The 144,179-nt window shown below is 43.6% G+C and overlaps 1 protein-coding gene and 2 pseudogenes across 1 annotated transcript in view; all 3 read left to right on the forward strand.

Annotated features, from left to right (window-relative positions):
- Window positions 1-8,787, forward strand: part of acmsd (aminocarboxymuconate semialdehyde decarboxylase) — a 9,932-nt gene extending 1,145 nt beyond the window's left edge. Inside the window, exons 2-10 of the mRNA XM_035774096.2 lie at window positions 1,052-1,096; window positions 5,462-5,558; window positions 5,714-5,763; window positions 7,006-7,242; window positions 7,500-7,593; window positions 7,698-7,793; window positions 7,914-8,086; window positions 8,258-8,356; window positions 8,473-8,787. Coding sequence (XP_035629989.1) covers window positions 1,052-1,096; window positions 5,462-5,558; window positions 5,714-5,763; window positions 7,006-7,242; window positions 7,500-7,593; window positions 7,698-7,793; window positions 7,914-8,086; window positions 8,258-8,356; window positions 8,473-8,535 — 954 coding nt within the window. The 3' untranslated portion in view covers window positions 8,536-8,787. The remainder of the gene's footprint in view (window positions 1-1,051; window positions 1,097-5,461; window positions 5,559-5,713; window positions 5,764-7,005; window positions 7,243-7,499; window positions 7,594-7,697; window positions 7,794-7,913; window positions 8,087-8,257; window positions 8,357-8,472) is intronic.
- Window positions 8,788-19,225: 10,438 nt separating this feature from the next.
- LOC118386380 (cyclin-T2-like) lies at window positions 19,226-29,269 on the forward strand (annotated as a pseudogene).
- An 8,249-nt stretch (window positions 29,270-37,518) lies between these two features.
- LOC118386433 (rab3 GTPase-activating protein catalytic subunit-like) lies at window positions 37,519-116,397 on the forward strand (annotated as a pseudogene).
- The last annotated feature ends 27,782 nt before the right edge of the window (window positions 116,398-144,179 follow it).

The raw sequence follows: 144,179 nt of genomic DNA on the forward strand, positions 1-144,179 counted from the left end.
GAGCTGACAAAGTAAAAATCTGTCGTTCTGCCCCTGAACAAGGCAGTTCTTAGGCCGTCATTGAAAATAAGAATTTGTTCTTAATTAACTGACTTGCCTAGTTAAATAAAGGCAAAATATATATTTTTTAAATAATAAAATATTGGCCCATGCCCCTCCTAGTTTATTATACAGACATGTTTACAATAGTGTTGTTAAACAACATCGCTGCATTAGAGATATCATGTGTTCTGCCCTGTGCATTTTGCACCAACCTGTGGACTCATTGAATAAAATGAGTGAACAAATCCCATCCCATTCCATTCCTTATTGAAGTTAGACCTATTATTCTTAGGACCAGATAAACGGCTGCAACCTTTTCATGACCCATGCCACTCCTACATAAAACGACAGCAACATTTTTGTCATTTAGCATACACTCTTATCCAGAGAAATTAGGTTTAAGTGCCTTGCTCAAGGCAGATTTTTCACCTAGTCGGCTCAGGGATTTGAACCAGCAACCTGTCAGTTACTGGCCCAACACTAGCTAGGCTACCTGATCCCACAAGCATTCTAACACTGTTGTAACTGTGTTCAAACATAGAGGAGTTGCATTGGGGTTCGTGGCCAAGTTCAAGGACATGTAACCCACTGAGCATTCATACAGGGAAGCTATCTTCAGTCTAAATTGAGGAGGATGTGGATCCTATGGGATGGATATTATTACTCATTTTGGGCTGTTTCAGGGTTCATCCATATGCATATCACATATCACATTTGTTGTGAAAGTGGTTCAGAGGTAATTTACTCCAATTAAAATGGCTTATGACATTGGCTGGTCTGTTTTTGATCCCTGCAGGCCTACTTTGCGTACAAGCAGAACCTCCAGGTGCATAATGACAAGCAATGAAAGTTATAGCTTTCGATACATGGGAGCCATGAGATATGACTTTGTGAATGTTTTAACGTAACATCAGGAAATTCTAAATGTCCTTTGCTTAGCAAAACACTTAATTATTCATGATCATGATGGCATAAGCCCACTCTAATGACAGTTTTATTTGTTCTTTAGAGATATGGATATGATGGATTTATCCAGCTTCACCATCACTGCAAGGTGAGTCTCAAGTTAGGTTACTCAACAGTACAGTACAATATATATATATATATATATATATATTTTTTTTTTAATTTCACCTTTATTTAACCAGGTAGGCCAGTTGAGAACAACTTCTCATTTACAGCTGCGACCTGGCCAAGATAAAGCAAAGCAGTGCGACACAAACAACAACACAGAGTTACACATGGAATTAACAAACGTACATTCAATAACACAATAGAAAAAAAACATTTAATGTTAAAGAATATTTTTTCGGTTACCTTTCCATATACTGATAAATGTGCACATTCTACAGCATAATGGAAATTAAAAGTTTTACTTGATGTATCATTTATTACAGACTTTAGCAACAGATTTCACGTTATACAGTATACAGCCTATTTAGTCCATGTATCAAGCATACAGCCTATTTAGTCCATGTATCAAGCATACAGCCTATTTAGTCCATGTATCAAGCATACAGCCTATTTAGTCCATGTATCAAGCATACAGCCTATTTAGTCCATGTATCAAGCATACAGCCTATTTAGTCCATGTATCAAGCATACAGCCTATTTAGTCCATGTATCAAGCATACAGCCTATTTAGTCCATGTATCAAGCATACAGCCTATTTAGTCCATGTATCAAGCATGCAGTCTATTTAGTCCATGTATCAAGCATACAGCCTATTTAGTCCATGTATCAAGCATACAGCCTATTTAGTCCATGTATCAAGCATGCAGTCTATTTAGTCCGCGTATCAAGCATACAGCCTATTTAGTCCATGTATTAAGCATACAGCCTATTTAGTCCATGTATCAAGCATACAGCCTATTTAGTCCATGTATCAAGCATGCAGCCTATTTAGTCCATGTATCAAGCATGCAGCCTATTTAGTCCATGTATCAAGCATACAGCCTATTTAGTCCATGTATCAAGTATACAGCCTATTTAGTCCATGTATCAAGCATACAGCCTATTTAGTCCATGTATCAAGCATACAGCCTATTTAGTCCATGTATCAAGCATACAGCCTATTTAGTCCATGTATCAAGCATGCAGCCTATTTAGTCCATGTATCAAGCATGCAGCCTATTTAGTCCATGTATCAAGCATGCAGCCTATTTAGTCCGCGTATCAAGCATACAGCCTATTTAGTCCATGTATCAAGCATACAGTCTATTTAGTCCATGTATCAAGCATACAGCCTATTTAGTCCATGTATCAAGCATACAGCCTATTTAGTCCATGTATCAAGCATACAGCCTATTTAGTCCATGTATCAAGCATACAGCCTATTTAGTCGGCGTATCAAGCATACAGCCTATTTAGTCCATGTATCAAGCATGCAGTCTATTTAGTCCGCGTATCAAGCATACAGCCTATTTAGTCCATGTATTAAGCATACAGCCTATTTAGTCCATGTATCAAGTATACAGCCTATTTAGTCCATGTATCAAGCATACAGCCTATTTAGTCCATGTATCAAGCATACAGCCTATTTAGTCCATGTATCAAGCATACAGCCTATTTAGTCCATGTATCAAGCATGCAGCCTATTTAGTCCATGTATCAAGCATGCAGCCTATTTAGTCCGCGTATCAAGCATACAGCCTATTTAGTCCATGTATCAAGCATACAGCCTATTTAGTCCATGTATCAAGCATACAGCCTATTTAGTCCATGTATCAAGCATACAGCCTATTTAGTCCATGTATCAAGCATACAGCCTATTTAGTCCATGTATCAAGCATACAGCCTATTTAGTCCATGTATCAAGCATACAGCCTATTTAGTCCATGTATCAAGCATACAGCCTATTTAGTCCATGTATCAAGCATGCAGCCTATTAGTCCATGTATCAAGCATGCAGCCTATTTAGTCCGCGTATCAAGCATACAGCCTATTTAGTCCATGTATCAAGCATACAGTCTATTTAGTCCATGTATCAAGCATACAGCCTATTTAGTCCATGTATCAAGCATACAGCCTATTTAGTCCATGTATCAAGCATGCAGCCTATTTAGTCCATGTATCAAGCATACAGCCTATTTAGTCCATGTATCAAGCATACAGCCTATTTAGTCCATGTATCAGCAAGCTTTCAAATTTGAATGGAGCTGTAGTGTACTTGCCATTTGTATATGTGGTGTACATTGTTCTCACTGAATTGAGATGTGATCTAACTCCTTGTTATGAGAGCTTGCCTGCCCATGATCCATGAGATGTGATAATGCCACATACAGCAGTTACCTTGGCCTGCAATGCTACTACACAGGCAGGGTTGGTCCTGGCCATTCTGCCTCCCTAGACGAGACAAAAACATTGTCTCCCCTACTAGAATAATACCAGTAAGAAACATTGTGTCGGCCTGTGCTTACTGGGGTGTAGCCTACCACGTCGGCCTGTGCTTACTGGGGTGAGGCCTACCACGTCGGCCTGTGCTTACTGGAGTGTGGCCTACCACGTCGGCCCGTGCTTACTGGGGTGTGGCCTACCACGTCGGCCCGTGCTTACTGGGGTGAGGCCTACCATGTCGGCCTGTGCTTACTGGGTGTGGCCTACCACGTCGGCCTGTGCTTACTGGGCCCGTGCTTACTGGGGTGTAACCACGGGCCCGGAGGAGTTATCCTGAGCCTATTTGCAATGTGTTTACCCAGCGAGAAATGCAAAATTATTTTATTTTTTCGCTATGATAAGCTTGTAAAAAATGTAACGGGATGAAACTCCTGGACAGCAGTTGAGTAGCCTGATTGTCCATCTCATATTGTCCATTTGACTTTGACCTGTCCTGTTTTTAGGATATGTTGTTTGTTAACATGTCAGCGCATTTTTTATTTGATCAGGCATCATTTAGGTTAGGTTATTTGGTCGGAGAAACCTGCATGATGTAAAAAGTGTCCGTCTCATTACATTGTACCTCCATATACTCTTTTCTACCATGTGCTATATCTGCTACATGATTTATGTTACATTCTTTTTCATGACGGAATGTGGGTAGGGCCCTGCAGCGATGTGTCTCTCCAAGAGGACCCTGGAGAGGCACGTTGAGAATGGACAAGATAAATATTTTGCCTCACTGCCTTTGACAAAGTGGGCACTGCTTATCACAGCGTGGCATCAATGCTCCCCTAAAAAACCCATATACCACTGGTTGAGAGAAATTGTTGTTGATTTTGGCCAGAATTATGTGAGGTTTTATGTATTGTTGGAGGTGCATCTTGGTCAGTTTAGCTCAGAAAATTCCACCCTTGTCAATCTGTGGCTGTAGGCGACCACCTAATCCTGCCTAATGAGCAGGCCAGCCCTCTACTCAGGCTCTCCTGGGCTCTCTACAAGATCTCATTCACACAAAGCTAGTCTAGTGTTGCCATACCTCAAAAATCACATCGTTGTCACGCCTCGAAGCCTGTTTCTCGGCGAGGCTAACACAAAGCCAACCCTCCCACTTGGCGCCACCTGTGGGTAGTGAGTGGGCAGCACAGTAAGATTTCATACAGACACTGACACCCACTGGGTCCAGCAACACCTGTGTGTCACTATGACTGTGTTGAAGTATTTGTTACCCTAATTGGTCCAATTGACCAATCACATCAGATCTTTTCACATCAGATCTTTTTCAGAGCTGATCTGATTGATTAAATTATCAATTAGTGATCAGATTTGGGCTGCTTGTAAACACAGCTTATGTGTGTGTGTGAGTACTTGCTGTTGTGTGTGTTGACACCTGAATGTAAAGTAATAGCCAATGAGACATTTTCAACTCCCTCTCTAGTTTCCAAATGTTTGTCTTTGCCTCCATCAGGTGGCTGATTACACATACACACATCTCAATTCCACTTGAGTGATTTGCTTCTTATATGACATAGAAGTGTTCTTGTTTTTTTCTTTTCTATTGTTTATTACCCCTTTTTCTCCACAATTGGTAGTTACAGTCTTGTCTAATCACTGCAACTTCTGTACGGAATGGGGAGAGGCAAAGGTAGACAGCCGTGCATTCTCCGCCCACTTAACCCGGAAGCCAGCCGCACCAATGTGTCGGAGAAAACACTGTACACCTGGCGACTGTGTCATGCACTGCACCCAGCCCGCCACAGGAGTCACTAGTGCACAATGAGTCAAGGACATCGATCCCGGCCAAACCTTCCCCTAACCCGGACGATGCTGAGCCAATTGTGCACCGCCCCATGGGTCGCCCGGTCGCAGCCGGCTGCAACAGAGCCTGGACTCGAACCCAGAATCTCTAGTGGCACATCATCTTGCTCATCAAACATAAATTGTAGGCATGAAGCAATGAAGACAATGGAAGGCATAGAAACCAAAAAAAGAACAAATCAAGTGTCCTTCATTCTCTGGAGTTTTGTGCCAATCCATATTTTAGGGGGAAGCAAAAATGATGAAAGACGGGAAGTTGTTCCGTGTGATCCAGGAAAACTGTTGGGATGCAGACGCAAGGATTCGGGACATGGATGCACACGGTATACACACACATATCCAATATCATCCTCATGTCAAAATCCTCTTGGCAGCATATTTTGAAGCCGGCAGAGTCATTCATGTTGCCTGTAAAGTAAGTCTGTATTGTAATGTTGTGGGTTTTGATGATGATGATGATGATGATGCTCTACTTTAGGGGTGACGGTCCAAGCCTTGTCCACAGTGCCTGTCATGTTTAACTACTGGGTAAGTCTGTCTGCAAGGGGAAAAAATAAACAGCAGATTTTTGTTAAAGGTGCTTCACATAGGATATTTCAGAAAATGTACATAATATATCTGGCGCTAATAGTTTCACACTATTATGCCACGTTCAAAACAACTGGGATCTCGGAAATGGGAACTCGGAAATCCCCGACTTCTGACCTCAGCGCGTTCAAAACAATTGGGAACTCGGGAAAAAACTAGCTTCTACTCAGAATTCCAACTCGAGAACTCAGGCCTCTTTCTAGAGCTCCGACTTTCCGACCTGAAGATCACTGACGTCAAGATTTGACCTCCTGTTTCTCAGAGTTCCAGGTTGTTTTGAATGCGGCATTCCTTACCCGCCAGTGTTGTGATTGGCTGTGATATTCGCCTATTGATTTCTCCCGCCAGAGCAGCATCTGTCAAACTGTGAAATCTGTTCTGGCTTTGTGGCTGTGATATCTAGTGGAAATCACTCATTCCCTGGTTGCTACAATTCTACACTGTTCGCTCAATTTCAGTTTATGTGAGAAAACAAGCACTGAATATTGTAGGGAATCATTGTACCAAAAAATATCGTTTTCAGCGCTGTTTGAAGTTGGGGGACTAAAAAGGTTTTTTGAAGCGTTTGGTTTTGGTCCACCTGCTTCAAACAGCTGTAAAAACAATATTTTATCATACAAATTATAATTCGCAATTTATCATACGAAATAGGTGATGGACATCCACAAAATAATACATACCATATAAAATGTAACATATCTTACTAATTGGAGCATCATCTGATTAACATACAAAATCATCAGAAATGCTCTGAGACCAGGTTGCAACCACACACTGAAATTGAGTGAACAGTGTAGAATTTTAGCAACCAGGAAATGGCACAGCGATTTCCACAAGACCACACAGCCAAAACGTCAGAACAGTGATCCCAGAATGACAACAGATAATGCTCTGGTGGGAGAAATCAACAGGTGAATATTACAGACAATCATAACCACTGTTGGGTAAGTAATACTGTGAAACACTATCATTCCACTATTAGTGCCAGATATATTATGGTATTTTTTAAGTTACAATGCAAAAATAAAAAAATATATCCTTACTTTTACTCTCTGACATGTTTTTTATTTTACATCACTTCTCTCTTTTCTAAGACTTTGATGTGCTTACTTCTCTGTGAACATAGCTGCCAATGCATTACTAAGACTTTGGTTGTGTTGGGTTCACTTCCCTGTGTGACAGGCAAAACCTCATGACACCCTGGACCTGTGTGGGATCCTGAATGACGACCTGGCTAAGACAGTGGCGCTCCACCCCCGACGCTTCGTGGGGTTGGGTACCCTGCCCATGCAGGCTCCTGACCTGGCTGTGCTGGAGATGAAGCGTTGTGTTAGGCAGCTGGGCTTCCCTGGTGTCCAGATCGGCTCCCACATTAACACCTGGGATCTTAACGCCCCCGAACTCTACCCAATCTATGCTGTAAGAGCCATATAAGTGAATTGATTTATTTAAATGGGCAGCTATATTCCTAGTGATATTCCAGCTATAGTGTTACAAAGCCAGATAGAAACACTACTGAAAATCATACTCTTGCTCTTTCTAGACTACACCTAAGATAGTTTGTGGACCAGATATTAGTGGAACTAGACACATTTGATGTTCAAGTATCAATTCATCATGACTGTGTAATGATGTCGATTATGAAAATCATGAGTGATACTCCCGCTTTTCTATAGGCTGCTGAGGAACTGAGCTGTTCCTTGTTTGTACACCCATGGGACATGCAGATCGATGGGAGGATGGCCAAGTACTGGCTCCCCTGGTTAGTGGGTGAGTGATAGGATAAAGACTCAGCTCTGTTATGATCTACCTGAACTACCTGGATGACGTTGTCACAAATGAGTAACCTTTTTTCTTTTTCTTTTTTTGTACAGGTATGCCATCCGAGACTACCATGGCCATTTGCTCAATGATCTTCGGAGGTGTCTTTGAGAGATTTCCCAAGTTGAAGGTCTGCTTTGCTCATGGAGGTAATGTACAACATATAGAGGAACAAATAATGACATTCAGTAAACAGTAAAAGTGTGAGCTGGGAGAATCCAAGAATCACCACTGAAAGATTGACGTGTGAAGCAACGTTATTTCCCTAGGGGGTTCTTTCCCGTTCACTATTGGCCGAATTGAACATGGGTTCCAGGTCCGACCTGACCTCTGTGCTGTGGATAACAAAGTCAACCCACGGAAATACCTGGGCTCCTTCTACACTGACTCCTTAGTGCATGACCCCATCGCCCTCAAGCTACTTATTGATGTGATTGGAAAGGTATGCAGTGATGTGTCTAATTTCTAAATGGCAATGTAGTTATCTTCACTGATCTAGACAAATTATATTTCTCATTACTAAGTAGTTTAAAAAAGGCTTGAAAGTTTGAAGTTTGTATTGGTAGAGTTGACCATTTATGACAGTCTCAGCTCTTGTTATTTTCTTCCATAGGATAAGGTGATGTTAGGAACAGACTATCCATTCCCACTGGGTGAGCTGCAGCCAGGAACATTAATAGAGTCCATAAAGGAGTTTAATGGTGGTTTAAAGGTAAGGTAACACACTGAATGTGCTTTCTTTCTCTTGCAAAAAGTGTCTGTGATAAAAGAATAAGAGCGGGAACATGATGGTTTATGAATTTCCATGTGTTTGCTTTTCCTTTTCAGGACAAACTGCTTGCAGGCAATGCACTGGACTTTTTGGGGATTAAAAGAGAACAATTTCAGTGATTTACAGCATGAAGATATTGTCAAAAAAAAATGGAAAACGATGTTTGACTTTCAAATTACTCTTGAGTATTGGCAGGTCCATAAAACAAATACAACCTATTGCATGACCAAAATGTAAATATTTAATTATGAAGATATTTTTAATCTATTTAGCTAATTTATCGTGATTTTTGTTTACAGTGTTGGAAGTCATCTGTGGTCAACCCTCTTTTTGCTGTTTATGACTAAATAAAATTGAATGTTCATTTCAAACAGCTTCAAATATTCAGTAAATTAAGTTAATTCAAACAAACAGCTGTACAAGCCAGCAGGTAAGAGAGGATTTTAACTAGATGGGATACAACTTTTGTCAGATCAGTCTTTTCATAGTAGGTTAGGAGAATTTACGCAGCAGGTTAGGAAAATTAAAATAGTAGGTTAGGAGAATTGGGCTAAGGTTTGGAAAAGGGTTAGGGTTAGCTAAAAACGTTTGAGGTTAATTTGACAAAAATTGTGTCCCTTCTAGCCATGACCATTAGAGAGTGGTGAGAAACTGAATGAACGAATGAACCATAGATTGCTGGGCCTCCAATCTGTACAGATTCCACAGCCACAAAGTCAAAATTGTCTATTTGGTCTTAATTTAAAGTAAAATTCCACCCCAAAACAATATTTGGGTATTTGTTTCATTAGTCCATTGTTGACATAGTCGAAAAATATTTTGCTTGTCAAGCAATCAAGTTTTCAAAATACAGAAATCATCCCTGTATGCATCCTACAGAGATGATTTCTGTATTTGGGAAGTTGCATTTACATTTACATTTTACATTTAAGTCATTTAGCAGACGCTCTTATCCAGAGCGACTTACAAATTGGTGCATTCACCTTATGACATCCAGTGGAACAGTCACTTTACAATAGTGCATCTAAATCTTAAAAGGGGGGTGAGAAGGATTACTTATCCTATCCTAGGTATTCCTTAAAGAGGTGGGGTTTCAGGCGTCTCCGGAAGGTGGTGATTGACTCCGCTGTCCTGGCGTCGTGAGGGAGTTTGTTCCACCATTGGGGGCCAGAGCAGCGAACAGTTTTGACTGGGCTGAGCGGGAACTGTACTTCCTCAGTGGTAGGGAGGCGAGCAGGCCAGAGGTGGATGAACGCAGTGCCCTTGTTTGGGTGTAGGGCCTGATCAGAGCCTGGAGGTACTGAGGTGCCGTTCCCCTCACAGCTCCGTAGGCAAGCACCATGGTCTTGTAGAGGATGCGAGCTTCAACTGGAAACCAGTGGAGAGAGCGGAGGAGCGGGGTGACGTGGGAGAACTTGGGAAGGTTGAACACCAGACGGGCTGCGGCGTTCTGGATGAGTTGTAGGGGTTTAATGGCACAGGCAGGGAGCCCAGCCAACAGCGAGTTGCAGTAATCCAGACGGGAGATGACAAGTGCCTGGATTAGGACCTGCGCCGCTTCCTGTGTGAGGCAGGGTCGTACTCTGCGGATGTTGTAGAGCATGAACCTACAGGAACGGGCCACCGCCTTGATGTTAGTTGAGAACGACAGGGTGTTGTCCAGGATCACGCCAAGGTTCTTAGCGCTCTGGGAGGAGGACACAATGGAGTTGTCAACCGTGATGGCGAGATCATGGAACGGGCAGTCCTTCCCCGGGAGGAAGAGCAGCTCCGTCTTGCCGAGGTTCAGCTTGAGGTGGTGATCCGTCATCCACACTGATATGTCTGCCAGACATGCAGAGATGCGATTCGCCACCTGGTCATCAGAAGGGGGAAAGGAGAAGATGAATTGTGTGTCGTCTGCATAGCAATGATAGGAGAGACCATGTGAGGTTATGACAGAGCCAAGTGACTTGGTGTATAGCGAGAATAGGAGAGGGCCTAGAACAGAGCCCTGGGGACACCAGTGGTGAGAGCGCGTGGTGAGGAGACAGATTCTCGCCACGCCACCTGATAGGAGCGACCTGTCAGGTAGGACGCAATCCAAGCGTGGGCCGCGCCGGAGATGCCCAACTCTGAGAGGGTGGAGAGGAGGATCTGATGGTTCACAGTATCGAAGGCAGCCGATAGGTCTAGAAGGATGAGAGCAGAGGAGAGAGAGTTAGCTTTAGCGGTGCGGAGCGCCTCCGTGATACAGAGAAGAGCAGTCTCAGTTGAATGACTAGTCTTGAAACCTGACTGATTTGGATCAAGAAGGTCATTCTGAGAGAGATAGCGGGAGAGCTGGCCAAGGACGGCACGTTCAAGAGTTTTGGAGAGAAAAGAAAGAAGGGATACTGGTCTGTAGTTGTTGACATCGGAGGGATCGAGTGTAGGTTTTTTCAGAAGGGTGCAACTCTCGCTCTCTTGAAGACGGAAGGGACGTAGCCAGCGGTCAGGGATGAGTTGATGAGCGAGGTGAGGTAAGGGAGAAGGTCTCCGGAAATGGTCTGGAGAAGAGAGGAGGGGATAGGGTCAAGCGGGCAGGTTGTTGGGCGGCCGGCCGTCACAAGACACAAGATTTCATCTGGAGAGAGAGGGAGAAAGAGGTCAGAGCACAGGGTAGGGCAGTGTGAGCAGAACCAGCGGTGTCGTTTGACTTAGCAAACGAGGATCGGATGTCGTCGACCTTCTTTTCAAAATGGTTGACGAAGTCATCTGCAGAGAGGGAGGGGGGAGGAGGATTCAGGAGGGAGGAGAAGGTGGCAAAGAGCTTCCTAGGGTTAGAGGCAGAAGCTTGGAATTTAGAGTGGTAGAAAGTGGCTTTAGCAGCAGAGACAGAAGAGGAAAATGTAGAGAGGAGGGAGCGAAAGGATGCCAGGTCCGCAGGGAGGCGAGTTTTCCTCCATTTCCGCTCGGCTGCCCGGAGCCCTGTTCTGTGAGCTCGCAATGAGTCGTCGAGCCACGGAGCGGGAGGGGAGGACCGAGCCGGCCTGGAGGATAGGGGGCATAGAGAGTCAAAGGATGCAGAAAGGGAGGAGAGGAGGGTTGAGGAGGCAGAATCAGGAGATAGGTTGGAGAAGGTTTGAGCAGAGGGAAGAGATGATAGGATGGAAGAGGAGAGAGTAGCGGGGGAGAGAGAGCGAAGGTTGGGACGGCGCGATACCATCCGAGTAGGGGCAGTGTGGGAAGTGTTGGATGAGAGCGAGAGGGAAAAGGATACAAGGTAGTGGTCAGAGACTTGGGGGAGTTGCAATGAGGTTAGTGGAAGAACAGCATCTAGTAAAGATGAGGTCGAGCGTATTGCCTGCCTTGTGAGTAGGGGGAAGGTGAGAGGGTGAGGTCAAAAGAGGAGAGGAGTGGAAAGAAGGAGGCAGAGAGGAATGAGTCAAAGGTAGACGTGGGGAAGTTAAAGTCGCCCAGAACTGTGAGAGATGAACCGTCCTCAGGAAAGGAGCTTATCAAGGCATCAAGCTCATTGATGAACTCTCCGAGGGAACCTGGAGGGCGATAAATGATAAGGATGTTAAGCTTGAAAGGGCTGGTAACTGTGACAGCATGGAATTCAAAGGAGGCGATAGACAGATGGGTAAGGGGAGAAAGAGAGAATGACCACTTGGGAGAGATGAGGATCCGGTGCCACCACCCCGCTGACCAGAAGCTCTCGGGGTGTGCGAGAACACGTGGGCGGACGAAGAGAGAGCAGTAGGAGTGGCAGTGTTATCTGTGGTGATCCATGTTTCCGTCAGTGCCAAGAAGTCGAGGGACTGGAGGGAGGCATAGGCTGAGATGAACTCTGCCTTGTTGGCCGCAGATCGGCAGTTCCAGAGGCTACCGGAGACCTGGAACTCCACGTGGGTCGTGCGCGCTGGGACCACCAGATTAGGGTGGCCGCTGCCACGCGGTGTGGAGCGTTTGTATGGTCTGTGCAGAGAGGAGAGAACAGGGATAGACAGACACATAGTTGACAGGCTACAGAAGAGGCTACGCTAATGCAAAGGAGATTGGAATGACAAGTGGACTACACGTCTCGAATGTTCAGAAAGTTAAGCTTACGTAGCAAGAATCTTATTGACTAAAATGATTAAAATGATACAGTACTGCTGAAGTAGGCTAGCTGGCAGTGGCTGCGTTGTTGACTTTGTAGGCTAGCTGGCAGTGGCTGCATTGTTGACACTACACTAATCAAGTCGTTCCGTTGAGTGTAATAGTTTCTACAGTGCTGCTATTCGGGGCTAGCTGGCTAGCTAGCAGTGTTGATTACGTTACGTTGCGTTAAAGAACGACAATAGCTGGCTAGCTAACCTAGAAAATCGCTCTAGACTACACAATTATCTTTGATACAAAGACGGCTATGTAGCTAGCTATGTAGCTAGCTACGATCAAACAAATCAAACCGTTGTACTGTAATGAAATTAAATGAAAATGTGATACTACCTGTGGAGCGAAGCGGAATGCGACCGGGTTGTTGAGTTCTATTCGGAAGACGTTGGCTAGCTGTTGGCTAGCTAGCAGTGTCTCCTACGTTAAGGATGACAAATAGCTGGCTAGCTAACCTCGGTAAATTAAGATAATCACTCTAAGACTACACAATTATCTTGGATACGAAGACAGCAAAGACAGCTATGTAGCTAGCTAACACTACACTAATCAAGTCGTTCAGTTGAGTGTAATAGTTTCTACAGTGCTGCTAATCGGTGGACGTTTGCTAGCTGGCTAGCTGCTGGGCAGAGCAGTGAAGACTACGTTTGGACGACGAAATACGATAATTACGCAATTATCTTTGATACAAAGACGGCTATGTAGCTAGTGTTGATAATGGGATATGTAGATAGGGCGAGTCGGTCAAGGATCGATTCGGACAAGGTGGTCAATTCAATGACAAGCGACAGTTTATTCAGAGTAAAGATATCTGGTACAACGTATACGGGCTCATTCATTTGGCTCACAAGGAACCAGCAGAAAGAAGCCCCGATAACAGATTGCAAGCATGTTATGTACAGTACAGAAAGTAGGTTGAGTCTGGAAGTCACGGTCTTTTGGTTGGCCACAGTTGAGGACAGTGTTGTCTTCTTGGATTGGTCCTGTTGAGCCGTCCGTCGTTCCTCCGGGTCTCGTCGGGCTGTTCTCAGTCACACAATGTTCGGCTAGGAAGGAGATTGTGTGTGTGTGCTTGTGTCTGCAAGTCAAGGCTGTGTCTCTTCCTCCCAATGTGTGGGTGTATGTCTTATCTGTGTGTCCTCGGCAGTTAGTGTGTGTATGTGTGTGTGTGGGTGTGGAAGCTATCCTGTATGGGACCTAACATGTTTCACTGTGAAAATACGTTGTCTCAGTTCTAGCAATGTAATAGCAGTAGGCTGGTCACTTGCATAAGAAATAGCAATTCTTTACACTAGCTAAGAAGAAATTGCTAAGATTAGACAAATCAAACCGTTGTACTATAATGAAATGTAATGAAATGTAATGAAAAAGTTATGCTACCTGCGGAGCGAAATGCGGATGCGACCGCTCGCTCCAACCCGGAAGTGGTAAGGTTAGCACACACAGGAGGTTGGCTCATAATAATGCCTTGCATGGAGTCAATGGAATGGCATCAAACACATGGAAACCGTGGAAACCATTCCACTTATTTGGCTCCAGCGATTACAACGAGCCTGACCTCCCAAATTAAGGTGCCACCAACCTCCTGTGGTACCAGTACCGAGTCAATGTGCCGAGTAAAAGGTACATTTTTATATAAAAAGTCAAGTCAGTTAACAAGTGTTATTTACAATGACAGCCTATGAACAGTGGGTTAACTGCCTTGTTCAGGGGCAGAACGACTGCTCTTAAACACAAGTAAAACTAAATGCATGTTATTCAACCGATCCCTGCTAGCACCTGCTAACCAGTCCAGCATCACTACTCTGGACGGCTCTGACTTAGAATATGTGGACAACTACAAATACCTAGGTGTCTGGTTAGACTGTAAACTCTCCTTCCAGACTCACATAAAGCATCTCCAATCCAAAATTAAATATAGAATTGGCTTCCTATATCGCAACAAAGCATCCTTCATTCATGCTGCCAAACATACCCTCATAAAGCTGACCATACTAACGATCCTCGACTTCGGTGATGTCATCTATAAAATAGCCTCCAACACTCTACTCAACAAACTGGATGCAGTCTATCACAGTGCCATCCGTTTTGTCACCAAAGCCCTGTATACTACCCACCACAGCAACCTGTATGCTCTCTTTGGCTGGCCTCCACTTCATACTCATCGACAAACCCACTGGCTACAGGTTATCTACAAGTCTCTGCATGGTAAAGCCCCGCCTTATCTCAGCTCACTGGTCACCATAGCAGCACCCACTCGTAGCACGCGCTCCACTCAGCTCACTGGTCACCCCCAAAGCCAATTCCCCCTTTGGTCATCTTTCCTTCCAGTTCTCTGCTGCCAATGACAGAAACGAACTGCAAAAATCTCTGAAGCTGGAGACTCACATCTCCCTCACTAACTTTATGCACCAGCTGTCAGAGCAGCTCACAGATCACTGTACCTGTATATAGCCCATCTGTAAACAGCACATCTATCTACCTCATCCCCATACTGTATTTATTTATTTATCTTGCTCTTTTGCACCACAGCATCTCTACTTGCACATTCATCTTCTGCACATCTACCATTCCAGTGTTTAATTGCTATATTATAATTACTTCACCACCATGGCCTATTTATTGCCTTAACTTACCTCATTTGCACTCACTGTATATAGGCTTTTTGTTTTCTTTAGTTCTACTGTATTATTGACTGTATGTTTTGTTTATTCCATGTGTAACTCTGTGTTGTTGTATGTGTCGAATTGCTATGCTTTATCTAGGCCAGGTCGCAGTTGCAAATGAGAACTTGTTCTCAACTAGCCTACCTGGTTAAATAAAGGTGAAATAATTTTTATTTTATTTTTAAACAACAGATTTGTACCTTGTCGGCTCAGGGATTCGTTCTAGCAACCTTTCGGTTACTGGCTCAACGTTCTAACCACTAGGCTACCTGCCGCCCCAATTGAGGTACATATAACTAGGAATAAACTGACAGATAGTTAACAGTAGCAGCATATGTGATGAGTCAAAATAAGATTGTACAAAAAGGAGTCAATGCAGGTACTTGGTTACCTATTTAGCTAACTATTAACCAGTCTTATGGCTTGGGCATAGAAGCTGTTCAGAGTAGAGGTCGACCGATTATGATTTTTCAACGCAGATACCGATTATTGGAGGACCAAAAAAAGCTGATACCGATTAATCAGACGATTTTTAAAATGTATTGGTAATAATGACAATTACAACAATACTGAATGAACACTTATTTTAACTTAATATAATACATCAATAAAATCAATTTAGCCTCAAATAAATAATGAAACATGTTCAATTTGGTTTAAATAATGCAAAAACAAAATAAGAAAGAAAAAGTGCAATATGTAAGAAAGCTAACGTTTAAGTTCCTTGCTCAGAACATGAGAACATATGAAAGCTGGTGGTTCCTTTTAACATGAGTCTTCAATATTCCCAGGTATGAAGTTTTAGGTTGTAGTTATTATAGGAATTATAGGACTATTTCTCTCTATACGATTTGTATTTCATATACCTTTGACTATTGGATGTTCTTATAGGCACTTTAGTATTGCCAGTGCAACATTATAGCTTCCGTCCCTCTCCTCACTCCTACCTGGGCTCGAACCAGGAACACATCGACAACAGCCACTCTCGAAGCATCGTTACCCATCGCTCCACAAAAGCCGCGGAGAGGCTGCAGAGCAAGGGAAACAACTACTCCAAGTCTCAGAGCGAGTGACATTTGAAAAGCTATTAGCGTGCACCCCGCTAACTAGCTAGCCATTTCACATTGGTTACGCCAGCCTAATCCTGGGAGTTGATAGGCTTGAAGTCATAAACAGTGCAATGCTTGAAGCACAGTGAAGAGCTGCTTGCAAATGCACAAAAGTGCTGTTTGAATGAATGCTTACGAGCCTGCTGCTGCCTACCATCGCTCAGTCAGACTGCTCTATCAAATCATAGACTTAATTATAACATAATAACACACAGAAATACGAGCCTTAGGTCATTAATATGGTCGAATCCGGAAACTATCATCTCGAAAACAAAACGTTTATTCTTTCAGTGAAATAGGAAACCGTTCCGTATTTTTTCTAATGGGTGGCATCCATAAGTCTAAATATTCCTGTTACATTGCACAACCTTCAAAGTTATGTCATAATTACGTAAAATTCTGGCAAATTAGTTTGCAACGAGCCAGGCGGCCCAAACTGTTGCATATACCCTGACTCTGCATGCAATGAACACAAGAGAAGTGACACAATTTCATCCGGTTAATATTGCCTGCTAACCTGGATTTATTTTAGCTAAATATGCAGGTTTAAAAAATATACTTCTGTGTATTGATTTTAAGAAAGGCATTGATGTTTATGGTTAGGTACAGTGGTGCAACGATTGTGCTTTTTTTTGCAAATGCGCTTTTGTTAAATCATCCCCCGTTTGGCGAAGTTGGCTGTCTTTGTTAGGAAGAAATAGTCTTCACCCAGTTCGCAACGAGCCAGGAGGCCCAAACTGCTGCATATACCCTGACTCTGTTGCAAGAGAAGTGACACATTATCCCTAGTTAAATGTTAGCAGGCAATATTAACTAAATATGCAGGTTTAATATGCAGGTTTAAAAATATATACTTGTGTATTGATTTTAAGAAAGGCACTGATGTTTATGGTTAGGTACACGTTGGCGCAACGAGAGTCCTTTTTCGCGAATGCGCACCGCATCGATTATATGCAACGCCGGACACGCTAGATAAACTAATAATATCATCAACCATGTGTAGTTAACTAGTGATAATGATTGATTGATTGATTGTTTTTTATAAGATAAGTTTAATGCTAGCTAGCAACTTACCGTGGCTTCTTACTGCATTCGCATAACAGGCAGGCTTCTCGTGTAGTGCAATGTAAGGCAGGTGGTAAGAGCGTTGGACTAGTTAACCGTAAGGTTGCAAGATTGAATTCTCAAGCTGACAAGGTAAAAATCTGTCATTCTGCCCCTGAACAAGGCAGTTAACCCACCGTTCCTAGGCGTCTTTGAAAATAAGAATGTGTTCTTAACTGACTTGCCAAGATAAATAAAGGAGTTAAAAAAAATTATAAAAAATCGGCCAAATCGGTGTCCAAAAATACAGATTTCTGAATGTTATGAAAACTTGAAATCGGCCCTAATTAAACGGCCATTCCGATTAATCGTTCGACCTCTAGTTCAGAGTCCTGTTGGTTCCAGACTTGGTGCATCGTTACTGCTTGCCGTGCAATAGCAGAGAGAACAGACTGTGACTCGAGTGGTTGGAGTCTTTGACAATTTCTTTAGAAAAGGGGTGTTCTTAATGAGGCAATCAGTAGAAGAAACAATATCCAAAGGTTCCTTGCCCCTTTTTAGGTAAAAAGCTGAGGGATGGGGCTGGAGAAATGTAACCACTCTTCATAGACATAGCTATCGATGTAAGGACCATATCCATAATATCAAAATTATAGTTTTAACCATGTTTTGAGGCTATACAGTGTCTTTACATTTGTAATGTTTACAAACATTAGAGGAAAACAAGTTTATATTTTGGGTTATCATGTGGTAAGACAGCTCATGAGGCATTTACAAGTTAAATTCTTCAATAAACTATGGGTATATATCATTCATTTATAAGTCCAAAAAGGGATGTAGCATCTAAGGATTCTAGTTTTAAAGCTGCAATATGTAACTTTTTGGGCGATCCGACCAAATTCACAAAGAACTATTAGTTATAGATCTATCAGTCTCATTGAAAGCAAGTCTAAGAAGCAGTAGATCGGTTCTATGTGCTCTATTTCTTTGCTTCCAGTTCTTACATTTTTTTGTTGTTGCATCTTTTACTTTCGTTTTGCACACCAGCTTCAAACAGCTGATAATGCAATATCTGTGGTTCTGGAAAATATTTTTTCTCAGCGGTTTAGATGGTACAATGATTCTCTACACTAGCTTGTTTTGTCACATAAACTGAAAAAAAGGCAAACTATAGCGGTGTTCGAATACTCATACTAACTGCACTATTAGTGACGTGAATGAAGTATATAGTATACTTTTTGGACATAGTATGGATATTAGTTAGTATGCCAAGTTAGTATGCCAAAGGTTCCCGGATGTCGTACTAAATTCGCCAAAATACGAAATATTCATTAAGTGGACACTATTTCCGTGTTTTTAGGGCCCATAATGCAATTCTTCAGAAAATGGGAGTTGGCTTCACAACGTTTTCAGATTTGAAGAAAATAGCGGAAAAAAGTCTGATGAGAGCGGATACAAATTCATTGCTTTAACTAATTATTACAAATGTTAACAAAATGTTGATAACTGTAATAAAGTAATGACTTTTCAAATAAGTTAAGTTACGTTGGCTGACAATTTGTGTACGGTGACCTAATACATCGAACTTACCAGGCAGTGTATTAACTATCTGCTGTCTAACCACCCAACGTTTATTGGCTTGATTATTCACATCATTCTTAGCTAAGTGGTATAGTCGTTGTGCGTTTCAATAGACTGTTAATTCTGGCTATCTACTCCGATTTCAGAGCGCTCTCAGCAGAATAACTGATGAATTTACAAACACTCAACACAGGTTGAATATGGCCGGTGGGGTCGAAGAGTAATGAAATTGTTGACAGCAGTACAGTTACAGTCACCTACGCTCTGGATAACACGAAAACAGTCTAATCAGCTCTGCAAGGGGGAGTAAAATGGTCAGAGCGAGAACACGTAGCTAGCCAACGTTAGCCAGTTAGCTTGGGTGCTTGACTGCCGTTGAGCACACTCTGGCACCCCAGATTGAATTTACAAACACATCCGAAATCGTAAAATGTTTAGCTAGTAATTTGTTATGCTAACCAGCTAGCAATAGGTTGCATAGCAACGTTATCCGCTTCCGGTAGACAGGCGATGAGCTAGTACTCTCAACTGAAACGATACCGTTTGTTTACATTATACTAAAATGAACAAATAGTATGTAGTATATACTCATTACGTATGTAGTATGTTAGTATGGGCATTCGAACACAGCTTATTATAATTTTAGCTAGCAACCAGGAAATAGCGTAGCGATGTCTGTGCATTCTGTGAAGTTCACTATCCAGGGCGAATGGTGGCGATAAAGCCTGACTAGTTGGTTTGGCCGTGCCTAAAAAAAAAATATCAAAGAAGAAAAAAAACAATATTGTGGTTTCCGGGACGTGACGATCATGGTTTCAGCGTACTTGCGTCAATCCGGTTATCGGTGTCCTGTGCGAATGCTGGAGAGCTATGGCGGCGTGCCGGGGATCCTCGTCGAAATGGTTTTTCACCCGGGAGCAGCTTGAAGCCACGCCGTCCCGCCGTACGGGAGTTGAGCCGGATAGAGAGCTTTCTTACCGACAACAGGCGGCAAACCTCATTCAAGATATGGGCCAGAGACTCAACGTGTATCCTTTTATAAACCATCATCAGACTTGTCGAAGGAAGGAGTATAGACATGGTGCTTCGTAGGCCCGTTTCCAAGGGTGCTGTGTCGTGTGTGGGAGCTGGGGACACAGTTAGTAGCCATATTTTGTAATATCAGGACATTACAAATGTGCCAGTGGTCGCTTTAATGTATTCGGCGTTGTGTAGTAATGGTACAGCCAAATTGACTAGTTAGCAAACATAATCCGTCAACAACATGAAGGCCATCTATCTGGCGCCAACTAGCATGCTGTTAGCCTGCCAGTAAGATAGCTAGCTAACATTTAGCTTACTAATCTTCCCTGTTAGTTCCCCTAATTTAAATGTTAACTAGCTAACGTTGATGTGTGTTTTTTCGTTTTATTATGAATATCCACATAGCCAATTGACGGCTGCCCAGCATGCCTTTGCCAACGTTAGCAAACCAGCATTGCGTTTTTCTGTCTAGTTAGCGCTAGCTAGTTCCACGGCCCAAACAATGGCAATGCAAGAACCTGCATTATTGCTGGGCTTGTCATTTTCTTTTGCACGGTTACCCTGTTGCGTTATATACCCAACAACAAATCATGTATTTACTGAAATTACATTTGAACATACTTGAATTCCTTAACCCGTTTTCTCCAGCTCACAACTTACTATAAATACAGCAATTGTTTACATGCATAGATTTTATATGTACCACTCTTTCACCAAATTCCACAGAAATGTAAGTATTTAGTTAGCCTGACTGTATTTTCCTTAAATATGCAACCTGTTTACATAATGTATTGCAATTAATTATCTTCTGTTACAGATCATTTCTCCAACCACATTATTCCTAGCTGCAAAAGTTGAAGAGCAACCTCGGAAACTGGAGCATGTCATTAAGGTTTCACATGCTTGTCTAAACCCTCAAGAGGCCCCGCTTGATACGAAGAGTAATGTAAGTCTGGGTACTATGGGTATTGTAGGTTTTGCTATTCTCCCTGTTTTTGTTAATAGCATCAACACCTGCCTTTGTAGTTTGAGGTGTGTCACCCGATGTAAGCTGAGTCTGATAGTAGTATGACAGAAGCAATTTGCAGTATTTGTCAGACGGATGTCTGTCCTGTCTCGGCATGTTCTTGGTGATATTATTCCTAGTAGCAAGACTACATTTAAAACAACTGGCACTAAGAAATAACCCATACTGTTACTTTGGAATAGGGGTATCGATAGACACATTACACATTTCATGTAATGATTGTCTATTGAACTTCAGGCATACCTCCAGCAAGCTCAAGAGCTGGTGATACTTGAAACCATAGTGCTGCAGACTTTAGGTAAGTAATGACTGAGTGAGAGTATAGCGACAACTTGATCTAGTATACAAAGTGTTATGTTTGAATATTATGTTGGACCATTGCTGTCAGGCATTGATGAATTGCCTCGTGTTCCATTTTTCAGTTATTTTAAATTAGGTACAGTGCATTCGGAAAGTATCAGACCCCTTGACTTTCTCCACATTTCGTTACTTTACAACATTTGATTTGGATTTAAATAGCTTTTTTTCCCTCAATCTACACACAATACCCCATAATGGCAAAGCAAAAACATATTTTTCTAGAAATTTTAGCAAATGTAAAATAAATAAATATATATATATATATATATATTTGCACCGTTCATCTTTCTCTCAATCCTGACTTGTCTCCCAATCCCTACTGCTGTAAAACATCCCCACAGCATGATGCTGCCATCATCATGCTTCACCGTAGGGATGGTGCCAGGTTTCCTCCAGACATGATGCTTGGCATTCAGGACAATGAGATCAATCTTGGTTTCATCAGACCAGAGAACCTTGTTTCTCATGGTCTGAGTCTTTAGGTGCCTTTTGGCAAACTCCATGTGGGCTCTCATGTGCCCTTTACTGAGTGGCTTCCGTCTGGCCACTACCGTAAAGGTCTGATTGGTGGAGTGCTGCAGAGATGGTTGTCCTTCTGTAAGGTTTTCCCATCTCCACAGAGGAACTCTGGGGCTCTATCAGAGTGACCATCGGGTTCTTGGTCACCTCACCAATGCCTTTCTCTCCCGATTGCTTCTATTTCGCTAGGCGGCCAGTTCGAGGAAGAGTCTTGGTTGTTCCAAACTTCTTTCATTTCAGAATGATGGAGGCCACTGTGTTCTTGGACCTTCAATGCTGCAGAAATGTTTTGGTGCCCTTCCCCAGATCTGTGCCTCGACACAATCCTGTCTCGGGACCTCTACGCACAATTCCTTCAACCTTATGGCTTGGTTTTTGCTCTGACATCCACTGTCAACTGTGGGACCTTATATAGACAGTGGTGTGCCTTTCCAAATCATGTCCAATCAATTGAATTTACCACAGGGGGACTCCAATCAAGTTGTGGAAACATCTCAAGGATGATCAATGGAAACATGACGCACCTGAGCTCAATTTAGAGTTTCATAGGAAAGAGTCTCAACTTATGTAATATAGGTATTTTTTAAATTTTTATTAGTAATACATTTGCTTAAAAAAAGATCGAAAATGTGTTTTGCTTAGTCTACACACAATACTCTATAATGACTGTTTTTATTTAATACATTTTAGAAAAAGGCTTTAACGTAACAAAATGTGGGAAAAGTCAAGGGGCGCGAATACTTTCTGAATGCACTGTGTGTCACGGTAACGTCAAACAATCCTCAATGCCAATATTCTATTACTGCAGGTCAAAATGGTCTCTTTTGATGAATCTCAGATGTTGGAAACAGCAGTCCCATCCATGTTCCAATTTGTGGTCTCCACAACTACGGAATACTCCAATTATGTTGCCACCATCTGCGGCCATTTTTGTTATACAACGTCAATATACTCACCCTTAATTAGATGTAAAGAAAGAGGAACTGCCTTTCATAATCCACATGTAATCCTGACTGTGCTCTTGTGTTGAAGAATAGAGAGGAAGAACCATTGATGGAACATTACTTTGATGCATCGTTGACAAACTGTTACTGTTGAAACTCACCTGTCATGTATTTTGTTCCAGGATTTGAAATAACTATTGAGCATCCACACACTGATGTGGTGAAATGTTCCCAGCTAGTGAGAGGTACAGGCTTCCTTCTTTGGTCTTTCATGCCCTCTAGTCAGGTCATTACTAGAAGGGATCCAGGTTTTGTCAAATTAATATCAGATTTTACTTTTCGTAGCAGCTTATGAGAACTTAAGCAGCAGGTTAGGAAAATGAACCTAGCATGTTAGGTAAAAGCTGGATCGCTTCTAGCCATGACCCTCTTGTCGTGTGGAAGGATAAATGCTGACATAATTGTGTAACAAATTGTTGTTGACCTTTGCATTTTCACTAAACATGACGTACAGTACATTAAATGTAGACACAATGAGCAGCACTGCAGATATTGAGATGAGTGAGATGCATGACTTCGCTCTCACAGCATCACACAGTATCTGCGTATGCTCACGGGTTGCCTTCACGTTGTTAGAACGTGGTAGCCACGGGACCAAAACAGTGGCGAAGTTGAGCCTCATGCTTCAACAAATTTGTTGTTGCGGAAAAAGGTTAGGGATTTTTTTTGTCGGCTTAAGGATCCTCATTTCGTTAACGTTTAAACATTCACACCCCTAGCATCTGCATCATATCGATGAGTCTACCTTTAAAGCTAACATTTGTAAACTTATAATTACTAACAGAGAACACTGGTCGGCAAAAACCTTAACCCTCTTGTCTCTTTCACTTACAGCAAGCAAGGATCTGGCACAGACTTCCTATTTCATGGCTACCAACAGGTTGTTATCCTGACACCCCCCCCCTGCCTTTTTGTTGCACTGTGACTACTGCACACTATAGCTTCCTGTAAGCAGGGTACCCTTTCTGTGTCCAACGGCCCTTTATGCGCCGATGGCTTCTGGGACGCTAGCCCCCTCCACGGGGTGGGGTGGTTGGTGGTACCGGCCCTGGTCGCTGTGCGGTGTATTGTACAAGGGACCAGAGTTGGCACAGTGGGGTTGAATGCCCAATGTGAAGTGTAGTCGTGGGCTTGAACCTCACGGTTGCTCGGTTGCAAAAGTGCATATGTCTAAAAAAAAAAAAGAGACTTTGGTAGCCTGAATAGCAGCTAAAGTTTACACAGATGTAAACATAACTAGATGTCGTCCTGGTAAGTACTGCAAACCTTTTTTATTTGTTTTTAAAAAATTGCAGTTAACGTTTTCAGTCAGTTAAGCAAATGTTTCATGTAATGAGAGCGAGATATATATATATATGAGAGACAAAAGAAACAGAAATGGAAGCGCGAATTACAATTTGATGTTAACCCATTTTCGGAGCTACTCAAATGTCATGTTTTTGAATTTGAAGAGAAGAATGCATGTTTTAATACACCATTTCATTGTATTGCAAAATATCTGTCCATCATAAGTATTGGTCTTGTTTTTTGAATTTTTACTTACAAACAACCATACAGTTTATATTCTGCAAATTATGGCAGAACAAGGTCCTGACCTGAAGGGTTCGTTTTGCCATGATGTCATGTTGGGATTTAATATCGCTTTTTTGTTTCCCATAGCCAAAAAAAACACCCTCAAAACTAACTACAATGTCTGGACACAGATCTTGATAAATGCTTTTAGTTAGGCCTGGTCATAATTAAGCTGCTGCTAACGCAATCCAGCAATTGTATGAAAAATATATATATATATATTTTTTTAAAATACAAATATGATCGAGCTGAAGACAACATTGTGTTCTAAAAACTGCCTGTTCTAAAAACTGTCTGTTCTAAAGAAGGCAGGCTGCATTTGACCCATTAGAACTGGACAGGCTTATGGTGAACAGTAAACAGAATTAAAGAGCTTGACGCTGTGCCGTAGACATCATGGTAATTAGAGGATGAATTGCTTAATGCCTGAACTCTGTGACCAGCCACAGAAAGGCCTTGTTTGGGTCATAAAAATAGATTTCGCCATGGTTACTTGACCGTACCCTGTAGACTAAACAGTGAGGGGAAAAAGTGGAAACTGTACCCAAGTCTTTAGAAATATAATTGACTTGAATGGGAATATATATTTTAGTGTTCTATGGTTTGGATTCTATTAGGGTTACAGTCACCGTGATGAATACTTCTTAGATTTGATGTTTTTCAGGATTGTGCGGACTAGTCTCAGGCAGTGCAGTGATACGGGAGACATAATATGCATTATGTCCAGGCATTTAACTTATTGTGGCGCAAGGTTACCATCCAGCTTTTACCATGGTATTTCAAATGGAAGACTATCTAGCTCTCTGGCCCTTTTTTTTTAATTGTTCAAGGTTCAATATTGTAGCGTAATCTATTTCTACATAACTTGAGTTGTAAAGAACTTGAGTCAACTTGGATTACAGTTGACTAGAAGACATGTCCGTGTGTTTCTCACCACAACCAGTTAGTGTAAATGAGTGGCTCTTTTGATTTTACTGCAAGCTGATTTTCTACGGGACCATAAAATGTTGACCCAGTGTTATTTATTGGCGGTGGATTTCTTTAATGAATGGTGAAATTGGGTCACATTCCCACCAAAAACCTACTAGTCTTTATTTGAATTTGAAGTTATTGTTATATCTGCAGCTCCTTTTGGTAACCACTAGGATGGTAGCCACAATGTGAAACTGACTCCTGATCTATTCTGCATGGCAGTAATTGTTCTTTTGTTAAGTGTGCAACTGTGTCAACGATAACATTTATTTTGCAATGCTTCTTCTGTTCTCAATACTGTGTGTACTATGGTTTACCTCTGCCTAAAGCGCCTGTGACTTATCGTGTTTGCCCCCCCCCCTCTTCTCTTCCCTCTTCTCCATGTGACCTGTCTTGCGCTCCGGCCTCTCCTTGCGCAGCCTCCACCTCACCACGTTCTGCCTGCAGCACAAGCCCACAGTCATCGCCTGCGTCTGCATCCACCTGGCCTGTAAATGGTCCAACTGGGAGATCCCCGTCTCCACTGACGGGAAACACTGGTGGGAGTACGTGGACAACTCTGTCACGCTGGAGCTTCTCGATGGTGACTCTTAGATTATAGTTCATTAGTTCACGCTCGTAGTCGGAAAGACATGCAGAATGCTTAGTTACAATGTTTTAGTTTGGGAGAATCGTTTTGTTTTCGTCAATGAGAAATGTGTGGGTGTATGTTATTATTGCCATTTTATATTAGGTGTTAAAACCAAGTGTCCTGTCCTTCAGAACTGACACACGACTTCCTTCAGATTCTGGAGAAGACGCCGAGCAGGTTGAAGAGGATACGGAACTGGAGGGTAAGCAGAAGTTATTCTCCGTTGAATCATCATTAAGACCTCTCACTGACTCTGATTTGTAGATTGTCCTTGGTGTCTGCTGATTTTTATTTCAGTGTAGTTTCATGCTCTTCACTACCTCGTCATCATTCTCTCTTCTCCCCCATGCCAGGCCACGCAAGCTGCCAAGAAGCCCAAGGGAGATGGCTCTCAGGCGAACGACCCCTACCCAGGACCCTCCCTGGTCCATGAACATTCCCTGGGAGACAGCATCCCTGGGGTCTCCAACTCGGCCTTCTCCAAAGCCGCCTCCTCGTTCCCTGTCCCACTGCCGGGTCACGCCAGTGGACCCCTCTCCCTGGACTCCATCGCCTCCATGCAGGGCAGCTCCTACACCTTCACCGCCCCCAGCGACTGGCCCCAGGACATGGGGGGTCGCTCGGAGGGAGGGGGCTATTCGCTCAAAACAGATACACTAGGCCTCCAGCAGGGGGCTTCACTGTCTCTGCAGCACAGCTCTCTGAACCCACACAGACCAGATAAGACCATGGAGTTCAACCCTATTAAACATGAACACAAGGCTGTAGCGGGGGGGGGTAAACAGCAACAGCAGCCCCCGCCTGCCCAGAAAATGTCCCTGGACAAGTACAGAGAGAAGCACGCTGCCGAGCTGGCGGTGCAGCAGAAACGCAAACAGACAGAGCAGCAGGCTATGGAGCCTGAGGGAAGGGATGCCTATATACCCTCTGTCCAGTCAGACCACAGGAAACACATGCAGCCCCACTCTAACCCAGGGAGCAGCAGCAGCGGCACCACTTCATCTCCTCTTAAAATGAAGCTGGCCGTTTTAGGCCAAGACAGGCTCCCCTCTGACAAACGGGACAAGGGGGGCTCACTCAAACTCCGCCTCCCAGTTCCTTCTCAGGCGGGCGTGGCCAGCAAAGAGGAGCTGAAGATGAAAATCAAGGTGTCCTCTGAGCGCCACAGCTCTTCTGATGAGGGTGGGCCCAAAAGCAAACATTCCAGCCCGTTGGTGAGCAAGGAGAAGCATCGTGACCAGTCTGCCCACCGCCACCACAAGCAGCACGTACACTCTCAGCTCCACGCAGCACAGCACAGCGGCAATGGCCGGGGGGGCCTTGAGGGGCCAGCAGGTGTCGGGCCGGCCCTCCTCCGGAGCCCCATGGGGCTAGGGAGCGTTGAGGGGTTGGCGGGCCCGGCCCTTGCTTCTGTTTCCAGTTCCTCCCGCAAGAGGGCACACCCCAACGTTGCCGGCCACAACCATCACTCCTCCAAAACGAGCAAAAGCTCCAAGGGCGGCGCAGGTAGTTCCTCTCATTGTTCCTCTGTTCAGCTGCAGTCACAGTGTGTGTCGTCTCACAGCTCTGGTTTTAACCTTCCCTTCCCCCTCCTCCCCCTGTCACATACCAGGTGGGCTACGGACATCTCAGCACCCTAGTGAAACTGGACAAGAAGCCAGTGGAGAGCCGCGGCCCTGAGGTCGCCGGCTGGGGTACTGCCAGCACCAAACAGACACTTTTGACATGCTCCCATTTCCTGTTAAGTGCCCAAGGAATAAACTCATGAACCCTTTATAGCAAGGCAATGGAAGGTAAAGCAAAAAAATATAAAGCAAAGTGTAGGACAAAAATATAATTATTATGCTTCCCGATCATCTGATCTCTTGGCAGTGCTGGTATAGTCCTGCCTGTTTCTGTATCTGTAACTGCTGCTTAGTCCTTAGTCCATATTCTCTGGATGGGTCTTGAAATGTGGACGTGAGTTAAGGGGTCATCCTAGTTTAAATGTTGAAAAAAGGTGTGTATATATATATATATACTGAAAAGGCATGAAAGATGCAATTTATTTTCTTTTAAATAATTACATTTCCACAACTAATCCAGTGAGAAAACAAGGCAAGCGGTCCTCTTGTGATTGGAGTGCTTGTCAGTCGGTAGTAGAGAAGGAAGGCCAGGCACGCCAAACATGGCCGCCAATGGAAGCTGGATTTTTATTTTATTTTTTTGAACAAGTTTTTTTAATACTCAATACTGTATCGATGATCCGCATGTTTCTATCATCAAAGGGATAAAGCAGAATGCAGACTGCTGTTTACAGAAAGTGGAGATAAATGTACATACATTTTTGTATGTTTAAAAAGCTATACCATAAATACTCAGGTTTGGAGCTGCTTGTAAGTATAAGATGTGTATATATATATTATATATGATGGAGAAAGACTATTGTAACTTGATGTAGGAGTCCTGTCATTGGTGATTCTGACTGCAGCGTTCCACTGTTGTGCTTAGAGCCTGTACTACGCATGGCTGCCGGTAGAGTGCACTCGACCTTTCCATCCCTTTGTAGGGTCTGGATTTCCTCCAGTGCAGACCCTACAAACAGTACCAACCACCTGGCATGTTGTCAGAGGCCATGCAATTTGTACAACTATTTTCTTGGGGAGGGGGGGCCTCCAAGATGACCTAAAGCTGGATGCCAAAGGCTGTGCCTCGCAACAAAAACAAACTAAGGACACGAGGACAGTAATACTAGTGCTATAGTTTACATGCCTAACCTTTGCTGTGAAGTGCATTTACATAAAATGGTTGCTTGGCTTGACCCTGTAGCCGATAGATGCAAAGCTGTAAATCAGTAATGGTAAATAATGTAGGATTGTTAATGTTCAGTGACGTGGCAGAAAAGTCGCCTGGTTATTGGGCTTAACGGTCCGTCAGTGTTGCTGATACAGTACGGCGGCTTGTGTGCCGTCTGCTTCTCAACGGGTCAGTTTCCTACTGGATATGGCAGATATCGTTCTCAATTGTGGACACAAACTAAGAACTGTTCTTTGACTGGTTAGTTCTTATTTCAGTGTCCAGACAGTTAGCATCTTGGCCTCAATACCATGTTCCACCAGTACTTATACTCTTGGGCACAGACGGTGGTTTTGATAACAAGAAGGCAAGTGCAAATCTTGACAACTAGTTTTATTATTTTATTTAAGTTCTACAAATAAATCCTAAGGTTGACACTACCTTAACTTGACCTATGTTGTATGATTGATTGGTATGTTATATGAAGAGAATGGAAGCAAAATGTTATACAAATGCCCAATGTGTATCCTCTGCACGATCTTGTTCCAAGGGTGATAAAGGTTTCAAGCAATACATTTGAAAAGGAATTTAAATATGGTATATTATGCGAATTTGACAGATTTACACTGCCGTTCAAAAGTTGGGGGTCACTTAATGTCTTTGGTTTTGTACATAAAATTGATCATAAACTCAGTGTAGACATTTAATGCTGGAAATGGCAGATTTTTTAAATGGAATATCTACATAGGCCCATTATAAGAAACCACCACTCCTGTGTTCCAATTGCACATGGTTAGCTAATCCAAGTTTATCATTTTTAATGCCTTTTGTAATTATGTTACCACAGCTTAAAACTGTTTCTTTAGACTAGTTGAGTATCTGCATTTGTGGTTTCGAAGACCTTTCTTCTGAAACACATCCGTCTATTCTTGTCCTTTAGTCAGTGTAGATTCCAATCTCTGTTTACCCAGAGACTACATTCAAGGTAAGGAAACAGTTATTTGGTTGAACTATTCCTTTAAAATGATTGTATTTAACATTTTGCTTGTAGGTACAGAACCATAAATCAACTCACCTGGTCAGACAGACAAAGTCCTTGGTGTCCTCTGTTGACCCCGTCAGGCATTGGGCCTCACACAGATTTAGAACAATGCAAGGAGAACACTGACACCCAGTTTGTCGAATTTCTGTCTTGCTAGTTTAGCTTCCGTCCCTCTCCTCGCCCCTACCTGGACTCGAACCAGGGACCCTCTGCACACATCGACAACAGTCACCCTCGAAGCATCGTTACCCATCGCGCCACAAAAGCCGCAGCCCTTGCAGGGCAAGGGGAACAACTACTTCAAGGTCTCAGCAAGTGACGTCACCAATTGAAACGCTACTGGCGCGCACCCCGCTAACTAGCTAGCCATTTCACTTCGGTTATGCTAGAGCTGCCCTGGTCAACTGTAAGTGCTGTTATTGTGAAGTGGAAAGGAACAATGATGACTCAGCTGCGAAGTGGTAGAACACAATCTCACAGAACGGGAACGCTGAGTGCTGTAGCGCGAGTGTAAAAATCGTCTCTTCGGTTGTGACTCTGCCTCTGGAAGCAACATCGGCAGAATAACTTCGTCGTGAGCTTCATGAAATGGGTTTCCATGGCCGAGCAGCCTCACACAAGCCTAAGGTCACCATGCGCAAGACCAAGCGTTGGCTGGAGTGGTGTAAAGCTCGCCGCCATTGGATTCTGAGGCAGTGAAAACACGTTCTCTGGAGTGATGAATCGCACTTCATCTGGCACTCCCACGGACAAATCTGGGTTTGGCATATGCCAGGAGAACGCTACCTGTCCCAATGCATAATGCCAACTTAAAGTTTGGTGGAGGAGGAATAATGGTCTGGGGCTGTTTTTAATGGTTCGGGCTAGGCCCCTTCGTTCCAGTGTAGGAAAATCTTAATATTACAGCATACAATGACATTTAAGATGTTTCTGTGCTTCCAACTTTGTGCCTTTCCTGTTTCAGCATGACAATGCCCCCGTGCACAAAGCGAGGTCCATACAGAAATGGTTTGTTGATCAGTGGAGGAGAACTTGACTGGCCTGCACAGAGCCCTGACCTCAGCCCCATCGAACACCATTGGGATGAATTGGAACGGCGACAGGGAGCCAAGCCTAATCGCCCAACATCAGTGCCCGACATCACTAATGCGCTTGTGGCTGAATGGAAGCAAGTCCCTGTAGCAATGTTCCAACATCTAGTGGAAAGCCTTCCACAGAAGAGTGGAGGCTATTATAGCAGCAAAGGGGGACCAACTCCATATTAATGCCCATGATTTTGGAATGAGATGTTCGATGAGCAGGTGTCCACATACCTTTGGTCATGTACTGTACAGTATGTGTTTACTTCTATACCTTATGCCATACATGATTGTGGTGAATTTCCTACAAACATATGGTATGATATATTTGAGACACAGTATAAGATTCATCTATGAATATAAGAAAAGTATGTGCTGAGAATATGACCTTATTTCCTTCATTGTTTTTATATTTATTAGTCAACATAAACAATGTAATTAAATGAACACATACACCACTGACATACAAAATCTTAGCTTGTACAAATCTTCTGCTATATAAAATTCTTATAAGATTTTCATGATTGTTTGAAATAGGACAAATATAGTCACCCATCTATGATTATTATTACAGACACAAGGCATGCACACACATGCTCTCTCTTTCACTACCTCTATCTGAGACTGATGTCACACATGCTCTCTCTTTCACTGCCTCTATCTGAGACTGACGTCACACATTGAGAATGTGGCCTTTTTTTCCTCCCCTGTCACCATCCTCCTCTTCATATAATATACACAATATTCTATAGATAACTCTTCCCCTTAGAGAAAACACCTTTGAGCCTTCGGTTTAACGTTTTAGGAAAAACATACTTTTTTTCAGACTTTTAATCATATCAAATTGTATTGGTCACATACACATGGTACGAGATGTTATTGGTCACATACACATGGTACGAGATGTTATTGGTCACATACACATGGTGCGAGATGTTATTGGTCACATACACATGGTACGAGATGTTATTGGTCACATACACATGGTGCGAGATGTTATTGGTCACATACACATGGTGCGAGATGTTATTGGTCACACACATGGTACGAGATGTTATTGGTCACATACACATGGTGCGAGATGTTATTGGTCACACACACATGGTACGAGATGTTATTGGTCACACACACATGGTACGAGATGTTATTGGTCACATACACATGGTACGAGATGTTATTGGTCACATACACATGGTACGAGATGTTATTGGTCACATACACATGGTACGAGATGTTATTGGTCACACACACATGGTACGAGATGTTATTGGTCACATACACATGGTACGAGATGTTATTGGTCACATACACATGGTACGAGATGTTATTGGTCACATACACATGGTACGAGATGTTATTGGTCACATACACATGGTGCGAGATGTTATTGGTCACATACACATGGTACGAGATGTTATTGGTCACATACACATGGTACGAGATGTTATTGGTCACATACACATGGTGCGAGATGTTATTGGTCACATACACATGGTGCGAGATGTTATTGGTCACATACACATGGTGCGAGATGTTATTGGTCACATACACATGGTACGAGATGTTATTGGTCACATACACATGGTGCGAGATGTTATTGGTCACATACACATGGTACGAGATGTTATTGGTCACATACACATGGTACGAGATGTTATTGGTCACATACACATGGTGCGAGATGTTATTGGTCACATACACATGGTGCGAGATGTTATTGGTCACATACACATGGTGCGAGATGTTATTGGTCACATACACATGGTACGAGATGTTATTGGTCACATACACATGGTACGAGATGTTATTGTGAGTGTAGCGAAATGCTTGTGCTTCTAGTTCTGACAGTGCAGTAATATCTAACATGTAATCTAACAATTCCTCAACAACTACCTTATATACACAAATCTAAGTAAAAGGATGGAATAATAATATGTACATATAAATATATGGATGAGCAATGACAGAGCGGCATAGGTAAGATGCAGTAGATGGTATAAAATACAGTATATACATATGGGATGAGTAATGCAAGATATGTAAACATCATTATTAAAGTGACTAGTGATCCATTTGTTAGAGTGGCCAATGATCTAAAGTCTGATCTAAAGTATGTAGGCAGCATCCACTCTGTGTTAGTGATGGCTGTGTAACAGTGTGATGGCCTTGAGATTTCAGCTATTTTTCAGGGTTAGGGTTAGCTTTGATACACGTATGAATTCCATGAAGTAAATTATTTTATATTACTTACAGTAGTGTGTCGCATATATTTACACATGGGCGCCCCTGCCAAACCCACGCCCCTAGCGTCGCAAGCAACATGAGCCACACAATCATGTGTTGTGCTATTTTCTCCAGTTAGCATTGCATTGTCTTTAATACCCCACAACCCAGTGCATGGATGAGGTAAGGGAGTAATAATGATTAGCACTTTTTAGAGAAGTATGAGATGTCACACTTGACCCCTGACCACTCAAGACATCCTGCTACTGTGATGGCACACTGCAGTATTTTTGATTTGTTTTGAAATTCTTTGTGGGTCTGTGTGATCTGTAGGAAATATTTTTGAGAAGTGTGAGATGTCACACTTTGAGCCCTGACCACTGAAGGCAAAATTGGGGTTTGTAAATGGGGCAGCAGCGTAGCCTAGTGGTTAGAGCGTTGGACTAGTAACTTAAAGTGTTGCAAGAACATATCCCCAAGCTGACATGGTACAAATCTGTCATTCTGCCTCTGTACAGCTAACCCACTGTTCCTAGGCCGTCATTGAAAATAAGAATATGTTCTTAACTGACTTGCCTAGTTAAATAAAGGTAAAATAAAAATGGTCTTAGCTGTTAAGTGTCTCCCTTGCTCTCTACACACTGGTTTCCTGTTTCTCATGGCAACAGGCCACACATCTTGCTGCTGTGATTGCACACTGCTGTATTTCACTTTATATATATAATTCTTTTGACCTTTGTTTAACTAGGCAAGTCAGTTAAGAACAAATTCTTATTTACAACGACAGCCTACCGGGGAACGGTGGGTTAACTGCCTTGTTCAGGGGCAGAATGACATATTTTTACCACGTCAGCTCGGGGATTCAATCCAGCAACCTTTTGGTTACTGGCCCAATGCTCTAACCACTAACCCACCGCCCCTAACAGCCTAATTCCTTGTGAGTCCCTGTGATCCGTGGGAAATATGTATCTCTAAGGTGGTCATACATTTGGCTGGAGGTTAGGAAGAGCAGCTCATTTTCCATCTAATGTGATGGGCAGTGGGCACAGCCTTTCTGTTGAGAGGCATGTCTGCCTGCCTATTGCTCAATTTGTCTGTACAGTCAAAACTTTTCTTAATTTGATATATATTTTTATTCAACTAGGAAAGTCAGTTGAGAACAAATTATTATTTACAATGAAGGCCTACACAAGATCTGAAGATCTTTTATATCAATTGCAGTCAATTATTAATCGTCACCTCGATCAATCTCATTCTGACCGTCGTAAGTACTTGGTTATCTGCAATAACCCTAGCTAATAAGTTAAATCAGCAATACACAAACTGGCTTAATTATTTATTTACTAAATAATCACACAAAATCACATATAGAATTGAAGTCGGAAGTTTACATACACTTAGGTTGGAGTCATTAAAACTAGTTTTTCAACCAGTCCACAAATTTCTATAGTTTTGGCAAGTCTGTTAGGACATCTACTTTGTGCATGACACAAGTCATTTTTCCAACAATTGTTTACAGACAGAATATTTTACATATAATTCACTGTATCACAATTCCAGTTGTTCAGAAGTTTAAATACACTAAGTTGACTGTGCCTTTAAACAGCTTGGAAAATTTCAGAATATGATGTCATGGCTTTAGAAGCTTCTGATAGGCTAATTGACATCATTTGAGTCAATTTGAGGTTTACCTGTGGATGTATTTCAAGGCCTACCTTCAAATTCAGTGCCTCTTTGCTTGACATCATGGGAAAATAAATTTAAAAAATCAGCCAAGACCTCAGAAAAAAATTGTAGACCTCCACAAGTCTGGTTCATCCTTGGGAGCAATTTCCAAATGCCTGAAGATACCACATTCATCTGTACAAACAATAGTACGCAAGTATAAACACCATGGGACCACGCAGCTGTCATACAGCCCAGGAAGGACCTAAGGCAGGGAATTTTTACTCGGATTAAATGTCAGGAATTGTGAAAAACTGAGTTTAAATGTATTTGGCTAAGGTGTATGTAAACTTCCGACTTCAACTATATGTATGTATGTGTGTGTGTGTGTGTGTGTGTGTGTGTGTGTGTGTGTGTGTGTGTGTGTGTGTGTGTGTGTGTGTGTGTGTGTGTGTGTGTGTGTGTGTGTGTGTGTATGTAATGTATGTAATGTAATGTAATGTATGTATTTCATTACTTTAACAGAACGTTTCCTAAAAGTCCAAACATGGCAACCTTTAATGACATTTTTTGGTAATGTCCTAAAAACGTGTATTTTTAGGTTGCAGGGAGGTTCTGAGAGTGTTTTACTCTGGTTCCTTACGTTCCTTAAATTCTCCTGGAAGGTTTTATTAAAGTTTTGAGAACAGAAATGAACGGTTTGGAGGTTTTGGAATAACTTTCTTAAATTTCACTGAATTGTTTCAAGACTTTTAATAAGACTGCTAAGTTATTTTGAGTAAACTTTGTCCAATCTCCAAGCACAGATAGGAAAATAACTCCCATATGTCCTATGTTTTATCGTGACACAGCATCAGTGAGATTAAAACTGTTATCTTCTCTATTAATGAAGTGTTCATTCCCAGGTTCCAAAGCTTGGTGATGAGCTTGGAAGGGACTATGGTGTTGAACACTGAGCTGTAGTCAATGAACAGCATTCTCACAGAGGTATTACTTTTATCTAGGTCAGTGTGGAGTGCAATTGAGATTTCCTCTTCTATGGCTCTATTGGGGCGGTATGCAAATTGGAGTGGGTCTAGAGTGTCTGGGATGATGGAGTTGATGTGCATAAGATACTGTATTTAGCACAGCTTCACCATTTGTTCCTCAGTCTTCCCACTCATTCACTCAAACCTAGCCCCTTTTCTTTTGTGTAACCAGCTGTCATATCTGATCCGCCCGCTAGGGACGTTTTCCTTTATGACGTAATTTGTAATCAAGTTATGATTTAAATATGTGTATGTGTAATTCTGTGTGATTAGTTAGGTATTTAGTAAATAAATAATTAAACCCAATTTTGTATTGCTGATTCAACTTGTTAGCCAGGGTTCGTGCAGATAACCAAGAATTTACAACTTTCAGATGAGACTGAATTAAGATGACGATTAATATTGACTGCTATTGATGTAAAATATTACTAGGTCTTTAAGTGTTTATCCGGAAAATAACAGCTCTATAAATATTATTTTGTGGTGCCCGACTCTCTAGTTAATTACATTTACATGATTAGCTCATTCAGGTAATATTAATTACGGAGAAATTATTTTATAGAATAGCATGTCTTATCACTTAATCCGGCATAGCCAAAGACACGACAGAGTGCTACAGGGCGGTAGTCATTGTGGAAGATTACCTTAGAGTTCATGGGAACAGCAATGTTGATAGTCAGCTTGCAACGTTGGGATTACAGACTCAGACAAGGTAGAGTTTGACCTGAATATTCCTGCCAGCTTTTCAGCGTAAGCTCTGAGAACGCGCAAAGGAATACCGTCCGGCCCTGTGGCCTTTGCGAATGTTGACCTGATTAAAGATCAGTGGTATAAAGTACTTAAGAAAAATACTTTAAAGTACTACTTAAGTATTTTCTTTGGGTATCTATCGTTATTCAACTAAAACTTTTAATTTACTACATTCCGGCAGAAAACATTGTACCTGACACCCAAAATTACTTGACAGGAAAATGGTCCAATTCACACACTTATCAAGAGAACATCCCTGGTCATCTACTGCCTCGAATCAGGCGGACTCACTAAACACAAATGTTTTGTTTGTAAATGATGTCTGAGTGTTGGAGTGTGCCCCTGGCTATCCGTATAAAAAAATATATAATAATAAGTCATGACAGTCCTGTGAGGATCAGAATGGATCAGATCAGCTTGGCCATGGGCACTCTCTCGCCCATGTTGTAGATTACAGGAGAAGGAAACGCTCTCCCCTTCCAGGATTTAACCCAAGGAATGTTCTTTGTTTCACAGAAGTTTTCTTCAGCGATACTCTAACACGGTCAAATGTGAATACTGGGACAATAATTATAACATAAGCATGTGGGGACTGGTTAGTGGGGAGCTATAGAAAACTAATGCCATATTGTTTTTCATTTTGTGATGTCATTAAAAACTGGATGGACAAAATACTATAACTTGGAAAGTATATCCAGTTTATCTGTCAAGTTTTCATCCAATACATTGTGCATATAGAATGGGAAAAATGAAAGTATTTTTGTTAAGATAGGAATTTGACTTTATGAGGTATAAGAGAATCTATTTACTATAATCTGTGTATAAGTAGCCACGCCACGATGATGTCAGAGAGCGTGTCACACTGATGGAACCGCCCTTTTCGGCCAGAGTACATTAAAGGTTTGGTAACGAAATGAACATCAGACCAGGAAACGTGAGGCGAGAGCAACATGTTTGAAATGGTTGGAAATTTTAACCTCAACACGAGGGGAAGAAATAAACTCATCTTCCTTTAGACCAGCGAGATGGCGAGCTGCAGCTCATGTCCACCGTGGTCCAAATCCTGAATAACAACACGAGAGGTAAAACAAACTCCCGTCTCAGACAATCACTGGTACAGCTGATTAGCTGTCCTGACTCAAATATCGAGAACTCTTTAAACCATCCTACTACTCTTGTGAAATTACCATAGTACACTACTCTCATCACCCCACTGGAACTAAAAATTCCACACATTTTGGAATGTCTGTGCCCTTGACAATCGCTAATCAATATCCAAAAACAGCACACATTTAATTCAGAGAACCTGCACATCATCATCTCCCTTTTGTGGCACCAATGTGAGGGGTTATAGCAGGGGAAACAGTGCTGCAGTAGTTTAGTGTGAGGGGTTATAGCAGGGGAAACAGTGCTGCAGTAGTTTAGTGTGAGGGGTTATAGCAGGGGAAACAGTGCTGCAGTAGTTTAGTGTGAGGGGTTATAGCAGGGGAAACAGGACTGCAGTAGTTTAGTGTGAGGGGTTATAGCAGGGGAAACATTGCTGCAGTAGTTTAGTGTGAGGGGTTATAGCAGGGGAAACAGTGCTGCAGTAGTTTAGTGTGAGGGGTTATAGCAGGGGAAACAGTGCTGCAGTAGTTTAGTGTGAGGGGTTATAGCAGGGGAAACATTGCTGCAGTAGTTTAGTGTGAGGGGTTATAGCAGGGGAAACAGTGCTGCAGTAGTCTAGTGTGAGGGGTTATAGCAGGGGAAACAGTGCTGCAGTAGTTTAGTGTGAGAGGGGTTATAGCAGGGAAACATTGCTGCAGTAGTTTAGTGTGAGGGGTTATAGCAGGGGGGAAACAGTGCTGCAGTAGTTTAGTGTGAGGGGTTATAGCAGGGGAAACAGTGCTGCAGTCGTTTAGTGTGAGGGGTTATAGCAGGGGAAACAGTGCTGCAGTCGTTTAGTGTGAGGGGTTATAGCAGGGGAAACAGTGCTGCAGTAGTCTAGTGTGAGGGGTTATAGCAGGGGAAACAGTGATGCAGTAGTTTAGTGTGAGGGGTTATAGCAGGGGAAACAGTCATGCAGTAGTTTAGTGTGAGGGGTTATAGCAGGGAAACAGTGCTGCAGTAGTTTAGTGTGAGGGGTTATAGCAGGGGAAACAGGGCTGCAGTAGTTTAGTGTGAGGGGTTATAGCAGGGGAAACAGGGCTGCAGTAGTTTAGTGTGAGGGGTTATAGCAGGGGAAACAGTGCTGCAGTAGTTTAGTGTGAGGGGTTATAGCAGGGGAAACAGTGCTGCAGTAGTTTAGTGTGAGGGGTTATAGCAGGGGAAACAGGGCTGCAGTAGTTTAGTGTGAGGGGTTATAGCAGGGGAAACAGTGCTGCAGTAGTTTAGTGTGAGGGGTTATAGCAGGGGAAACAGGGCTGCAGTAGTTTAGTGTGAGGGGTTATAGCAGGGGAAACAGTGCTGCAGTAGTTTAGTGTGAGGGGTTATAGCAGGGGAAACAGGGCTGCAGTAGTTTAGTGTGAGGGGTTATAGCAGGGGAAACATTGCTGCAGTAGTTTAGTGTGAGGGGTTATAGCAGGGGAAACAGTACTGCAGTAGTTTAGTGTGAGGGGTTATAGCAGGTGAAACAGTGCTGCAGTAGTTTAGTGTGGGGGGTTATAGCAGGGGAAACAGTGCTGCAGTAGTTTGGTGTGAGGGGTTATAGCAGGGGAAACAGTGCTGCAGTAGCCTAGTGTGAGGGGTTATAGCAGGGGAAACATTGCTGCAGTAGTTTAGTGTGAGGGGTTATAGCAGGGGAAACAGTGCTGCAGTAGTCTAGTGTGAGGGGTTATAGCAGGGGAAACAGTGCTGCAGTAGTCTAGTGTGAGGGGTTATAGCAGGGGAAACAGTGTTACAGTAGTCTAGTGTGAGGGGTTATAGCAGTAGTCTAGTGTGAGGGGTTATAGCAGGGGAAACAGTGCTGCAGTAGTTTAGTGTGAGGGGTTACAGCAGGGGAAACAGTGCTGCAGTAGTTTAGTGTGAGGGGTTATAGCAGGGGAAACAGGGCTGCAGTAGTTTAGTGTGAGGGGTTATAGCAGGGGAAACAGTGCTGCAGTAGTCTATTGTGAGGGGTTATAGCAGGGGAAACAGGGCTGCAGTAGTTTAGTGTGAGGGGTTATAGCAGGGGAAACAGGGCTGCAGTAGTTTAGTGTGAGGGGTTATAGCAGGGGAAACAGTGCTGCAGTAGTTTAGTGTGAGGGGTTATAGCAGGGGAAACAGTGCTGCAGTAGTTTAGTGTGAGGGGTTATAGCAGGGGAAACAGGGCTGCAGTAGTTTAGTGTGAGGGGTTATAGCAGGGGAAACAGTCATGCAGTAGTTTAGTGTGAGGGGTTATAGCAGGGGAAACAGGGCTGCAGTAGTTTAGTGTGAGGGGTTATAGCAGGGGAAACAGGGCTGCAGTAGTCTAGTGTGAGGGGTTATAGCAGGGGAAACAGTGCTGCAGTAGTTTAGTGTGAGGGGTTATAGCAGGGGAAACAGTGCTGCAGTAGTTTAGTGTGAGGGGTTATAGCAGGGGAAACAGTGCTGCAGTAGTTTAGTGTGAGGGGTTATAGCAGGGGAAACAGTGCTGCAGTAGTCTAGTGTGAGGGGTTATAGCAGGGGAGACATTGCTGCAGTAGTTTAGTGTGAGGGGTTATAGCAGGGGAAACAGTGCTGCAGTAGTTTAGTGTGAGGGGTTATAGCAGGGGAAACAGTGCTGCAGTAGTTTAGTGTGAGGGGTTATAGCAGGGGAAACAGTGCTGCAGTAGTTTAGTGTGAGGGGTTATAGCAGGGGAAACAGTGCTGCAGTAGTTTAGTGTGAGGGGTTATAGCAGGGGAAACAGTGCTGCAGTAGTTTAGTGTGAGGGGTTATAGCAGTGGAAACAGTGCTGCAGTAGTTTAGTGTGAGGGGTTATAGCAGGGGAAACAGTGCTGCAGTAGTTTAGTGTGAGGGGTTATAGCAGGGGAAACAGTGATGCAGTAGTTTAGTGTGAGGGGTTATAGCAGGGGAAACAGTGATGCAGTAGTTTAGTGTGAGGGGTTATAGCAGGTGAAACAGTGCTGCAGTAGTTTAGTGTGAGGGGTTATAGCAGGGGAAACAGTGCTGCAGTAGTTTAGTGTGAGGGGTTATAGCAGGGGAAACAGGGCTGCAGTAGTTTAGTGTGAGGGGTTATAGCAGGGGAAACAGGGCTGCAGTAGTTTAGTGTGAGGGGTTATAGCAGGGGAAACAGGGCTGCAGTAGTTTAGTGTGAGGGGTTATAGCAGGGAAACAGTACTGCAGTAGTTTAGTGTGAGGGGTTATAGCAGGGAAACAGTGCTGCAGTAGTTTAGTGTGAGGGGTTATAGCAGGGGAAACAGTGCTGCAGTAGTTTAGTGTGAGGGGTTATAGCAGGGGAAACAGTGCTGCAGTAGTTTAGTGTGAGGGGTTATAGCAGGGGAAACAGTGCTGCAGTAGTTTAGTGTGAGGGGTTATAGCAGTGGAAACAGTGCTGCAGTAGTTTAGTGTGAGGGGTTATAGCAGGGGAAACAGTGCTGCAGTAGTTTAGTGTGAGGGGTTATAGCAGGGGAAACAGTACTGCAGTAGTTTAGTTTGTGATGCTGGAATAATGACAAGTGAACCTGGGGAGCTTTGCGTTCACATTGTCTTAAATAAGAGAACTGGTCCACGGAAATCAAGCGAACCGAACTCTCGAGGTCTGTGTGGTCTCGCTTTGGAGGCTCTTTTGAGGGTTCAAATGAAATGTTATTAGTCACGTGCCAAATACAAAAACCTTACAGTAAAATGCTTACTTACGAGACCCTAACCAACAGTGCAGTTTCAAAAAATACTGATGAGAATAAGAGGGGGGCAGTATGGGGCAGTGTTTGGATGAAAAACATACCCAAATGAAACTGCCTATTTCTCAGGCCCAAAATATACACGGCTCAAAAAAATAAAGAGAACACTTAAACAACACAATGTAACTCCAAGTCAATCACACTTCTGTGAAATCAAACTGTCCACTTAGGAAGCAACACTGATTGACAATACATTTCACATGCTGTTGTGCAAATGGAATAGACAACAGGTGGAAATTATAGGCAATTAGCAAGACACCCCCAATAAAGGAGTGGTTCTGCAGGTGGTGACCACAGACCACTTCTCAGTTCCTATGCTTCCTGGCTGATGTTTTGGTCACTTTTGAATGCTGGCGGTGCTTTCACTCTAGTGGTAGCATGAGACGGAGTCTACAACCCACACAAGTGGCTCAGGTAGTGCAGCTCATCCAGGATGGCACATCAATGCAAGCTGTGGCAAGGTTTGCTGTGTCTGTCAGCGTAGTGTCCAGAGCATGGAGGCGCTACCAGGAGACAGGCCAGTACATCAGGAGACGTGGAGGAGGCCGTAGGAGGGCAACAACCCAGCAGCAGGACCGGTACCTCCGCCTTTGTGCAAGGAGGAGCAGGAGGAGCACTGCCAGAGCCCTGCAAAATGACCTCCAGCAGGCCACAAATGTGCATGGGTCTGCTCAAACGGTCAGAAACAGACTCCATGAGGGTGGTATGAGGGCCCAACGTAAATGTTTTGAAATATGTTTTCTAAACACTTCTACATTAATGCGAATGCTACCATGATTCCAGATCATCCTGAATGAATCGTGAATAATGATGATGAGTGAGAAAGTTACAAACGTACAAATATCATACTCCCAAGACATGCTACCTCTCACCATTACAATTACATGGGAGGTTGGCATTTTTGGGAGGTATGATATTTGTGCGTCTAACTTTCTCACTCATTATTCACGATTCATTCAGGATTATCCGTAATCATGTTAGCACCACGTTAATGTAGAAGTGTTTAGAAATGTATTCTATTGTTATTTACAATAAAAGTGTCTCCAAAATGACACAATACGTTCTTTAATATTCATTTCTATTGGTCACAAAATAATCTGAAACACAATACAAACAAACAGCAAATGCATTCAACAAATTTGTAGTCACAAGTTTGATGTAGTCATTGCGTGCTATGAATATGAGACCAAATACACAACTTTTTACTACTTTAATTCACATATAAGGGAATTTGTTCCAATACCTTTGGTCCTCAAAAGCGGACAGTCTATGTACAATGTGCTGTAATGTGCTGTGAATAAACGGTTCACCCGATATGAATGAAAATACCCTAAAATGAAAGCTGACAGGTTGCACTTTAACATCATAGTCATTGTATCATTTCAAATCCAAAGTGCTGGAGTACAGAGCCAAAACAACAAAACATGTGTCACTGTCCCATTACTTTAGGAGCTCACTGTATGTTGCTCCATCTCTCTGGCCAACACAGGCTGGTAGGTGACAGTAGCTCCATCTCTCTGGCCAACATAGACTGGTAGGTGACAGTAGCTCTATCTCTCTGGCCAACACAGGCTGGTAGGTGACTGTTGCTCCATCTCTCTGGCCAACACAGGCTGGTAGGTGACAGTAGCTCCATCTCTCTGGCCAACATAGACTGGTAGGTGACCGTAGCTCCATCTCTCTGGCCAATGCAGACTGGTAGGTGACAGTAGCTCTATCTCTCTGGCCAACACAGGCTGGTAGGTGACTGTTGCTCCATCTCTCTGGCCAACACAGGCTTGTAGGTGACAGTAGCTCCATCTCTCTGGCCAACACAGGCTGGTAGGTGACTGTTGCTCCATCTCTCTGGCCAACACAGGCTTGTAGGTGACAGTAGCTCCATCTCTCTGGCCAACACAGGCTGGTAGGTGACTGTTGCTCCATCTCTCTGGCCAACACAGGCTTGTAGGTGACCGTAGCTCCATCTCTCTGGCCAATGCAGACTGGTAGGTGACCGTAGCTCCATCTCTCTGGCCAACACAGGCTGGTAGGTGACCGTAGCTTCATCTCTCTGGCCAATGCAGACTGGAAGGTGACCGTAGCTCCATCTCTCTGGCCAATGCAGACTGGTAGGTTACCGTAGCTTCATCTCTCTGGCCAATGCAGACTGGTAGGTGACCGTAGCAACAGTGAATACAATTTGTAAGTCGCTCTGGATAAGAGCGTCTGCTAAATGACTTAAATGTAAATGTAAATGTAAATGAATACTGTATTCAGCTAATATTATATTCCTGTCTCTTTGGGAACAGTAACTGCTATAAGTCACAGTTATACAGCAACTGTTTATGTTCTTTTGGAAAATCAAGTTCAAATTTGTTACAGAATTTGCTTTGACAAATTAAAGAAGAGCTGATACTGCCAATGTGTCCTATAGCTAATCATGAATCTATGCTGAGGTTCCTACACATTCACACAGCTAGTTGCAACATTCTCTTCGTGTGTGTTTCTGTATAATGTCACAAGCCATGTTTTAAAATAGCAACACTGTGGGAAGTGAGTACAGCCCTCCGTGGCATCACGTATTGCGGTAGGTCAGCTGGTATCCATGGCAACACTGGGCTGAATGGAAGATGGTAGCAGTAGATCTGTAGCTCTGTGGCTCTGTAGCAAGGTCATCTGGTCTCACTGTCTCTCTGGGAGTTTACTGTGTGGCAGAGTAAGAGGAAGCATGTATCAGATCATCAGCATGTAGCTTCATGAGCACATAGCTTCATGAGCACGTGTTCTGTCACTGATGCATGTATCATTTATTACGAATAACGTTGTTTTGTGACTACAAATTAGAGAAAGTATGACATACTTTTGAATAGAATAATATTCAAGGTCAGTATGTGGGTGGAAAAAAGTATGAAAATGTATGTACTCATTACTGAAAGTCGCTCTGCATAAGGGCGTCTGCTAAATGACTAACGTAAATGTAAAAAATGGAACAAAGCTTATTATTAAATTATTTACTTGTTCAATCCACTAGGTGGCGTATGTTTTGTCTGTAGTTCCTCTACTGTGCACCAGGTGCTGCTGTGTAGCTGTGGTGGTAGAATAGGGTTGTGGAGGGAGTTACAGGATTTCAGTCCTGTGTCTGCTCTTCCACATTGATACCAGAGATTCCTGGCATGTCTCTAAAGTTAAAGGGATCACTTTAAAATCAAACGTCATCTGTTGTGCAGGTCCAAATGTATGCCTCAATCCCAAACCAATTGAAAGATTAGTCAAATTGGAAATCTTTCTTTAGCTGGATCATAACTGCCGATGGCATGTGACTAACTCATCTTGACACAAGAACGGAGAGTAGTTACAGTAGCCACAGGATTTCAACGTGTGGCTGCTCTCCCACAAAATATCAAAGTTTGAAGTGACCTAACCTTTTTTAAAGTCGTCTATTTCCCCTGTGGATGCTGTACAGCCAGGTGCCGATGTTTGTTCAGGTCCAGCAGAAGTGGAGGAGGATGTACCATGGGGAGTACCAGGGACCGGGGATGCGTACAGACCCTGAGATGGTCCACCTCCGCAAGGTGCCCAGACAATACAACCACCTCTCAGGCCTGCTGGACATCTTTAAGTCCAAGACGGTGAGTATGGAAGGACCTGGTCTAATTGACTTCATGCCTAACATGAACCTTTTAGCTCTTTCACATGGGTCACCCCAGACTAACTGTAGGTCCAGTTTCCCTGGATGAGAGTAAGCCTAGTGTTTGACTAAGATTCACTTTCAATGGCGAATCTTCATTAATAAGGATGTTTTTTGTTGTTGTCCAGCACTAGGCTGAACCTTTGTCTGGGTACCCAGCCCCCTGCTAGATAAGATGGATAGCACAAGATATTACATAACCTTGTCTCTATTTATGTTTCTATTTCCTCTGTTGTTCTTCAGGTCTGTCCCCTGTCTCCTCTTCCTCCCATCAACATCGCTATCCGCTTCACGTATGTCCTGCAGGACTGGCAGCAGTACTCCTGGCCTCAGCTGCCCCCAGGTACACACAACAACCACTCAGCCCACGAAACAGGAAGGAATGTGTCTAGTTATTTGTGCCGCTAACTCCGGCACACTTATATACCAGAGTCGATGTGGGTTTGAATCCAGCCCAGTCGCACTTCTCCTACCTTTCCTGCCTGCTTTTATAAAACCACATCCTATCTGTTCAGTAAAACCACATCCTATCTGTTCAGTAAAACCACATCCTATCTGTTCAGTAAAACCACATCCTATCTGTTCAGTAAAACCACATCCTATCTGTTCAGTACAACCACATTCTATCTGTTCAGTAAAACCACATCCTATCTGTTCAGTAAAACCACATCCTATCTGTTCAGTAAAACCACATCATATCTGTTCAGTAAAACCACATCCTATATGTTCAGTAAAACCACATCCTATCTGTTCAGTAAAACCACATCCTATCTGTTCAGTAAAACCACATCCTATCTGTTCAGTAAAACCACATCCTATCTGTTCAGTAAAACCACATCCTATCTGTTCAGTACAACCACATTCTATCTGTTCAGTAAAACCACATCCTATCTGTTCAGTAAAACCACATCATATCTGTTCAGTAAAACCACATCCTATCTGTTCAGTAAAACCACATTCTATCTGTTCAGTAAAACCACATCCTATCTGTTCAGTAAAACCACATCATATCTGTTCAGTAAAACCACATCCTATCTGTTCAGTAAAACCACATCCTATCTGTTCAGTAAAATCACATCCTATCTGTTCAGTAAAACCACATCATATCTGTTCAGTAAAACCACATCCTATATGTTCAGTAAAACCACATCCTATCTGTTCAGTAAAACCACATCCTATATGTTCAGTAAAACCACATCCTATCTGTTCAGTAAAACCACATCCTATCTGTTCAGTAAAACCACATCCTATCTGTTCAGTAAAACCACATCCTATCTGTTCAGTAAAACCACATCCTATCTGTTCAGTAAAACCACATCCTATCTGTTCAGTAAAACCACAAAATATGAAACAGGAAGGAGTTTGGAGGGCAACTGATATATCAAGTCAGAAATCTAATAGGTGCTAGACATACAGTGGGGTCTGAAGTTGTTGACACTCTTCATAAAGATGAGAAAAAATGACAGAATAAAATAAATCATAAAAATACTGACCTATATTGTATGCAAAAAAAAAAGTGGAAATTTATATAATTGCATATTAATACAATTGCTCAGAGAAAAATATTTTGTTTAACAAATAATACTTTTTCTCTCTCAACAAGGGAGGGGTCAAAATGATTGACACCCCTGTTTTCAATACCTTTCAATAGCTCACCTTGCAAGGAAAATGGCACTGAGCCTTTTCTCAGATGTTTAATGAGTTGGAGAACACATTGGGAGGGATCTTAGACCATTCCTCCTTACATAATCCTTCCAGATGCCTGATATCATTCGTCTGCCCTTATGGACGGCCCTCCTCAATTCAAACCACAGGTTTTCAATGGGTTTCAACTCCAGAGACTGAGATGGCCTTTACAAATGTGTTATTTTGTGGTGAATGAACCATTTCTTTGTGGATTTTGTTGTGTGCTTGATGTTATTGTCTCTCTGGAAGATCCACTTGCGTCCAATTTTAGCCTCCTGGCAGAGGCAACCAGGTTTTTGGCTAAAATGTCCTGGTACTCTTTAAATTTCAATGACGCTGTTGACAAGGGCCCCAGGACCGATGTAAGCAAAATAGCATGCATTATAGCTCAGTATTTGAATGATTCAGTTTATACAGTCATCATTATCAAGGGTGTCAATAATTTCGTACCCCACTAGGCTAGCCCACAGGGCGTTTTGGAAGCGTTGGTCGTTCAACGCCTACGTGCTCGTGACCAACATTTTAGCAAACTGATATAATCCACTCACTCTCTCTTTGCTCCAAATTCAATAGTGGATGGTTCTTCCCACAGTTATATTAAGTGCTGCTCTCCGGGGTACATTTTAGTGTTGCAAATAGATGCTTGAGTCTTTGAGTGGTGCAGGGAAGGCGGTACAAGGTCGGAGGTCGGAGAGCTTTTTAAACGGCTCACAAACTGACAATATTTCTGCTCCTCTTGAATGGGACCTGAGAGGAATGGCAGTGGGTGGAGGGTCAATTTGAGGTTTTTATATTTGACACAAGAGTATATTTGGTCCTTTAGTTTGTACTGTTATGAATTTGCCTGCCTTCAAGTCATTGAGGATGAAAAAGCATAGGAAGTGTTCACGGTTTTGGTTCTTCTTGCTACCTCTAAGTGAAAGTATTGGGAGTTGAATCAAAGTCATGATTGAACTGTAAAAGGTGAGTGTGTTTTTTGTGTGTTTTTTTCCGTTGCCTCCAGACTTCGACGGTCTCCTCAGAGTGGAGGTGGGAGGGGTGGAGTTTGGGAAGCTGCCGTTCGGAGCGTGTGAGGATCCAATCAGGTAGGACTGATGTAGCCATGACGACATGTCAAAGCATGCTTGATTTAGAGATTTATCTCATTGTTCACGTGTATTCTTGACATCTTTTGCATGAGCCTATAATTCATTATTGACCAAACTGTATCTTATAGTGAGACGTTTATAAAGCAAAACAAAAAAAAAGTATTTTCTTTCATTGTTGTCTCAGTGAGCTTCACCTATTGACCACCTGGCCCCACCTGACAGAAGGTATCATGGTGGATAACGATGTGTACTCGTGAGTGTCAACCACCACACTCCATCCCTCCCCTCTGACCTGCTGGTTGACACACATTGATGGAACATCTTAACAGCCTGAGATACGATCTATCAAGAACATTGTTTATCCTCTTACCAAATGACAGCAAATATAGAGGTGTCATTTTCAATAAATAGAATCCCTATCCTGGTTGAGCTTATAAAGCAAGTGAGCATTGAGGTAGATGGGAGAGAAAGAAAGAACATCCAGGTCAGTAAAACAAGTTCTCCATACCTTTGGAACACTGAAAGGTTGTTCCCCATATTAATATCCTGTGTGCCAGACAGTGTAGGTGTTGAGAGGGCGATTGTGGAGGAGGTGTGTGGGAGAGGATATAACAAGTACCTCAGCCCCAGCAACACCGCTCGCTCGTTCAACTGCATTAAAGCTGAAATTAATTCATGCTGAATGATTTTACGCTTTTCAGTTTAGTGATGAAATGGTGCTCAGTGAGCCATCGCTTCATATTAACGGTGTTTTTCTTCAAGTCCCTCCATCCTAAATGTGCTTGAGCTCCATTGTATAAAGAGTTTCTTTGAAGGGAATCAGAGATTTCTGCACCTGGATGCAGAAACATTTAGATTAGCCTGTCAAAAACAAGATGGTCCTCTTTCAAAGACTGTTTTGGGGTTTATTTTGCTGGTTGTATTTATTGGTGAATCCCCTTAGGGCGTTCTGGGGTAGAAATGTTAGATATTATATTTTGGGGTTTTAGAGAAGATGTGACTTGCCTCGGGTCAACTTGTCAACTGAAATGGTACCCTCCCTGACTGACTGACTGGCTGACTGGGTAATAGATATTATATGGTAACTGATACTCAGTGGTTCTTATTTCAAGGATCCAAAATAAAGCAAAAAGTCAATAGATAATTATCAGGTAATTACTTTCCACTATATAGTCTCTAAATGAACACCAGGTCAATATCTGGTTGTAAAGTCAACCACAATAACAATGACTCTTCTCTTCCCGCCAGAGCCCCGTGTTTAATAGCCTATATTCAGGCCTAATCTTTACTATAATGGTAAATGTGAACCACTGATCTGATCCAGGGCCAGTTTACCTCCCTCCCCTGTGTGGTCTGACCTTATGTGCTCTCTGTGTGACCTCACAGTGACCTGGACCCACTCCAGGCCCCTCATTTGTCAGTCCGAGTCAGGAGCACAGACAACCCCACGTGCTTGCTCGGTGAGTTAGACCCCCCTCACAGAAATACTGATCCTACATTATAGAAATCCTATAGAATATTATGAGTGTCCATGTAATGTGGTTTAAAATGCTCCCTCATCCATCAGATGTATATAAAGGGAGTTCCAAAGGCTCACTCAGATGTTGACTTACTCAATGTCAAATTTGATGGGAAAAAAAGCTTTTTGAATTTGAAATAAACGTAATCTTCTGGTTGTCACTTGCTACCACAGCCACAAAGTCAAAATTGGCTATATCTTAGAAATTTATGAAAGTAAAAATGTCTGCATAGTGCATCTTTAAGGTTAGGGTTAGGCAAACGGTTAGCAGTTTGGTAAAGGTTAGGGGTTTAGGTTAGGAGTAGGTTTAAAATCACATTTTAAGAAGATAAATTGTAGAAATAAGTGGGTTTATGACTTTGTGGCTATGGTAACTAGTGATGATATCATCTTCTCCATCCCAGGTGAATTCCTGACAGAGTTCTTTAAGCTGTGCTCCAAGAAGGAGTCAGAGGAGATTCTGGGAAGAGGTCCATTTGAGGAGGAAGGTAATGTGTTTTATGGCTACTGGGGTGTATCTCAATAGTCTTAACATCTCTTTCTTTAATTTTCCAATATCACATTTTATTCGTAACATGCGCTGAATACAACAGGTTTCACCTTACAGTGAAATGCTTACTTACGAGCCCCTAACCAACAATGCAGTTTAAAAAAATATGAATAAGAAATAAAGGTAACAAGTAATTAAAGAGCAGCAGTAAAATAACAATAGCGAGGCTATATACAGAGTCAATGTGCGGGGGCACTGATTAGTCAAGGTAATTGAGGTAATATGTACATGTAGGTAGAGTTATTAAATTGACTATGCATAGATGATAAAAACAGAGAGTAGCAGTGGTGTAAAAGGGGGAGGGAGGCAATGCAAATAGTCTGGGTAGCTATTTGATTAGATGTTCAGGAGTCTTATGGCTTGGGGGTAGAAGCTGTTTAGAAGCCTCTTGGACCAAGACTTGGCGCTCTGGTACTGCTTGCCTTGCGGTAGCAGAGAGAACAGTCTATGACTAGGGTGGCTGGAGACTTTGACAATGTTTAGAGCCTTCCTCTGACACCACCTGGTATAGAGGCCCTGGATGGCAGGAAGCTTGGCCTCAGTGATGTACTGGGCCATGCGCACTACCCTCTGTAGTGCCTTGTGGTCGGAGGCCGAGCAGTTGCCACACCAGGCAGTAATGCAACCAGTCAGGATGCTCTCAATGGTGCAGCTGTAGAACCTTTTGAGGATCTGAGGACCCATGCCAAATATTTTCAGTCTCCTGAGGGGCAATAGGTTTTGTTGTGCCCTCTTCACGACTGTCTTGGTGTGCACTGACCATGTTAGTTTGTTGGTGATTTGGACACCAATATGGTGTATTCCCTCAGGGGATTTGTGCAGACGTCAGTGCAGATGACGGGAAGTAGAAGCCACTCTGGACTCTTGGCTTGTTGTTTGCTTGTGAAGGGAGAATTACGCTCTCTTCTCAGTCAGAGCCCACCCTCACACCCTCCCTGTGAATGGCTTCTCTGTCCCTCCCCCTCCACTCTCTCCTCATTAGACGACATCAGCCCTGTCTAAACTGACAGAGCCCACAGCCGTGCCCATCCCCAAGCTGTCTGTCTCCAACATGGTGCACAGCGCCCGCTAACGCTAACGCCGCCACCGTCGCATTGACGAATCACCGCTCAGAAATGACGTGCTCAACTCTATACCGCTGGTGAGAGAGAGCAGGCATGACAACGGACACACAGACACACACACACTCTTACCTTCTAAAGGCATATGGTGATTTAGGCTGGCTGACATCGTACTACACAAGAGGAGAGCAGGAGAGTCTTCAGCCAGACTCCTCAGTTACTGGCCCTGCTGTGTGAACAGCTTCTTGATCAGCCGTGAAGCCATTGCTCAAGCAGTATCTTATTCCCTACTTGCTCACACTGCCATTGGCCTTGACCAGGTTTTCCCAAACCATTGGCCTAGCGTTCCCCCCAGCGCACGTTTTGTTGTTTACCCTAGCACTACACAGCTGATTCAAATCTCAACATCATCAAGCTTTGTGTAGTGCTAGGGCAGGACCGGGTTTAGAAAACCCTGTGTTAGAGGCTCAGTGGTAAGTCAGACAGTTGTTAAATAAAACATTCAAATCAGACACTCGGTTCGTAGCAGGATTGTTCCTTCAGAGATGTTTTGTGTCAAGGTAAGAAAATGGATGTTCCCATGTACGAGAGTATGTAAGCTTATATTTGTGTGTGTATGGTGTCAGTATCTCTTCCCAGACGCAGCCATAGGTAAACAGTCATCAGAGAACAGCGAGAGAAAGGCTGCTCCATCACACAGCGACGGGGAACCAGAAGAGAAGGATTCTGACGACTATGTAGGTCAGCTGTCTGTGCTTTACCACACTATCACTGTGTCACACTGCACTCCAGAGCTGTGTTCAATAGTCACTGTGTCAGACACACTGCACTCCAGGGCTGTGTTCAATAGTCACTGGGTCAGACACACTGCACTCCAGGGCTGTGTTCAATAGTCACTGTGTCACACTGCACTCCAGGGCTGTGTTCAGTAGTCACTGTGTCAGACACACTGCACTCCAGGGCTGTGTTCAATAGTCACTGTGTCAGACACACTGCACTCCAGGGCTGTGTTTAATAGTCACTGTGTCAGACACACTGCACTCCAGAGCTGTGTTCAATAGTCACTGTGTCAGACACACTGCACTCCAGGGCTGTGTTCAGTAGTCACTGTGTCAGACACACTGCACTCCAGGGCTGTGTTCAATAGTCACTGTGTCAGACACACTGCACTCCAGAGCTGTGTTCAATAGTCACTGTGTCACACTGCACTCCATTGCTGTGTTCAATAGTCACTGTGTCAGACACACTGCACTCCAGAGCTGTGTTCAATAGTCACTGTGTCACACTGTACTCCGGGGCTGTGTTCAATAGTCACTGTGTCAGACACACTGCACTCCAGGGCTGTGTTCAGTAGTCACTGTGTCACACTGCACTCCAGGGCTGTGTTCAGTAGTCACTGTGTCACACTGCACTCCAGGGCTGTGTTCAATAGTCGCTGTGTCACACTGCACTCCAGGGCTGTGTTCAGTAGTCACTGTGTCACACTGCACTCCAGGTCTGTGTTCAGTAGTCACGGTGTCACAGTGCACTCCAGGGCTGTGTTCAGTAGTCACTGTGTCACACTGCACTCCAGGGCTGTGTTCAATAGTCACTGTGTCACACTGCACTCCAGAGCTGTGTTCAATAGTCACTGTGTCACACTGCACTCCAGGGCTGTGTTCAATAGTCACTGTGTCACACTGCACCCCAGGGCTGTGTTCAATAGTCACTGTGTCACACTGCACTCCAGGGCTGTGTTTAATAGTCACTGTGTCACACTGCACTCCAGGGCTGTGTTCAATAGTCACTGTGTCACACTGCACTCCAGGGCTGTGTTTAATAGTCACTGTGTCACACTGCACTCCAGGGCGGCTGTGTTTAATAGTCACTGTGTCAGACACACTGCACTCCAGGGCTGTGTTCAATAGTCACTGTGTCACACTGCACTCCAGGGCTGTGTTTAATAGTCACTGTGTCACACTGCACTCCAGGGCGGCTGTGTTTAATAGTCACTGTGTCAGACACACTGCACTCCAGGGCTGTGTTCAATAGTCACTGTGTCACACTGCACTCCAGGGCTGTGTTCAGTAGTCACTGTGTCACACTGCACTCCAGGGCTGTGTTCAGTTGTCACGGTGTCACACTGCACTCCAGAGCTGTGTTTAATAGTCACTGTGTCAGACACACTGCACTCCAGGGCTGTGTTCAGTAGTTATGCCATTGGAGAAACAGAAATACTTGAACTTGTCTGATTAAACTCATAAATACAATTTCCAATTGTCAAGAAAATGTCTGAATTTGATTAGTGTCATTTTCTGCAATACTGTGTGATGATTGTACTCCCCCACCCTCCTCAGAGCCTGTACAACCAGCTGAAGTCTGCTCCTAGTAACAGTGTAACGTACCTCCTGGCTCTGTGTCTGGTTAACTTCTACCATGGAGGGGTCCGGGCCGTGGCTCACCTCTGGCAGAAGTTTGTCCTGGGGATGAGATACCGTTGGGAGAACAACGACCTCGTCTATGGGTGAGAAGAACCAGATTTTAGCTGGATTGATTGATTGTTACACTTTCTATTACTCCCCAACAGGGGAAACAACAACAGATTTATCATTAAGACCAATTCTAGACCACCTAGTCTTCTGGTGAGAACATGGTCCTATTCATTACGCAACAAACAGAAGAAAATGGATTGAACTAGTCCAGTAAGAAACTATATATTTTCTGTTTTCCCTTTTGCTACGGGGTGCCCCGATGAATAAGACCCCAGATTATAACACCTTTGATTGCTACCTAATGGGACACAGTAACAAGCACAGCATCGATTGGGATCAAATCCATTTAAGTTCATATGGAATATTGTCCATTTTAATAGACATCTACTCAGACATCCACCCAGTCAATTCCTGAAGGGTTCTGTAATAGAAAAACATTGGATTGAACCTGAACTGGAATCCCATCAATAATGAGGTTTAGGATATACACTGTGACAGTACACTGAATCATCATCATGCCTGCTTCCTCTGATTCAGACTGGTCGGTGGTCCCCCACACCTTCTCTGATTCAGACTGGTCGGTGGTCCCCCAGACCTCCTCTACTGCTGTCTCCTCTGATTCAGACTGGTCGGTGTTCGCCCAGACCTCCTCTGCTGTCTCCTCTGATTCAGACTGGTCGGTGGTCCCCCAGACCTCCTCTGCTGTCTCCTTTGATTCAGACTGGTCGGTGGTCCCCCAGACCTCCTCTACTGCTGTCTCCTCTGATTCAGACTGGTTGGTGGTCCCCCAGACCTCCTCTACTGCTGTCTCCTTTGATTCAGACTGGTCGGTGGTCCCCCAGACCTCCTCTGCTGTCTCCTTTGATTCAGACTGGTCGGTGGTCCCTCAGACCTCCGCTGCTGTCTCCTCCTCCACCAGAAACTCCAGGTAACTAACCGATCATACATTTTTAATAGTCTGTAGTTTACTGTGTGAACAACCTCAGTAATCAATGCAGTGAGGTCCATATGTGCACAGTTGGGTCCAGTCTATCAACTGTATAGATACAGACCTCGCTATAATTATTAGTAAATCTGTTTACTTAGTCCAAATAGGCTTTGTCAGAGATGTCCTCTTCCCCCTTGAAGGCCTGCAACAACAGCAAAGTACTCTGCAAAGTCTTTGATAAAGCCCAACACACCAACATGAATAATAGCTACATGAAAGCATTAATCCAGCACAAAAGCAATCTGAATTCCCGAAATTAATTTTTTAGGAAGAATGGATTAAAATGGATTAATATGTATTAATATGATGATAGCAGAAGCTACCTGTACAGTTGTGGCCAAACGTTTTGAGAATGACACAAATATTAATTTTCACAAAGTCTGCTGCCTCAGTTTGTATGATGACAATTTGCATATACTCCAGAATGTTATGAAGAGTGATCAGAGGAATTGCAATTAATTGCAAAGCCCTCTTTGCCATGCAAATTAACTGAATCCCCCAAAAACATTTCCACTGCATTTCAGCCCTGCCACAAAAGGAGGCTTCAGGGCGCCCAAGAAAGTCCAGCAAGTGCCAGGACCGTCTACTAAAGTTGATTCAGCTGCGGGATCGGGGCACCACCAGTACAGAGCTTGCTCAGGAATGGCAGCAGGCAAGTGTGAGTGCATCTGCACGCACAGTGAGGTGAAGACTTTTGGAGGATGGCCTGGTGTCAAGAAGGGCAGCAAAGAAGCCACTTCTCTCCAGGAAAAACATCAGGGAGAGAGAGACTGATATTCTGCAAAAGGTACTGGGATTGGACTGCTGAGGACTGGGGTAAAGTAATTTTCTCTGATGAATCCTCTTTCTGATTGTTTGGGGATTCCGGAAAAAAGCTTGTCCCGAAGAAGACAAGGTGAGCGCTACCATCAGTCCTGTGTCATGCCAAGAGTAAAGCATCCTGAGACCATTCATGTGTGGGGTTGCTTCTCAGCCAAGGGAGTGGACTCACTCACTAAGAACACAGCCATGAATAAAGAATGGTACCAACACATCCTCCGAGAGCAACTTCTCACAACCATCCAGGAACAGTTTGGCGATGAACAATGCCTTTTCCAGCATGATGGAGCACCTTGCCATAAGGCAAAAGTGATAACAAAGTGGCTCTAGGAACAAAACATCGATATTTTGTGTCCATGGCCAGGAAACTCCCCAGACCTTAATCCAATTGAGAACTTGTGGTCAATCCTCAAGAGGCGGGTGGACAAACAAAAACCCACAAATTCTGACAAACTCCAAGCATTGATTATGCAAGCATAGGCTGCTATCAGTCAGGATGTGGCCCAGAAGTTAATCAACAGCATGTCAGGGCGGATTGCAGAGGTCTTGAAAAAGAAGGGTCAACACGGCAAATTTAGATTCTTTGCATCAACTTCATGTAATTGTCAATAAAAGCCTTTGACATTTATAAAATGCTTGTAATTATACTTCAGTATTCCACAGTAACATCTGACAAAAATATCTAAAGACACTGAAGCAGCAAACTTTGTGGAAATTAATATTTGTGTCATTCTCAAAACTTTTGGCCACGACTGTACACCAGGATCTTTCTTTTTTTTGTTTTGCATATTAGTCTGGCAGAGATACTTGTAGTGCAGAATTGGTACATTTCTCCTCAGAGAGCTGAATTTAGTGTAAATTGATCCTGGAGAGGATGATTTAAAAACGTCAGAACAGAATGGTGAGCTTCAGCCAACGGATACTAATGTCTTATGATGATGAGGGAGTGAGTGAGTCGACAGGGAGCAGAGGGAGAGATGGAGAGGGAGCGAGCGAGTGAGTCGACAGGGAGCAGAGGGAGAGATGGAAGGATGGAGAGAGTGAGCACTAGCCCCACAGCCCTGCCAGACGTCTGCAGATAGCCCAGCTAGACCCATGAACACTTTTCTTATTCAGCCACCCACTCCTCACCTGGGGGAGGAAAGGATGGAGAGAGAAAGAGAGAAGAATAGAAAAAGGGAAGGAGGGAGGGAGGTGGTAATAAAGATGCCCAGAGAGACAGGGAGAGTGGGAGGGTGAGAGGGAGAGAGAGGTAATATCTTTCTGGAAAGTCGAGGCGGAGAGCAGTGAGAGCCTCTTTAACGGCAATCACTTTAATAAGAGGAAGAGGCTTCCAGGCAGCACTGTGTCCCGCTCTTCTCTCTCATTGCTGCTCCCTCTCTTTCTCTCTGCTCCCCCTCTATCTCTCTCTCTCTCTCTCTCTTGCTGCTCTCTCTTTCTCGCTGCTCTCTCTCTCTCTCTCTCTCTCTCTTGCTGCTCTCTCTCTCTCTCTCTCTCTCTCTCTCTTGCTGCTCTCTCTCTCGCTCCTCTCTCTCTTGCTGCTCTCTCTTTCTCGCTGCTCTCTCTCTCTCTCTCTCTCTCTCTCTCTCTTGCTGCTCTCTCTCTCTCTCTCTCTCTCTCTCTTGCTGCTCTCTCTCTCGCTGCTCTCTCTCTCTCTTGCTTCTCTCTCTCTCTCTCTCTCACTGCTCTCTCTCTCTCTCTCTCTCTTGCTGCTCTCTCTCTCTCGCTCTCTCTCTCTCTCTCTCTCTCTCTCTCTCTCTCTCTCTCTCTCTCGCCTCTCTCTCTCTCTCTCGCTGCTCCCTTTCAATCAATGCCACTTAATAAAATGTTTACATACCCTACATTACTCATCTCATATGTATATACTGTACTCTATACCATCTACTGCATCTTGCCTATGCCGTTCTGTACCATCACTCATTCATATATCTTTTTGTACATATTCTTCATCCCTTTACACTTGTGTGTATAAGGTAGTTGTTGTGAAATTGTTAGATTAGATTACTCGTTGGTTATTACTGCATTGTCGGAACTAGAAGCACAAGCATTTCGCTACACTCGCATTAACATCTGCTAACCATGTGTATGTGACAAATAAAATTTGATTTGATTTCATAGTTTTTATGTCTTCACTATTATTTTACAATGTAGAAAATAGTAAAAATAAAGAAAAACCCTTGAATGAGTAGGTGTGTCCACACTTTTGACTGGTACTGTACGTAATATACCCAAGTGACATGGGTGTACAGGGGTGTTGTGCTTGTATTACAGTATATACGGTAATATACCTGAGCGAAAGAGATATATAGGGGTGTGCACTACATTATATAGAGTATTATAAACTGGGTGGTTCAAGCCCTGAATACTGATTGGCTGATAAGCCGTGGAATATCAGACCGTATACCACGGGTATGACAAAACGTATATTTTTACTGCTTTGACTACGTTGGTTTATAATAGCAATTAGTCACCTCAGGGGGTTGTGGTATATGGCCAATATACCACGGCTAAGGGCTGCATCCAGGCACTCCGCATTGCGTCGTGGTATATTGGCCATATACCACACACCCCTCTGGCCTTATTGCTTAAATATACCTGAGTGACAGGGATGTACAGGGGTTCCTTGGAGTTGAGCAGGGTCAACTTCCCGTGTGGGTGGAGCCGACCCTCCGGCTTGCCCGCCTTGGCCCCGTCCTCTTTAGCTCCGCCCTTCTTGTCGTCTGTAGAGGGACTGTCCTTCACCACCTCTGTGTCGCTCAGACACTCAAAGAACTCGTCTTCGCTCTCGCTGTAGCTCCACGTGTCCCGTGACTTCCCAGGAGACACCTCTATTGCGCCCACCACCGTCGCCGCACTCTCCGGTCCCAGAGCTCCCATTCTCGACCCTGACACTTTTCTCTCCCTCTTTCTCCCTCCTTTCGCCATTTTCCTCCCGTCATCCCTCGCTCTCTTCCTCTAGTTCTCCTTATGGGCTCTCTCTCGAAGCTCCCTCTCTCTCTCTCTATCTCTCTCTCTCTCTCTCTCTCTCTCTCTCTCTCTCTCTCTCTCTCTCTCTCTCTCTCACTGCTCCTTCTCCCTCTCTCTCTATTACTGCTCTCTCTCTCTCTCTCTCTCTCTCTCTCTCTCTCTCTCTCTCTCTCTCTCTCTCTCTCTCTCTCTCTCTCTTTCTCTCGCTGCTCCCTCTCTCTCTCGCTGCTCTTGCTCTCTGGCTGCTCCCTCTCTCTCTCTGCTCTCTCTCTCTCTGCTCCCTCTCTCTCTTTCTCTCTCTCTCCCTCTCTCTCTGCTCTCTCTCTCTCTCTCTGCTCCCTCTCTCTCTCTCTCTCTCTCTCTCTCTCTCTCTCTCTCTCTCTCTCTCTCTCTCTCTCTCTCGCTGCTTCCTCTCTCTCTCGCTACTCTTGTCATACCCGTGGTATACGGTCTGATATACCACGGCTTATCAGCCAATCTCCATCTCTCTCTCTCTCTCTGCTCTCTCTCTCTCTCTGCTATCCCGCTCTCCTCTTCTTCCTCTTTTCTCTCGCTGCCCTCTCTCGCTGCTCTCTCTCCCTCTTTTCTCTCTCTCCTCTCTCTCTTCTCTCTCTTCTCTCTCTCTCTGCTCCCTCTCTCTCTGCTCTCTCTCTCTTGCAACTCTCTCTCTCTGCTCTCTCTCTCTCTTGCTACTCTCTCAATTCAAGGGCTTTATTGGCATGGGAAACATGTGTTAACATTGCCAAAGCAAGTGAGGTAGACAACATACAAAGTGAATATATAAAGTGAAAAACAACAAAAATTAACAGTAAACACTACACATACAACAGTTTCAAAACAGTAAAGACATTACAAATGTCATATTATATATATATATATATATATACACAATGTACAAATAATTAAAGGACACAAGATAAAATAAATAAGCATAAATATGGGTTGTATTTACAATGGTGTTTGTTCTTCACTGGTTGCCCTTTTACTCTCTCTCTCTCTGCTCTCTCTCTTGCTACTCTCTCTCTTGCTGCTCTCTCGCTGCTCTCTCTCTCTCACTGCTCTCTCTCTCGCTCTCTCTCTCTCATGCTGCCCTCCTTCTCTCTCTCTCTCTCTCTCTCTCATCGCTGCCCTCCTTCTCTCTCTCTCGAGCTGCTCATTCACTTTCGTTGCTGTTGAGTCTCTCTCTCTCTCCCTCTCTCGCCGCTGCTCCCTCCCTCTCTCTCGCCTTTCTCTCTCTGTCCCCGTGTGCCCATAAGGAGAATTATGGGGACACAGGGACATGTTGAGGAGAAATGGCTCGATAAGGGCCAAAGATATAAGGTTGTACCAGGTAGAATTACACACACGCGCGCAAAACACACATACCTCCCAAAAGCTTGCCCTCTGCTGCTTGTGTGTCTTTCTCCAAAATGCTCAACTGCTGCACCGGGAGGAAGAGAGCGAGGGATGACGGGAGGAAAATGGCAAAAGGAGGGAGAAAGAGGGAGAGAAAAGTGTCAGGTTCGAGAATGGGAGCTCTGGGACCGGAGAGTGCGGCGACGGTGGTGGGCGCGATAGAGGTGTCTCCTGGGAAGTCACGGGACACGTGGAGCTACAGCGAGAACGAAGAGGAGTTCTTTGAGTGTCTGAGCGACACAGAGGTGGTGAAGGACGGTCCCTCTACAAACGACAAGAAGGGCGGAGCTAAAGAAGACGGGGCCAAGGCGGGCAAGCCGGAGGGTCGGCTCCACCCACACGGGAAGTTGACCCTGCTCAACTCCAAGGAACCCCTGTACATCCCTGTCACTTAGGTATATTTAAGCAATAAGGCCAGAGGGGGGTGTGGTATATGGCCAATATACCACGACGCAACGCGGAGTGCCTGGATACAGCCCTTAGCCGTGGTATATTGGCCATATACCACAACCCCCTGAGGTGACTAATTGCTATTATAAACCAACGTAGTTAAAGCAGTAAAAATATATGTTTTGTCATACCCGTGGTATACGGTCTGATATTCCACGGCTTATCAGTGAATCAGCATTCAGGGCTTGAACCACCCAGTTTATAATACTCTATATAATGTAGTGCACACCCCTATATATCTCTTTCTCTCAGGTATTACCGTATATACTGTAATACAAGCACAACACCCCTGTACACCCATGTCACTTGGGTATATTACGTACAGTACCAGTCAAAAGTGTGGACACACCTACTCATTCAAGGGTTTTTCTTTATTTTTACTATTTTCTACATTGTAAAATAATAGTGAAGACATCAAAACTATGAAATCAAATCAAATTTTATTTGTCACATACACATGGTTAGCAGATGTTAATGCGAGTGTAGCGAAATGCTTGTGCTTCTAGTTCCGACAATGCAGTAATAACCAATAAGTAATACACACAAATGTAAAGGGATGAAGAATATGTACAAAAAGATATATGAATGAGTGATGGTACAGAACGGCACAGGCAAGATGCAGTAGATGGTATAGAGTACAGTATATACATATGAGATGAGTAATGTAGGCTATGTAAACATTTTATTAAGTGGCATTGTTTAAAGTGACTAGTGATAACATTTTTACATCAATTTTTCCAATATTAAAGTGGCTGGAGTTGAGTCAGTATGTTGGCAGCAGCCACTCAATGTTAGTGGTGGCTGTTTAACAGTCTGATGACCTTGAGATAGAAGCTGTTTATCAGTCTCTCGGTCCCAGCTGTGATGCACCTGTACTGACCTCGCCTTCTGGATGATAGCGGGGTGAACAGGCAGTGGCTCGGGTGGTTGTTGTCCTTGCTTATTTTTTTAGCATTCCTGTGACATCGGGTGGTGTAGGTGTCCTGGAGGGCAGGTAGTTTGCCCCCGGTGATGCGTTGTTTAGACCTCACTACCCTCTGGAGAGCCTTACGGTTGTGGGCGGAGCAGGTGCCGTACCAGGCGGTGATACAGCCCGACAGGATGCTCTCGATTGTGCATCTGTAAAAGTTTGAGTGCTTTTGGTGACAAGCCAAATTTCTTCAGTCTCCTGAGGTTGAAGAGGCGCTGCTGCGCCTTCTTCACCACACTGTCTGTGTGGGTGGACCAATTCAGTTTGTCCGTGATGTGTACGCCGAGGAACTTAAAACTTACTACCCTCTCCACTACTGTCCCGTCAATGTGGATAGGGGGGTGCACCCTCTGCTGTTTCCTAAAGTCCACAATCAACTCTTTTGTTTTGTTTACATTAAGTGTGAGGTTATTTCCCTGACACCACACTCCGAGGGCCTTCACCTCCTCCCTGTAGGCCGTCTCGTTGTTGTTGGTAATCAAGCCTACCACTGTAGTGTCTTTTGCAACTTGATGATTGAGTTGGAGGCATGCATGGCCATTCAGTCGTGGGTGAACAGGGAGTACAGGAGAGGGCTCAGAACGCACCCTTGTGGGGCCCCAGTGTTGAGGACCAGCGGGGTGGAGATGTTGTTACCTACCCTCACAACCTGGGGGCGGCCCTTCAGGAAGTCCAGTACCCAGTTGCACAGGGCGGGGTCGAGACCCAGGGTTTCGAGCTTGATGACGAGTTTGGAGGGTACTATGGTGTTAAATACTGAGCTGTAGTCGATGAACAGCATTCTCACATAGGTATTCCTCTTGTCCAGATGGGTTAGGGCAGTGTGGTTGCGATTGCGTTCTCTATGGACCTATTGGGGCGGTAAGCAAATTGGAGTTGGTCCCCCCTTTGCTGTTATAACAGCTTCCACTCTTCTGGGAAGGCTTTCTACTAGATGTTGGAACGTTGCTGCGGGGACTTGCTTCCATTCAGCCACAAGAGCATTAGGGAGGTTGGGCACTGATGTTGGGCGTGTTCCAATTCATCCCAAAGGTGTTCGATGGGGTTGAGGTCAGGGCTCTGTGCAGGCCAGTCAAGTTCTTCCACACTGATCGCAACAAACCATTTCTGTGTGGACCTGGATATTTGTGCACGGGGGACATGTGCACAGGTAGCCTAGTGGTTAGAGCGTTGGGCCAGTAACCGAAAGGTTGCTAGATCGAATCCCCGAGCTGGCAAGGTAAAACTCTGTCGTCTGCCTCTGAACAAGGCAGTTAACCCACTGTTCCTAGGCCATCATTGTAAGTAAGAATTTGTTCTTAGCTGACTTGCCTAGTTAATTAAAGGTTAAATAAATAAAAAAACTGTTGTCATGATGAAACACTAAAAACCTGTTGCCAGAAAGTTGGAAACACAGAAACATCTATAATGTCTTGTATGCTGTAGGGTTCATATTTCCCTTCACTGGAACTAAGGGGCGTGGCCTGAACCATGAAAAACAGCCCCAGACCATTATTCCTCCTCCATCAAACTTTACAGTTGGCACTATGCATTGGAGCAGGTAGCATTCTCCTGGCATCTGCCAAACCCAGATTTGTCCGTGGGACTGCCAGATGGTGAAGTGTAATTCATCACTCCAGAGAACGCGTTTCCACTGCTCCAGAGTCCAATGGTGGCAAGCTTTACACCACTCCAGCCGACTCTTGGCATTGTACATGGCGATCTCAGGCTTGTGTGCAGCTGCTCAGTCATGGAAACCCATTTCATGAAGCTCCCAAGGAACAGTTATTGTGCTGACGTTGGTTCCCGAGGTAGTTTGGAACTCGGTAGTGAGTGTTGCAACTGAGAACAGACAATGTTATGTGCCATGCGCTTCAGTACTCAGCGGTACCGTTCTGTGAGCTTGTGTGGCCTACCACTTTGCAGCTGAGCCGTTGTTGCTCCTAGACGTTTCCACTTCACAATAACAACACTTACAGTTGACTGGACAGCTCTAGCATGGCAGACATTTGACAAACTGACTTGTTGGAAAGGAATCCTGTGACTTTGCCACGTTGAAAGGCACTGAGCTCTTCAGTAAGGCCATTCTACTTCCAATGTTTGTCTATGGAGAATGCATGGCTGTGTGCTCGATTTTATACACCTGTCAGCAACGGGTGCATCTGAAATAGCTGAATCCACTAATTTGAAGGAGTGTCCACATACTTTTGTATATATAGTGTATGTTCAAATACCTACCATATCGTTATCAATGGCACTGTTTAGACACACAGCCAGCCATTGTAGATTACTGTACAATCTGCACCAGTCTAACACATTGATCTATTCATTACTATATTGTAACGATCCAGTAACTCATTGTTACTGTGGTACCATAAATCACTTTAACGCAGTACCTGACGAATTCAGTACATGCACACAGTGCATATTTCATTTTTCACAGACTTGTAATAAATCATAGTTGTAATATAAAACCCCTAATTATCTTTAAAAGTCACAGATAAAGGGTTGATCTTAATAAGTATGGTAATGAGAAGCATGACGTGACACCGAGACTGACAGAATCAACTCCACAAAACCATTAGTGCTCAGCCTCTAATTGTCAAAGGCTTTTTGGGGCAGATAGCTACTATAATACATCTTATTATAAAGGCAATGTCTTCTCAAATGTGGTGACCACCACTGATTTAGCCTCTATGCTGTGAGTGTGTCTCCTCCCTCCCAACCTGCGTCCTTCCCTTCTGTGTACTCCCTCCCTTTGTCCCTCCTCCCTTCCTCCGTGTCTCCCTCCCTCCGTCTCCCCCCCTCCGTCCCTCCCTCTCGCCCTGCTGTTTGAGTGAACCCAGAGCCCAGCTCCTGGAGTGATTTGTAGCTCCTCTCCTCCTCATCAATTATAGATGGGGCTGAAAAGTAGAGCTAATTAATGCAATGGGTTGAGGCTGACCCTCGTCAATGATTAACACGAGGCGATAGGTGGTCACTGAGGAGGGGAGAGTGTGGCTGTCTGAAGTCAGTTTCTATCCACACACACAAAGACGACCCCGGACACACACAGACACACATAGCAGATGTTGGAAAAAGGCGAGGCGAGGCGAGGATGGATGCCTTGCCTAGTTAAGAGAGCGGAACGATCATGTGCTGTGTGGAGCGGTGAGGGAGATATGGATGAAGGGTGTGAGTGTAAAATAAACGAGTGTCAGCACTTCTTCTAGAACGGCCCCGACGGCTTCACACAGGCTCTGAGGCTGCGGTGGCTGTCTGGACCATGCACAATCTCCATCACACACACACACACAGACACACACACACACAGAATTGTAATAAAAACAACAGTTGGACAATGGATGAAGATATTCCAAACTAAAATGAATCAGATATTGACTGAATTATGACACATAAAACATTTTAATGGCACAGACAAATAATAACAGTTTGGGTATTCAATTTATTAGCAGATTTCACTTTTTTTTCTTAGATTATATATACATTTTGTAGTGATATGAGGTATTTGTAAAAAATATTTTGTATTAAAATAATGAAAATTAGACGTGCCTAATTTGCATAAATATAATGGTAGACTATATATAGGGATAGATTAACATAAAGGGGTGGAAAGGGCACAAAAATGTGCTCTGTCCATGCCTACCTGCACTAACCTGATCTGTCTCGACTGCCTCATTAATTACTGTTGTCACATTCTGTTGAGTAATTCGACAAGTGTGTCAATAGCAGATTACCTTCGGGTTAAAAATCAACGCGATTGGCTCTAGATTACACCTATACTTTACAATGTTTGCAAGGTCAGATATATCACTATAATCTGAGTGTTCATTTTCGGGAGTTACTTTCATTTCAGCTCATCTAATTTATTAAACATTTTATCTGTATTAAATTATATTTTTTTCTATTCCACAAAAAAATAATTGTGCGTGAAAATAAAGTCATTTTTCTTCTCCTTGTGATGTAAGTGTCGGGACGATGCGTTTATTCGCTGACGAAGCTTTAGCGTTCTTATAGATACAACGGAAAGACAATGTATTCAATTGAGCCCATTTCAGCCGTTACCGGGGTGTGTTTGGCAGGTGACTTCCGCGGTCGTAACGTTATCGGGAAAAAAACTACAGGCACGAGCAAGACAGGCATAAACAGGAGTCAAATGAAAGCAATCAATCCAGTGATATTTAAGTGGATTTTGCACCCCTCAAACACGGGAAGTAGAGGGCAAGAAGACTGATCCTCTGGTGGGCTGGGCATGGGCGTCTCCAGACACACACACACACACACAGACAGACACACACGCTGGTGTATCATGTGGAGATTTTTGTACTTGTCTTTTCTTCATCTGTCTCTCTCCCTCTCATCCATACACCTTTCTCCAAACGTGTCTCTATCAGTCATATATCACACCCACTATCCCTTAATACACGTTTCCTCTCTTTTGTCTTTCTCTTGCTGTCTGTCCTCTCCATGACACTTTCTCTCCTCTTCTGTCTCTCTCTCTCTCTCTTCCTACATCCATCTATCGATTATCTGTATGTCTGTATGTCTCTGTCTGAATCTGTTTCCATCTCCGCTTTTTCTTCTAGTCCCTTTCAGACATTTCCTCGCTCTCTCTCCTTCTCTAACACATTTTCTCTTTCTCCCTATCCATCTTCCTCTCTCCTCTCACACTCCTCCTCCCTCTCTCTGTCTTTTAAACAGCAGGGATAGGGTAGGGGAAGACTGGGGGCAGGCAGAGATAGGTGTTTTAGATTCATGGCGATGCCACTTCATTTGTAATGAGGCGGATTGGCTCTGCTCCACACTGCTCACACACACTTGCTCTGCTCGGCAGTCTCACCTTCCTTCCCTGAGTTGAATTAGTCTTCAGTGGGTAAAGTGTTTGGCCACCGCTCCTCTCCTCTCCACTATTTATACCTCCAAACTCTTCTGTGTACTAAATAGCACCCTATTTTATTTATTTTTATTTTTTATTTCACCTTTATTTAACCAGGTAGGCTAGTTGAGAACAAGTTCTCATTTGCAACTGCGACCTGGCCAAGATAAAGCATAGCAGTGTGAACAGACAACACAGAGTTACACATGGAGTAAACAATTAGCAAGTCAATAACACAGTAGAAAAAAATGGGCAGTCTATATACAATGTGTGCAAAAGGCATGAGGAGGTAGGCGAATAATACAATTTTGCAGATTAACACTGGAGTGATAAATGATCAGATGGGCATGTACAGGTAGAGATATTGGTGTGCAAAAGAGCAGAAAAGTAAATAAATAAAAACAGTATAAAAACAGTATGGGAATGAGGTAGGTGAAAAAGGGTGAGCTATTTACCTATAGACTATGTACAGCTGCAGCGATCGGTTAGCTGCTCGGATAGCTGATGTTTGAAGTTGGTGAGGAGATAAAAGTCTCCAACTTCAGCGATTTTTGCAATTCGTTCCAGTCACAGGCAGCAGAGTACTGGAACGAAAGGCGGCCAAATGAGGTGTTGGCTTTAGGGATGATCAGTGAGATACACCTGCTGGAGCGCGTGCTACGGATGGGTGTTGCCATCGTGACCAGTGAACTGAGATAAGGCGGAGCTTTACCTAGCATGGACTTGTAAATGACCTGGAGCCAGTGGGTCTGGCGACGAATATGTAGTGAGGGCCAGCCGACTAGAGCATACAAGTCGCAGTGGTGGGTGGTATAAGGTGCTTTAGTGACAAAACGGATGGCACTGTGATAGACTGCATCCAGTTTGCTGAGTAGAGTGTTGGAAGCCATTTTGTAGATGACATCGCCGAAGTCGAGGATCGGTAGGATAGTCAGTTTTACTAGGGTAAGCTTGGCAGCGTGAGTGAAGGAGGCTTTGTTGCGGAATAGAAAGCCGACTCTGGATTTGATTTTTGATTGGAGATGTTTGATGTGAGTCTGGAAGGAGAGTTTGCAGTCTAGCCAGACACCTAGGTACTTATAGATGTCCACATATTCAAGGTTGGAACCATCCAGGGTGGTGATGCTAGTCGGGCATGCGGGTGCAGGCAGCGATCGGTTGAAAAGCATGCATTTGGTTTTACTCGCGTTTAAGAGCAGTTGGAGGCCACGGAAGGAGTGCTGTATGGCATTGAAGCTCGTTTGGAGGTTTGATAGCACAGTGTCCAATGACGGGCCGAAAGTATATAGAATGGTGTCGTCTGCGTAGAGGTGGATCAGGGAATCGCCCGCAGCAAGAGCAACATCATTGATATATACAGAGAAAAGAGTCGGCCCGAGAATTGAACCCTGTGGCACCCCCATAGAGACTGCCAGAGGACCGGACAGCATGCCCTCTGATTTGACACACTGAACTCTGTCTGCAAAGTAATTGGTGAACCAGGCAAGGCAGTCATCCGAAAAACCGAGGCTGTTGAGTCTGCCGATAAGAATTTGGTGATTGACAGAGTCGAAAGCCTTGGCGAGGTCGATGAAGACGGCTGCACAGTACTGTCTTTTATCGATGGCGGTTATGATATCATTTAGTACCTTGAGTGTGGCTGAGGTGCACCCGTGACCGGCTCGGAAACCAGATTGCACAGCGGAGAAGGTACGGTGGGATTCGAGATGGTCAGTGACCTGTTTGTTGACTTGGCTTTCGAAGACCTTAGATAGGCAGGGCAGGATGGATATAGGTCTATAGCAGTTTGGGTCCAGGGTGTCTCCTCCTTTGAAGAGGGGGATGACTGCGGCAGCTTTCAATCCTTGGGGATCTCAGACGATATGAAAGAGAGGTTGAACAGGCTGGTAATAGGGGTTGCGACAATGGCGGCAGATAGTTTCAGAAATAGCGGGTCCAGATTGTCAAGCCCAGCTGATTTGTACGGGTCCAGGTTTTGCAGCTCTTTCAGAACATCTGCTATCTGGATTTGGGTAAAGGAGAACCTGGAGAGGCTTGGGTGAGGAACTACGGGGGGCGGAGCTGTTGGCCGAGGTTGGAGTAGCCAGGCGGAAGGCATGGCCAGCCGTTGAGAAGTGCTTATTGAAGTTTTCGATAATCATGGATTTATCGGTGGAGACCGTGTTTCCTAGCCTCAGTGCAGTGGGCAGCTGGGAGGAGGTGCTCTTGTTCTCCATGGACTTCACAGTGTCCCAGAACTTTTTGGAGTTGGAGCTACAGGATGCAAACTTTTGCCTGAAGAAGCTGGCCTTAGCTTTCCTGACTGACTGCGTGTATTGGTTCCTGACTTCCCTGAACAGTTGCATATCACGGGGCTATTCGATGCTATTGCAGTCCGCCACAGGATGTTTTTGTGCTGGTCGAGGGCAGTCAGGTCTGGAGTGAACCAAGGGCTGTATCTGTTCTTGGTTCTGCATTTTTGAACGGAGCATGCTTATCCAAAATGGTGAGGAAGTTACTTTTAAAGAATGACCAGGCATCCTCAACTGACGGGATGAGGTCAATGTCCTTCCAGGATACACGGGCCAGGTCGATTAGAAAGGCCTGCTCACAGAAGTGTTTTAGGGAGCGTTTGACAGTGATGAGGGGTGGTCGTTTGACTGCGGCTCCGTGGCGGATACAGGCGATGAGGCAGTGATCGCTGAGATCCTGGTTGAAGACAGCGGAGGTATATTTGGAGGGCCAGTTGGTCAGGATGACCGTATACATTGCACACATTTCACCAGGGCACATAGGGCTCTGGTCAAAAGTAGTGCACTAAATAGGGAATACGGTTGTTGGGTGAACTATCCCTTCAAAACACAGGTATAATATGAATGATTTCATCAAACTAAGCCAAGCTCGAAGTCCTGAAAAACAGTCTAGTTTATATCAGAGCAAGAGAAGACAAATAATGAAAAAGCTTTACTATATGATTCCATATGTGTTATTTCATAGTTTTGATGTATTCACTATTATTCTACAATGTAGAAAATAGTACAAATAAAGAAACCCTTTAATGAGTAGGTGTGTCCAAATTTTTTGACTGGTACTGTATGTATGTACAGTGGGCCAAAAAATATTTAGTTAGCCATCAATTGTGCAAGTTCTCCCACTTAAAAAGATGAGAGAGGCCTGTAATTTTCAAAACAACCACGAACAAGTACCCAAAACAACAACGAACAGGTACCCAAAACAACCACAAACAGGTACCCAAAACAACCACGAACAGGTACCCAAAACAACCACGAACAGGTACCCAAAACAACCACGAACAGGTTCCCAAAACAACCAAACAGGTACCCAAAACAATCCAAAAGTACCCCAAAACAACCACAAACAGGTACCCAAAACAACCAAACAGGTACCCAAAACAATCCAAAAGTAACCCAAAACAACCACGAACAGGTACCCAAAACAACCACGAACAGGTACCCAAAACAACCAAACAGGTACCCAAAACAATCCAAAAGTACCCCAAAACAACCACAAACAGGTACCCAGAACAACCACGAACAGGTACCCAAAACAACCACGAACAGGTACCCAAAACAACCCAAAAGTACCCAAAACAACAACGAACAGGTACGCAAAACAACCAAACAGGTACCCAAAACAACCACAAACAGGTACCCAAAACAACCACAAACAGGTACCCAAAACAACCCAAAAGTACCCCAAAACAACCACAAACAGGTACCCAAAACAACCCAAAAGTACCCAAAACAACCACAAACAGGTACCCGAAACAACCCAAAAGTACCCGAAACAACCATAAACAGGTACCCAAAACAACCCAAAAGTACCCAAAACAACCACAAACAGGTACCCGAAACAACCCAAAAGTACCCAAAACAACCACAATCAGGTACCCGAAACAACCCAAAAGTACCCCAAAACAACCACAAAGAATCACAATGTGATAATAGTGGGGTGCCTGGTAGCCTAGCGGTTGGGTCAGTAAATTAAAGGTTGCTGGTTCAAATCCCCAGGCCGACTGTGTGAAAAATCTGCGGTCTGGTTGTTTTTGGCCACTGTTTTAGATGCTTTTGTTGTTTGGGTGTACGTGTTTGTGGTTGTTTTTGGTACTTAGATTTTTTTTGTTTGTCATTTTTTTGGGTGCCTGTTTTGGGTGATTAGTAGGACCTGGCCAGGGTGCAGAATCAGAATTCCTTTTTATTCTCTATGAAATAGCAGCTTTATCTGAACAATCTTGTACATAACTCTCTGGGGATTGAACCTGTGTTTTCTGTGTGACTCACAAGAACAAGGGAACTCATCAAGCAAGTTCGGCCGACCCCCTCTACAGTCAGTATTTTGTGTTAATTCAAATAACCATTTGATTTATGAACCTGAGTGGCTGTGATCATGACTTGCCTTACCAGTTGTGAAACCGAGACAGACTTTAGAGAACATTGTGCAGTGTTCAGTTGCCCTTTAGGAACATGGAGACTAGACAGGACTGTGGACTGTGGACATGGCTCTACCAGACAGAAGCAGTGTTCATTAGCCAGGGCTGATGGGGGTTTGGTAGGGGGTTGTGGGTGTTCTGGCAGAGGGTTGTAGGTGCCTCAGGTGTTTCAGTGTTCCACAGCACCCTAATGAATCTGACAAGCTGTCAGTCTGTCCTCTGTCCTGCTCAGAGTAACTGACAGGGCCAAACCTAGTGTCATACTCACACACTAATAAGTACTGTGTTGTATTTCCTGGTACATATAGTCAAATGTTTAGGGTTGGTTTCCGGCTTCCGTGTCTTGAAAAGCAACACACACACACACACACACACACCCATGCTACTTCATACATACACTTAACCCCCTAAAACACACTGAAACTCTGACTGTTCTCGTTCCCACTCCATGGGAGCCATGACAGAGGACCTGCTGGAGGAGCAGTCGGAGGTGTTGGCCAAACTGGGCACGTCAGCCGAGGGTGCCCACCTCCGCGCTCGCATGCAGAGTGCCTGTCTGCTCTCAGACATGGAGTCTTTTAAGGTGAGGACACTCACACACCCACACCCTGACAACTAGACAACTCCTCACACACCCACACTGACAACTAGACCGACAATAGAGTACACACCCTGACATTAACGCTGGCACACACACACACACACACACACACACACACACACACACACACACACACACACACACACACACACACACACACACACACACACACACACACACACACACACACACACACACACACACACACAGACACACACACACACACACACACACATACACACACACACACACACACAGAGAGGCACACAAACACACACACTCACTGCCACCCAGACTGGGTGAGTGGCACAGGAGCCTATTAGTGGTCTCAGACCTCTCGGTCAGTCAGTGTGTCAGACTCGGGGGGGCGTTTGATTAGATTCTCACAATCTCCCTCATCTCTCACAGTGGCACAGTGGAGAGCATGCTAATTGTGTTATCAATATCAATGAAATGCTTCGTATTAGATATTATGTTGGGTGTGTCTTATTTAGCTGATGTACTGTAGCGATGTCTGTTTTAGTACTAAATGCACTTAAAATAATTTCATTTTGGAAGTATCTCCATGTGAAGCCTCCATAGTGTTGAATAATAGTGGTTGATGTTATGTCAGTAACAGTATTAGGATTAATACATCTTACAATTTACTAGACACTCTTATCCAGGGCGACTTGCATTAGTGAGTGTATACATTTAGGTACTTTTTCATACTGGTACCCCGTGGGAATCGAAGGCATTGCAAGCACCATACTCTATCAACTGAGCCACACGGGACCTAGAAAACTCAACACATACAGTACCAGTAAAAAATGTAAACACCTACTCATTCAAGGGTTTTTCTTAATTTTTTACTATTTTCTACATTGTAGAATAATAGTGAAGACATCAAAACTATAAAATGACACATATGGAATCATGTAGTAACCAAAAAAGTGAGAAACAAATCCAAATATATTTGAGATTCTTCAAAGTAGCCACGCTTTGCCTTGATGACAGGTTTGCATACTCTTGGCATTCTCTCAACCAGTTTCATGAGGTATTCACCTCGAATGCATTTCAGGTGTGCCTTGTTAAAAGTTAATTTGTGGAATTTCTTTCCTTCATGCATTTGAGCCAATCAGTTATGTTGTGACAAGATAGAGGTGTTATACAGAATATTGTCCTATTTGGTAAAAGACCAAGTCCATATTATGTCAAGAACATAGCAAATAAGCAAAGAGAAATGACAGTCCATCATTTATTTAAGACATGAAGGTCAGTCGATGCGGAAAATTAAGAACGTTGAACGTTTCTTCATGTGCAAAAACCACCAAGCGCTATGATGAAACTGGCTCATGAGGACCGCCACAGGAAAGGTAGACCCAGAGTTACCTCTGCTGCAGAGGATAAGTTCATTAAAGTTACCAGCCTCAGAAATTGCAGCGCAAATAAATGCTTCACAGTATTCAAGTAACAGACACATCTCAACATCAACTGTTCAGAGGAGACTGCGTGAATCAGGCATTCATGGTCAAATTGCTGCAGAGAAACCACTACTAAAGGACACCAATAAGAAGAAGATACTTGCTTGGGCCAAGAAACACAAGCTATGAACATTAGACTGGTGGAAATCTGTCCTTTGGTCTGATGAGCCCGAATTTTAGATTTTTGGTTCCAACCGCTGTGTCTTTGTGAGACGCAGAGTAGGTGAACGAATTATCTACGCATGTGTGGTTACCCTTTGCACCGTGAAGCATGGAGTTGGAGGTGTGATGGTGTGGGGGTGCTTTGCTGGTGACACTTAACCAGCATGGCTACCATAGCATTCTGCAGCGATACACCATCCCATCTGGTTTGTGATTAGTGAGACTATAAATGCTTAGTGAGACTATAAATTGTTTTATGTAAAGGCTATTTGATCAAGAAGGAAAGTGATGGAGTGCTGCATCGGATAACCTGGCCTCCATAATCAGCACACCTCAACCCAATTGAGATTGTTTGGGATTAGTTGGACCGCATAGTGAAGGAAAACCAGCCAACAAGTTCTCAATATATGTGGGAACTCCTTCAAGACGGTTGGGAAAGCATTCTTCATGAAGTTTGTTGAGAGAATGCCAAGAGTGTGCAAATCTATCATCAAGGCAAAGGGTGCCTACTCATAAAATATTTTTTGATTTGTTTAACACTTTTTTTGGTTACTACATGATTCCATATGTGTTATTTCATAGTTTTGATGTCTTCACTATTCACTAAACCCTTGAATGAGTAGGTGTGTCCAAACTTTTGACTGGTACTGAAAATGCTTTTGAAGATTAAAGTCAATTTCCTTCCTTTGTCATGAGGACAAATCTACAAAACAGCTCTTTACAATCCCACTATGTATGCATCTTGAATTAATTTAGCCAAGTTACATTTAATAGCTCCCTTAAAGTTATAGAAACAGGCCAAAACAAGCTGAATTCATCTCTGTTGTCACCATACCACATTTTTCTGCTGAGTAGCATTCAGCCTCACCTGCTAACTTGCTGTTGGACCCATGAGGTTCGGAACATCAGGTCACCATCTTTAAACGTCTCTGATGGGACTTGCGGCTCCACCCCCTTTGTTCCCAACGGTAACAAACGCTGACAAATAGTGTTCCGTTGGAGGGGCACAGTCGCAACTTTTTGTCGCATTACCCCGGTCTGTTTTTAACTGGCCCACTAAATGCTCTACTTTGGAGTATGTTCTTCTCAACCTCTTCTTCTTCTGTCCTCTCTGAGCTCCAACAACAGCTGACAAGAGAGGGAGGGAGGGAGCGAGGTGATAAACTAGAGGAAGAAGAATGTTGTGTACTCAGGTATAGCGATTAGTTGAGTTAGAATGGCCTCTAAATTTAGTGTGAGCTGTCTCGGGGCCGGGGCCAACCGGCTCTGTGTGCAATTGTGCTTAGCCAAGCATAATCTGGCATTTTAGCTTTAATTATCCCAGTCCCTGCCGGTGCAGAGCAGGGAGGATGGACCGCTGATGAATGGTGGGTAATATGACAGCCATGCAGCACATACCAGCCCCCTCCTCAACTCAGTGTGTTGTGCACACACACGCGGACACATGTATACAAACACACATGCGTCACTTGCACACACAAACACAGGCACTCACTTCTTCCGCAGGGGGACAGCAGGAGAGGAGAAGCCTCCTGTCTGTCTGTGTCTCTGTTTGTCCTGTCCTGGGCCCCCAGGCTACTGAGGAGAGCTCCTGTCTGTCTGTGTCTCTGTTTGTCCTGTCCTGGGCCCCCAGGCTACTGAGGAGAGCTCCTGTCTCAGTTATTCATGCTTTAGCCTCATTGTCATCAATCCATCTACTGTTGCTTCACTGAGATTGAGTGGTCTCCTCTGTACCAAACTTATAGTGACTTCAGAAAGGATTCACACCGCTTGACTTGTTCCACATTTTGTTGTGTTACAGTCTGATTTTAAAATGGATTAAGTTGAGATTTTGTATCACTGGCCTACACACAATTCCCCATAATGCCAAAGTGGAATTATGTTTTTAGAATTTTTGACAAACTAATACAAAATAAAAACCGGAAATGTCTTGACTCAATAAGTATCCTAAAAAGTCATGTAAGTTGCATGGGCATTAAAACACATTACGGAGTACCACTTTCCATATTTTCAAGCATAGTGGTGGCTGAATCATGTTATGGGTATGCTTGTAATCGTTAAGGACTAGAGAGTTTTTCAGGATAAAAACCTGGTTGTCTGCTTTTTCATCAGACACAGAGATGAATTAACCTTTCAGCAGGACAATAACCTAAAACACAAGTCCAAATCTACACTGTATTTGCTTACCAAGAACACAGTGAATGTTACTGAGTGGCCGAGTTACAGTTTTGACTTAAATCTACTTAAAAATCTAAGGCAAGACCTAAGAATTGGTTGTCTAGCAATGATCAACCACCAATTTGACAGAGCTTGAAGAATTGTGAAGAATATAATGGGCAACTGTTGCACAATCCAAAGCTCTTAGAGACTTACCCAGTAAGACTGACAGCTGTAATCGCTGCCAAAGGTTATTCTACAAAGTAGTGACTCTGGGGTGTGAAAACTTATATAAATGAGATGTTTCTGGATTTCATTTTCAGTAAATGTGCATTACATTTCAAAAAACATGTTTTCACTTTGTCATTATGGTTATTGTGTGTAGATGGGTAAGAATAAAACAAATATTTAATCCATTTTGAATTTAGGCTGTAACCCAACAAAAATATGGAATACGTCTAGGGGTATGAATACTTTCTGAAGGCACTGATTGACTGTGTAGAGCTCAGAAACATAATGAAACATTGACATGCCTGCTTGTGTCTGATTCTGTGTCAGGCAGCGAATCCGGGCTGTACCCTGGATGAGACTTTGTGCGGTGGTACTCCCCCAGGGACTACTTTGAGGAGGAGGTGGTGGACGAGAGCAGGGACACTCAGGGGTGACCTGAGTGCCAGGATGAAGATCCCGGGGAACATGTGGATGGAGGCGTGGGCCACATCCAAGACCACCCCTGCTCGCAGACCACCCCTGCTCGCCTGTTTGACAACACCAAGGAAGCTGAGAATGTATGGACATAGGAGCATTTAGAATAGTATTGTCCATTGTTACTTAATGAACAGAGAAAGCATTGTCTAGTAGGCTGAGAAGGTAGGCATCGATGAGCACCGAACAGAAGTAGGATTCACTATATATTTTACCTCTTGGGGATGTCATTTGAAAACATAATGAACAGGCAGTTAACCCACTGTTCCTAGGCCGTCATTGAAAATAAGAATTTGTTCTTAACTGACTTGCCTAGTTAAATAAAGGTAAAATAAATATAAATAAATAAAGACTCTGTCTCAACCTTTAAGTCTTTACTGTTTACTCATCTCTTCAGTGGGCCATATGATTGAGTATAGTCTGGCCCAGGAGTGTGAAGGTGAATGTAAAGGCTCTGGAGCAACGAACCTCCCTTGCTGTCTCTGCCTGGCCCCTTCCCCTCTTTCCACTGGGATTCTCTGCCTCTAACCCTATTACAAGGGCTGAGTCACTGGCTTACTGGGGCTCTTTCATACCGTCCCTAGGAGGGGTGCGTCACTTGAGTGGGTTGAGTCACTGATGTGATCTTCCTGTCTGGGTTGGCACCCCCCTCCCCCCTTGGGTTGTGCTGTGGCGGAGATCTTTGTGGGCTATACTTGTCCTTGTCTCAGGATGGTAAGTTGGTGGTTGAAGATATCCCTCTAGGGGTGTGGGGTCTGCTGTGCTTTGGCAAAGTGGGTGGGGTTATATCCTTCCTGTTTGGCCCTGTCCGGGGGTATCATCGGATGGGGCCACAGTGTCTCCTGACCCCTCCTGTCTCAGCCTCCAGTATTTATGCTGCAGTAGTTTATGTGTTGGGGGGCTAGGGTCAGTTTGTTATATCTGGAGTACTTCTCCTGTCCTATTCGGTGTCCTGTGTGAATGCTCTCTCTAATTCTCTAATTCTCTCTTTCTTTCTCTCTCTCTGAGGACCTGAGCCCAAGGACAATGCCTCAGGACTACCTGGCATGATGACTCCTTGCTGTCCCGAGTCCACCTGGCCGTGCTGCTGCTCCAGTTTCAACTGTTCTGCCTGTGGCTATGGAATCCTGACCTGTTCACCGGATGTGCTACCTGTCCCAGACCTGCTGTTTTCAACTCTCTAGAGACAGCAGGAGTGGTAGAGATACTCTTAATGATCGGCTATGAAAAGCCAACTGACATTTACTCCTGAGGTGCTGACTTGCTGCACCCTCAACAACTACTGTGAATATTATTATTTGACCATGCTGGTCATTTATGAACATTTGAACAACTTGGCCATGTTCTGTTATAATCTCTACCTGGCATAGCCAGAAGAGGACTGGCCACCCCTCATAGCCTGGTTCCTCTCTTGGTTTCTTCGTAGGTTTTGGCCTTTCTAGGGAGTTTTTCCTAGCCACCGTGCTTCTACACCTGCATTGCTTACTGTTTGCGGTTTTAGGCTGGGTTTCTGTACAGCACTTTGAGATATCAGCTGATGTACGAAGGGCTATATAAATTATTTTGATTTGATTTGGATGAAGTTGCCCCTCAATATTAACTTGAGTTCAGTTTGGTGTTTTTCCCACCAAGGATTTGGGGAGGATAAACTGAGTTTGCGATATTTCCAATGAAGGTTAGGATTTGGGGATGACAAGCTGTGTTTGGGGAGGTAAAGCTTAGTTTGGGGTTTTCCCCCCAAGGTTAGGATTTGTTGCCTGGCTACCCAAACTCCTTGCTCCGGCCAAACACTATGCCATGCCCACTGATGTTAGTTTTCTCTGCAATGAGTCTGGATTTGAGTACCTCCCTGGCGATTTCAAGAATACAAACACATTCTAACCGTTTTGATTGGTCCCAGAAACCGATGGGTTGGACCAGAGCCAGAACACACGTGGGTAAAGCGGCGTTTTGACATTTGTCATTGGTTTTGATACTTTGATTGGTTAGAGATGATCCAATTGCTGATGAATTTGTTTTGTACAACACCCCTCATTTTGACATCACCACAAATAACTTCAACGATTGCAGTCTCAGACGGAAGTATGTAGTGAACTTAGAGCAGCGGAGGAATTCACTTTGAGTTGACAGGCAGTAGAATTTGGGTAGGATGAGTTCAGTCTGGATCCCCCAAGGTTAGGGTTTGGGTAGGATAAGTTCAGTTTGGATTTTTCCCCCCCAAAGTTAGGGTTTGGGTAGGATAAGTTCAGTTTGGATTCCCCCAAGGTTAGGGTTTGGGTAGGATAAGTTCGATTTGGATTTTTTCCCCCCCAAGGTTAGGGTTTGGGTAGGATAAGTTCAGTTTGGATTTCCCCCAAGGTTAGGGTTTGGGTAGGATAAGTTCAGTTTGGGTTTTCCCCCAAAGTTAGGGTTTGGGTAGGATAAGTTCAGTTTGGATTCCCCCAAGGTTAGGGTTTGGGTAGAATAAGTTCAGTTTGGATTTTTCCCCCAAGGTTAGGGTTTGGGTAGGATAAGTTCGATTTGGATTTCCCCCCCCAAGGTTAGGGTTTGGGTAGGATAAGTTCAGTTTGGATTTCCCCCAAGGTTAGGGTTTGGGTAGGATGAGCTGTGCCTAAGGGCAGCTTCTATCCAAAGCCATTGTGCATTGTCAATCACTGACTATGATTTAAACGTCAACTGCACTTCCTGATTTGGCCTTGTTTTTCCATCAAAGCTCATTAAGAAATGCTAGCGGCCATGACAGAAGGCAAACAAGGGTTGTCTTGGGGGTGTGGTTTGATGTGGGTGTTTCTTGGGTGTGTCTATGTATTTAACTAGTTACGTCACCGTATCATTGGCTATGCTGCTATGATACTAGACTATCACTGGGCCATGCAAAGCGAACTCACCCAGTCTTTTCCCAGAAAGCTCAGTGCCACCACGTGTTAATAGGCACAGTTTCCAACCTTCATGTACTCATTGTGATGCACTCAGGTTACAAATTCCGTTTTAGACAAAACTGACTGACTTTGTAGTACATATTTTTACACTAGAATAAATGTTTCTGACTCATATTGATGCCACAGCCATTTTTTCAAAGGGATTTGTTGTTTTTTAGGGGCAATCATCTTTTTATGTCACTAGGTGAAAAAGGCTTCTGACTGTGACAGGTAATACTTTTCCATTTTGAGCTGCTCGACTGAGACTCAGTGAATGTCAGCTCCGCCTGTCCTGAAGCTCAGGGCTGCCAGCTCAGAGAACTGACCCCTCCCAGGTTCACTACACACTCTGCCTGTTTGTCCCTGTTTCAGCCAATCACCACGCAGCGCTGGTAGAAGTAGGTCAGAACACAAGGTGTCCCTGCTATGAGAGACACACACACACACACACAGGTGTCCCACCCCTCCCTGCCACGGGTACCCTCGCTGAGAGTTTAAACTGAGTTCAGGGGAACCTTGCTGGGCCTTGGAAGGTCGGTCATCATCAAGCCTATAGCACTGCGTCCTTCATCCGTCTGCCGCCAGCCAGCCGGCTCTTTTGGGTAAACTCCAGGTGCACCGACTTAGTTTGGAATGAATTACAAAAATAGTACAAAGTACAAAAATAAACAAGGTTTGTTAAAAGAGATAATAAAAGCTCCTAATTATAACTGTACGACATTAGATACGGCTAAACTTCAGACTGGTGACAAGACAACGTCGTAGTTCAATTGTATAATTTCAATGAGATTTAGGTAAAAAGTGAGATGCTCTGGTATGTTATAATGGACTGTTGTCATGCCGTTGGCCTGGGGGTAGGTTTATGACAGTCATAAATAACTCTCCCCCCATAAACTCTACAGTGGAAAATCTGCACATTGTAGTTATCGGATTCACATGGAATTGTTGTTCAATATAAATGTTTGAATATAAAATTATTGGTGAAAAGATTAAATGTAATTTTAGCTTCCAAATGAGAGATTTGGGTTTTCATAAGGTTAGAAGAGACATGGGTTATAAAACTTTTCAAACACACCCTTCTCACTCCACTATATAAAGCTTTGACGAAAATGTAACCTGCTGTTCCGAGGATGTGAGGACGACAGACCGATGTCAGAATGGTTCAGATAATAACTACAGAATGAAGCCAACCTCAGCGTGAGCTTTGGTTGCGAATGGTATGAACTTTGAACTCTTATTCACTGCAGAAGTGATACCTCCTAGCCGTTGAGTTAGCAACAGCAGCTGCAAACGTGGGCTAGGAAAGAACAGACAGAGTATCCCGTCTACCACACAACAACGTTACTACAACGTATCCAATTTACCAGCAGATACATTCTTCAAAGGCCTTCCATCTACCACCAACCTACTGAAACGCAGCTCAGAGTAAATATTTATTGCATTTTCATTTTCCAAATGGGCGGTAATTTAGAATGCATAAGATACTGTATTTACGATGGAGACTTCGCTTCTTCCTTTGTTCCTCAAGTCTTCCAGCTCTTTCACTCAAACCCAGCCCCCTTTTCTTTGTCATATCTGTTCCGCCCGCTAGGGACGTTTTCCTTTTGTAATCAAGGTATGATTCATTCTGTGTATATGTAATTCTGTGTGATTAGTTAGGTATTTAGTAAATAAATAATTAAACCCAATTTTGTATTGCTGATTCAACTTGTTAGCCAGGGTTTGTGAAGATATCCAAGAATATACAACTTTCAGATGAAACTGAAATAATAAGGTGATGATTAATATTGACTGCTATTTATGTAAAATATTACTAGGTCTTTAAGAGTTTATTCGGAAGATAACTGCTCTATAAATATTATTTTGTGTTGCCCCGACTTTCTATTTAATTACATTTACATGATTAGCTCAATCAGGTAATATTAATTACAGAGAAATGATTTTATAGAATAGCATGTCATGTCACTTAATCCGGCATAGCCAAAGACACAACATTGTCATTACAATTGCTTCACGGGAACCTGGTAAAATGAAGGTTAAAGTGTGGCTAGCCACTGGATGGCTCTGAATGCACTGTCAGCATGCAGCCAAAGTTACTAACCACTTTTGGATCTAACTAGTGCTCTGAAATCGTATTCTGAGGTTGACAGCAGACTAGAGTTGTATTCATAACATGACAAAATTGCTAGCTAGCTAATATTTTGAAAAAGCTAGTTATATTAACTGGCTAGCTAGCATTAGCAACGTTAGGTGGTCAAGAGCTAGCAAACAATATAACAAAAGTATAGGCTCTGCATTTTAAACAACAGCAGGAAGTACCCCTGTTGCACTGTTCAATTATTTAGCCATTCAAACTATTTGTTTTTGGATGAAAACTCTTCATTTTTGTAATGCCTTCGATGTGTTTCAAACGTGAGCTTGTCCGAGGTGTTGGACTCGATGACAGTTGCTATCCATTCAAGAGCTGCGATTAGTTGTCCGTAATTATGGAGCTGGGCTTAGCAATGGGTCAGTTGCATTTATATGGCAGGCAGCCTCTATACGTCAAAAGAAGCGGATGAACCAGTTACATAAAAGAGCAATGCCTTTTGAAATGTCAAGTACCTTGCCCTGACAACCTCTGCAATCATAATGGCTGTAAGCGAGAGAGTGTTTGTTTTCTATATTCCTCCTCTCCCCTAGGTGCTGCACTACTTGGCATAACAGAAGCCAGCAGACCTGACCTGCCATCCCCTGCCTTGCATCCTCCACGCTGCCATCCTCAAGGAAAAGGAGGAGGGTGGGTGACAGCTGCTGAATATCTCTCTCCCTCTCTCTCTCCCTCTTTCCCCATGTCCATCTTCCTCTCTCTTTTTCGGTCACTCTCTCTCATTCTCTCATTCTCTCCATCCTGTCCAGAGTCCGAAGAGGACATCCTATCTGCAAGAAAGGCCTTCCAACTGGCCACCTCTCATGCCGGTAAGCTGCTGCGCCACCCCAGCCCAGACTACAAGAAACTGGAGATGAGTGGCAAAGATCTGTCCACCTGAAGTTGATATGCCTTTCCAATCCTGCACCCCAAACCCCTACCACCCACCCCAGTGCTAAGTGACTGTATTTGTCTCCAACAGGATGTGATCAGCCAGCTGATTGCGGTGGAGATGGTTATTGCCCGCTCCCGCTCTCTGAAGTCAAAGTTTGGTATCGGGAAGGCAGAACCGGGCAGATGCAGAGGATCTGGAGAGGTACAGTAGGACACAACAGCATGCCCTGAGAGAAATAATGTAATGTTAACCAGTATGGCCAGAGCCCTCTGCAGAGATACAAAAATACCTGTAGATTTTAAGTAAATCTATCCAACTGCTTCAAACCTATCAATTTCTATTCAGGTTAGCCCAATTGAGATATATTTTTATCAAGTTAGACCTATTGAAAACATGAATTGCTTAAGTGTTATTGACAGGTATGCAGACAGTGCTCTTAAGTTAGTAGTAAGAGAACTCCCCTGTAGTTTCTCTACAGCCCATAGAACCAGCCAACATATTTTAACCATCCCTCCATGGCACCAATCCCCGGTTGTGTCCTCTCATGTGTACCTTCCGTCATTCTCTCTTCATTAATATAAAAATAGGATCCAAAATAGAATCAAGTTTATTTTTCATATACACATGGTGCAATGAAATATATATTATATATTATATATATATATACCCAGTGCAATGAAATGCTTACTTAAACCTCTCAACTATGTGACACCAATAAGAATACAAATAAGTTTAAAAAATGAAGAATAAAAATTTAAATGGAATAAAATTATCACAAACTATCACACGCCTGCTCTCATTTCATCATACACCCTGCTCGGAGGGGCATGTGTGGGAATGCTAACCCTTACCGGAAAAAAAATCAGGCTTCTGTCAGACAGTTGTGGCAATTCTTTGGCCAATTTGCTGAACAATCTCATATTTTCACATAAAAATGTGTTTTGTTGTGCCAATTTCGCTGCATACTCATTATGAATATGCAAATTAGATACGTTTTTTTGCTTACTTTGTGTATTAACAACATTTCGATGTACAGTTGAAGTCGGAGGTTTACATACACTTAGGTTGGAGTCATTAAAACTTGTAACCACTCCACAAATTTCTTGTTAACAAACTATAGTTTTGGCAAATTGGTTAGGACATCTACTTTTTACTTTCTACATCTACTTAAGTCATTTTTCCAAAAATTATTTACAGACAGATTATTTCACTTATAATGCACTGTATCACTATTTCAGTGGTTCAAAAGTTTACATACACTAAGTTTACTGTGCCTTTAAACAGCTTGGAAAATTCCAGATAATGATGTCATGGCTTTAGAAGCTTCTGATAGGCTAATTGACATAATTTGAGTCAATTGGAGGTGTACCTGTGGATGTATTTCAAGGCCTAACTTCAAACTCAGTTCGCCTTTGCTTGACATCATGGGAAAATCAAAAGAAATCAGGCAAGACCTCAGAAAAAAATTGTAGACCTCCACAACTCTGCTTCATCCTTGGGAGAAATGTCCAAATACTTAGAAGGTACCATGTTCATCTGTACAAACAATAGTATGCAAGTACAAACACCATGGGACCACACAGCGTCATACCACTCATGAAGGAGACACGTTCTATCTCATGGAGATGAACGTACTTTGGTGCGAAAAGTGCAAATCAATCCCAGAACAACAACAAAGGACCCTGTGAAGATAATGGAGGAAACGGTTACAAAAGTATCTATATCCACAGTAAAATGAGTCCTATATCGACATAACCTGAAAGGCTGCTCAGCAAGGAAGAAGCCACAGCTACAAAACCGCCATTAAAAAAATCCAGACTGCCGTTTGCAACTGCACATGGGGAAAAAGATCGTACTTTTTGGAGAAATGTCCTCTGATGAAACAAAAATAGAACTGTTTTGTCATAATGACCATCGTTATGTTTGGAGGAAAAAGGGGGAGGCTTGCAAGCCAAAGAACCCCATCGCAACCGTGAAGCACGGGGGTGGCAGCGTCATGTTGTGGGGGTGCTTTGCTGCAGGAAGGACTGATGCACATCACAAAATAGATGGCATCATGAGGTAGGGAAATTATGTGGATATATTGATGCAACATTTCAAGACATCAGTCAGGAAGTTAAAGCTTGGTCGCAAATGTGTCTTCCAAATGAACAATGGCCCTAAGCATACTGCCAAAGTTGTGGCAAAATTGCTTAAGGAAATCAAAGTCAAGGTATTGGAGTGGCCATCAGAAAGCCCTGACCTCAATCCAATAGAAAATGTGTGGGCAGAAATGAAAAAGCGTGTGTAAGCAAGGAGGCCTCCAAACCTGACTCAGTTACATCAGCTCTGTCATGAGGAATGAGCCAAAATTCATCCAACTTAGTGTGGGATGCTTGTGGAAGGCTACCCAAAATGTTTGACCCAAATTAAACAATTTAAAGGCAATGCTACCAAATACTAATTGAGTGTATGTAAACTTCTGGCCCACTGGGAATGTGATGAAAGAAATAAAAGCTAAATAAATCATTTTCTCTTCTATTATTCTGACATTTCACATTCTTAAATACAGTGATGATCCTAACTGACCTAAGACAGTATTTTTACTATGATTAAATGTTAAAATTGCGCCGATGTTTGTGTTGCTTCACAGACCCCGCTGTTCCATAAAGTTTCTTTTAATCTGTTTTTAAAAATCTGATTCCACTGCTTGCATCAGTTACCTGATGTGGAATAGAGTTCCATGTAGTCATAGCTCTATGTAGTACTGTGCGCCTCCCATAGAAGAGACCTCAGGTGGCATGTCTTGTAGGGTATGCATGGGTGTCTGAGCTGTGTGCTAGTCATTTAAACAGACAGCTCTGTGCTTCCAACAAGTCAATACCTCTCAGAAATACAAGTAGTGATGAAGTCAATCTCTCCTCTACTTTGAGCCAGGAGAGATTAACATGCATATTATTAATGTTATTGTACATCCAAAGGCTGTGCAGCCCTGTTCTTTTTTTTACCCCATTTTTCTCCCCAACTTTGTGGTATCCAATTGTTAGTAGTTACTATCTTGTCTCATCGCTACAACTCCCGTACGGGTTCGGGAGAGACAAAGGTCGAAAGTCATGCCTCCGAAACACAACCCAACCAAGCACTGCTTCTTAACACAGCACGCATTCAACCGCACCAATGTATCGGAGGAAACACCGTGCACCTGGCGACCTAGTTAGCGTGCACTGCGTCCGGCCCGCCACAGGAGTCGCTAGTGCGCGATGAGACAAGGATATCCCTACCAGCCAAACCCTCCCTAACCCGGACGACGCTAGGCCAATTGTGCGTCGCCCCATGGACCTCCCGGTCGCGGCCGGGTGCGACAGAGCCTGGGCTCGAACCCAGAGTCTCTGGTGGCACAGCTAGCACTGCAATGCAGTGCCTTAGACCACTGTGCCACCCGGGAGGCCCATGCTGCCCTGTTCTGAGCCAATTGCAATTTTCCTAAGTCCCTCTTTTGTGGCACCTGACCACACGACTGAACAGTTGTCCAGGTGTGACAAAACTAGAGCCTGTAGGACCTGCCTTGTTGATCGTGCTGTTAAAATGGTAGAGCAGTGCTTAATTATAGACAGACTTCTCATCATCTTAGTTACTGTTGTATCAATATATTTTGACCATGACCGTTTACAATCCAAGCAGTTCAGTCACCTCAACTTGCTCAATTTCCACATTATTTATTAGAATATTTAGTTGAGATGGAGGGTTTAGTGAATGATTTGTCCCAAATACAATGCTTTTAGTTTTTTAAATATTTAGGACTAATTTATTCCTTGCCACCCATTCTGAAACTAACTGCAGCTCTTTGTTAAGTATTGCAGTCATTTCAGTTTCTGTAGTAGCTGACGTGTATAGTCTCTAGTCATCCGCATACATAGACACACTGGCTTTACTTATAGTGGCATGTTGTTAGTAAAGATTGAAAAAAGTAAGGGGCCTATACAGCTGCCCTGGGGAATTCCTGATTCTATCTGGATTATATTGGAGGGGCTTCCATTAAAGAACACCCTCTGTGTTCTGTTAGACAGGAAACTCTTTATCCGCAATGTAGCAGGGGGTGTAAAGCCATGACATATACGTTTTTCCACCAACAGATCAATAATGTCAAAAGCTATACTAAAGTCTAACAAAACAGCCCCCCACAATCTTTTTATCATCAATTTCTCTGTCAATCATCAGTCATTTGTCTAAGTGCTGTGCTTGTTGATTGTACTTCCCTATAAGGGTGCGGAAAGCCTTGTCAATTTGTGTACTGTAAAATAGCATTCTACAGTGCTTTGCAAAAGTGAAATGAAAAAAAATGTAAAACGGAAAAGTGGTACGTGCATATGTATTAACCCCTTTGCTATGATGCCTTAAATAAGATCTGGTGCAACCAATTATCTTCATAAGTCACATAATTAGTTAAATAAAGTCCATCTGTGTGCATTGATTAAAGCCATTGATTAAAGAAAAAAGGCATGTGGGAGACTCCCCAAACATATGGAAGAAGGTACTCTGGTCAGATGAGACTGAAATTGAGCTTTTTGGCCATCAAGGAAAACGCTATGTCTGGGGCAAACCCAACACCTCTCATCACCCTGAGAACACTATCCCCACAGTGAAGCATTGTAGTGGCAACATTAGGCTGTGGGGGTGTTTTTCATTGGCAGGGACTGGGAAACTGGTCAGAATTGAAGGAATGATGGATGGCGCTAAATACAGGGAAATTCTTGAGGGAAACCTGTTTGTCTTCCAGAGATTTGAGACTGGGACGGAGGTTCACCTTCCAACAGGACAATGACCATAAGCATACCGCTAAAGCAACACTCAAGTGGTTTAAGGGGAAACATTTAAATGTCTTGGAATGGCCTAGTCAAAGCCCAGACCTCAATCCAATTGAACCCATCCAACTTGAAGGAGCTGGAGCAGTTTTGCCTTGAAGAATGGGCAAAAATCCCAGTGGCTAGATGTGCTAAGCTTATAGAGACATACCCCAAGAGACTTGCAGCTGTAATTGCTGTAAAAGGTTCTTCTACAAAGTATTGACTTTGGGGGAGTGAATAGTTATACACGCTCAAGTTTTCTGCCTTTTTTGTCTTCTTTCTTGTCTGTTTCACAATGAAAAATATTTTGCGTCTTCAAAGTGGTAGGCATGTTGTGTAAATCAAATGATTAAAAAAAAGAGGTTGTAAGGCAACAACATAGGAAAAATGCCAAGGGCGTGAATACTTTCGTATCTGGTCAAATACAATTTTTTCTAAAACTTTACTACAGGTTGGTAACAAGCTGATTCGTTGACTATTTGAGCCAGTAAAGGGGGCTTTACTATTCTTAGGTAGTCTAATGACTTTTTCTTCCCTCCAGGCCTGAGAGCACACACTTTCTAGTAGGCTTAAATTGAAGATATAGCAAATATCCTCGGTAATTTTCCATCCAAGTTGTCAGACTTTGGTGGCTTGTCATTATTGGTAGACAACAATACTTTTTTAACCTCTTCCACACTCACTTTACATTCAAAATTAAAATTATTGTCTTTCATAATTTGGTCAGATATACAGTGTCTTGCGAAAGTATTCGGCCCCCTTGAACTTTGCGACCTTTTGCCACATTTCAGGCTTCAAACATAAAGATATAAAACTGTATTTTTTTGTGAAGAATCAACAACAAGTGGGACACAATCATGAAGTGGAACGACATTTATTGGGTACTTCAAACTTTTTTAACAAATCAAAAACTGAAAAATTGGGCGTGCAAAATTATTCAGCCCTTAATAATAAACCTAAGTGCACAATGATAAGTAGCATGCAGCGATTTAAGTGTTGATGCCGTAGCATGCATGTAAATAATAGCCCCATAATCTATAACAGACATAAAAGTAGTTTGCACAATTTGTCTTCTATTTGTAGAGGACAAACATGTCCTGTTTCTATTGAGGAAGCCTAGCTTGATTTTTAGCCATTTACAAAGTTCATCAATATGCATTTTAAAAGACAGTTCATCATCCAACCATATCCCTAAGTATTTATATGCAGAGACCTGATTAATTTGAGAACCATCTAAGCTCGTAAGTGCAAGTGTATTTTCAACCAACTTTTTGAACCTATTAAAAATCATAAAAAGTGTTTTCTTTGCATTTAAAACTAGTTTCAGCTGTAATAAAAGCTGTATGAAAGACCCTTGTAAATATCTTAAAATTGGTCTCCAATAGCGATAATGCTTGGTCAGCCGCTGAAGCGATAGAGTACATATGTAAGTGTCATCAGCATATAAATGAATTTGACACTTTCTTATCTCATCACCGATATTGTTTATGTAGAGCGTGAACAGTAATGGACCAAATATAGAACCTTGTGGGACCCCTTTAACCAACTCCAATGGCTCCGACTGGATTCCATCGACTCTAACAGCCTGACTTCTATCCTTTAAATAGTCATGAAACCAACGACAGGACCTAACATAAGGACAACTCAAAGTAAGCTATTCTGTTCTGAAATAGACTACATTTTCTTCATATCGTGCTTCTTTAGGCCTGTCTAAAATAAATAATGGATTTATTGTGAAGGTGTAGGCTATATTACATGGATTTATTAGGCTTTATAAAAATGTAGATGTTCCAAAGGTCTGTATCAGTGGATGTGTGGAAGCCAGGGGATGCTAAATGTGTTTGTTAATTTTTATCATCATTAGTCTTTTAGGTCAACATTGGATCATTCAGAGATCCTCACTGAACTTCTGGAGAGAGTTTGCTGCACTGAAAGTAAAGGGGCTGAATAATTTTGCACGCCCAATTTTTCAGTTTTTGATTTGTTAAAAAAGTTTGAAATACCCAATAAATGTCGTTCCACTTCATGATTGTGTCCCACTTGTTGTTGATTCTTCACAAAAAAATACAGTTTTATATCTTTATGTTTGAAGCCTGAAATGTGGCAAAAGGTCGCAAAGTTCAAGGGGGCCGAATACTTTCGCAAGGCACTGTATCAGGGAGGACCCCGGTCTTCATTAGTTCTAGGGGCCTCTGAGGGTCTGGGCAGCCAGGCTAGAGAGCCAGTCAGGCAGGAGAGCGAGCCTCATTAAGAGGACACCCAGGGCTGGCCTGAAGCACCATGCAGCCACCAGCCACTAACTGTCCTTTCTCTGTCTAACAACCAACGGCTTGTCCTGTCTTGTATCTGAGATGCTGTGTCAGGGGAAAGGGCTGTTGTCTTCACTTTTCACATTTTGTGTACAGTACTGTGCAGTAGAGGTCTTCAAAGATAAGCGTTATATTAAAGGAGTAACTCCGGTAGGCCTTAAACATTCTTCCTCACCTCAAGTTCAACTGTTGGAGTCAGTGTGCGCTGCCTTCATAGGCCTGCGGTAGGCTTAGCTAATCCTAATAATAGCCATACCACACCAAACCTTCACAAAAGTTCCTTAACTTTATTAGGGTAACATCAAATGTAAGTCAAGTCCTTGTTTATAGGGATAATACGAACAGGTTATTTTGGCACGAAATGAATATTTGTGGGAACTCCTGAGTGACGCAGCGGTCAAAGGCACTGCTTCGCACTGCTTGAGGTGTCACTAATATAATAATAATATAATATATGCCATTTAGCAGACGCTTTTATCCAAAGCGACTTACAGTCATGTGTGCATACATTCTACGTATGGGTGGTCCCGGGAATCGAAACCCACTACCCTGGCGTTACAAGCGCCATGCTCTACCAACTGAGCTACAGAAGGACCTCCACTACAGCCCCAAGTTCAATCTCAGGCTGTGTTACAGCCGGCTGTGACTGGGAGACCCATGATGCGGCGCACAATTGGCCCAGCATCGTCTGGGGGAGGGTTTGGCCGGCCGGGATTTCCTCGTCCCATCGCTCTCTAGCGAATTCTTGTGTCGGGCCTCTGACTTCGGTCGCCAGCTGTACGGCATTACCTCCGACACATTGGTGCGGCTGGCTTCCGAGGTTAAGTGAACAGTGTGTCAAGAAGCAGTGTAGCTTGGCAGGGTCGTGTTTCAGAGGACGACTGGCTCCCGACCTAAGATTCTCCCGAGCCATACAGGAGTTGCAGCAATGGGACAATGTAAGTACCAATTGGATATCATGAAAAAGGATGTAACTGTACAAAAGTAAATAAAAAATAAGTACATATTTGCATCCTCTTTGGGGTTTCCTTTTCATTGTTTGAGCACTACTAGCATAGTAGGCCTACTGGTAATTCTATTATATTGCGGCAAACACACCATTACAGCTGGAACTTAATTTGGCCAATGAAAATGGCTCAACAGAAGGCTAAGCCTATGCAGCTATTACCAACAAGTGTGATTGCCTACCGTATTGTGACAGCAATAGGCTAATGCTATTTATTTTACAGCATGCCTATAATAATAATACACATTATTATTAGTGGCTAAACAATTGATAACAAATCAAAAATCAAAAATAAATGAAAGGTAGAAAATTCCATCAAACCTGAATAGCGAGTTGTGCACAGTCCGTTTGGCTGCGTCAACGTTCTTCTCCTCTTTGTCCACTACAATATTAAATCTTGTCCCCGAGGACATCCCATTTGTTGACTTCTTTTCACTATATTCTTTCTCCTCTAACCTTTGCTTTACTTCAATTAAAAATAACTTCATCTTTGCAATCAACAGTAGCCTAGGCCAAGGCTCCTCCTCAGAATCAGCAGCAGGGGCACGTGAGGTGAGCAGCTGGATCCAGTTTCAGCTGGACATAAGTTATGTGTTTTATTTTGTTGCATTTGGCTGACACACATAACACGTTTGCACAGTTCTCATCACACAAACAGTAAATTTACAGAGGACAGATCCAGTAGGTAAATTCATTTTAATTGCACATACAGTACCTGAGACCCGTTCGGGTCCCAGGTCGCATCTCAGAATTTCGGGTCTGTTGAACCTGTGAAGACCTCTACTGTGCAGTTAGTTTTCCAACATATTATTGTTGTTCCCAAGGTAAATGTATAACGTTTTCAACAGAATGTGTTTGACCTGCATGCGTGTTTTCTGACAATGTTCCCCTGAAATGACCCTCACTTCCCTCATCTCTGTGCATTTCTCCCTCTGTCCCTCTCTCTCTCTCTCTCTCTTTTCTCTCTCTCAGGTTCATGAGATCTTTGCTGGAGCAACCTGAGGTGTCTATGATCAGAGCAGGGTGCAGTCCAGCCAGCAGCATCATTCACAAGCTGTTTGTCAGCGCTCAGAGGGTAAAACACACTGTCACCACCACCCAGTGAAACAGACAAACTCACACCGTCTCCCACAGGGGCCTGTCCAAACGCTGTCATGCCACTATCAGCTCACCTGTGTCATGACTATCATTAATCTGATGACTGCTATTTCTCGATGAATTACCTACTACGTTTAAGTATTACTCGATTAAATTAATCATGTAACAATTAACTCATTAGGAATATGGGGCACCATGGGAAAAGTTGTTAAGTGACTTACTATCTCCCGACTTAAACTCTAAATATTATCTGAATATCTCTTACATCAATAACAGTCAACTAAGAATTATTTCCTCATATCAGTCTCATTCTGAACGTCGTTCAAATCAAATCAAATCTTATTTGTCACATACACATGGTTAGCAGATGTTAATGCGAGTGTAGCGAAATGCTTGTGCTTCTAGTTCCGACAATGCAGTAATAACCAACAAGTAATCTAACTAACAATTCCAAAACTACTCTCTTATACACAGTGTAAGGGGATAAAGAATATGTACATAAGGATATATGAATGAGTGATGGTACAGAGCAGCATACAGTAGATGGTATCGAGTACAGTATATACATATGAGATGAGTATGTAAACAAAGTGGCATAGTTAAAGTGGCTAGTGATACATGTATTACATAAGGATGCAGTCGATGATATAGAGTACAGTATATACGTATGCATATGAGATGAATAATGTAGGGTAAGTAACACAATATAAGGTAGCATTGTTTAAAGTGGCTAGTGATATATTTACATCATTTCCCACCAATTCCCATTATTAAAGTGGCTGGAGTTGAGTCAGTGTCAGTGTCAGTGTGTTGGCAGAAGCCACTCAATGTTAGTGGGGGCTGTTTAACAGTCTGATGGCCTTGAGATAGAAGCTGTTTTTCAGTCTCTCGGTCCCAGCTTTGATGCACCTGTACTGACCTCGCCTTCTGGATGATAGTGGGGTGAACAGGCAGTGGCTCGGGTGGTTGATGTCCTTGATGATCTTTATGGCCTTCCTGTAACATCGGGTGGTGTAGATGTCCTGGAGGGCAGGTTGTTTGCCCCCAGTGATGCGTTGTGCAGACCTCACTACCCTCTGGAGAGCCTTACGGTTGTGGGTGGAGCAGTTGCCGTACCAGGCGGTGATACAGCCCCCCAGGATGCTCTCGATTGTGCATCTGTAGAAGTTTGTGAGTGCTTTTGGTGACAAGCCAGGCGCTGCTGTGCCTTCTTCACGATGATGTCTGTGTGAGTGGACCAATTCAGTTTGTCTGTGATGTGTATGCCGAGGAATTTAAAACTTGCTACCCTCTCCACTACTGTTCCATCGATGTGGATAGGGGGGTGTTCCCTCTGCTGTTTCCTGAAGTCCACAATCATCTCCTTAGTTTTGTTGACGTTGAGTGTGAGGTTATTTTCCTGACACCACACTCCGAGGGCCCTCACCTCCTCCCTGTAGGCCGTCTCGTCGTTGTTGGTAATCAAGCCTACCACTGTTGTGTCGTCCGCAAACTTGATGATTGAGTTGGAGGCGTGCGTGGCTACGCAGTCGTGGGTGAACAGGGAGTACAGGAGAGGGCTCAGAATGCACCCTTGTGGGGCCCCAGTGTTGAGGATCAGCGGGGTGGAGAGGTTGTTGCCTACCCTCACCACCTGGGGGCGGCCCATCAGGAAGTCCAGTACCCAGTTGCACAGGGCGGGGTCGAGACCCAGGGTCTCGAGCTTGATGACGAGCTTGAAGGGTACTATGGTGTTGAATGCCGAGCTGTAGTCGATGAACAACATTCTCACATAGGTATTCCTCTTGTCCAGATGGGTTAGGGCAGTGTGCAGTGTGGTTGAGATTGCATCGTCTGTGTACCTATTTGGGCGGTAAGCAAATTGGAGTGGGTCTAGGTTGTCAGGTAGGGTGGAGGTGATATGGTCCTTGACAAGTCTCTCAAAGCACTTCATGATGACGGAAGTGAGTGCTACGGGGCGGTAGTCGTTTAGCTCAGTTACCTTGGCTTTCTTGGGAACAGGAACAATGGTGGCCCTCTTGAAGCATGTGGGAACAGCAGACTGGTATAGGGATTGATTGAATATGTCCGTAAACACACCAGCCAGCTGGTCTGCGCATGCTCTGAGGGCGCGGCTGGGGATGCCGTCTGGGCCTGCAGCCTTGCGAGGGTTAACACGTTTAAATGTCTTACTCACCTCGGCTGCAGTGAAGGAGAGTCTGCATGTTTTCGTTGCAGGCCGTGTCAGTGGCACTGTATTGTCCTCAAAGCGGGCAAAAAACGTATTTAGTCTGCCTGGGAGCAAGACATCCTGGTCCGTGACTGGGCTGGATTTCTTCTTGTCGTCCATGATTGACTGTAGACCCTGCCACATGCCTCTTGTGTCTGAGCCGTTGAATTGAGATTCTACTTTGTCTCTGTACTGACGCTTAGCTTGTTTGATAGCCTTGCGGAGGGAATAGCTGCACTGTTTGTATTCGGTCATGTTACCAGTCACCTTGCCCTGATTAAAAGCAGTGGTTTGCGCTTTCATTTTCACGCGAATGCTGCCATCAATCCACGGTTTCTGGTTAGGGAATGTTTTAATCGTTGCTATGGGAACGACCTCTTCAACGCACGTTCTAATGAACTCGCACACCGAATCAGCGTATTCGTCAATATTGTTATCTGACGCAATACGAAACATATCCCAGTCCACGTGATGGAAGCAGTCTTGGAGTGTGGAGTCAGCTTGGTCGGACCAGCGTTGGACAGACCTCAGCGTGGGAGCCTCTTGTTTTAGTTTCTGTCTGTAGGCAGGGATCAACAAAATGGAGTCGTGGTCAGCTTTTCCGAAAGGAGGGCGGGGCAGGGCCTTATATGCGTCGCGGAAGTTAGAGTAACAATGATCCAAGGTTTTTCCACCCTGGTTGCGCAATCGATATGCAGATCAAATTTAGGGAGTCTTGTTTTCAGATTAGCCTTGTTAAAATCCCCAGCTACAATGAATGCAGCCTCCGGATAAATGGATTCCAGTTTGCAAAGAGTCAAATAAAGTTTGTTCAGAGCCATCGATGTGTCTGCTTGGGGGGGGGGGATATATACGGCTGTGATTATAATCGAAGAGAATTCTCTTGGTAGATAATGCGGTCTACATTTGATTGTGAGGAATTCTAAATCAGGTGAACAGAAGGATTTGAGTTCCTGTATGTTTCTTTCATCACACCATGTCTCGTTAGCCATGAGAAAGATGTTTGTTTCTGTCGGCGCGATGCGTGGAGAAACCCGCTGGCTGCACCGATTCCGATAGCGTCTCTCCAGTGAGCCATGTTTCCGTGAAGCAAAGAACATTACAGTCTCTGATGTCCCTCTGGAATGCTACCCTTGCTCGGATTTCATCAACCTTTTTGTCAAGAGACTGGACATTGGCAAGAAGAATGCTAGGGAGTGGTGCACGATGTGCCCGTCTCCGGAGTCTGACCAGAAGACAGCCTCGTTACCCTCTTTTTCGGTGTCGTTTTTTTGGGTCGCTGCATGGGATCCATTCCGTTGTCCTGTTTGAAAGGCAGAACACAGGATCTGCGTCGCGAAAAACATTTTCTTGGTCGTACTGATGGTGAGTTGACGCTGATCTTATGTTCAGTAGTTCTTCTCGACTGTATGTAACGAAACCTAAGATGACCTGGGGTACTAATGTAAGAAATAACACGTAAAAAAAACAAAAAACTGCATAGTTTCCTAGGAACGCGAAGCGAGGCGGCCATCTCTGTCGGCGCCGGAAGTTGACTTCGTAAATCTGTGATGAATCAGCGATACACAAATTGGCTAAATTATTTATTTACTAACTAACTAAATAATCACACAGAAATACATAAACACACACACATGGTATAGGTTATTGATTACTAACATAATGCGATGAAAACAGGTCCCTAGTGGACTGACACAATATGACGGCTTGTTACACATTGGATAAGGGGTGGGGAAAGATAAAGCTTGGGAGAGACAAATAGCTGATGGGTCCTTTTGATCCTCACCAGGGAGAGAGAGTCATGACACCTGCTGTCGGCCTAACAGCCCAGGCAGGAGATGTTATGTTCCCCCCTATTGATCCCCTCCTACACCCCCACCCTTGTTCCAGGCCCTGAGAAGCTCCTGGACATCCTGCTTGCCTGAGTAAGAAGCATGCTGCTGCTAGTCTGTCTTCTAGTGTGTTTACTTATCACTACTTTCTTCTTGCTTCTTCCTCACAGAGTAAAAGGGTTTAAGTCAAGTCAATATTTTTGCCCATCACATAATGCAACTCATACCGAGTTTAATAAGAAAAACTTCTGTCAAAGAATGGCTTTGACAGACAAAGGTCCAGTCAATGTAGTTTTAATAAGATTTTTTTTAAAACTGTATTCACCAGACTGAGACATGGAAATCTGTTTTCTGTCCTCTCTGTTATGAGATGCAGAAAGACAATAAAACAGTTGTCTTTGTTTTATTCAGTCTGATTTGATATGACGGAAGGAAAGGGACACCTGGACTAAATTACTGTCTATCTATTCTGTGCTTCATGCCGTTCTGAATAGTCTGAGATGATCAGTTAAAAGGCACTTGCGATGATAGATTACCCCTTGCATGCATTGTGCTGTATAATTGCACCTGTCTTGGTTCTGAAAGTAAGTGTATGCTTGGCTGTAACACATTGAAATATACTGCCTGCTTTGGCCTTGGCACATCCAACCACACATTTCTTTTTTTGTTCAACATTCAAGTTCGTTTAAAGCCAATAAATGTGTTTTCTTCCGGAGATGAGAGCTGAGAGTTCATCAACAGATTCAGTCCTTGGCCCCAGACCCAGATCTGATTCTTAGAATAATTGAAACTCAAACAGGGAATGAATGTTTGTCTTGGCTCCTTTCCCTGTGCCGTGTGTTGGAAGAAAAAACTGTGCGAAAAAGAGTTGGATTTCAGGAAACTCTCCCAACCCCCCACATCACTTTTTTTTTATTCCGTCAAGATGTCTGAGTGTTAAATTATAGCCTGTGTGTTGCCAAGCTCTAAATAGAAAGCTAGTAATTATCCCCAGCATATGTAAATCAGTTAAAATCATCAGCCAATCAAATGAGGTGAGTTTATAGGAAAAGAGGGAGAGGGAGACAGAAGGGAGGAGAAATGTCCTTCCCCACATCCCCTTGAATGATCTGACCCATGTTGACAGTACAACACTAGACTGCTGGTTTGATTGTTGTCTGATTTGCTATGTACAGTGTTAAGAAAAAGTATGTGAACCCTTTGGAATTACCTGGATTTCTGCAAAAATGCGTCATAAAATTTGATCTGATCTTCATCTTACAACAATAGACAAACATAGTGTGCTTTTAAAAATATATATTACCTTTATTTAACCAGGCAAGTCAGTTAAGAACAAATTCTTATTTTCAATGATGGCCTAGGAACAGTGGGTTAACTGCCTGTTCAGGGGCAGAACGACAGATTAGTACCTTGTCAGCTCGGGGGTTTGAACTTGCAACCTTCCGGTTCCTAGTCCAACTCTCTAACCACTAGGCTACCCTGCCGCCCCTGCTTAAACTAATAACACACAAATTATTGTATTTTTCTTGTCTATATTGAATACATCATTTAAACATTCACAGTGTAGGTTGGCAAAAGTATGTGAACCCCGAGGCTAATGACTTTTCCAAAAGCTAATTGGAGTCAGGAGTCAGCTAACCTGGAGTCCAATCAATGAGACGAGATTGGAGGTGTTGGTTAGAGAAGCCCTGCCAAACAAAAACGCTCACAAAATTTGAGCTTGTTATTCGCAAGAAGCATTGCCTAATGTGAACCATGCTTCAAACAAAAGAGATCTCAGAAGACCTAAGATTAAGAATTGTTGACTTGCAAAAAGCTAGAAAGGGTTACAAAAACAGCTCTACCTTGATGTTCATCAGTCCAAGGTAAGACAAATTGTCTATAAATGGAGAAAGTTCAGCACTGTTGCTCCTCTCCCTAGGAGTGCCCGTCCTGCAAAGATGACTGTAAGAGCTCAGTGCAGAATGCTCAATGAGGTTAAGAAGAATCCCAGAGTGTCAGCTAAACACTTACAGAAATCTATGGAACATGCTAACATCTCTGTTGACGAGTCTACGATATGTCAAACACTAAACAAGAATGGTGTTCATGGGAAGACATCAGTGAAGAAGAAACTGCACTCTAAAAAAAACATTGCTGCATGTCTGAAGTTCGCAAAAGAGCACCTGGATGTTCCGCAGCACATCTAGCAAAATATTCTGTGGATTAAACTGAAGTTCAGTTGCTTGGAAGTGTCGTGTCTTTACTATCATTAAGACTTTTAGTTGTTATCAAAGATTCTCTGTAATTAGCATTTCGTGATTAACTAATTAATCATGTAACTGTACTTAACTAGGAAGTCAGGGAAACAAGGAAAATATTCAGATTACAAAGTTATAATTTTCCTAATACACTGCTCAAAAAAATAAAGGGAACACTTAAACAACACAATGTAACTCCAAGTCAATCACACTTCTGTGAAATCAAACTGTCCACTTAGGAAGCAACGCCTTTGTGCAAGGAGGAGCAGGAGGAGCACTGCCAGAGGCCTGCAAAATGACCTCCAGCAGGCCACAAATGTGCATGTGTCTGCTCAAACGGTCAGAAACAGACTCCATGAGGGTGGTATGAGGGCCCAATGTTTCATTTTAGCTTTTCATTTAAATTAATTTGTAAAAATGTATAAAAACATAATTCCACTTTTTAACTTATGAGGTATTCTGTGTAGACCAGTGACAGAATATCTCAATTTAAAACATTTTAAATTCAGGCCATAACACAAAGAAATGTGGAAAATGTCAAGGGGTATGAATACTTTCTGAAGGCACTGTACCTACAGTAGAAAAGAGGAGAACATCTTATTTATAATGATGTCAATGTTATTTCTCTACTCCCAATATTGATTAAATTACACTCATAGGAACTAATTACACTCACTGGAGTATCTGACATAGGCTTTGAAAACGCTCGCGTAAATAGGCTACCAGTGCGGCAAGTGCTATTGGTAAGCTTTCTTGACTTGGACATTAATTTTTGCCAAGACATGGCTAACCTTTGTTTAAACTGCTGCTCTTAACGAAAATGTGTTTGGAGTTACCTTTCTAGCTCATAAGCTATGTTAGAATTTTTACACTTCCTCTTTCAATTATAATGTGGGGAGGTCAACAAATTTAAAAACTGTTTGCCAAATCTATTCATTTTAAAAAGTTGATTACTTCTCCCTGCCTTTATCATTCAGCTCACTGGTCACCATAGCAACACCCACCCGTACGTAGCATGCGCTCCAGCAGGTTTATTTTACTGGTCATCCCTAAAGCCAACACTTCCTTTGGCTGCGTTTCCTTCCAGTTCTCTGCTGCCAATGACTGGAATGAATGACAAAAATCACTGAAGCTGGAGTCTTATATCGACCTCACTAACTTTAAGCATCAGCTGTCAGAGCAGCTTACCGATCACTGTGCCTGTACACAGCCAATCTGTAAATAGCACACCCAACTACCTCATCCCCATATTGTTACTTATCCTCTTGCTCTTTTGCACCCCAGTATCTCTACTTGCACATCATCATCTGCACATCTATCACTCCAGTGTTAATGCTAAATTGTCATTATTTCACCTCTATGGCCTGTTTATTGCCTTACCTCCACACTCTTCTACATTTGCACACACTGTACATAGATTTTTCTATTGTGTTATTGACTGTACGTTTATTTATGTGTAACTCTGTGTTGTTGTATGTTTCAAACTGCTTTGCTTTATCTTGGCCAGGTTGCAGTTGCAAATGAGAACTTGTTCTCAACTGGCCTACCTGGTTAAATAAAGGTGAAATCAAATTTTAAAAATCATTCACCTGATGATAGGACAAGACATGTACAGTAGGAAAACAAATGTTTTTGGTCACTTTTGATAGGGATCCCTGGGTCTCCGGTTTGCCTGGGAGGGGGTCCTTGGGCAGGATAAGGTTGAAGACCCATGCTGTATACTAGGGAGTAGTATAGTCGTGGCCAAAAGTTTTGAGAATGACACAAATATTAATTTTCAAGAAGTCTGCTGCTTCTTTAGAAATTTTTGTCAGATGTCACTATGGAATACTGAAGTATAATTACAAGCATTTCATAAGTGTCAAAGGCTTTTATTGACAATTACATGAAGTTGATGCAAAGAGTCAATATTTGTAGTGTTGACCCTCCTTTTTCAAAACTTCTGCAACCCGCCCTGGCATGCTGTCAATTAACTTCTGGGCCACATCCTGACTGATGGCAGCCCAGTCTTGCATGATCAATGCTTGGAGTTTGTCAGAACTTGTGAGTTTTTGTTTGTCCACCCGCCTCTTGAGGATTGACCACAAGTTCTCTATGGGATTAAGGTCTGGGGAGTTTCCTGGCCATGGACCCAAAATATTGATGTTTTGTTCCCTTTGTTATCATTTTAACTCATGGCAAGGTGCTCCATCATGCTGGAAAGGGCCATGTTCGTCACCAAACTGTTCCTGGATGGTTGGGAGAAGTTGCTCTCAGAGGATGTGTTGGTACCATTCTTTATTCATGGCTGTGTTCTTAGGCAAAATTGTGGGTCAGCCCACTCTCTTGGCTGAGAAGCAACCCAACACATGAATGGTCTCAGGATGCTTTACTGTTGGCATGACACCGAACTAATGGTAGTGCTCACCTTTAGTTTTTTCCGGATGCCCGAAACAATCGGAAAGGGGATTCATCAGAGAAAATGTCCTCAGCAGTCCAATCCCTGTACCTTTTGCAGAATATCAGTCTGTCCCTGATGTTTTTCCTGGTGAGAAGTGGCTTCGTTGCTGCCCTTCTTGACACCAGGCCATCCTCCAAAAGTCTTTGCCTCACTGTGCATGCAGATGCACTCACACCTGCCTGCTGCCATTCCTGAGCAAGCTCTCTACTGGTGGTGCCCTGATCCAGCAGCTGAATCAACTTTAGGAGACGGTCCTGGCGCTTGCTGGACTTTCTTGGGTGCCCTGAAGCCACCTTCACAACAATTGAACCTCTCTCGTTGAAGTTTTTGATGATCTGATAAATGGTTGATTTAGGTGCAATCTTACTGGAAGCAATATCCTTGCCTGTGAAGCCCTTTTTGTGCAAAGCAATGATGATGGCACGTGCTTCCTTGCAGGTTACCATGGTTGACAGAGGAAGAACAATGACCACCTTCCTTTTGAAGCTTCCAGTCTGTTATTCGAACTCAATCAGCATGACAGAGTGATCTCCAGCCTTGTCCTCGTCAACACTCACACCTGTGTTAACGAGAGAATCACTGACATGATGTCAGCTGGTCCTTTTGTGGCAGGGCTGAAATGCAGTGGAAATGTTTTTTGGGGGGATTCAGTTAATTTGCATGGCAAAGAGGGACTTTGCAATTAATTGCAATTCATCTGATCACTCTTCATAACATTCTTGAGTATATGCAAATTGCCATCATACAAACTGAGGCAGCAGAGTTTGTGAAAATTAATATTCGTGTCATTCTCAATACTTTTGGCCATGACTGTATGTTTCTGTATATGCAATAGGCTAGGTGTATCCTGCTGTTTAGTATGTACACTAAAGTAGTGGCAGGTTGCTGGTTAGGTATATACTAGTTTTAGCCTGCTGGTTTTCTATTTAAGTATTGGTAGGTTGTTGTGTTCTGAGTGGTTAGGTACAGTGCATTTGGAAAGTTTTCAGCATTTACACATTTTCTTACGTTACAGCGTTATTCTAAAATGTATTAAATAAATAGTTTACCTCCTCAATCTACACACAATACTCCATAATGGCATAATGACAGTAAAAAAATATATAAAATTGTGCAAATGTATAAAAAAATATAAATCAGAAGTAACCTATTTACATAAGAATTCAGACCCTTTTCTATGAGCTCAGGTGCATCCTGTTTCCATTGATCAACTTTTTTTATTTTTTTTATTTCACCTTTTATTTAACCAGGTAGGCAAGTTGAGAACAAGTTCTCATTTACAACTGCGACCTGGCCAAGATTAATGCAAAGCAGTTTGACACATACAACAACACAGAGTTACACATGGAATAAACAAAACATACAGTCAATAATACAGTTGAAGAAAATCTATATACAGTGTGTGCAAATGAGGTAAGAAAAGGGAGGTAAGGCAATAAATAGGCCATGGTGGCGAAGTAATTACAATATACCAATTAGACACTAGAGTGATAGATGTGCAGAATATGAATGTGTAAGTAGAGATACAGGGGTGCAAAGGAGCAAGATAAATAAATAAATAAATACAGTATGGGGATGAGGTAGTTGAATGGGCTATTTACAGATGGGCTATGTACAGGTGCAGTGATCTGTGAGCTGCTCAGACAGCTGGTGCTTAAAGCTAGTGAGGGAGGTAAGAGTCTCCAGCTTCAGTGATTTTTGCCATTTATTCCAGTCATTGGCAGCAGAGAACTGGAAGGAAATGCGGCCAAAGGAAGAATTTGCTTTGGGGGTGACTAGAGAGATACCTGTTGGAGCGCGTGCTACGGGTGGGTGTTGCTATGGTGACCAGTGAGCTGAGATAAGGCGGGGCCTTACCTATCAGAGACTTGTAGATGACCTGAAGCCAGTGGGTTTGGCGACAAGTATGAAGCGAGGGCCAGCCAACGAGAGCGTACAGGTTGCAGTGGTGGGTAGTATATGGGGCTTTGGGGACAAAACGGATGGCACTGTGATGGACTGCATCCAATTTGTTGAGTAGAGTGTTGGGAGCTATTTTGTAAATGACATCGCCGAAATCAAGGATCGTAAGGATGGTCAGTTTTACGAGGGTATGTTTGGTAGCATGAGTGAAGGATGCTTTGTTGCGAAATAGGAAGCCAATTCTAGATTTAATTTTGGATTGGAGATGCTTAACATGAGTCTGGAAGGAGAGTTTGCAGTCTGACCAGACGCCTAGGCATTTGTAGTTGTCCATATACTCAAAGTCAGAACCATCCAGAGTAGTGATGCTGGACTGGTTAGCAGGTGCGGGCAGCGATCGGTTGAAGAGCATGCATTTAGTTTTACTTGCATTTAAGAGCAGTTGGAGGCCATGGAAGGAGAGTTGTATGGCATTGAAGCTCGTCTGGAGGTAAGTTAACACAGTGTTCAAAGAAGGGCCAGATGTATACAGAATGGTGTCGTCTGCGTAGAGGTGGATCAGAGAATCACCAGAAGCAAGAGCGACATCATTGATGTATACGGAGAAGAGAGTCGGCCAGAGAATTGAAACATGTGGCACCCCCATAGAGACTGCCAGAGGTCCGGACAACAGGCCCTCCGATTTGACACACTGAACTCTGTCTGAGAAGTAGTTGGTGAACCAGGCGAGGCAGTCATTTGAGAAACCAAGGCTGTTAAGTCTGCCGATAAGAATGTGGTGATTGACAGAGTCGAAAGCCTTGGCCAGGTCGACAAATATGGCTGCACAGTAATGTCTCTTATCGATGGCAGTTATGATATCGTTTAGGACCTTGAGCGTGGCTGAGGTGCACCCATGACCAGCTCTGAAACCAGATTGCATAGCGGAGAAGGTACGGTGGGATTCGAAATGGTCGGTAATCAGTTAACTTGGCGTTCGAAGACCTTAGAAAGGCAGGGTAGGATAGATATAGGTCTGTAGCAGTTTGGGTCTTGTCACACCCTGACCAAAGTTTGCTTTGTATGTTCTATGTTTTGTTTGGTCAGGGTGTGATCTGAGTGGGCATTCTATGTTGGATGTCTCGTTTGTCTGTTTCTGTGTTTGGGCCTGATATGGTTCTCAATCAGAGGCAGGTGTTAGTCATTGTCATTAAAAAATTCTGACATTTTAATTCCAAACTACAACATTTTCAGACAAGATAGAACTGCCAAAGGGGGCGGTGTTGCAATCTACTGCAAAGATAGCCTGCAGAGTTCTGTCCTACTATCCAGGTCTGTACCCAAACAATTTGAACTTCTACTTTTAAAAATCCACCTCTCTAAAAACAAGTCTCTCACCGTTGCCGCCTGCTATAGACCACCCTCTGCCCCCAGCTGTGCTCTGGACACCATATGTGAACTGATTGCCCCCCATCTATCTTCAGAGCTCGTGCTGCTAGGCGACCTAAACTGGAACATGCTTAACACCCCAGCCATCCTACAATCTAAATTTGATGCCCTCAATCTCACACAAATTATCAATGAACCTACCAGGTACCTCCCCAAAGCCACCCTCATAGATATCATCCTAACCAACTTGCCCTCTGAATACACCTCTGCTGTCTTCAACTAAGATCTCAGCGATCACTGCCTCATTGCCTGCATCCGTAATGGGTCAGCGGTCAAACGACCTCCACTCATCACTGTAAAACGCTCCCTGAAACACTTCCGCGAGCAGGCCTTTCTAATCGACCTGGCCGGGGTATCCTGGAAGGATATTGATCTCATCCCGTCAGTAGAGGATGCCTGGATATTTTTTTAAAATGCCTTCCTAACCATCTTAAATAAACATGCCCCATTCAAAAAATGTAGAACCAGGAACAGATATAGCCCTTGGTTCTCCCCAGACCTGACTGCCCTTAACCAACACAAAAACATCCTATGGCGTTCTGCATTAACATGGAACAGCCCCCGTGATATGCAGCTGTTCAGGGAAGCTAGAAACCATTATACACAGGCAGTTAGAAAAGCCAAGGCTAGCTTTTTCAAGCAGAAATGTGCTTCCTGCAACACTAACTCAAAAAGGTTCTGGGACACTTTAAAGTCCATGGAGAATAAGAACACCTCCTCCCAGCTGCCCACTGCACTGAAGATAGGAAACACTGTCACCACTGATAAATCCACCATAATTGAGAATTTCAATAAGCATTTTTCTACAGCTGGCCATGCTTTCCACCTGGCTACTCCTACCCCGGTCAACAGCACTGCACCCCCAACAGCAACTCGCCCAAGCCTTCCCCATTTCTCCTTCTCCCAAATCCGTTCAGCTGATGTTCTGAAAGAGCTGCAAATTCTGGACCCTTACAAATCAGCTGGGCTAGACAATCTGGACCCTTTCTTTCTAAAATTATCTGCCAAAATTGTTGCCACCACTATTACTAGCCTGTTCAACCTCTCTTTCGTGTAGTCTGAGATTCCCAAAGATTGGAAAGCAGCTGCGGTCATCCCCCTCTTCAAAGGGGGGGACACTCTTGACCCAAACTGCTACAGACCTATATCTATCCTACCATGCCTTTCTAAGGTCTTCGAAAGCCAAGTCAACAAACAGATTACCGACCATTTCGAATCTCACCATACCTTCTCTGCTATGCAATCTGGTTTCAGAGCTGGTCATGGGTGCACCTCAGCCACGCTCAAGGTCCTAAACGATATCTTAACCGCCATCGATAAGAAACATTACTGTGCAGCCGTATTCATTGATCTGGCCAAGGCTTTCGACTCTGTCAATCACCACATCCTCATCGGCAGACTCGACAGCAGACCCTCCGATTTGACACACTGAACTTTATCAGATAAGTAGTTGGTGAACCAGGCGAGGCAATCATTTGAGAAACCAAGGCTTTCGACTCTGTCAATCACCACATCCTCATCGGCAGACTCAACAGCCTTGGTTTCTCAAATGATTGCCTCGCCTGGTTCACCAACTACTTCTCTGATAGAGTTCAGTTTGTCAAATCGGAGGGTCTGCTGTCCGGACCTCTGGCAGTCTCTATGGGGGTGCCACAGGGTTCAATTCTTGGACCGACTCTCTTCTCTGTATACATCAATGAGGTCGCTCTGGTGAGTCTCTGATCCACCTCTACGCAGACAACACCATTCTGTATACTTCCGGCCCTTCTTTGGACACTGTGTTAACAACCCTCCAGGCAAGCTTCAATGCCATACAACTCTCCTTCCGTGGCCTCCAATTGCTCTTAAATACAAGTAAAACTAAATGCATGCTCTTCAACCGATCGCTACCTGCACCTACCCGCCTGTCCAACATCACTACTCTGGACGGCTCTGACTTAGAATACGTGGACAACTACAAATACTTAGGTGTCTGGTTAGACTGTAAACTCTCTTTCCAGACCCATATCAAACATCTCCAATCCAAAGTTAAATCTAGAATTGGCTTCCTATTTCGCAAAACAAAGCATCCTTCACTCATGCTGCCAAACATACCCTTGTAAAACTGACCATCCTACCAATCCTGGACTTTGGCGATGTCATTTACAAAATAGCCTCCAATACCCTACTCAACAAATTGGATGCAGTCTATCACAGTGCAATCCGTTTTGTCACCAAAGCCCCATATACTACCTACCATTGCGACCTGTACGTTCTCGTTGGCTGGCCCTCGCTTCATACTCGTCGCCAAACCCACTGGCTCCATGTCATCTACAAGACCCTGCTAGGTAAAGTCCCCCCTTATCTCAGCTCGCTGGTCACCATAGCATCTCCCACCTGTATCACACGCTCCAGAAGGTATATCTCTCTCGTCACCCCCAAAACGAATTCTTTCTTTGGCCGCCTCTCCTTCCAGTCTCTCTGCTGCCAATGACTGGAACAAACTACAAAAATCTCTGAAACTGGAAACACTTATCTCCCTCACTAGCTTTAAGCATGAACTGTCAGAGCAGCTCACAGATTACTGCACCTGTACATAGCCCACCTATAATTTAGCCCAAACAACTACCTCTTTCCCAACTGTATTTTATTTATTTATTTATTTTGCTCCTTTGCACCCCATTATTTTTTATTTCTACTTTGCACATTCTTCCATTGCAAAACTACCATTCCAGTGTTTTACTTGCTATATTGTATTTACTTTGCCACCATGGCCTTTTTTGCCTTTACCTCCCTTCTCACCTCATTTGCTCACATTGTATATAGACTTGTTTATACTGTATTATTGACTGTATGTTTGTTTTACTCCATGTGTAACTCTGTATCGTTGTATCTGTCGAACTGCTTTGCTTTATCTTGGCCAGGTCGCAATTGTAAATGAGAACTTGTTCTCAAATTGCCTACCTGGTTAAATAAAGGTGAAATAAATAAAAAATTGTCTCTGATTGGGAGCCATATTTAGGTAGCCTGTTTTGTGTTGGGTTTTGTGGGTGATTGTTCCTGTCTTTGTGTTTGTTACACCAGATAGGGCTGCTTTCGGTTTTTCACAGTCCTTGTTTTTGTATATTGTTCTATTTTCAGCTTTATTAAAGATGTATCTAAATAACCACGCTGCGTTTTGGTCCGCCTCTCCTTCAACAGAAGAATCCCGTGACAGGTCTAGAGCGTCTCCCCCTTTTGAAGAGGGTGATGACCGCGTCAGCTTTCCAATCTTTGGGAATATCAGACGATACGAAAGAGAGGTTGAACAGGCTAGTAATAAGGATTGCAACAATTTCGGCAGATAATGATAGAAAGAGAGGGTCCAGATTGTCTAGCCCGGCTGATTTGTAGGGGTCCAGATTTAGCTCTTTCAGAACATCAGCTATCTGGATCTGGGTGAAGGAGAAATTGTGGGGGCTTGGGCGGGTTGCTGTGGAGGGTGCCGGGCAGTTGACCGGGGTAAGGGTAGCCAGGTGAAAAGCGTGGCCAGCCGTAGAGAAATGCTTATTGAAATTCTTAATTATTGTGGATTTATCGGTAGTGACAATGTTTCCTAGCCTCAGTGCAGTGGGCAGCTGGAAGGAGGTGTTCTTATTCTCCATGGACTTTACAGTGTCCCAGAACTTTTTTGAGTTTGTACTACAGGATGCAAATTTCTGTTTGAAAAGCTAGCCTTAGCTTTCCTAACTGCCTGTTTATATTGGTTCCTAACTTCCCTGAAAAGTTGCATATCGCGGGGGCTATTCGATGCTAATGCAGAATGCCACAGGATGTTTTTGTGCTGGTCAAGGGCAGACAGGTCTGGAGTGAACCAAGAGCTATTTCCATTCCTGGTTCTACATTTTTTGAATGGAGTTTTTAAAAAATATATATATATTTCACCTTTATTTAACCAGGTGGGCTAGTTGAGAACAAGTTCTCATTTGCAACTGCGACCTGGCCAAGATAAAGCATAGCAGTGTGAGCAGACAACACAGAGTTACATATGGAGTAAACAATTAACAAGTCAATAACACAATAGGAAGAAAAAAAAGTGGAGTCTATATACATTGTGTGCAAAAGGCATGAGGTAGGCGAATATTTACAATTTTGCAGATTAACACTGGAGTGATAAATGATCAGATGGTAATGTACAGGTAGAGATATTGGTGTGCAAAAGAGCAGAAAAGTAAATAAATAAAAACAGTATGGGGTTGAGGTAGGTAAAAATGGGTGGGCTATTTGCCGATAGACTATGTACAGCTGCAGCGATCGGTTAGCTGCTCAGATAGCAGATGTTTGAAGTTGGTGAGGGAGATAAAAGTCTCCAACTTCAGCGATTTTTGCAATTCGTTCCAGTCACAGGCAGCAGAGAACTGGAACGAAAGGCGGCCAAATGAGGTGTTGGCTTTAGGGATGATCAGTGAGATACACCTGCTGCAGCGCGTGCTACGGATGGGTGTTGCCATCGTGACCAGTGAACTGAGATAAGGCGGAGCTTTACCTAGCATGGACTTGTAGATGACCTGGAGCCAGTGGGTCTGGCGACGAATATGTAGCGAGGGCCAGCCGACTAGAGCGTACAAGTCGCAGTGGTGGGTGGTATAAGGTGCTTTAGTGACAAAACGGATGGCACTGTGATAAACTGCATCCAGTTTGCTGAGTAGAGTGTTGGAAGCAATTTTGTAGATGACATCGCCGAAGTCGAGGATCGGTAGGATAGTCAGTTTTACTAGGGTAAGTTTGGCAGCGTGAGTGAAGGAGGCTTTGTTGCGGAATAGAAAGCCGACTCTTGATTTGATTTTCGATTGGAGATGTTTGATATGAGTCTGGAAGGAGAGTTTACAGTCTAGCCAGACACATAGGTACTTATAGATGTCCACATATTCAAGGTTGGAACCATCCAGGGTGGTGATGCTGGTCAGGCTTACCGGTGCAGGCAGCGAACGGTTGAAAAGCATGCAATTGGTTTTACTAGCGTTTAAGAGCAGTTGGAGGCCACGGAAGGAGTGTTGTATGGCATTGAAGCTCGTTTGAAGGTTAGATAGCACAGTGTCCAAGGACGGGCCGGAAGTATATAGAATGGTGTCGTCTGCGTAGAGGTGGATCAGGGAATCGCCCACAGCAAGAGCAACATCATTGATATATACAGAAAAAAGAGTCGGCCTGAGAATTGAACCCTGTGGCACCCCCATAGAGACTTCCAGAGGACCGGACAGCATGCCCTCCGATTTGACACACTGAACTCTGTCTGCAAAGTAATTGGTGAACCAGGCAAGGCAGTCATCCGAAAAACCGAGGCTACTGAGTCTGCCGATAAGAATATGGTGATGAAGACGGCGGCACAGTACTGTCTTTTATCGATGGCGGTTATGATATCATTTAGTACCTTGAGCGTGGCTGAGGTGCACCCGTGACCGGCACGGAAACCAGATTGCACAGCGGAGAAGGTACGGTGGGATTCGAGATGGTCAGTGACCTGTTTGTTGACTTGGCTTTCGAAGACCTTAGATAGGCAGGGCAGGATGGATATAGGTCTGTAACAGTTTGGGTCCAGGGTGTCTCCCCCTTTGAAGAGGGGGATGACTGCGGCAGCTTTCCAGTCCTTGAGGATCTCAGACGATATGAAAGAGAGGTTGAACAGGCTGGTAATAGGGGTTGCGACAATGGCGGCGGATACTTTCAGAAATAGAGGGTCCAGATTGTCAAGCCCAGCTGATTTGTACGGGTCCAGGTTTTGCAGCTCTTTCAGAACATCTGCTATCTGGATTTGGGTAAAGGAGAACCTGGAGAGGCTTGGGCGAGTAGCTGCGGGGGGGCGGAGCTGTTGGCCGAGGTTGGAGTAGCCAGGCGGAAGGCATGGTCAGCCGTTGAGAAATGCTTGTTGAAGTTTTCGATAATCATAGATTTATCGGTGGTGACCGTGTTACCTAGCCTCAGTGCAGTGGGCAGCTGGGAGGAGGTGCTCTTGTTCTCCATGGACTTCACAGTGTCCCAGAACTTTTTGGAGTTGGAGCTACAGGATGCAAACTTCTGCCTGAAGAAGCTGGCCTTAGCTTTCCTGACTGACTGCGTGTATTGGTTCCTGACTTCCCTGAACAGTTGCATATCGTGGGGACTGTTCGATGCTATTGCAGTCCGCCACAGGATGTTTTTGTGCTGGTTGAGGGCAGTCAGGTCTGGAGTGAACCAAGGGCTGTATCTGTTCTTAGTTCTTCATTTTTTGAACGGAGCATGCTTATCTAAAATGGTGAGGAAGTTACTTTTAATGAATGACCAGGCATCCTCAACTGACGGGATGACGTCAATGTCCTTCCAGGATACCCGGGCCAGGTCGATTAAAAAGGCCTGCTCACAGAAGTGTTTTAGGGAGCGTTTGACAGTGATGACGGGTGGTCGTTTGACTGCGGCTCCGTAGCAAATACAGGCAATGAGGCAGTGATCGCTGAGATCCTGGTTGAAGACAGCGGAGGTGTATTTGGATGGCCAGTTGGTCAGGATGACGTCTATGAGGGTGCCCTTGTTCACAGATTTAGGGTTGTACCTGGTGGGTTCCTTGATGATTTGTGTGAGATTGAGGGTATCTAGCTTAGATTATAGGACTGCCGGGGTGTTAAGCATATCCCAGTTTAGGTCACCTAACAGAACAAACTCTGAAGCTAGATGGGGGGCAATCAATTCACAAATGGTGTCCAGGGCACAGCTGGGTGCTGAGGGGGGTCGGTAGCAGGCGGCAACAGTGAGAGACTTATTTCTGGAGAGAGTAATTTTCAAGATTAGTAGTTCGAACTGTTTGGGTATGGACCTGGAAAGTATGACATTACTTTGCAGGCTATCTCTGCAGTAGACTGCAACTCCTCCCCCTTTGGCAGTTCTATCTTGATGGAAGATGTTATAGTTGGGTATGGAAATCTCAGAATTTTTGGTGGCCTTCCTGAGCCAGGATTCAGACACGACAAGGACATCAGGGTTAGCAGAGTGTGCTAAAGCAGTGAGTAAAACAAACTTAGGGAGGAGGCTTCTGATGTTGACATGCATGAAACCAAGGCTTTTTCGATCACAGAAGTCAACAAATGAGGGTGCCTGGGGACATGCAGGGCCTGGGTTTACCTCCACATCACCCGCGGAACAGAGGAGGAGTAGTATGAGGGTGCGGCTAAAGGCTATCAAAACTGGTCGCCTAGAGCGTTGGGGACAGAGAATGAAAGGAGCAGATTTCTGGGCATGGTAGAATATATTCAGGGCATAATGCGCAGACAGGGGTATGGTGGGGTGCGGGTACAGCGGAGGTAAGCCCAGGCACTGGGTGATGATGAGAGAGGTTGTATCTCTGGACATACTGGTTGTAATGGGTGAGGTCACCGCATGTGTGGGAGGTGGGACATAGGAGGTATCAGGGGTATGAAGAGTGGATCTAGGGGCTCCATTGTAAACTAAAACAATGATAACTAACCTGAACAACAGTATACAAGGCATATTGACATTTGATAGAGACATACAGTAATCACAGGTGTTGAATTGGGAGAGCTAGCTAAAACATTAGCTAAAACAGTAGGTGAGACAACAACAGCTAATCAGCTAGCACAACAACAGCAGGTAAAATGGCGTAGGCTAGGCAGGGGGGCTCGGATTAACTACACACAGAGCCTGAGTGCGGCTGGGGCCGACAGATAAAACATAAACAAGCAGAATGGAGTACCGTGATTAATGGACAGTCTAGCATGCATCAGCTATGTAGCCAAGTGATCAGTGTCCAGGGGGGCAGCGGTGGATGGGGCAGGGAAGCTGGACTGGCAAGTGTTATCCAGGTTAAAAACAGTTAGCAGTGGCTAACAATGACTAAATAGCTTGTAGCAAGTTAGCTGGTTAGCTTTTGGAGGTTCTTGAGTGTGTTCTAAAAATTAAAAATAATGGCGATTCCGTATCACATTGGGTGAGGCAGGTTACCGGATGGTATAAACAAATTAAAAATCGAAAAGAGAAAGTAAATATGGGTCCAGTGAGTGTTTGGGACGCGGCGATTCAGACGGTTAGCAGGCCTGTGCTAACAAGCTAACAGTTAGTAGGCCAGGGCTAAACAAGGTAGCAGTTAGCAGACCGGGGCTAAACAAGCTAGCAGTTAGCAGGCCGAATTAGCAAGCAAGGACGTCGCGATGGGGTGAGTCTGTTTATTCCTCTTCATGCGGTGACATCGATAGACCGGTCGAGGGTCCGGATATTGTAGCCCAGGTGTATGCTTCAGTGGTAGCACAGGAGCTCTGGCTGGGCTAGCTTCAAGCTAAGTGGGTGGAAACGCTAGCCAGGAGTAATCATCGGGGGTTGCGGTTAGCTAGATAGCTAGTTGTGAAGAATCCAGCTGAAAATGTTCCGTTTGCGGTGGGAATCCGGTGGGAATCCGAGGATAAAAAATAATAGGTCCGTTATGCTCTGGTTAGAGTCGCGTTGTTCGAACTGGCGAGAGCTTTCCGAGCTAAAGGTTAGCTGATGACCGGTTAGCTGAAGACCGCTAGCAATGGTTTGCTGACTGATAGCTGGTAGCTAGCTGGTAGTTAGCTGGCTAGCTTCAGTTGAGGGGTTCCGGATCCAAAGTAGATATAAGTACTTTAGAAGAGAATAGCTACATTGGGTGAGGCGGGTTGCAGGAGAGTATTTAGAAGTTGAGGTTTAACAAAATGTTTTAAAAGATATGCAAAGAAAAATATGTTTAAAAAATATAAAAAACGATATATACAAGGGACACGACACAACAAGACGTTCGACTGCTACGCCATCTTGTATGCTAACAAATGCCTGCTCACATGCATGCTTATTTAAGATGGTGAGGAAGGCACTTTTAAAGAATAACCAGCCATCCTCAACTGACGGGATGAGGACAATGTCATTCCAGGATACCCCGGCAAGGTCGATTAGAAAGGCCTGTTCGCTGAAGTGTTTTAGGGAGCGTTTGACAGTGATGAGGGGTGGTCGTTTGACCGCAGACCCATAACAGATGCAGGCAGTGATAGCTGAGATCCTGGTTGACAACAGCAGAGGTGTATTTGGAGGGCGAGTTAGTTAGGATGATATCTATGAGGGTGCTCGTGTCTACGGATTTGTGGTTGTACCAACTTGGTTGGAGTCCACCTGTGAGTCCACCTTGGAAATGCATACACCTGTCTATATAAGGTCCCACAGTTGACAGTACATTTCAGAGCAAAAACCAAGCCATGAGGTCGAAGGAATTGTCAGTAGAGCTCTGAGACAGGTTTGGGGAAGGGTACCAAAACATTTCTGCAGCATTGAAGCCAAGAACACAGTGGCATCCATAATTCTGAAATGGAAGAAGTTTGGAACCACCAAGACTCTTCCTAGAGCTGGCCGCCCGGCCAAACTGAGCAATCGCGGGAGAATGACCAAGAAGGTGACCAAGAACCTGATAGTAACTCTGACAGAGCTCTAGAGTTCCTCTGTGGAGATTGGAGAACCGTCCAGAAGGACAACTATCTCTGCAGCACTCCACCAATCAGGCCTTTATCGTAGAGTGGCCAGAGGGAAGCCACTCTTCAGTAAAAGGCACATGACAGCCCACTTGTAGTTTTCCAAAAGCCACCTAAAGGACTCTCAGACTATGAGAAACAAGATTCTCTGGTCTGATAAAAACCAAGATTGAACTCTTTGGCCTGAATGCCAAGCGTCGAACATTTCCTGAGAGACCTGAAAATAGCTTTGTATCGACGCTTGTCATTCAACCTGACAGAGCTTGAGAGGATAAGCAGAGAAGAATGGGAGAAGCTCCCCAAATACAGGTGTGCCAAGCTTGCATCGTCATTCCCAAGAAGAATCAAGGCTGTAATCGCTGTCGAAGGTGCTTCAACAAAGTACTGAGTAAAGGGTCTGAATTCTTATGTGAATGTGATATTTCATTTATTTATTTTTTGCCAAAATTTTAAATAAAAATGTTTTTGCTTTGTCATTATGGGGTATTGTGTGTAGATTGAAGAGGGGGGAAATAATTTAATCAATTTTAGAATAAGTACACAATTGTGGAAAAGGTCTAGGGGTATGAATTCTTTCAAAATGCACTGTATATACTAGTTTTAGCCTGCTGGTTTTATAGTTAAGTGTTTTGGTAGGTTGTTGTGTTTGATACCAGTTGGCTTTAGATATTAGCATAGTGTGGCCTTGTTGTTTGATACCAGTTGGTTTTAGATATTAGCATAGTGTGGCTTTGTTGTGTTTGATACCAGTTGGCTTTAGATATTAGCATAGTGTGGCTTTGTTGTGTTTGATACCAGTTGGCTTTAGCAATTAGCATAGTGTGGCTTTGTTGTGTTTGATACCAGTTGGCTTTAGATATTAGCATAGTGTGGCTTTGTTGTGTTTGATACCAGTTGGCTTTAGATATTAGCATAGTGTGGCTTTGTTGTGTTTGATACCAGTTGGCTTTAGATATTAGCATAGTGTGGCTTTGTTGTGTTTGATACCAGTTGGCTTTAGATATTAGCATAGTGTGGCTTTGTTGTGTTTGATACCAGTTGGCTTTAGATATTAGCATAGTGTGGCTGTTATGTTCCCCAGTTTATGTGTTGTAGTTTGTGTATTTGCATGTGTTTATTTCAGGAAAATGGCTTCCTGAAATCCCTCAAGCAGCTGATTGGTCGACTCCATGGCTAATTGGAGAGCTGACCCCGCCCCCTCGTCAAGACAGCTCTCTCCAATTATATAAAAGCCAGTGTTCTGTGCAGGAGGAGAGAATTTTTGCTGGAAGTAGATTTGCTAGAGAGATTTTGCTAGAGGTAGATTTGCTAGAGGTAAATTTGCTAGAGGTAAATTTGCTAGAGGTAGATTTGCTAGAGGTAGATTTGCTAGAGGTAGATTTGCTAGAGGTAGATTTGCTAGAGGTAGATTTGCTAGAGGTAGATTTGCTAGAGGTAGATTTGCTAGAGGTAGATTTGCTAGAGGTAGATTTGCTAGAGGTAGATTTGCTAGAGGTAGATTTGCTAGAGGTAGATTTGCTAAGGAATTTTGTAGGAAAGAGATTTTGCTAGAGATTTTGCTGGGAGTTCATTGCTGAGAGTTGGTATGTTTTGTGAGTTTGTTGCTCAGATAGCGCTTATTTGATGTCGTTTGTTTTGTTTGTTTGTTTGTGAAATTGTTTAATATTCTGTTTCATTTGTTCCCAGGGGGGAAGGGGAAGGCACCTAGGGAGTGCTTAGGCAAGAGGCCCGCGGGCATACATATACCCGTAGCATATTCGCTGTCTAGGCACACTAGGTAAGACCTGGGCGGACCACCCCCTGTATTTTGGTTAGGGCACCAGGTGGTAAGTAGTGGGTAGGCAGGTAAGATAGGAGAGGGAGGGGGGGCTTTGAGATTTACTTTCTTTGCTTTGGTTCCGTCCAGCCCCTTTTCCCCATATTACCGTGTAAAGGAATAAAGTCCTTATAAACGGTACCACATTCTGTCTGTTGTCATCCTTACTCGTACCTACAGCCCTACCTTTTTCACTTCACAGAGTTTAGTTGTAGCAGGGTGTCGCGTTCCCTCTTCATAGAGACGTGCGTAACAGTGGCTTTGTTGTGTTTGATACCAGTTGGCTTTAGATATTAGCATAGTGTGGCTTTGTGTTTAATACCAGTTGGCTTTAGCAATTAGCATAGTGTGGCTTTGTTGTGTTTGATACCAGTTGGCTTTAGCAATTAGCATAGTGTGGCTTTGTTGTGTTTGATACCAGTTGGCTTTAGCAATTAGCATAGTGTGGCTTTGTTGTGTTTGCATCCCTCCAGAGTTATGCTGTGCCCCACCGAAACAAATGCAAACATTGATCTGGAAGCAAGCACCGCATCGCTCCAGCCCACTAAATGTCTCCTTACCTTTCCTCGCCTTAAACGAGATTTTGGGAGACGTGAGCAGGCATTTGTTAATTTGTAATCAGCTTGTTAATTTATGTAATTTGTTGCTGCTCAGTAAAAATAGATTGTGTTAATTTGCTGCTGTCGTTTTCCAGTACAGTCGCTTTCTCTTGCGCCAGCTCTGATCGCTGTCAAGGTTGTTTCATTCCCCCATGACTTAGAATATGGAGCAATAGAATGAGTTGTATGTTTTCCTTAGTCTCAGGTGTCATACTCTCATTGGTGGAGTGTAGTATGTTACTAAGGTCATGCTTAGGCTGCCTAAAAATATATCGTGGCCCAGTTCCACATTTTTATTTGGCTTTTTCTATGGAAAGTCTACTGTGTATTGGGCTCTGCGTTCTCCATTTTGTGTCGACCTGAATGTTAGCCACCTTGACTTCCCCCTTCTGTTTGCCCCATCCCCACAGGCTGCTTTATTGGCTCCATTGGAAGAAGACACAGGACGTGGGGGTGGCACTGATGACAGAAAGCCATTGGGAGGTGCCAGTGTGCCAGATATCCCTCCCCCTGCAGGGCGTGAGATCCTGCTGCATACATGTGTCCCGTGACCCCCTCCCTACTCCAAGGCCCTCCCCAACGCCTCATCTGTGTGCTGATGAGAGACGAATTCAGGCTGGTTGGGGCCTTCTCATCCGACACCTCCTTTTTCTGAGAGGGATAGGGACTGGTCTGGAAGATGAACCAGGGAGTTTTGTTGGTAGGTCAGGTGTGCATTTGGGCTCTGTGGTCAGTGACTGAAGTAAGGCTGTGTGTGCTGCATTGCATTATGGGTGGAGCTATGGGATAATATGTGGCTTGATTGGTTCAAAACTGAAAGCTCCACCCATCTCAGTGGTCTCCTGGGAACATCAGAGAAACAGAACGGAGGCCGGCAAGTGGCCCATACTCATGACATTATCACTCTGTGCGACGACTCATATCAGACTGTTGGTTGGTTCCCAGAGGGCTACTGTCTATGCTGGTTTAAGTCTCTCCCCCAATTGAGTTAATTGTAGTTCAGTTTGGTGAGCGAGAGGAAAGTATTGGTCTGATATCTGTGTTGTGAACATTTTCACTTATTTGGAATCCCTTGAATTGTATCTGTTTACTTGTCTTATCATTGTTAATTTCATTGTTGATTTTGCCAATTTTATTAATTTGACTTTTCAGTTGTTTGGGGTTTAAGTGCAAAATAGACCACTCACCTGGGACCTGAACTTACTGTAACTGTTGTGTAGTAAAATAAATCTCATGCTTTTATGTTGCATAACTCTGGGGAAAAAAAACACCAGGGGAAAAGAACTGTACCCTGTTGGTGTGATAATGTGGCAGAAAATGAGTTTGGGAAGAAACCAAAACGAGGATATTTCTCTGGACCCATCTCTCTGAGTCGTACTATGCTAATTAGCATATCATTCTTTTTTTTTTCCCTTCCACTCGATTGGGATCATTTGTAGTTTACCAGTGTTGCCCAATCAGTCATTGGTTGAAAGCATCTCTTAGGTACTCACAACGCTCTCTGTCTGTTCTGTAAGCCCAGACACTCACACTGCCCATCGCACTTTACAATATGCAGTTAATTTGTTTACCACGTCTTAAAGGGCCAATCTCCCGTTGCTACATCAAGTTGTTTGACTTTTACATTTCTGATATGTACCCATTGATTCTTGAAGAATATAATTTATAAATGGCTCGTGAGCTTAGTTCAACTGTCGTACCCCATCAGAACCCAAAATATAAGCTTGTTTTACTCCAATGCTTGTAAACATGTACATTTGAACAAACCGTGATTAAAACTATCATTTTAATATCATGGATGGTCAGTCCTTGCATCCATAGCTCTGTCTATGAATTTGAGAGTGGTTCCATTTCTCCAGCACCATCCCTCAGCTTTTTAGCAAAACAGTGGTGGGGAAAACACGTTATTGTTTCAACTGCTGATTGCCACTTTAAAGAATTTCTCACCATATCAATGCTTATTGATATACATGCAATTACTGTAGGTTTTCCCTTGTCACTTAAATGTATTGAATCCTGGTGGAAAGTGCAATTATACACTACCGGTCAAAAGTTTTAGAGCACCTACACATTCAAGTTTTTTTTTTGTGTGACTATTTTCAACATTGTAGAATAATAATGAAGACATCAAAAGGATGAAATATCACATGGAATCATGTAGTAACCAAAAAAGTGTTAACAAATCAAAATATATTCATCGATGAGCCACCCTTTGCCTTGACAGCTTTGCACACTCTTGGCATTCTCTCAACCAGCTTCATGAGGTAGTCACCTGGAATGCACTTCAATTAACTTTTAACAAGGTACACCTTGTTAATTTGTTGAATTTCTTTCATTCTTAATGCATTTGAGCCAATCAGTTGTGTTGTGACAAGGGAGGGTGGGTTTACAGAAGATATCCCTATGTGGTAAAAGACCAAGTCCATATTATGGCAAGAACAGCTCAAATAAGCAAAGAGAAAAGACAGTCCGTTGTTACTTAAAGACATATAGGTCAGTCAATACGGAAAATTTCAAGAACTTTGAATGTTTCTTAAAGTGCATTCGCAAAAACTGTCAAGCGCTATGATGAAACTGGCTCTCAAGAGGACCACCACAGGAAGTTACCTGCTGCAGAGGATAAGTTCATTGGAGTTACTAGCCTCAGAAATTGCAGGCCAAATAAATGCTTCACAGAGTTTAAGTAACAGACACATCTTAACATCAACTGTTCAGAGGAGACCCAACTAACCTCCAGGCTGTGTAAGGACTATTTTACCAAGAAGGAGGGTGATGGAGTGCTGCATCAGTTGACCTGGCCTCCACAGTCCCCTGAACTCAACCAAATTGAGATGGTTTGGGATGAGTCGGACCGCATAGTCTGGAGGAAAAGCAGCCAACAAGTGCTCAGCATATGTGGGAACTCCTTCAAGACTGTTGGAAAATTATTCCAGGTGAAGCTGGTTGAGAGAATTCCAAGAGTGTGCAAAGCTGTCATCAAGGCAATTCTACTTTGAAGAATCTCAAATATAAAATATATTTTGATTTGTTTAACACTTTTTGGGTTGCTACATGATTCCATATGTGTTGTTTCATAGTTTTAATGTCTCCACTATTATTCTACAATGTAGAAAAAGAACAACTCTTGAATGAGTAGGTATTCTAAAACTTTTGAAAGATCTTGTATATTGTAAAGCATTTCATATAGCAGCAGAAAGACCAGTGTCTTAGCTGATGGTGTTAGTGCTGTTTCTATGAAGAATGATGTCAAGTGCTATTCGTTGTTAAATTACTGAGTAACTTTGACTTGTTCAGTAATACGGACATATTTTTCTACTTCGTCAGTATTTGAATGATTCAACATGTGGAGCTAGCCAAAGTCTGTACAAATCAAATCAGTGTCGGTTCTAAATGTCTCAAAGTTTAGTACTGTTACTTTGGTAAAAAAAAAATATATATATATAAATAAAGTTTTAATTCAACACAAAATAAAAATGTATAATTTAATTGGTGTGTTGATGTGTTGTGTTCAACTCACACCTTACGATTCTGGTACTAAAGGTGCTTTTTTCCCACTGAATCTCAAAGATACTAAACTGCAGTTATTAAGTAAGATATTAGGTAACAATTTTACAATGCTGTTTCTAAGTAAACAGCAGGTAAATAGCAGACTGTGAAAATCATTATCACATCAATGCACTGCTGGTGCCTCATTCAGAAGAGTGATGTAAGTACTCTAGCCTCGCTGTAATGGCTTCCTTTCTGTCTCTTTAGTACGCCTAATGTCCTTTCGCCAACTGAAGTGTTTCCCCATTAACATGTTATTATTCCGGGCAACATGACTTCCTCTACATTAATGACAGACCTTGCTCTAATTTGTTACACTGAAAAGAGGCTTTTACTTTGAAGAAATTCTGGGCTATGAAGTATCTCTTTGATGAAAGAAAAAAAGAACTGTAGGATTATTTCTTGTGGAGTAGAGATTAATGGGATAACTTGACTAGATCAAGTCACTGTTCTAAAATATATTACAATGAGCAACCACAAAGGACATTATAACTAAGCCACATAATGATACGCAGTTTCTAAGTGTTTTAGGGAGTTTTCTCCTATACGAACAGGATAATGACGCCTCCTTTCTATGCGCTTTTAGCTTGTAACTTGTTCAAACGCCTCATCTGACTGAAAGGAAAGCCACAACTTTCTTTCCCAGACGTTTTTCTATCAAGTTGCTGGTATTTCTTTCCTTCGTCTCATTCTTGCTCGGCTAAATGTGTGAGCGTGTGAGACAGCTTGAGATATGGCACAATGAGATCTGTTCAGTGGGAGAGCTGTTCACAGCTTGATCGGTGGCTGCTAGATGGTTCCGTAGCGTTTCCATAAACAGAAATATGGCTGTGAAGCGTTTTCACACTCCAAGTGCAGTGCAGCTTATCACTCAGGCGCTGTTTCCATGGCGACGCGCAGCACTTTGGTTCCAGCCCCTGCCCCCAACCTCAACGGACTCTGTCTGTAATACAGCCACAAACACAAAAGTACAGTTGGATGGGTTGTTATGTGAGCAGCGATACGCAAACACACTCACACACACTTCTGTATTAATCTTTGAGACGGGAACAATATATTTCACACACACCTGAGAATTCTGATGCCCCTTTGTTCTGTTTCAATGGCAGCCCAATGGAGCACATACCTTGGTATGAATACTGTATGTTGTGAAGTTCACAAGCTCAAATGGCACAGATAAAAGAGTCGGCTGGAGCGCAGAAGAGAAGACGAGGGACTTTTTGGTGTGTTAATAGTGAAGGCTGCTTCCTTTCCCTCCACGCAAATGTGACAAAGCCAAACAGACGAGATGTTAGGAGAACTTTCTTGTGAAACTTGAGAGCACACTTGAATATGCAGCGAGAAGACATCGCATCTGGCATTTTTCACAAAGTTTCGCACCACTTAAAATAGCTGTGGCACTTTTAAATCGTCCCCTCCCCCCTCCCACCTGTCTCCCTCCCATCCTTCACTCACTCCTTCCCTCCTACCCCGCTACACCACCCCTCCCCTCTCTCCCTCCTTGAGCCAGATAATCTTGTCATAAATCAAATCTGACTCGACTATGCTGCATAGGCTGCAGTTCTGGGAGTAGAAATTAAATACAGGGCGGATAACTGTGGATTATCCACATCCATGTTTCAGTACTTTAGGGGAACTTGCTTCTCTTTCTTCATATTACCTCTCTAAGGAAGAGGGCATGTAGCAAGCTACCTCTTGAAATAGCTGTCACCTCAAGGTTCAGATTAGCTGTATAAAGTAGCTTTAAAGCAGAAAGATATATTCATTAATGCATCAATCAATGATGAGGTGTTCGTTTTGGGGTCGTAGCTCTTCTGCTCTCCTGTCTCAAGTAGCTCTCCTCACCTTTCCACCAGATTCTTCTGTGTGAATGGGAGATGACAGGCTAATCAACACGGTGCACTCTGACAGTTACACTGATGGCGATGTTTGCTTGGCAACAGAATGGTAATAATAGACTTTTCTCTCTTGACGAATGAGGATGAGAAGGTTGTGTTTGGTGCAAAGGGCCTTACTGGTATCCTGTAACTACCTCTACCTGACGCTCTTGTTTAGATATTTAGATTGACTGTGTTTAAGAGATTCTGCAGCTTGAGCTTGCTTTCCTGCCGGTAGTGGTGAAAAGCAGACAGTCAGATTAGTGTCTCTGTGCGGTGTGGCTGGCTGATCTGGATTAAAGTGATTTCTGAATGGGGAGAGATAGGACAGAGTGGGTGGTGGATAGATGCTCCTTCTAAACAGGGAAAGCAAGCAATGCTATGGATTTTGTTACAACACCTCCAGTGAAATAGGAGTGTGTTGAACTGAGGAGCAAAATGCTCTCCGTTATACAACCGCTGTAAATATGAAACTATTATACAACCCTTCTATGAAAGGATTGTGTTGCTGTGCTCCTAAAAAACTGGTGCGATTTGTTTTGCCAAAGTTTGCTGATCGATCCATCAGAACAGTTTCCATGTGTAGAAAATCCTAATGTGTGATTTAAATACGTTCTCTTGTTTATTCAGCTTAAGGCCACTTTAATGGAATCTGCTTGTAGTTCACTGTGAAACTTGCTTTAAATTCTGTGTCAAGTCATTGGGAACTTGGATAGCATTTGTTTATTCTTTATTTACTCACACAGCCCACATGGTTCTTGTTGCCACTCGTTTTTGACAAGTGTTGCCCTTCCTCTGTGTTATTTCTAACATTCTATTGACATGCTGTCCACCAGTCCAGTCAGAGAGACCATTTCATTGAGTCATGTGGATAAAGTCTCAGGTCTGTTGCAGAGGATTGTCAGTCTGTCTTTGTAATCTCTATTATTTCACAGAAGAAAACCATGCAAGGAGCTTTTCTCTCTCTGTCTCTGCGTACATAGAACTTTAGTGGCCTCAGATAACCTGCCTTCCTCCTCTCTGTTTGAGACAGCGCTCTATTCCGACATTCTATTCCGATATTCTATTCCGGAGGGCTAACCCTTTAGCTAGTGATGACTGCCTTGATTGTTGATGATGTATTGCAGATGCTGTCTGGTCTGAAGTTAGGATCTAATCTCTTTCTTTCTGAAGGGCAGCATTGACTTGGCTTAACAAATAATGTTCCCCCAGCATAGTAATAATTGATTCAATAGATGCCACATTTCAGAGAGGGAGGGCACGAAATGAAACAACAGTTGCATATTGAGTAAAAAGAAACGGCAAGGGACTCTAGGGAGAGATTGAGCAGGAGAGAAAAAGAGAGAGAATCCCAAAGTGGCTTATGAGGTTAAATGTTGGTATTTAAAATCACAGACTCGTCCTGGAGGGCCCTCTGGACTCTTTAGGCGGAGACACCCATGGGGGAGTCTGGCCATAGAAATCCATCTCCATTTCAGTGTGTATCTACAGTAATAATCTGGGCTGAGCAGCACTGGAGAACAACCAAAGGACTCTTAATGTAAAGTCCCCTATTTGTTTTATCCTTTATTTAACCAGGTAGGCAAGTTGAGAACAAGTTCTCATTTACAATTGCGACCTGGCCAAGATAAAGCAAAGCAGTTCGACACATATAACGACACAGAGTTACACATGGAGTAAAACAAACATACAGTCAATAATACAGTATAAACAAGTCTATATACGATGTGAGCTAGTGAGGTGAGATAAGGGAGATGAGATAAGGGAGGTAAAGGCAAAAAAAAAAGGCCATGGTGGCAAAGTAAATACATTTAGGGGACCTGCGTGGTTCAGGTACCGGTTCCGACCTACATTTTCACTTAGAAATCTATCTGTGGACACCGTAGATCGAAATGGCTTGCATTGAGCGATAACCCTGGTTACGATGTACACAGTTTAATATTTGTTTGAGCCTGTGTGAAGTAGTGAAATCTGAAACCACTTGAAGCTGGGATGTCCCTCCTACCATTTATTTTTGCTCTTCTGAATGTCCACCAACTCCTGACAAAGCACATGCCTGCAATCATTAAAATGTAGCAGAGTGGTAGAGAGTGGTTTCATCACAGTAGCACATTCAGTGATCAATTTATAGCCATTAATCTAAAATAATTAATAGATTTTGAACTGAAAAACACCCTCAGGTTGTCATAGACGGACATTATTAATATGAGATAAAAGGCGAGATTCTAACGAGTTCATAAAACTCTATTAGACTTTCACCGTGATGGGGGCTAGAGAGACCTTAAGAACATATGCACATTTTCACTAAACATACAAATATGTATTTTACAGTTATAAGGAGGGTGAAATCTTATAGTTTGTCATTTTATAGTTTGCTAAACTATATTTAGAAAGCATACAAGTCATTCCAATCCTTATTCATACAGTTTTGTTTAATAGAAAATACATCATATCAAATATTTTGTATTTTAATATTTGTATCATGTTTGTACTGTGTACTTGAGCGTGTGTCCTCAAAGTGACTACACCTCATTCCTTTATAACTATTTTACCAGGAAGATGAGATTGCAATCTTTGTTGGAGTATGCAGCACTACTAGTTATTGTTTATGGCCCTCTCATGATAAATAATTACTTTTTGGGATTATGTAGATTACATTTAACTGGTTAAATGAGTGACCAACAACCTGAAAGCACACACACATACACACACACACAAACAGACACACACCCTACCCCTAAACAGGGACCAATATTACCACATCTGGACAGTCCCCTCCCTGTACACCACTCTATAGGGAGAAGAGGTCTGAACCGCCACTGTATTGGACTTATCATGTTTGCTGCTGATAGTATTTATTATCCTGGCTATTTCCTCTGTGTCACGGTGAAGGTCTAGCCAGCCAAAAAGCCAGCCATTGATTTGTGAGAAGCGGTCTCTAGGGGCTCTTGTGGGAAAATGGCAAACCGTATTAGAGGGCCATTGGGCTGGGGTGGTGGCTGAAGGCAGGCACTGAGCTGCGGGGGGAAATCAATGCCAGTTCCGCCCGGCGACTGGATTCTATTTCCTCTAAGCATCTCACAGGCCCACAGGCATCTGCACATCCCTTAGACACCAACCCTCCCTCACCACCCCCTCTCCTCCACCCTCCTCTCACCCTCTCTACCTCCCTCCTTCGCTCCCTCCCTCCATCGCACCCCCACCACCCCCTCTCCTCCACCCTCCTCTCACCCTCTCTACCTCCCTCCTTTGCTCCCTCCCTCCATCGCACCCCCACCACCCCCTCTCCTCCACCCTCCTCTCACCCTCTCTACCTCCCTCCTTCGCTCCCTCCCTCCATCGCACCCCCACCACCGCCATCTCTCTGCCGGCATCTTGGCATTGTTGCTCTCTTCCAGGGTGAGTGTATCCCACGCTGCTCCAAATCGTTTATCTTCTCCCAGCACAAAGCCACAGATCGCAGGGGAAGAGAGAGACAGAGAGACAGGCTGTGTTGGTGTCGCATCCCCCTCCCTCCCCATGGCACTGTTTGACAGCTTCAGAGACGGCCCTTGTCTTTCTCCTGGCGCTTTATGTGGTAACGTTTGCCGCGGACAGAGAAGCTACAGCGGAACTGAGGGGTTGGAATATGTTCTTTCCTTTTCACCCAGGTGCTTGTAGGGTATTGTAAAGGCTTAGTAGAACTGTAGAACAGAGCTGTAGCTTTATGAAGTTCACTCTTGACATCAGATATTGCAGAGAATACATGTAGGCTAACCCTAGTCTCAACTATGAGTCATACTAGCTGTTCCATAACATCCACAGCATTGGAGTGGTGATGGACATGCTGTGGACATGCTGTTTTAGTCTTGTTATTTTCAGTTACTTGGTTGGTTTGAGTAATACTTATGTAAATCTGTGTTTCAACGGTTGTACAACCCAAAGTTTTTTTTTAGTTTTGTTACACAGCTTTAAAGAATAATAATTGTAATTTCTATGTTAACGTGAAGATTACATTGACAGAGTTCACTATGATAAGGAGGTGAATAGTATCAAAATCCCAAATATGTGGACACCCTTCTTCAAATGATTAGATCCGGCTATTTCAGCCACACCCGTTGCTGACTGGTGTATAAACTCGACTACACAACAAGTCAGTTCGTCAAATTTCTGCCCTGCTAGTGCTGCCCCGGTCAAATGAAAGTGCTGTTATTGTGAAGTAAAAACATCTAGGAGCAACAACAGCTCAGCCGCGAAGTGGTAGGCCACACAAGCTCACAGAAGAGGACTGCCAAGTGTTGAAGTGCGTAAAAATGGTCTGTACTCGGTTGCAACACTCACTATTGAGTTCCAAACTGCCTCTGGAAGCAATGTCAGCAAAAAAAAACTGTTCTTCGGGAGCTTCATGAAATGGGTTTCCATGGCCGAGCAGCCTCACACAAGCCTAAGATGCGCAATGCTAAACCTCGGCTGGAGTGCTGTAAAGCTCGTCGATCATTGGACTCTGGAGCAGTGGAAACGGGTTCTCTGGAGTGATGAATCGCGCTTCACCATCTGGCAGTCCGACAGACTAATCTGGTTTTGGCAGATGCCAGGAGAACATTACCTGCCCCAATGCATAGTGCTAACTGTAAAGTTTGGTTGAGCGGGAATTATGGTCTGGGGCTGTTTTTCATGGTTCTGGCTAGTTCCCTTAGTTCCAGTAAAGGGAAATCTTAACGCTACAGCATACAATGACATTCTAGTTGATTCTGTGCTTCCAACTTCCTGACAACAGTTTGGGGAAGGCCCTTTCCTGTTTCAGCATCACAATGCCCCAGGTCACAAAGCGAGGTTCATACAGAAATGGTTTGTTGAGATCGGTGTGGAAGAACTTGAATGGCCTGCACAGAGACCTGACATCAACCCCATCAAAAACCTTTGGGATGAATTGGAATGCCGACTAACACACCGCACACACTCACAGAAGTTGACGCTTAAGCTGGCATCAAGTAGCTCTATCTGCATGGCTCTCTCTGCCTTGTTTCTCTGTGGAGGGGAGGACATATCACATGGTGCACCAGTGAGAGCCTGTTGACCCGTGCTTCGCCCGCCAAGGGATCCTGCTCTACCCAGAAGCCCCAGCTGCTCTTCACCGGGACCTTCTTCGCTCGATGCAAAGCCCACCGCTGTTCCCAAGGCAACGTCCACACCAACCAGCCAATGAGGTTTCAGCTCCACCTGCCTCAGCTCTCGGACAGTGGATTAAGTCCTCATCCCCCACAGAGCCAAACATTCACCCACTCTTCTTCCAGGAGCTGAGCTGCCCGCCCGACATTGTTTTTTTAAACGCAGCAAGGCTCAGGAGAGCAAACAGTCTGTAGGCGATATCGTATCCTCTGCTTTGAGTCCTAAACCCATATGGAGGCCCAGCTGAACAACCCCCAGAGAGAGGGAGCCAGGGGGAGAGGAGGGGGAATTGCTTCAGCAAACACTATGATATTGGAGAAGGGAGCATTGGTTTCACATTTCATTATTATTACAATATATCTATTCTCTGGTGGTGATATTGTTTTGATTTGATAGCAGAGCCGCTCTCTATCTGCAGATTGCAGATGGGGTCATCTCTCTATTTATCAGGTCTATTCTTAGTGCTCTGTAACCATGGTCACTATGACCACCAGCATTTACCTTCCATTAGAGAGTAGATTGAGTGCCACAGGATATAAACTTGGGCTCTGGTATTGTAGGTACTTGGTTTGTTGTCTTAGATGATTGGTCTTTGTAAAGATATGTTATGTGATTAATGTTGATCCTTGGTGACCTCCGTAGTTCATGTTACGTTGATAAGACAGCTTGCATATATTGTGAGTTAATATCTCGGCTGGTTAGATGTTCTCTGTGCTCCACCTAAATGATAGCCTGGTTAAACAATTACTGAACCCTTCACTCACAATTGTTGTTTCCCTTCAGTCTTGTTTAAGCAGTCTACCTCAGTGATTGCATGTTAAGATCTGTGATTTGATTTGCCAAATGCAGATACATAAAAGTTATTTTGTTGGCATGAAAGCCCACAGTAGACAGACGCGCAACACATCTTTCCTGTTGTTGATGATGACAGTTAACGTCAGTGTACGTCACCGCCATAGTGATTTATAATTACAATCTTCCCGAATGCTGCAGAGACACTGATACGTCCACCCGTTTACAGAGTCAAACCATGTGTATCTTGAAGCAAGTGGGCGGACATTGGACAGTAGGTGGACTTTACTTAGCTGGGTAGCAGCTCGATTATCCTTCCCATGGGTCCTATAGTCAGACCCCATGTCCCCTAGGGTCCGTTCCTTCCTACCTACAGCCCCCCCCAGAGGTGTCTGTTGTGTGTGTATATACAGTTGAAGTCGGAAGTTTACATACCCTTAGGTTGGAGTCATTAAAACTCGTTTTTCAACAACTCCACAAATTTCTTGAGAACAAACTATAGTTTTGGCAAGTCGGTTAAGACATCTACTTTGTGCATGACACAAGTCATTTTTACAACAATTGTTTACAGACAGATTATTTCACTTATAATTCACTGTATCACAATTCCAGTGGGTCAGAAGTTTACACTAAGTTGACTGTGCCTTTAAACAGCTTTAAACAGAAAATTCCAAAAAATGATGTCATGGCTTTAGAAGCTTCTGGTAGGCTAATTGACATACTTTGAGTCAATTGGAGGTGTACCTGTGGATGTATTTCAAGGCCTACGTTCAAACTCAGTGCCTCTTTGCTTGACATCATGGGAAAAACTAAAGAAATCTGCCAAGACCTCAGAAAAAAAATTGTTGACATCTGCAAGTCTGGTTCATCCTTGGGAGCAATTTCCAAACGCCTGAAGGTACCACGTTCATCTGTACAAACAATAGTACGCAAGTATAAACACCATGGGACCACGCAACCGTCATACCGCTCAGGATGGAGACGCGTTCTGTCTCCTAGAGATGAACGTACTTTGGTACGAAATGTGCAAATCAATCCCAGAACAACAGCAAAGGACCTTGTGAAGATGCTGGAGGAAACAGGTACAAAAGTATATATATCTACAGTAAAACGAGTCCGATATCGACATAACCTGAAAGTCCGCTCAGCAAGGAAGAAGCCACTGCTCCAAAACCACCATAAAAAAGCCAGACTACGGTTTGCAACTGCACATGGGGACAAATATCGTACTTTTTGGAGAAATGTCCTCTTGTCTGATTAAACAAAATAGAACTGTTTGGTCATAATGACCATCATTATGTTTGGAGGAAAAAGGGGACGCTTGCAAGCTGAAGAACACCATCCCAACCGTGAAGCACGTGGGTGGCAGCATCATGTTGTGGGGGTGCTTTGCTGCAGAAGGGTCTGGTGCATTTCACATAATAGATGGCATCATGAGGGAGGAACATTTTGTGGATATATTGAAGCAACATCTCAAGACATCAGTCAGGAAGTTAAAGCTTGGTCGCAAATGGGTCTTCCAAATGGACAATGACCCCAAGCATACTTCCAAAGTTGTGGCAAAATGGCTTAAGGACAGCAACGTCAAGGTATTGGAGTGGCATCACAAAGCCCTGACCTCAATCCTTTAGAAGATGTGTGGGCAGAACTGAAAAAGTGTGTGAGCAAGGAGGCCTACAAACCTGAGTCAATTACACCAGCTCTGTCAGGAGGAATGGGCCAAAAATTCACCCAACTTATTGTGGGAAGCTTGTGGAAGGCTACCTGAAACGTTTGACCCAAGTGAAACAATTTAAAGGCAATGCTACCAAATACTAATTGAGTGTATGTAAACTTCTGACCCACTGGGAATGTGATGAAAGAAATAAAAGCTGAAATAAATCATTCTCTCTACTGTTATTCTGACATTTCACATTCTTAAAATAAAGTGGTATCCTAACTGACCTAAAACAGGGATTGTTTTACTATGATTAAATGTCAATTGTGAAAAACTGAGTTTAAATGTATTTGGCTAAGGTGTATGTAAACTTTGACTGCTCTACTTCAACTGTTTCTGTCCTGGAATATACAAGGTCTGAGGTCATCTGTCTTTGGCCTAAAGAGCAGGAACCCAGACTTCATCATAGAAATTGGAAATATAGGCATTGTCATCCTTCAAAAACATGGTGTATAGGAGTGGACCCACTGGTTGCCCTCTAGGTTACAGAGAGCTGGTAGTCCCATCCAACAAAGGTGTGAAACAGGGAAGAGACTCAGGGGGTATGCTAATTTGGTATCGACCAGACCTAACCCACTTTATTAAATTAGTCAAAACAGGAACATGTACTCGTCTGTGGCAATCTAAATGCCAGAACTGGACAAGCACCTGACACTCTTACCACACAGGGGGACAAACACCTACCTGGAGGTGACAGCATTCTCTCGCAAATGTGCCCCCCTAGACACAACTATGACAAAACAACCAACAAAAAAGGTTCACAACTCCTGCAGCCCTGTCAGACGCAGGGTTTGTTCTGTACATAGTCAATGTTAGGCTTCGAGGGGACTCTTACGGTAGGTACGCCTACAGCTCATCTCTTGGCAGTGGTACTGTGGATTACTTTATCACTGACCTCAACCCAGAGTCTCTCAGAGCGTTCGTGGGGTGACGCACAATTGGCATAGCGTCGTCCGGGTTAGGGAGGGTGTGGCCGGTAGGGATATCCTTGTCTCATCGCGCACCAGCAACTCCTGTGGCGGGCCGGGCGCAGGTTGCCAGGTGCACGGTGTTTACTCCGACACATTGGTGCGGCTGGCTTCCGACTTCGTCTCTCCCGAGCCCCTACGGGAGTTGTAGCGATGAGACAAGATAGTAGCTACTAAACAATTGGATACCACGAAATTGGGGAGAAAAAGGGGTAAAATTCACAAAAAAATTATAAGAAAAAAAAGAAAACCTAAACAGTATATTTGACCTCTCAGCTTCTTCACATTTAAACATTTCAAACAGAAAACCAAAGAATATTAACAACAATGACAAATGGTTTGATGAAGAATGCAAAAACCTAAGAAAGAAATTGAGAAACCTGTCCAACCAAAAACATAGAGACCCAGAAAACCTGAGCCTACGCCTTCACTATGGTGAATCACTAAAACAATACAGAAATACACTGTGGAAAAAGACGCATCAGAAATCAGCTCAATGTAATTGAAGAATCTATAGAACCTAACCACTTCTGGGGAAATTGGAAAACTCTGAACAAGCAACAACACAAAGAGTTCTCTATCCAAAACAGTATGGATAAACCACTTCTCCAATGTTTTTGGCTCTATAACAAAGAACAAACAGCAAAAACATATACATGATCAAATACAAATCCTAGAATCAACTATTAAAGACTACCAGAACCCACTGGATTCTCCAATTACATTGAATGAACTACAAGAGTCCTGTGGTGTTGATGGTGTCCTAATGAAATAATAAAATATACAGACCACAAATTCCAATTGGCTATAATTAAACTCTTTACCATCATCCTTAGCTCTGGCATCTTCCCCAATATTTGGAACCAAGGACTGATCATCCCAATCCACAAAAGTGGAGACAAATTTGAACCCAATAACTACTGTGGGATATGCGTCAACAGCAACCTTGGGAAAATCTTCTGCATTATCATTAACAGCAGACTCTTACATTTCCTAGGTGAAAACAGTGTCCCTTGCAAATGTCAAATTGTTTTTTTTTACCAAATTACCGTACGACAGACCACGTATTCACCCTGCACACCCAAATTGACAAACAAACAAACCATTACAAAGGTTACAGAGCTGGTAGTCCCATCCACCAAACTTCCAGGTGTGAAATGGAGAGAGAGAGACTGACAAAAAGAGAGAGGGAGAGGGAAAGAGATGTTGACAGAGAGAGAGGGAGATGGAAAGAGATACTGACAGAGAGAGAGTGTGTATGGATGCATAGTTCATGGAGGGTGAATAAATGAAGGGAAACAACATCAAAAGGGGGCAGTGTGACAGTTCACGTCGTTTTATCCAGAACATCTGCATGAAAGGGAGGCCTCCTCTTCAAAGACTTTGTGTGTGTGTGTGTGTGTGTGTGTGTGTGTGTGTGTGTGTGTGTGTGTGTGTGTGTGTGTGTGTGTGTGTGTGTGTGTGTGTGTGTGTGTGTGTGTGTGTGTGTGTGTGTGTGTGTGTGTGTGTGTGTGTGTGTGTGTGTGTGTGTGCATGTTGCAGAGAGCAGCACAGAGCAGTGAAGTGGAGGGATGGAGGTATGGATGAGAGGATGAAAAGGACCACATGAAAGGTGCGTCCCACCCTGACAGAGTTTGGTTTGGCTCGGGTCATAGGAGGAGGTGTGTATGTTTGTTGAGGGGTGGTGGGCAATGTGCAAATAGATTTTGGGAGACACCTGCGTACATGAACAGTAGGGGACTGAGAGGTGACCTCTCTGGAGGTTTGCATATGGAGCTGGTTCCTCCAAGGATTCACACCTTTTAATGGCCATGTTTCCCCCCTCAATGCTGTCACTAATGGAGTGAAGAGACACTGGGGCCCCCTCCTATTATCTACCTGGAAGGCAGTGCAGTACCTTCAGGGAAATAGTGTGAAGCCAAACATAGGGTTGTGTGACTAAAGACAGCTACACTCCACACGTGTTTAAGGGTCACTCAACTCTGCTGAACTGCTTTCAAACTTCTGTAAAAGACAAGGATATCATGTTCTTTACAAGGGTATATAAGTAGCATGTTATCTTGGAAGGGGTGCTGTATGTCTCCAAGGCAACTGAAAAGAGTGTGAACTTCAGAAGTGTTTTTAAATTCTTCACTGTTTCCTTGTAAGGTAAACCGTTGTCTCCTGCAGTTGTTTTTGTATTGAGCCGAAGCTGAAAGAGATCATATGTGGAAAGTGAAAACCGTTGTGTTCCTTAAAACCCCACACTGCCTTGGGTGTAGATGTGGCCTCCTCATGAAACCTGTGAGCGCACTCTCTCGCAGCAGCAAGCTTAACACACGCAGAATCACTCGCTCACTCGTTCGTTCGCTCACACTCACTCACTCACTCACTCACTCACTCACTCACTCACTCACTCACTCACTCACTCACTCACTCACACACACACACACACACACACACACACACACACACACACACACACACACACACACACACACACACACACACACACACACACACACACACACACACACACACTCAGAACAACTATGAACGCTCATCCTCCACTTCATGTGCACTGATCTGGTGGAGGTCAGACTTCTCTTTCTCTTCTCTCTCTCTTCTCTCTCTCTTCTCTCTCTCCATCCTCTCTCCATCCTCCCACAGTGCCTCTACCGGCTCATCCATAGGGATAAAAGCTCTACTCAGCCGCTCTGCCCTCCCCTTCGGTGCGTGGGCTGGTGAGCGGGTGGGCGAGGAGAACGAGTAAACCCCCTAATGATACACACTCCCACACAGAAGCCAAAACCAATTCCATCCTGACAGGAATATAAGCTATCCTACCTTCTATCACTTACAAATAGCCAATCAATTAGCCAATCAAATGGCTAATCAAATGGCCAATCGATGGATGGATGTTTCTGACTCACTGGGGTTTTCCAACCACCAGGTTTTAACGCTTGAAAAAAATCTTAACTGAAGTTGGTTGTGAGGGGAGAGAGAGAGAGACTATTTTCACATCATTACAACACTGTATATAGACATAATACGACATTTGAAATGTCTTTAGTCTTTTGGAACTTGTGAGAGTGTAATATTTACTGTTCACTTTTTATTGTTTATTTCACTTTTGTTCACATATGTTTCCCATGCCAATAAAGCCCCCTTGAATTGAAATTGTATTGAGAGAGAGAGTGCGCAGGAGCAGGCATTTTGTCTAGAGACAGGAATCAGGATGATAGTGTATGGTTTGGGAGTTTGGCGATCAATAGGTGATGGAGGTTGACATGATTGACTGGCGGAAGAGGACATACTGTATATTGATACCCCTCTCGCTCTCTCCTCTGCTTCGCCAGACCCTATCCTGGCATCATCTTCCTTTCCATTCATCAACCCTAATCTCATTACAGATTTAAACAGATCCCCTCTGAAAACATAAACCCTGAGTGAGAGGGGGCTTGAACAATACCCCCGGGATTAAGATAATCTGACACAGTGTAAATCAGGTCTCTTCTGAGCTGAGCGGCTTGTTTCAGTTTCAGCTAAGTGCTTTAGCTAGACGACCGTGTCCCCTCTTCCTCTCGTCTTCTATCTGCAGGGTGCCAGATAAGGACAGACACAGAATCAACCCAATTTAGTTGGATACAAGAGATTCTAAATATCTCTTCTGACTGCGTCTGTCTCTCACTCTTCAAAGTGGTTTTATGTCGGCATTTGTGAAGGAGTGTGTTAATGTCAGTACCTGCATGTGTCGGTGTTTGCTCACTACATGTGCGTATACTGTAGGTAAATTAGTGATTGCTTTGGGTGAGTGTACGTTCTTGCATTTGTGTGTCAGCAACACAGACCCCTCCACCGTTCGTTGCCACCTTGCTATTCTAAAGACCGATCCTGTCAGTTTTTCTGCTGGCATCAGAGCCTGAGGCGAATCAGGGAGGGAAGGGTGGCATCAGCAGAAGAGCTACCCGCCACCCGCTCCCTGTCAACGCTGTAGAGGAAAGTAGTGCTGAGGGAATGGGGGTGGTGTTCATTAATGTCTGTCACAGAGCCTGGACATAATAATGCCAGGAGCTGTGAGAGAAAAGGCCAGTAGGTGACAGAGAAAGCTGTGAAGATCAATCTCTCTCTCGTTTGGCCACGCATGATGCAGCTTCCTATACCCACCGTCTGTCTATATTGCATGTTAACTTCCAACCATACATTTCCATGCCATAAACCCCCCCCAAAAATACACAATTTTAATCCATGGTCTAACACTTCCTGAACATTGATTCTTACCGGTATATGAGGGTAATGCACCATCCAGATATCAGACTCAACGTACCGTACTTAGCTTTGGAAGCAAGCTGTGTTTGTTTGTTTCAGCTGAGCTATCATGTCAACACATTTGATCAGCTTTCATACACTACCTAAATAAGTGACACTACCAAAACCAGTGACACGAGCCTACCAGACAAGCTAAATCACTTCTTTGCTTGCTTCGAGGCAAGCAACACTGAGGCATGCATGAGAGCATCAGCTGTTCCGGACGACTGTGTGATCACGCTTTCCGTAGCCGACGTAAGTAAGACCTTTAAACTGGTCAACATACACAAGGCTGCGGGGTCAACATACCAACATGTTTCAAGCAGACCACCATAGTCCCTGTACCCAAGAACACTAAGGCAACCTGCCTAAATGACTACAGACCCGTAGCTCTCACGTCTGTAGCCATGAAATGCTTTGAAATGTTGGTAATGGCTCACATCAACACCATTATCCCAGAAACCCTAGACCCATTCCAATTTGCATACCGCCCAAACAGATCCACAGATGATGCAATCTCGATTACACTCCACACTGCCCTTTCCCACCTGGACAAAAGGAACACTTATGTGAGAATGCTATTCATTGACTACAGCTCAGCGTTCAACACCATAGTGCCCTCAAAGCTCATCACTAAGCTAAGGATCATGGGACTAAACACCTCCCTCTGCAACTGGATCCTGGACTTCCTAATGGGCCGCCCCCAGGTGGTGAGGGTAGGTAGCAGCACATCTGCCACGCTGATCCTCAACACTGGATCTCCACAGGGGTGCGTGCTCAGTCCCCTCCTGTACTCCCTGTTCACCCACGACTGCATGGCCAGGCATGACTCCAACACCATCATTAAGTTTGCAGACGACACAACAGTGGACTGATCACCGACAACGACGAGACAGCCCATTGGGAGGAGGTCAGAGACGTGGCCGGGTGGTGCCAGAATAACAACCTATCGCTCAACGTAACGAAGACTAAGGATATGATTGTGGACTACAAGAAAAGGAGGACCGAGCACGCCCCCATTCTCATCGACGGGGCTGTAGTGGAGCAGGTTGAGAGCTTCAAGTTCCTTGGTGTCCACATCAACAACAGACTAGAATGGTCCAAACACACCAAGACAGTCGTGAAGAGGGAACGACAAAGCCTATTCCCCCTCGGGAAACTAAAAAGATTTGGCAAGGTTCCTGAGATCTTCAAAAGGTTCTACAGCTGCAACATCGTGAGCGTCCTGACTGGTTTCATCACTGCCTGGTACGGCAATTGCTTGGCCTCTGACTGCAAGGCACTAAAGAGGGTAATGCGTATGGCCCAGTACATCACTGGGGCTAAGCTGCCTGCCGTCCAGGACCTCTACACCTGGCAGTGTCAGAGGAAGGCCCTAAATAATTTCAAAGACTCCAGCCACCCCAGTCATAGACTGTTCTCTCTAATACCACATGGCAAGCGGTACCGGAGTGCCAAGTCTAGGACAAAAAGGCTCTCAACAGTTTTTTACCCCCAAGTCATAAGACTCCTAAACAGGTAATCAAATGGCTATTTACATTGTGTGCCCCCCCAAACCCTTTTTTTACACTGCACCTGTTTGAACTCGTTACCTGTATAAAAGACACCTGTCCACACACTCAATCAAACAGACTCCAACCTCTCCACAATGACCAAGACCAGAGAGCTCTGTAAGGACATCAGGGATAAAATTGTAGACCTGCACAAGGCTGGGATGGGCTACAGGACAATGGTCAAGCAGCTTGGTGAGAAGGCAACAACTGTTGGTGAAATTATTAGAAAATGGAAGAAGTTCAAGATGACGGTCAATCACCCTCGGTCTGGGGCTCCATGCAAGATCTCACCTCGTGGGGCATCAATGATCATGAGGAAGGCGAGGGATCAGCCCAGAACTACACGGCAGGACCTGGTCAATGACCTGAAGAGAGCTGGGACCACTGTCTCAAAGAAAACCATTAGTAACACACTACACCGTCATGGATTAAAATCCTGCAGCGCACGCAAGGTCCCCCTGCTCAAGCCAGCGCATGTCCAGGCCCGTCTGAAGTTTGCCAATGACCATCTGGATGATCCAGAGGAGGAATGGGAGATGGTCATGTGGTCTGATGAGACAAAAATAGAGCTTTTTGGTCTAAACTCCACTCGCCGTGTTTGGAGGAAGAAGAAGGATGAGTAATGAGTACAACCCCAAGAATACCATCCCAACCGTGAAGCATGGAGGTGGAAACATAATTCGTTGGGGATGCTTTTCTGCAAAGGGGACAGGACGACTGCACCGTATTGAGGGGAGGATGGATGGGGCCATGTATCGCGAGATCTTGGCCAACAACCTACTTCCCTCAGTAAGAGCATTAAAGATGGGTCGTGGCTGGGTCTTCCAGCATGACAACGACCCGAAACACACAGCCAGGACAACTAAGGAGTGGCTCCATAAGAAACATCTCAAGGTCCTGGAGTGGCCTAGCCAGTCTCCAGACCTGAACCCAATAGACATTTTTTGGAGGGAGCTGAAAGTCCGTATTGCCCAGCGACAGCCCCGAAACCTGAAGGATCTGGAGAAGGTCTGTATGGAGGAGTGGGCCAAAATCTCTGCTGCAGTTTGCAATAAAATATAATGCAAATTAATTACTTAAAAATCATATAATGTGATTTTCTGGAGTTTTATTTTAGATTCCGTCAGTGTATCAGTGTATCAAATACTTGTTCTCCCCATTGTATATGCATAGCACTTTAACCTTATCTACATGTACATACTACCTCAATCAGCCTGACTAACCAGTGTCTGTGTGTAGCCTCACTACTTTTATAGCCTCGCTACTGTATATATGTCACGCCCTGACCTTAGAGATCCTTTTATGTCTCTATTTTGATTTGGTCAGGCGGTGAGTTGGGGTGGGCATTCTAAGTTTTGTGTTCTATATTTTCCATTTCTGTGTGTTTGACTGGGTGTGGTTCTCAATCAGAGGCAACTGTCTATCGTTGTCTCTGATTGAGAATCATACTTAGGTAGCCTTTTCCCACCTGTGTTTTGTGGGTAGTTGTTTTTGTGTCTGCACCAGACAGAAGTTTCGGTTTCGGTCGTTCAGTTCTACTATTAAATCATGAACACTTACCACACTGCGCTTTGGTCCACTTCTTCAAACAGCCGTTACAATATAGCTTGTCTTTTTACTGTTGTTTTATTTCTTTACCTAACTATTGTTCACATAATACCTTATTTTGCAATATTGGTTAGAGCCTGTAAGTAAGCATTTCACTGTAAGGTTGTATTCGGGGCGCACGTGACAAATAAACTTTGATTTGATACAGTGTATATTTACTATCCACTACAAGACCATGGTTCTTGCCTACGGAGTATCAAGAGGAACTACCCCTCCCTACCTTCTGGGTATGCTCAAACTCTACACCCCAACCCGAGCACTCCGTTCTACCACCTCTGTTCTCTTGTCCCTCTCACCCCTACTGGAGGGCAGTTCTCACTCAGCCCAGTCAAAGCTCTTCTCTGTCCTGGAACCCCAATGGGGGAACCAGCTTCCCCCTGAAGCTAGGACAGCAGAGTCCCTGCCCATCTTCCAAAAATGTCTGAAACCCTACCTCTTCAAAGAGTATCGTAAATAATATTTGAAACAACCAACCATCCTTCATATACAAGTCCCACAATTGGCTCAGCGTCGTCCCGAGTTAGGGGAGGGTTTTGCCAGGGGGGTAGGCCATCATTGTAAGTTAATAATTAGTTCTTAACTGACTTGCCTAGTTAAATAAAAAATACAAGACAATATCCAAAGGTCAAAGTGTATTATTATCATGAATTTGGCATTCAATTTATAGGGATAATAGTAACTACTTCTAAAGTTCCAGAGATCCAATCAACCATAGATGAATGATAGTATACCTAGCTACACGCTGAAATGATGGTGTACTTTTTTGTGCAAATCAGATGTCAATGTAGCATACATAAACCCAACCTCGCTCCTAATTTACTTTCACATACTGCTTGTGTAAGAAAACTTAGAGGAATTTCTTTTAATTATTCAATGTTATTTAGGTAGTGTATGCAAATTAGTATGTCAGCTGATCACCTTCTAAATGTGTTGACATGATAGCTCAGCTATCGAACACAGCTTGTTTCCAAAGCTAAGCATCTGGATGAGACACTGAAGTGCATTACCCCTCCTATTCCAGTAGGAGTCACTGTTCAGACAGAAATCGTTGGACTGTGGCTTCACATTTTATTTCAATATACCTCTTTATTTAGGTTGATTGCATTAAGTTGAAACAATGACTTTGATCAAAACTTACCATTTTAACTATCAACATTGAAACCAGGTCAAATTAAATATGTCTAATCAATCTAAAATTCCACATAATTTCCACAACCCCAAATAAATTGAATATAGGATGAAAAATATGTTTTAAGTTTGTGTGTGGATTGTTCAATGCAATGTCAAGGTATAAATAGTTCTGATGATTATGTTGAAATTAGATTGATGTAATGACCTTTTAGTCAAAGTCTTACCCTAATTTCAATGTTTACAACATTGCTTGAAATTAGATGAAAACATGCCTGGTTGATGACTTTTTTCAAATCCAATGTATTTTCCACATTGATTCCACATCAAAATACATTGACAAGTTATGTCGAAACAACGTTGATTCAACTAGGGTGTGTACCCAGTGGGCTATTGTCAAAAGTAGTGCAAATAGCCATGGAAGGACCAGACAAATGAGCGAGGGACCCTTAGGACCAATCAACACATTGAGAAAGCAGCCAATGAGCTGCCATGCCACGTTGGCGTTGCTAGGTTGCTAAAAATGGAAGTTGTGTTGCTAACGCTCCTTTTTTCACGGACAGCGTTTGTTGGGACCCTGGTCAAATTAGTGAACAAGCTAGTGTTTCAAAACCTTCAGACCCCCTCCAGTCTAACTGACTCACTGCTGTGCCCTGAGATTTAACCCCCGACATGCCACCGCTGGCGAGTAGAGAGACCGCCAATAAGAATGTAGCATTGATACTGACAACCTATGAGAATTAAGCACTGGTACAGGAGAGCAGCCTATAGGAACGCAAGCACCGGTACTGCCTCAGTAATCACACAACCCCATCAACAGCCATTAAGAGCTGCTCTCAGAGGGCACACCGACCTCTTTCTCCACAGAGATGAAGTGGAGGCAGGCAGAGAAATGAAAGAAATAAACAAGCCTTTGCCATTCCAATGATCTCTGTTTGATTGCTGCCAGGTTTTTTTTGGCTCCTTTCAAGGATCAAAAACATCCAGAAAGAAATCATCAGGTTTCAGAGGGCATCCAGAGGGAGGAGGGTTGAGGATTCTGGAGGGGGTTCTGGGGTGTTGATTGGTGTGTTACACTGCTCCTGGTGGGGTATGTGGAAAGCTGCGATTCTCTCTCTGTCTCTATCTCTCTCTCTCATTCTCTGTCTCTCTCTCATGGGTTGACACTGGGTCTTTGATGGTGATTGGTGTATGGATGAGGCTGACTCGATGGTTCACTGCCAACTCGTTTTCCTCAACCTACCCTGACCTCGAGCTGCTGTGGTGAGCAGCATATGGTTCCTATCCCCTCAGCACCGTGCGTATGAAGAGACCCTGGACAATCTAGGCTTCCTCCTTCATTTGCATCCAATTTTACTAACTGTGTTGATGTTGTGGAGTAAATGTCTTGCACATGCAATTCAATTACCATCATTTATTTTGTACTGTGTTTACTTAGAAATGTGATCATGTTATTGATGAGTAGTTTGATGGATATCTTGGTACCATTTTTTATATTTGTACAAATTAATGGAAAATCAGGATTCCCCCTCCTCAAATGGAAAATCAAGATTCCCCCTCCTCAAATGGAAAATCAAGATTCCCCCTCCTCAAATGGAAAATCAAGATTCCCCCTCCTCAAATGGAAAATCAAGATTCCCCTTCCTCAAATGGAAAATCAAGATTCCCCCTCCTCAATTGGAAAATCAAGATTCCCCCTCCTCAAATGGAAATCAAGATTCCCCCTCCTCAAATGGAAAATCAAGATTCCCCCTCCTCAAATGGAAAATCAAGATTCCCCCTCCTCAAATGGAAAATCAAGATTCCCCCTCCTCAAATGGAAAATCAAGATTCCCCCTCCTCAAATGGAAAATCAAGATTCCCCCTCCTCAAATGGAAAATCAAGATTCCCCCTCCTCAAATGGAAAATCAAGATTTCCCCTCCTCAAATGGAAAATCAAGATTCTCCCTCCTCAAATGGAAAATCAAGATTCCCCCTCCTCAAATGGAAAATCAAGATCCTCAAATGGAAAATCAAGATTCCCCTTCCTCAAATGGAAAATCAAGATTCCCCCTCCTCAATTGGAAAATCAAGATTCCCCCTCCTCAAATGGAAAATCAAGATTCCCCCTCCTCAAATGGAAAATCAAGATTCCCCCTCCTCAAATGGAAAATCAAGATTCCCCTTCCTCAAATGGAAAATCAAGATTCCCCCTCCTCAAATGGAAAATCAAGATTCCCCTTCCTCAAATGGAAAATCAAGATTCCCCCTCCTCAATTGGAAAATCAAGATTCCCCCTCCTCAAATGGAAAATCAAGATTCCCCCTCCTCAAATGGAAAATCAAGATTCCCCCTCCTCAAATGGAAAATCAAGATTCCCCCTCCTCAAATGGAAAATCAAGATCCCCCTCCTCAAATGGAAAATCAAGATTCCCCCTCCTCAAATGGAAAATCAAGATTCCCCCTCCTCAAATGGAAAATCAAGATTCCCCCTCCTCAAATGGAAAATCAAGATTCCCCCTCCTCAAATGGAAAATCAAGATTCCCCCTCCTCAAATGGAAAATCAAGATTCCCCCTCCTCAAATGGAAAATCAAGATGGGTAATACATGGAGTCATTTGCGGCCTGCTGCTCCACAAGGAGCAGTTAGCAGGGATCAGTAATTAAGGAGTGAAATATGCCTCAGGTGTGATTGTGAATTAAACGCTAGCCCTAGCTCCTAGACCAATCCATAAACCCATCAGGACACCTCTCTGCTCAATCGCATCAAGTGATCAAATACAACTCCCAGGCTTCCTGCTTCCTGTCCGGAGATTTGTCCCAAATGGCACCCTAATCCCTATATAGTGCACTACTTTTGACCAGGACCCATAAGCTCTGGTCAAAAGTAGTGCACTATGTAGGGAATAGGATGCCATCTGGGACGCATTCAGAAATTGATTGCATGGATGTAATGCATAAAAATAGATGTATGCTCTGTGAACAGCTTTTCTGTTTTATTAGCCTGTAGTGATGAAACCCTGCAGTAACCGTCAGATGAAATGAAAGAGGAGGGATGGAATAGTAAATAAGAGAGGGAGACGGTGGAAATCCATATTTGAAGAAATCTTAATTTGTTCTGCAGAGATATCTTAATTTGTTCTGCAGAGATATCTTAATTTGTTCTGCAGAGATATCTTAATTTGTTCTGCAGAGATATCTTAATTTGGTCTGCAGAGATATCTTAATTTGTTCTGCAGAGATATCTTAATTTGTTCTGCAGAGATATCTTAATTTGTTCTGCAGAGATATCTTAATTTGGTCTGCAGAGATATCTTAATTTGTTCTGCAGAGATATCTTAATTTGTTCTGCAGAGATATCTTAATTTGTTCTGCAGAAATATCTTAATTTGGTCTGCAGAGATATCTTAATTTGTTCTGCAGAGATATCTTAATTTGTTCTGCAGAGATATCTTAATTTGTTCTGCAGAGATATCTTAATTTGTTCTGCAGAGATATCTTAATTTGGTCTGCAGAGATATCTTAATTTGTTCTGCAGAGATATCTTAATTTGGTCTGCAGGGAGAGAGAGAGAGAGATGAGGAGACAGGTGACATCCTTCAGAAGATAACGACCCAAAGTGTGATGGAATATTGACACTTTTCCTCATTGATGATTGACAGCAGTGTGACAATTCAGCATGGATGGCTGTAACATGCCCATAACACAGGCCTATGCAGATGCAAGCTTCATGTACAGAGAGACACACAGACATTAGATTTGGCTTTCATATACCTTTTCACAACATGGAGGATTTACTGTAGATAATGCCGTAACTCAGCTGTCGAGGTTAAACACTTTATGTGCAAATATGTCTAAAAAATGAACATCGTTTTAATTATTTGACAATATAGGTCTAAGTGGGGACTTCTCATGGTAGGTGTTCCGATAAGAAGCAGGCCCTCATGGCCGACAATGACCCCCGTAATGTCTTACAGACTTTTAAGTGGCTGGGGACATTTTCCTCCAGAGGTCAATGTGATATCAAAAGATTCACGCCGTGCCTTTCTTCTGCGCTGCGCCTCTGAAATGCTGCTAATTGTCTTTTCCACCCCGAGAAGCCGTCTAGCAGTCTCTCAAAAGGCCAGGGACTCGTATGGATTTTATGAAATGTCATCTGAGTTTTGGGTCCCCCCCACTACATTCCCTAGTGCCAGCCAGCCACCACTTTCGCCAGCTAGTGCCTGATACGATGCTGATACAGGAACACTTGGCCCCCCATTTTTTTTCATTTATATAGCTTTGACCGTATCAGGCACAGACGAAAGGACTCATTATCGGAGGAATTTGTCAAGTCCAGGGCTGATGAAACCTCCAAAGACATGCCTTTTACCAAGAAATCTAAGAATCGTATTCTTTATACAAATCCATTTTCTCAACTCACACTTAACATGAGACCACGTTACATGACTCACTCATGCGGTATATATATATGGTTCTATTTTCAACCCTTTAATAGGTTACTTCTCATGTCTCTGGATGTATAGTTAGCTGTATGATTACTAAGATGTTACTAAAGGTTGTCTATTGTGAGAAACAACTGGAGACAATTAGCCTGCCAATTCATCCATGGCAAGTGGAAATCTAGGAGACTGTTCAGAAAGTTGAACAAAATGCACAGCTTGATTGATTAGTGATCATGAGTCTAAACACCACCTTCTGTGAACAATACCGCGTTCTTACGTCTGTGAAAATAAGCATATAGTCAAGTTAACGCCTGAACATTTACACAAAGTGATGATGCCTACAGCTATGAAGCACCTGCTGTCGTTTGTTTCTATGTTGTGTGTCATCACCGTGCCGACACACATCAGACCTGTGAATCTTGAGTGATTCCTGTTTTTCGATCACATTGAGCTGGATAACCTATGGTTAAACCCAAATGGCTAACCTATTTCCTATATAGTCCGCTATTTTTGACCAGGGCCAATAGAATAGGGTGTCAGTTGAGACGTGACGCACCCTCAGTTCCCTGACCTACACGGTGTAGCGGAGAAGAGCGTTGCCCGTTGAGAGTTGTTAGTGGGGTGTAACAGCTGGCTGCCGTCTCTGCTCTGTTCTGCCACTGTCTTCTTCAGTAACATGACGGCAGCTTCACATCCAAGTATTAGTTCTGCCGGCGCTCGCTGCCGCGGAAACACCAACATGTGTTGAGAGAGTGAACGGATGCTTGACCTCAGAACTAGTGATGGGGAGGAAACTGAGTAAATTAGAAGATGTTTTCAGTTATACCTGGTGAAATAAAGGTTACATTAAATAGAAAATAAAACATGTTTTATTTATAAACTATATCTGCACATACACTGAGTGTACAAAACATTAGGAACATCTTCCTAGTATTGAGTTGTACCCCCCTTTGCCCTCAGAACATCCTCAATTCGTTGGGGCATGGACTCTACAAGGTGTCGAAAACATTCCACAGGGATGCTGGCCCATGTTGACGCCAATGTTTCTGACAGTTGTGTCAAGTTGACTGGATGCCCTTTGGGTGGTGGACCATTCTTGATACACACGGGAAACTGTTGAGCGTGAAAAACACAGCTGATCTGTTGTTGACACAAACGAGATGACACAAAGAGATGCGCCTGGCACCTACCACATTACCCTGTTCAAAGGCACTTAAACATGTTGTCTTGCCCATTCACACTGCATGGCACACATACACAATCCATGTCTCAAGGCCTAAAAATCCTTCTTTCAATTTCAGGGACCACTTTTGACTTGTGAGCACTATTTTCAGAATTACTGGTAAAAAAAAATAGATACAAAAGTACTGAAAAATCTTTCATAATTTACATTTTTGATTGATTAGAAGAATAGAAAGATTGCCCTTAGTTGTAATTGTTTCTATATTTAGGCCTGTGTGTGTAACGTTCCATTAGAATTAAGAGACTTTAACCCCTGTAATGTATTAGTCACTCACATTAAGTGAATAGTTTGCAGACCGGTTGTAATCATATCTATTTTTATAAAACTTGATTTATGGACAGCAGGTAGCCTAGAGGTTAGAGAGGGCGGGCCAGCAACCGCAAGTAGCTATGTACTATTCCATTCCATAAGCCTTGCATTCCCCAGTCTATACAGTCTTATGAAAGACAGCCATACACTATTTCCCAGATATCATAACATCCACATACTGGTAATACTTGTATTAACATCTCAGATAGCTGTTCATAAGATATGTAAAGGTCACTTTCATGTGAGAGCCGAGCCGTGTGTGAGCTCCTGTTTCAGACAAAACCACCCGGGAGGTCTGTCTATAAGCTGGTGACGTCCTCCCCACGTTCAGCCTCATATAGCCTGCGGCCCAAACGGCAATCTATAATATATCACACTACTTTTGAGCATAACTTTATGGGTCCTGGTCTAAAATAGTACACTGTAAGGAATACAGTATCATTTCAGACATTTCAGATAACGTTCCAACTAGGCCCGCTATCAATTCCATTATTCACTCACCTAAGCCAAGGTGACTTACATTTGTTCATTAGGCTACAGGTCTCTCTCTATTCCTGTAGCTGTTTGAGTAATCTTCTGGGAGCGAGACATGTACGGAATCACTCCTCACTTTACAGAGTGTCAAAATCCGTCCTGTCATTTTTTATTGGCAAACATGCCTTGGGGCCTTTCCAACCTTGGTTATTAAAGCTGGGAGAATAGTTCAACACAATGATGTCTTGAAAAGGAAGTTTAATTGAAACGTATAACTTTGGGCCTCACTGTCATGTGTGTCAAGGTGTCGTGATGGCTTAGAGTTTTTCATAAAATCATTCAACTTTCAGTGTTAGTCTCGCTTCTGCATCAATATGTGAGATAAGGGATGAGGGGCTTTCACTGGTGGGGAACGGTAGCTCAGCCTGGCTCATTAGGGTGTGTCTTGACAGGGCTGTTGGTGTGACAGAGAGACAGACAATGTAGCACTAGCTGGGGCTCAGGGCACCTCATCACACCCCTACAGGGAAAACTTTGT

The sequence above is a fragment of the Oncorhynchus keta genome, chromosome 7, assembly GCF_023373465.1.
Source record: "Oncorhynchus keta strain PuntledgeMale-10-30-2019 chromosome 7, Oket_V2, whole genome shotgun sequence".
Classification (NCBI taxonomy): Eukaryota; Metazoa; Chordata; class Actinopteri; order Salmoniformes; family Salmonidae; genus Oncorhynchus; species Oncorhynchus keta.